The 144,179-nt window shown below is 39.7% G+C and overlaps 2 protein-coding genes across 3 annotated transcripts; one reads left to right on the top strand and one right to left on the bottom strand.

Moving 5' to 3' along the window:
• Positions 1-42,564: 42,564 nt before the first annotated feature.
• On the bottom strand, positions 42,565-46,751 carry GPR65 (G protein-coupled receptor 65). Its single transcript, XM_009980329.2, has 2 exons — positions 46,669-46,751; positions 42,565-43,833 (listed from the first exon to the last, which is right to left on the bottom strand). Exon 2 carries the CDS (start codon positions 43,711-43,713, stop codon positions 42,646-42,648), a length of 1,068 nt encoding a protein of 355 aa, XP_009978631.1. The 5' UTR covers positions 43,714-43,833; positions 46,669-46,751; the 3' UTR covers positions 42,565-42,645.
• Positions 46,752-52,495: 5,744 nt separating this feature from the next.
• On the top strand, positions 52,496-93,158 carry GALC (galactosylceramidase). Of its 2 annotated transcripts, none has more exons than XM_086613567.1 (17): positions 52,496-52,663; positions 53,835-53,903; positions 55,768-55,831; positions 57,816-57,929; positions 59,278-59,417; positions 61,676-61,714; positions 71,803-71,933; positions 77,170-77,325; positions 79,420-79,544; positions 80,760-80,887; positions 81,359-81,448; positions 82,778-82,867; positions 83,198-83,342; positions 83,875-84,055; positions 86,752-86,915; positions 88,651-88,727; positions 90,486-93,158. In XM_086613567.1, the coding sequence occupies exons 1-17, from the start codon at positions 52,496-52,498 to the stop codon at positions 90,627-90,629; spliced, it is 2,025 nt and encodes a 674-aa protein (XP_086469693.1). In that variant the 3' UTR covers positions 90,630-93,158. The 2 variants fall into 2 exon arrangements, with proteins under 2 accessions (XP_086469693.1, XP_086469694.1); XM_086613568.1 differs by lacking the exon at positions 71,803-71,933 and adding an exon at positions 66,042-66,169 and having other exon boundaries at positions 52,609-52,663.
• Positions 93,159-144,179: the final 51,021 nt, after the last annotated feature.

Below are 144,179 nucleotides of genomic sequence, written 5' to 3'. Positions count from 1 at the left end.
TTTTTCTAAATACTTGCCTCTAACTGGTGACTTACTGCTCATGTGCGTAACATGCTCGTAATACACTTTGCAGTTTATGAGTGAAACTGCGTTAGAAAATGTCATTAAAATTTAGAAATACCAGCTGACATGGACAGATTTTTAAACATAGACTGAACACAGTAAAATTGTATTAATAATTTTTTTATTTAAATTGCAGGTGTTTCCATGATACAGAAATATGGGAAATGGGGAGTGCCCACAATCTCACTTTTACCATTTTTTGGTGAAAGATCATTGAGAAATGATCAGTGTGTCAGGTGTCAGTGGCTGCCCCAGGTACATGGTGCTGTTCTGCTCTGGTTTGCTGTGAATTACAGCTATACTCAGCCATGATTTTAATGATTATTCTGCATTTTGGTAGTCCATGGAGGACTTTCCTCTTCAGTACCAAAGCTGGTTTGTATTGCCAGAGTGTATTTGCTCTTTCAGTAAGGTGGGGCCTGGCTTACTGCTGAAGAACACATGTAGTGTTCAAAGTAGGAAAGCAACTATCTGTATGAAAGTCTTTCAACAGTACTTAAGGATCAGTACATTGCTGAACAGAGGGATTTTTGCATGTTTACAAATTTTAAATATAAGCATACGTTCTTAATATTTTGCAGAATAAAATACAACAGGAACTTTTTCTAGCTAACCAGAATATGAAAATGTGCTTAGCTATATCATACATCCCTCTACCCTTACAGTATCTGGCAACAGCTCCTATAGGTGTAGTGAAATATCTGAGGGTAAATGCTGACTTTCTAATGGAAAACACTGCAAATGAAATAGCTATTTCCATGATGTTATTCCTCAGTGTAAAATATTTAATGAATGATCTTAGTTTCTCTGCTCAAAATAAATTGATGAATTTCATTATAACATCAATTACCATGGCTCCCCCAAGTCCCTAATAATAGTGTTCAAAGTCTCCCACTAGAAACTACATGAGAGAGAATATGGTTTTGTCTTGCCAGCTTGCAGTGCTGGTGCACTGCAGAGAGGACTTTAATAAATGTGTGGTTAATTTCATGATTTAAACATCATTTAATTGGTCAGGAATTTATATTCTGAAGTCCTCCTTAATGCCATTTGATTGTAGTAGTATGTCAGGTAAGTTAAAACAAACAAAAAACCCCAAAGGTATCTCATTGTGGCAAATCATATTTCCCTCTGGATCATGTAAATGAATTAATATACTACTGTATGCTTCCAAATGTATTTATTAGCAGTTTATTTTCAATATGTTCTTCAGTGAGTTGTTTCTTTTACTAGCCAGCTGTTTAATTTCATATTCTCTTTATGTCAGCAAATGATATCTTCTGTCACTTAAAATGTTAATGGGTAGCACAGGGCTGTACATCTGTTTGAATTGGCATGAATATAGGAAAAATCCCATACTGTGCTAGTAGGTTCCTTCATATGACTGTTCCCACTTCTTTAGTGCAAACAAACTGTGCTAATTTAAAAGATTTGTTATTATAGCAGTCAATCTAGATGAATCATAAAATTGTGGCTTTGAAAAACTGTAATCCCAATGTAGAATGAAATTGAAGTAGAATAAAAATAACTTGGGTTGGGTACTCTGTGAACTCTCAATGATGTTGGAAGCTCTATCTACACTGCCTTAGCAAATGCTGCCTGTACCTGGACTTGAGTTTGCAAGCTGTGCACAACTGTTGTATCCACCATTCATTCTAGTGCTGCCTGTTCCACTCAACCTTGTGTTTCTAATGGCATGCCCTTCTCGGAACTTGGTCATGCCTCATTTGCCTGCTCTGAATGAAGCTGGTTGCTGTCTGTCTCTCTCCAACAGACCTGATAAAAGGGGCTATCAACTATGCCTACTCTGAGGTTGTGTCCCCGCTGCACTGCAGCCACTGCTGGCAGATGGGTACCGCCTCTCATAGGGATGGAGACGACAATCTCAGGGGTCTGTGTGAACCAGAAGGGCCCATGGTAAGCAACTTCTCAACTTCTATCCCACCTTTCCTTCTAGGAGGTATGGCAGCTGTCTCCCTGGGAAGCAATTTCTTTCATCCACCAGTAGCTGCCTAAACTTTGGCTGAGTTCAGTCTCTCTAGAAAGTTTTGCTTTTGGAGATGGTCTGTCAGCATCCACTGAATGGACCCTCTTTTTCATTCTAGCATGCAGTGACACAGACAGAAAACTTCTAGATGAGGTAGGTCATGCTTAATGCCAGGTACCTGCCTTGCAGATGTGGCATTTTGCATGTCTCTCACAACTGGCTCAATTGTAGGCTTCCTACAGAAAGAACGAATCCAAAACAATTGGTAGGAGGGGAAACTAAATTCCAAAAAAGCCACTTTACTTTTTCAAGCACACTTCCCACAGCTGGATTCAGTCTGGATGGTGGGGCTGGGGGGCAGGGATCACAAAGTCCAGAGACTGTTGACATTTGCTGACTGGCTTGAGTTTGGAAGGTCATCTTTTCTCAAAATCAACTGATTATATATCTCGTCCACAGACTTTACTGACAATTATATATTGTATTGATACTTCGTTATTAAAGCAAGCTACCTCTTAATTTACTAGGTGACTATTTTTCTACTTTATTCTGGTCTGAAGGCTGTGTGGTGCCTGAAGTCATTATCATTAATGCCTTTTTAATAAAATCAAGCACTCCCTTCATGAACTGTTCCCACAAAGCGCTTGTTTTTTGTTTTAAATAATTTAGTTTTGCAATATCCAGCCTTATACTAGGACACTTATTCACCTATTTTCAATGAATAATGTAAGACCAAAGCTTTTATCTTATTTTTCTTTTTACTTCCCTTCCTTTCTTGTCTCTAAAATACTGACATAAAAGTAATCTTTGTCCTGAAATTCTCTGCTTGCATTATTGTAGTTATTCTGCACATTAGGGCAAATATGATGATAGTTAACTTGTTCCTGCTTTTCAATATCATGCAGTGGTGGCATCTTTGACTTAGTGGAATGCTTGTCCAGCTTCCATTGCCCACTCAAACCAGTTTCTTGCTTGTACTCTCAGAGAGAGAACTAGAATCATGTTGATGACTTCCTAAGGTGCAAAAATTTATGGCAGACAATGGACGGTTATTTAACTTGTACAGAGGAAAAGAACTACTAGTGGTAATGATGCTGGTCGACAGAGATTTAAGCAGATGGGGATTTCTGTAACATAAGAGGACCTATAACCTATAGCCAACCTTGTACCACCTAATTCCCGGTCAAGTGTAAATGTAACAACAATTTGAAGGACACACACACACAAAGTGCTCAACAACTGATGAATCACAACAGTTCTTGGGCTTTCCTGACAAAGGAAACTGTAGAGGCAGTGAGAGGAGAAGGATATCTTTGTGGCCCTGTACCTTCTTTACATTGCTGTCAAAAGAAAACGAAATGAGCAACAGAAGTCATGAGTCTAAACTTGTTGCATGACTAAGCTGTTGGGTCGTGACTAAAGCTGTTATGAGACTCCACATACCAAACCACCAACATTTAGTAGAAGGCTGAACTGTGTTCCTAACAAATATTAAAAGCACAAATGTACAGTTGCCAAATATGTCTGGCTTGCAAAGTTCATTCTGTTTTACTGTAGCTGTTTTGTCCCCATCCTGCCCACTCACATCCCCCATGATGAGTAATCCGTCTGGTGTCTAAAATGATGACAATTCTGTATGACTTCTGAGATAACAAAATCTTCATTAATAGGAAGCTTATTGTGAGAATTTCTTATAGAAGACCACTGTGGAAACAGCCTGTATATTCCTGCTTCTGCCAGCTTGAAAGCAGTCCCAAAGGACTGAAAGGCCGATAGCCTCTTGAGAGTCTTTTTGATCTACAAATGGGTATATTGAAAAAGCAGTTTCTCCCTTGCTTACTTCATCAAACCTGAGTTCTGGCTTCCATAATTTCATTTTTTCCTCAATGAGAGTGTGAGATGCTTTTGTCTTTCTCCATTTTTGTATAATACTTTGCAGATTTGATGATCTTTTGGTATTCAGAGACTGAACTGTGGACAGAATGGTTAAGATGAACAGTCCTAACGGCATGATCCATGAGGCAGGGCAGTATTCTGATGGAAATTAATTTTAAGAGAATTAAAGGTCATTAAAGAACAGTGAGCATGCAGGAAATCCCTTTACTAGCTGCTACTGCACAACTGGGTATAGACAGGCATTCTGTGGAGACCAAGACCAAATAATGTCTTGAAATCATGAAGGAGACTTGCATGAAGTCAGAAGGCAGGGAACTGAAATCTGTGTTTATTTTAAGGCAGAAATGCAAGGTGAGTTGTGCAGCAAGCAGGAGTTTCACCTTCAGTTCTAAATGGAAGTGCCAAACAACATTTGTATTCAGACAAGATGTACTGGATTCAGGTAATGAAAGGCCCAGAAGAAAGTCCATATGAATGTGTTGACTTTATGAATGAATCGTGCAGCATGCTTCAAAGGTATATAAAACACAAACAGACTGTGACAGGCACATTAAACTGTTCACGCACGTTCTTGCCACAGAAAACAAAGCACAGCCAGTGGTTAGATGATCCTGTAAAAGCTTTTCTTTTGGCTATAGATTTTTTTACTAAACCTCTTTTCTTGATGGAAGAGATCAGTAGAAAAAGAGTTACTCTGCATAATTTCTATTTACAAAGATTAGGCAATTAAATATTTTTTTCTGTGCTGCTTTTTCTGGTTTAGCTCTGATCTATCCTTCCCACTGTCACCTCCAAATAATTTTTGCACAGTCTTACAGCAAAAACATTGATATTGAAGAAACATTTTCCCTGCAGGCATTTGGAGACTGGCTTACGGAGGTATCTAGAGAATGAGTGCATGAGAAGAGTCTGTGTAAGGGGACCAAGAGTAAAAATGGCTACTGCTCCATACAAGCTGTATGAGGCTAAAAAAATTCCTGTATGCAATGGAGGAAACAGGATTTTCACTGCATAATAATTTGAGGATTTCCACTTTTCCTGAATTGTTGACTGACATATTGCAAAGTCTTGGATCTATTAATTATTAGATTTGTGAGCTTCCTTACTGAGTAATTCTCAGGCTGCAATTTATGTGTAATGCAATAAATAAGCAGCTGAGTGTATGAGGTTAGTTATGGGAGTCTTGTTCTGTCCTTACGTACGTAACACGAGATTTATAGTGTAGCTTGCCACAGAGTGCAAGCAAAAGCAGCAATATATGAAATATTTTCTTGGAGAATACTTGGGCTAATAGTGATCTTCTCACATGCTACAAATGGTACTAGAGGTCAAGACCACAGCCTGTCCAAAGGAGTGTTAGTCACCAAAAAGTCTCTAGCTCATAGTAGGTATATATAAACCAGCAAATTAAAACAGAGCTGCATTATTTGATGCAAACACTTAAAAATAATCTTTTGTTTTCCTTTCTGTCATCCTAACTACAGCAGAGTGGGGAAGTGCTCTGCCTTACTGATCACAAGAAAATCATTACAGTAAACAGCTGCAGTGTGCATGCTATGTGAGCGGAAATGTGTGGAGGATAGGGTCCAGATCCTCCTAGACCCTCACTGTCAAAGACCCTTGAAATCAGGGCCTCCATTTCTCTCGGATGGATGAATATTATTTCTTGTCACCCTCACTTTTGAACTCTATGAAGGTCATGACAGAAATCAAGCTAGATGGTTCTTCCTCATCTGTAATGACAGGAGATGCTGCAAAATACAGTTTCTTAAAACCCTGCAACTGAATTTCATGCTGGACCTGTTGTCCAGATGGTTTGGAGCCAGGATGAACGGTGACACAGCCCAGCATCAGGCAGGCTGTGAGCGAGGAGACAGCTGTTTGAGATGGCAAGGGAGAATCCAAGGAATAACATAGTCATTAGGGTGGGAGTTTGCTCCAGGCATTGAGCTTGTTATTCCTCCTTATGCAGGGGACAGACATGTTTGTGGGTGCATCCCTATTTGTGTGAAAAAATGCAAGAGATACTAGGCGAAACAGTCTTTGGTCAAAACCTGGGCCCTCATACCTCAGCATCACCTTGTACCTTCAGAATGGTGGGGCCCACCACCCCATAAGAGCTTCATAAACCTCAGGTCTAAAATCCTCAAGTCTTGTGTCCCTCCCATGCCATGTGTTGATGACACACAGGCAGTACCAAGACACCCAAGCACACTGTGCCCGTACAATAGCCCTCAGCAGCGATCCCCCTCGTACCAAGCCAGATGCTACATAACGACTTACAGCACAGGCGGGTTCTATCCTTAGGCTGCAAAGGCTGTAACATCTGCGTGATCTGAAACGATCCAGCTCAAGCTCTAACTTCATTTTTAATCCATCACCCTTGCACCATACTAAGGCATTTGTTTTGTGGTGTTTTAGAGGAGAAGCTGCTGACGTCTGACTCACCGTGTCCTGCAGCGTGTAGGTGTTCCTTGGAGCTCCATCAAAGAGTGACCCACCGCGATGCTGCTCACCATGCGAGCTGCCTCTGAATCACAGCCACGGCACCAGCGTACTGCGTAAAGCTGGAGCATCAGGGCTATTCATATAGAATAACAAAAGAGGTATCTAGTGGCTAAATGCACCCAGTGTGTGTCTCCTACTTTGTAATACTTTTGCTTTGGTTTTGCACATTAAAAACAAAGGATGGAATTTAATATCTGGTAGAACCAGGGTCGTAACAGCGGAGTTGGACTAAAACGAAAATGGCCCCAAAGATTTGATTTACTGGCTGCAAAACCGAATAGCAGAAGTATTAAATAAATTGTAGAAGGAAAATGAAGCTTTCCCTGCCAATCACTAAAAGTTAAAAGCATTGCAATAAGTAACATGGTTGTCATGGTGACTGAGTGTTTGTTGATGGTGAAATACATCAGGCAAAGGTGAAATGTTTTTAATTTAAGGCTCAGATGACAGAGAACTGAGTAGTGTAAGCAAGAGTAGAAATATATTTTTGGTAGATACAAGCAAGTAATTATTTTTCCCTACAAAAATTCTGTAACTGTTCAGTTCTTTTCCTGCCCCCTTCTTATCCTTATTCAAGTTCTGAATATGTTTGTCTTCTGCTAGCACAAGGAGCCAGCAAGACAGGTTTAAAGGAAGATGGAAGTAGGTGCTACTCACAGGCAGACTCTTGATAGTAAATAGACAATAGGGCCTCTTACAGCAATGTTTTGTAGAGAAGAATAATCCTTTAATCTGAATGCTGCACTATATATTGTGTGGTCTTGGCACCTGCAAATACATAAGCACTCAGCTGAATAATCTGCAGCATAGCATTAGTTCAGTGTTTTTTTCCCCTGAAATTGTCAGATGACTCAATTGTCTGGGCTCCATAGACTAAAATTCAGTTTTCTTTGCCTAAAAATAGCAGTCATTAAAAAAAGTTAATGAAATATTCAATTTGCCTCTGTCTAAATCGAGGGGAAAATCCTGGTAAGGGAGGAAGCGTCTGATAGACTAGGAGATAGTTTGCCGCATGATTACAAATTAGTTTAATTTGAATTACTCTTGCTAAGCTGTAACAGGCCCTACTTCTGCAAGGAGCTTTATGAAACCATTGGAGTGAAGCTGCCTACTTGAATTTGATAGCAAATTTCCCAGCAACTTCATTGCCTCTGGGCTCAGTTGAAGATAACAGTATCTTCACCTACAGCTGCGTAGTTCCAGATAGTATTTCACATCCATGGCAAAATATCCAATGGACTTTAATAGGAGATTTTCACAAGGTCTGGGGCGTAAAGATCAATCAGTTAAGGGCTGGAAGCAGGGAATTTGCAGAAAGCCTAAAGATTATCACAGACCTCACCTTGTCTCTCCTTCGCTCTGTCTCTGTTTAAGGACAATAAATGTGATAAATGGAGACGAATATCTGAATGATTTGTTTGTAACAACTGCTGGTTTACAGGAGGCTTTTTGGTGGTGTTAGTGGGGAAATCAAGTTTAGTTTGCATTTAGTGATACTTTTAGCAACATATCTCTTTATGCTTTATGATTTTAAACAAACTGGCGAAAATTTAGCTATAGCAATCATATAGATTAATAGTCAGAGGCAAATCTCATTGAAATCAGCAGTAAGACATGTATTAACTTTAACAGACATTAGATCAAAACCTTAATGGTACATGACAACAGCTAGGCACCTTTTGAAGATGTCACTTCAGAACAAAAGAGGAAAAATGTCTAAAGTTCTCTTTCTGTAAGAGAGGAAAAGACCTATCATATTAATTTGCTAAATATTTCATTTGTTAGATAACCAGATTTGCAGATTCCTATAAGATTACCAAACTAGTAATTGTTTTCATGGCATTATTAGTAATCACAGCATTGTTATTTGCAAATCGCATAAGATGAAAATAAACATAAGGAATCTAGGAAGTCACTTAATCCACTGGGCTAAGAATCAGTAAGAATGATTCTATCAAAAATGCTTGAATGCAAGAAGTATCAATATTTTATAGAGGGTTTTTTTTTCCTATTTTTAAAAGGAATAAAATCCACCACTTTCCTGGATCCCCTCAGACATCTTTTTAGCAACGCATTGGTTTTCTGAAAGGAGAGCTGGGTGAAACTTTTATCATGAAAGTAGCTTTTGGATCAAATTTCCATCTCTCCACTTCATAATGCTTCTGCAAAATAGTATCTATTTCATCTTTACTGAATTTTCATGAAAACGGTCCTTAGTCATGGGTAAATCTGAGAAGTGATTTCTATTGTTTGACCTAAGCAGATATGTTAAATCAATGTAGCTCAGATAATTTAAATAGTTCTATATTTCTTACAAACCGAAGTGTGTGCCTTTTAAAATGGTTGAGCGTTCTCAAGGGCTCCATTTTGCAAAGTGCAACATCTTTGAGGTGCAAAAGTGGGAAGTGGTATGCAATTAGTTTGAGGCTAAAATTCATCCATCACTCAACTGGTGAAGGCTTGGTTTCAGTTACAGCTGCAAGTGTTCAGCCCTTGGGAAGTGAGCAATGAGACCTGTGTGAGCATTTTTATCTGGGCAGCTTTCGAGATGGCTTTCCTGGGAGGTGATGCAGAAGTCAACAGACCTAAGACCTAATTCTTATTCAACTACTGGCTCCCTGTAGTACAGATCCACGTAAACATGGCAAAGAGCATAGACATCTGCTTTCTTCCACTGACCTCACTCTTGAAGCAGAAGAAACGCAGTAATGAAAAGTTCATTCTTTCATCTTGGTCCTAATAGTTCTGAAGATGCCATGGGCTCTGTCATGAGGATATTTGATCTCCTTAAAGGTGGATGAAGATCTCCTCACCCATCTCCCATAGTTCATGAAACCTTCTATTGCACTGGGCAGGAGTTGCACACATGTTTTTGGGAGCACTGCAGTTCAATTTTCCCATCCTTTATAGGCTTCCCCTCACGTTGGTCACTGTAATATTTCAGCATATTATCCACCTCCCAGTCAGGTGCCAGTGGTAGCATTGTGGAGAAAAGAAATGGTCACATAAACATAATTTTCTTTGTGTTTTGCTGGGTTTGAAGCTGCTTTTTTGTTCTTACCATTTAATTTCATTATATAATTCATAGCTGAAACACTAGACTGTGAGTTTCCACTGGGCTATGTTAAAAGGGTATCTGATTTCCAGTCTGTTTCACTCGCCTGCTTTATAACTGCAGAAAATTAAGGATATAGATTTTGGCACAAAGGCAGGGAGAAAGCTAAAACACTAAATGTGTCGAGGCTTCTTTGCTTGCGTGAAATTAGGCATAACCCTGTCCGTCAGCAGGGGCTGGGGTCTGGAGCAGCTGCGAGTCGCCTGCTCAGCCTCCAGCCCCACACAATTACTTACCCTGCGCAGCCAGCTAACGTGTTGTGACGGAAGGGTCACAGGTGAAATAGGAGACCTTTTTTTCCTAATCCAGGGTAAATTACCTTTCCAACAACATATGGGCACAACCTTCAGGGCGTCAGAGTTTAACTGCAAAGGTTAGGTTATTCAAAATACAGAAATTACAGAAGCGATGACACATAATTCATTCTAATAAGCACTTGTTTTCTAAGAAGGATGAATGCTGCACCTCTGTTGCAGCCCAGCTGGAGTTCTGGACACCTGAGAAAATCAGGTGTTTTATGCCTAAAGATCAATCATAAGCCAAACCCAGGCACATTAAGCACAAATGCTGCTTTGTAAAGAAGTAAAAAAAAAATAGGCTGGAATTTCAACAACTCATGAATGAGGTTTGTTTTTTTTTTTTTGATGAAATCTTGGTCTTCAGTAATTTCTGTTGGTGGTTTTCTGTCTCGGACATAAATTGAGGATGATCGTAGTTCAGTGTGACTAAATGTCTTCTGGCTACTCTCTAGAAAGGCAAATAAGACCTCTAAAAAGTTATAGCATGCATACAAAACACAATTCTAGATGCTGAAGAGGCTCCTACTTGCACCAGATAGACTTTGTTCAAACACTATTTTTTTTCTTGATGAGTTTTGACTGTGTTAAGAAATGATCCCTTAGCCTTTATATTCTGAAGAATACTGGTCCAGAAAAGCATAGTATTTCTCAGTAATTTCACAGTGTTTGAGCTCTTCTATATCTTTAAAGTATTGTTTTGACAGCAATTAGCACTTAGATGAGTCCCATTTTCTTATTTATTGGAATATTATATGGTTTTGGATAATTCTTTCATAATACTAAAGGTTATAGCACAGGGAGTTTCACAATCTTGTGTGGTGTGTATCTGTACCTAGACAGTCGCAGACCATCTGCCAGGATCGCTTTTCCTTGATTATGGATCTGAACAATTATAGTGACAATGAATAATTATTTTCCATGGTAAACCAGGAGGTGGATGACTCAAAAGACTAGTAATGCCCGAAAAACAAGCCTTTGATTTCCAGTTCACTGGTTCAAATGCAGCTTGAGCCATGATGGACCAGAAATCAGGCCAAATTAATTCTTGGGTACCATATTGAATAAGTTTGGCCATATTATTTTGGGTGTTGTGACACTTTATGAGAAAGTGTGGAAGAATGCGAAAAAAGCCAACAACCTTAAGACAGATTAAAAGTCAAGTTAAGGTAGATAAAACAATCTGAGGAAGGATTGTGTATACCTCTCTCTGTCCATCTCTTGCCCTCTCCTGTTCTTTTACTGAATGAATTAACATGTTGGGGCATGGGGTGATATGCAACTCATCATCAGACTAATATATATCAAGATCTCCCCCCACCTTGCAAATTATGACATTTTACTGAGTAACAAGACGTTGTAGGCATTTTTATTAGCTATCTTAGTAGAAAGGTTATGAAAATAGTAGGGCACGGAGAGTTGACTCTCCATCATAGTGAGTTAAAGCTGCCTTGAGTCTGCACTTGTTCTGGGAGATAGGCAGACTAGAATACAGTGCTAATGTGGGTGCCCCAAAATGCCTTTGCCCTGAGCTCTCCACACCTGTGAGAGCTGCAGAAAGAGAGGAGCTGTGGGTACAGCTGGCTGAAGTTGCAGTGCTGCTGCAAGGGGAAAGCGCTGGGCTGGGCGAACGCATGCCTTGGCAGGAAGGGTTGCCTGATATTGTACTTCAGAAATTAGATGTCGTGCATTCCTCTCTTCATCTCTGTTAGTATTTTGTTTTTCTTTCTTTCCTCCCTTTAATATAACATTGTTAAACCAATTGATTCACTTGACTAAGAGAAAGTCAAGGCAGAAAATTGAATTTTGTTTTTCCTAGGATTCTGAGCAGATGCTCCAGCTGGCATTTTATTAGTGGTTCCTTTAAATTTGAACTCAGCCCTTGTTGCTGTCAATCAGTGGTTGGCAGAAAGATTACAATAATAACATTAAACATCTAGCTCCATGGTAGTAATATGATGCATCAAGAAAAGGACTGCTCCTAGTGGCCATGGAAAAATGTCCAGTGTTTAAGTGTCTCCTGGCACGCATGGGAACCAGGCAACCAGGCTGAGACTGCATCTGCTGAGGACCATTAGCAAAGCAGCTGAAATACAAGCGTAATAGGAGAGGCAGTGGGAAATCAGTCCTTGCAAATGGTTATGAAAATAATAACTTTTTATACACTTAACGTATAAGCTTTCATCTGCATGTCTCAAATGGTTTTATAAACACCGATGAATTAAGTTTCAATGCACCCTTGTGAGACATTTTACTCCCATTTTGCTCCCATAATTAATGTATAAATAACTGCACAGGGAGTTGAAGTGATCTGGCAACAGGAGTACTGTGGGTTTACGTGATACAGTATAAAAATAAGGCCTAATGGTCCCAGCTCTCTGCACCACAGCCATTAGATCCTTGAGCTTCCAAGGGCATCACTTTAACACTCAGGGCTTGTCAGATTGTTCAGCTGCCCTTCTTGTAAAGGATGGAAAGAAACAAGGGAATTTATTATCATTTCCATGCAACAATTACGGTATATATTCCCATTGATTAACTGACAGCTAGCTAGGTGCATTTGTTATCCTGGTTACTTAAAAAGATGTTTCCCCATGCATGATGATCTCTCTCCCCTATTAAAAACACAGATGGAGATGCCTCTCTGAAATTGTTTAAAAACTATGCAAAGGTTAGAGAGAATTATTATATATAATGACCAGCAATATCAACAGGGAGTATGGAAAGAAAGGACTCAGAGATTTACACTGAAATCCTTTCTTCTTGGATTCTCACTGGCTCCAATGGATTTCAGGTTTTGAATAGCTACAGAAAAGATGTATTATAGGATCTCTTTTTTGATTTAGAGAACAGAACAAGTCCTGATTCTTTGAAAAAAATTAACTCTGAGTAAAACCAAAATCAGCTGTCTTCCTGTAATCAAACTATCTTTTCCCTTTAATGATTGCTGTATATGTAAGAAAACTGTTATATCTTCTGGTTTTGATTTTTGCTTCAAAGCTCCGGTTCACTTACAGGTGATTTCCCCATCCTTTTGAATCGTTTTGTAGAGAAGACTTTGAAACAAGCTAAAAGTCAGTTGGAGCAAATAACTGGCTTTGGTAAAAGCAAAAAATGCTGCTCCCTTTTTCACTTTTATTTTTTAATTCAGCCTTCAAAAGATCATTTTTCATGTAAAAGCAAGCTTAAAAAATTGGTAATTTTACAGAGAGAGAAATGTGCTTTGTCTGGGTTTCCTTTGTTCCCTCTACTGTTGTTGAAGGTTTTGTACTTTTAACACCTTACCTGCTGCAGTTCAGGGTTGCTGTCTCTCCAGAACAGCTCTTTGAAAGACATGTCTGATTCTCCATGCTCTTACTCGAACCATAACTCTAACGCTCTTTCCCTGATTTCAGGAGAGTATTCCTGATTTACATCACTGGGGAAGGAGGTGTGGCTGGAAATGACAGCAGGAGATTAGAGGTATGGCAGGCAGCTCAGGAGCCCTTAATAGCAGCTCTGCATCTCACTGACAGCCTTCACTTTCTGCTTGATTCTGGACTTCAATCCTAATCAGATAGAGCCTGTCTTTAGTTTGTAGATAATTAACAACAATAACCACCAATTTCTGTATGAGAGGGACGAAGTCAAGCCTTCTGTACAAGCAGGTTTGGTTACAGTACACGGGGAGAGAGAAATGCCAACATGCCCAGTTTACATTGCACTGGCTTTCTCTCTTCTTCTTACTAGAAAGACAGAGATGATGTTAACAATGTTATTTTTAATTTTATTTTTCTTCAGTTCCACTTCAAAAATATTAGCTGCTCCTAAACCCTTAAAAGCTTTATCAAACTTATAAACATTCATAAATCTGCTTCTAGAAATGTGAAATGTCTTTTGGGTGAGGTTGTCAAAAGCATATAAAGGATTTAGGAGCACAAATTATTGGGTTTTTGAGATGTTTGTCTCCTGTTTTAACCCTTTTTACCTATACATCTGATAGTTTTATACAAGGCAGTACTTGTACTACGATACTGTGCATAGACTGATGAAGTTTTCTAATTAGTACATTTCATATACACAATTAGAAATATAACACAAACCTGAAAAAGAAACATTGAAAAAACCTACTTGTGGCTGGAGCTTGGTGGGAAGTTTTCTCCAGCTCAGAGTGGCAGTAGCTGGCCAGTCTGTGCTTCATATCTTCCTGGTTTCCTCCATGGCTGCACAGGATGGGATCACAGCCTTGGATCTCTTTTGTCTTACAGTTTGCCTGCTGGGTAAAGGACCTGAAGCATTAACAATGTCCTTGAGTTCACCTGCTTTCTCCATCTGTTTGGTTTTTTTTTTTTAATTTGTGCCTGTGGGTGTTTTATTAAAGGTCTAAGGTTGTTAGAGGGTTTCGGGGAGATGTTTTATGGTGTGTGTGAGTAAGGAGCAATAGGTACTCCATAGATGTTTCTGTGCCTCTCACTGTGCAGTTGAGTTTTTGGAGCTCATATGTTCTCCTCTGGTTTTACATTTGTACTGTCCCAGTATCTTTTTAATTGACATGAAAAGGTTTTCACATGTTTATGTGTCAGAGAAAGATGGTTTTGAAAGCAGAGTTTTTAAAGGGGTTTCAGGAATCTGAAAGGGAGAAAACAAAGAGGAAAAGGAATGTGAATGGTGAAACATACAGCTAAGGCAATTTCAAATAGCAGACACAGGCCTTTCTGAGATGCCATGTTACAGGGGATGCTTGTGTTAAAATAAAGTGCCCAGGGTCATAAAGAAAACGGCAATTTCTCAATTCATTGTAAGAACCTGGACTTCCAAGGAAGTGAAGTAATTGAAATCAGACACTATTAGCCAGAAGGGAAAGCATGAATCACTATCTGGAGGAAAATGAAATGACAAATGGATGAGAGTGCTGGGGAATAGGCACTAGTGCAGGTAAAATGACAACAACAACAAGAAAAGATAAAATCTATAGCTGTTCTACAGAGCCAAGTTTTGTGGGTGGAGAGAAATAAGGTATCCTGGTTTACTTATTTTTAAATATTTGGACAGTTGATTTCTGACTACACGCTTGGTATTTTTATTTTGCTAGGGGTTACTCACAATTGTGGACAGATCATGGAGAACATATTCGGAAACCCTCTTCTGATGTCAGCGGAGTTTCTTGGATTTGATAGGCAATGTGTATACTTGCATAACCACCAGTATTTTCTATACATGTAGTAGTTTCATTCTGTCAAAGACAGTGGCCATTTTCTAGTAGATTCAATTGTTGCGTGCTCCAGACTTACATCTATACTTCAAGCTGTGACTCTTTTTCATGGAAACTTGACTCCAGACTTTTTGACTGCTTTTAATCTGAAATTATTTTATGATAAAGCAACATGAAGTAACAGAAGGCAAACTTCTCCTCGAAGGTAAACCTTACCTACAGAGTGCAGTATTTGAATGTAAATCTGTACATCTGACATGCCATAGTTGTTTCGCCAAAAAAACCCAAATCCCAAACCCAGGAATATCCACATGTTTAAAGGGCATTATTTAGATAGGGAAAGGTTGACCTGACACAGTGTAGCACTTCCTACTACAAGGTTTTTTTTCTCTGACCTGTTTTAAACACAATGTCACATAAAATTAAACGCTCCACCTTTCGTCTCCTTAACAGGAGCCTGCATAAAGCATTTAGCATATACTTCAAAATCCTTTACTGTGCAGATTCTCCTGAATCTCAGGTGAATATCCCACGTAATTCACAGCCAGCAATCCTACTGGGGAGACCAGCCCATCTACACTTTGAATCTCTGACTTCTGCTCTAACTATTCAATCTGTCTTTCTGTTTCTGCAGGTGACATTTTCTGCCCTTTCATTCATTCCAAATAGGTTTTCTCTTTAACCTTGTGGTACCAAAACATTTCATTGTATTTGAAAGTAATGGCATTTGGTAATTGGCGATCCACCAAGTGGTAAAGGGCACCTCCAGTAATTTATTTGAATGCTATCTGTATGAAAGCTGAAATAATTTGATTCTTCAGTGAAGGGGCATGAGCACACTAACAGTATCTTCCAAACCATTAGTGTAAAGAGGCTGATAGCGGGCTGCCTTGGCTCTGCATTTTCCCTTTCACTGCATTAGTTAAAATTAATAATCAACACCTATTGAAAAGGAGGATAAGTAGTAAAGGTTTAAAAGGGTTTGGAAGGATTTTTCATAGCTTTTGTTGGCTAGGTTATATAGTAACCTTACTGTAACTCTACATTTCAATATTTAATTAAAAATAGTCAGGAGGTTTTAGGGTTATGAGTAATTTTCTGCCTATATATTTGAAAGTTCAAAACGTTTCACATGATGGAATTGTGGTTTTCTGGCCAATCCTAAGTATTATCTGTATGCACACATGGCAGAGGAAGAAAATGAAGTATAAATGAACATTTGTGTGTGGCTGCGAGTGGATACAAACGGGAGTGCATACAAGCATTGTAGTGTAGTAAAAGGCAATGTAAGCCATGAGGCTGTGTACAGGGCTGAGAGTTTGAAATTAAAAAGCATATGCTGCTTCAACAAAATTATTGAAATATATGATTGACCATATGACTTTACAAGAATTGTCTAGTGTGTTTTAAGCTTTTCTCCTTCATCAAAATGGAAATGATGAATTCATTCTGTGGAGCATTTTGAGGTCTTTAAGTATTTGTTCCAGGCAAAGAGGGACAGGCAGAAGAGGGAGTCTTGTTAGCTGCTATTATTTTCTTCTGTTGATACAAAAATGTAAAGATTCCTTTTGATCAAGTCTATAGTTTTTAAGTTAGCCTTGTTCACCTTAGTAGGCATCTAATCTTTATCAAAACACAAGCTAAGTATATGTATTTTGTTAAATTACAGGTGAGAATTATTTGCCTAAACAGGAAAAGAATGGAGTAAGGAGAGAGGCACAGGTACATGAAGTGACTTTCATAATGATCTGAATGAGAACCCCCACCAGAAATAGAAGAGCTTTCTAGATCTATATTTTGATATGTAGTGCTTTTTTTTGTCTCCTATTTCTCATTCAGAGCAATTCTTATTCATTTGCATGTCATTATATGATGCCAGTGGGCTTCTTAGTGACAAGAATTACATAAGGCTGCAGGTTCGGCAATCGTTCAGCTACACAAATAGATGCTCGCTCATTCTCAATGGCATTAATTTGGGTGATGTTTGGCTTTCAGTGCACATTATTCATACTCAATTATGATGAAATAGATAAAGAATTAGAAGACACAGTCACATCCATGTTCCTGAATGAAGAGTCATTGTGTTACGCTTATAGAGACTGAAGTGTCATCCAAGTGAATTAATTATAACAATCTGCTTTGCAATTCAATCTGGCAATTATTCCCTTTTCAGAATAGTCAGCTTTGATTTTGTTTACAGATTTTGTACAAACTTTGCAACAGACCCATAACCATGTCACCAATTCACTGCCTCTACGCAGGTATAGGGAGACATCTGTGCAGCTGTGGAGGTGACAGCAGCATTGAGCCCAGAGCAGGGGGGGGTCTCCATTCTTTGCCATTGCCTGGGAGCATCAGGGCAAGTCCACCTATCTGAGTCACAGATCAAATTTCTGAATATGGATAATGAATGAGGTACCAAAAATGACTCTGGTTGTCAATCTTTCCAGTTCTGAAATCTTCATCTGTCTGTCTATAACATATAAGATCTACTTTGTGGAAGTGATTGTTTTTCATAAAGCATTTTGATCCGTTCATGTTGGAGTCTATAGGACAAAAAAAGCTGAACATGGCTCATGTCTGTCAATGTGAGTGTATGGAAATAGTAACATCATTTCTTGTTAGACCAAAGTTCCATTTTAAACTTGTAACAGTGTCTTGTAGTGTTTGTTTCTATGAGAGCTGTCTTCAAACTGCAGCAGAATTTCACACGTGCTGCCAGGGTGCCTTTATCTCCAGCTCCCTTAGAATTACATTTGTGATAATACTTTTTTGGCCTCTGCATCACAACTTTAAAACAACTCTGTCCCTTTGAACATTTTAATGTTAATATCAACTATATTATTTTTCCTTCTATAAACTTAAATATAGTTAAAATACAACAATCATTAACACACTTTTCCATTAGTGGGATATCTCCAAATTAATCCTACAAGTAACTAGTACTGAACCTTGGAGTACTCAAGACTAATTCAGAGCATGAATAAACAGGATCTGGATTTACATCTCATTGCAGCAAGTCTGAAACGGGCTCTTATATTTCTTTAATATTCAGTATAGTTTAACGCATGGTGGTCTTGAATCAGATATCGGATGGACGTGTGCATACAGGTGTGCGTGTATGGAACTACATTATTTCTATCAAAAGATATTTCTTTGGATTTTTCAAGAGGAGTGAAGAACTGCAGGTTGAGGGATGAATTTTTTTTAATTGAAACATGTTAGGCGTCTCATGGCTGTTCAATGAACGAATCCATCATGATAGTGCTGTCTCCAGGGAAAATTTGAAAGCTATGATCTAGAAACTTAATGAAGATCAGCTATCTCCTACCACCTGCACACGTGCAATACATTTAAAGAATGGCAACTACATGTAATGGAAATAGTGGCAAAGATGGCATCTTTTTCTCCTTCAGTATATCAGTCACAGTAATCAGCTGCTTCTTTCTGTTCATAACTCATCTAATAGAATCTAATAGATGCATTATGAGGAGAAAGTGCTTTGAACACAAGGAGAGATGTTGTCTTGCCAGCATATGTCCGTTTGCTATATGATGTCGAAGTCTCTTTACAAAAGGTAGGTCTTTCTCTGTGCCAGTGTGCCACCAAGAGCAATCTCAATGCAAAGAAGGTCCCTTACTAGCTAGGCTCCTACCATAGAGCAGACTTTCTCTGATGGCTCAGATGAAAGCTGTGTCTTGGGTTTGCTTAATCAGCCAGCGCTGCTAATTGCCAGCAATGGCAAAGCACTGGGAGATTCAGAGCCCTCCCTTCCTCACTGTAAGAGAAGAAAAAATTTTTACAGGTGAAGGAACAGCATGAACTGCTGCAGAAGTTACTCCTTTAATGATTCATGGAACTAATGATGATACAGTGCTTAGAGCCATTAGTACAAATCTTAAATAAATGCGGGGCAAGCACTTTTTTTATATCCTGGAATTACACAGTCTAAGGGGTATTCATAACCAGAAAGCTGCATTATAAAAATATGCATTATGATTGTTATATCAGTTAATTCTGCTGAATTTGTCTCATTTCTGGATTTGCTTATAAATCTTAATTAGCCACTGTGGAATTTAAAGCAAATAAGAGATTACAGAAAACGAAATAAAAGGTTTAGATAAAATCTGTTAAATTATGAGAGTTAATTCTGTCACTTATCAAGAATAGCAAATTAATTGACTTTAGGTCTTACCACAGCCATAGTACAGAAGAACAATTTAGTACTGGTTTTCAATATTCAGAGCAAGTTTCCTTTGTATTTGCATGGAAGTAAGGACCTAAGAATGTAGACTGTTATGGAGATGCCATCAATATATAAGGCAAGGAAGCTGTGAGTTTGGCAATGTCATACATCCTCTGAAGTTAGATGAGCGAGTATCTTCAAATATCATTTGCTTACATAAAATGCAGACTGGCTTTGCCACTTTCAGCACCAAAGCGTTATATACACCACTGAGTAAACATACACTAACTGGTTCCTTTGAAAGTTTTGGGGTGTTGATGGGAAAAATCCCATCACCAATGAAGAGGTCAGCAAAGTAAGTGAAGTAACGTTCATCTTCAACAGAACTGGAAACCATTTGCTGTATTCAGGGCACCTATCTGGACACCAGCACACATCCTACTCCTGACATCCAGTGGAAACAACCAGAGTAAGAGAAAACGTGATAGCCCAAGGGGAACCAGCAGCTGCCAGTACTGCTGGACAAACGGAAACTCAGAGAATGAGTGAGAGGCCTGGAGACCCTCCATGCTCTTTGATTCTAAAATGCGTCAACCCCCCTGGATGTTAGCCTATAATACATTACAGAAAATACCCCATGGCTCTAAAATAATGTATTTCTCCTGCTATCTCCTATTATAAATAGTCATAGTTATAGATTGCTTATTGCACATACCAAGACTCACATTCTTTTTCTCCTTTTTTTCCCTGTCCTTGATATTGAGTTACTGAATTTCAGCAGTAGTGGCTGTAGCTGCGATACTGAGGGAGCAGCAGGAATGAAAATTCTCCATGGTACAGCCCGTTCTCCCCTTCATGTTGCACAGAGCAGATAAAACACACTCCCATGCTAGCTGTGCTAGAGAAGGGGCAGCTTTAGCTCCTACAACCACCCGAGAAAATCTCCGCTTGCATTCAGGATAAGTGGTGAGGATTCACCGACTCAAGGGCCAGCACAGCCTATCCTGCTTATCTAGTCTGCAGCCTTGCATGCAGAATATTTACTGGAAAAAATGGATTATAGATTTTTATTAAACTATCTTGCATCATTTTAGATACTCCAAGTGACGCTGCTGCTGCCTAGGGAACTTACCCATATTTAAACACCTTTGTCACAAGGAAAGCTGGCCTTTTCCATGTGGCTGTCAAACTGCACCACCTAAACCACTTGGCCCTGTGATGCCTTTCTGGCAAGCCAGACAGAGAAGCTGCCTGCTGTCACACATGCATTTTCAATGTCTAAATGTCTAGCAAAGTGATCAAATTACTCCTTAGCTTTCTTTTCAGATAAAAAAATATATTGAATCCTTGTGACACGCAATATTGTTTTCTAGCCCCTGGATAATTTTTGTGAAATGTAGACTGTGCAGCACACAGCAATTCACTTTTAAAACTTGACACACAGTTAAGATTTTATCATACTAAACAAGCAGCAGAGAGATGCTTCTCTCCTATTGTGGGCTCATCTATGCTTTGCTACTAATAAATTCAAATCTCTCTGTTCACTGGTGTATTGCCAAAATGTCATAGCTGTTGAACATCCCATTTATTTAGCCTTAGTGTTGCTCTTTAGACTTGGTCTTTCTAGGAATTACTCTGCTGTAGTTAGTGGTACTAACAAAGATTTGGATTATACCTCACGTATCGATTTCCAGTCAAACTAAGGGGAAAGGCATTATTTCACAGGTATGCCTTCTCTTGTGTCACTAACACAGGCTTAGACTTTCGCCTTTTTTATCTGAAAGGTCAGTAATTTAGTAGTGACAGCTCGTTGGCTCTTTTCTTATTAACTCATTAATATAATGAAGGGCAGCTATATCCAGAATGGTCATTATGGAATATATGTTATGCCCATCTGTTACAGTAGGATATCGAGAGCCTAGAGAGGATGATTCATAATTCTGAGGCAACGTTCCGCGGATAGTATAGAGCATGGTGGCAGATGGAAAAAGATGGATCTGAGCAGATGGATCTGGGTGTGGTTAATGTCTCACACGCTGATTTACAATGGGGCAGAGCACCGGGGCTAATTTCTGGCCAGCAGGAACAGCCTACAACTCTGGACAATCATCAGTGATTACCAAAATAATTTAGCTGAGAAGGCAGGCGTGCTCACAGCGCTGCGTATCCCTGCCTGAGCACCAGCAGGGCAGTTGCACAGGAATAGCCAAGGGCAGTATTTTACTTCCAGAATAGTGTGCCAGAGTGACAAACTACATGTTCAGGTATGACTGCTGATGGTGTCTAGGTTTATTTTGGATTGACAGATAGAGCTTTCCAGACGCCCACACTTACTAGTCAGAAAAGTCATTCTGCAGTGACAGTGAGGTGACGAGCACATTGATGGCAGAATACACTGTACCATGTCTTCTACTGAAATGGTGATTAGTACAGGAATGCCAGAATTTGCATGAAGAAGGCAGCTCTTGGTGATGCTGAAGATTACGGCTAGATTTGCAACACAATGTTTCCAAAACAATGTAGTAATACTTGAGATACTCCAAAAAAGCACCCTAACCACATGAAACCTTTAGCAATGACACTGTTTTGGAAAAGTGAATCACACTGATTACATACTATTTTCTCTTTAAAATTTGAACTTACTGTTACTAAAATCACAAGTGCTACTCATTCTATGAAATAGGATGTAACCCAGATCTCACCAAAGTCACTAGGGATCTTTCCTCGCAGTTTGACGGGAGCTAGCTTATGCCTTTTGTACATTGATATTGATTTTGGGAAGGAAGTCGCTCCACGAAAAACACATTTACAAGCTGAGACAAGATGATGAGAAAGACAAATAAGTAATATACCTTACTATAGTAATCATTAATCACTTCTCTAACCCGATTTCTGTTCAATTCACAAATTGCACTAAATCTAGGTTCGAGAAAGGAATAGTCCTGATGTAGCCTCTGCAGGGATTTTCAGGCAAAATTTGGTTCTGGGTGACAGTGCAAGTTTCCAGTAAACTCATTTAATTGACTCTTTCCACTTAGAACTACATTTTCTTGCTTTCCTTTGATCTGCAGGTGGGAACTATTAGAATTCATCAAGTACATTTTAATCATTAGTGGGGTTTGGCAGTACAAGTATGTGAATGGTGATTTCGACAGCCTTCTGGAGCCCCGTGAGGTTATTTGTTCACCATCATATCTATCTGCAAAGAGACAGCTTGAAGGAAGTGAAACATATTTGAAAAACACCAGAAAGATTCTTGCAGCCAAAGGATGTCCGCAGAAGCCTGTGTTGGGGCCCAAGGCTACACTGTGATTTCAGGGGCATATGTTTGGCACAGGGCTTGTGCATGTTTGACAGCTGTCTCCCTAATGTTCAGAGAAAGAGCTCACATGTTGCACTTTCCTCAGTTCAGGTAGCAAGAGCCCACTTCTGCGAGGTCTCAAGCATCTGTTGGTGGGAGCTCAGCTGCCTCCGTTCCCATTAGCACCATGTTATCTTGGATCCTGCTCTGCGAAGCTTCTGGATGAGCTATAATTAATGGCTTAACAGGATTTCAAGGACCTCTCAGGATCTTGGCAAATGGACTTCAGCTGGAGTCTCAGGTGCTCAGAATCACTCAGAATTGGCTTATAATGAAAAACAGTGTTGTAAAATAGGCTATATTTAATAACTTTGCACACTGGCAACAGTAGTATAAGGTTCAAGAGAAGCTCTAAAAGTGGGAGGCAGATGCATGTTGGTTGTATAGTCACATTTTGTACCTTCCTCCCTCTCCTTTCCCTTCAAGAGGATTTTTATAGCTACATTTCCTGTCCTGTACCTTCTTCCTTTATGCCTATATTATACTCCTCATCGCCTCGAGCTGAAAAAATCAGCTGTCTAGCAGCCCTGCCTATTTTAGGAAATCTAATGATTTACCTATAAACAGAAATGTACATGTCTGCAAAGTTCATCACAGTAAGCCTTGTGCTTCTAATAAAATATTGATTTTCTCTCATCCAATAATTGATGTCTTCAATTGATTGATCAGACACCCTGCTATTTTTTTACAAGATACAGCAATCATCAAGAGAGTTAAGATCTTTTTAGAATAAGAATGTTGTTGTTGTTTTTGTTTTGTTTTGGTTTTGTTTTAAGATAGTATATTCATATGCAGCTTTGAACAGAGTGTTACTACAGATAGATGAATCCCTGCAAGGCAAGCATTGTTGCCATACCCAAGGGAAATATAGTATTATTTTTACACTTAGCTAAATTAATTTATTGAATTGGTGCATGCTATAGTTAAAGGTCACTACGTACACATAGTTTCTACTAGCTGCAACTTTTTATGTGAATTCTCAAGTGCCATAGACAGAAAAATGAAAGCCAGGTTGAAGAAAATGGGGTTGTCTCATTCTGTGCTGAGATGAAGACTTCTTCAGTACTGTCTTTATAAAAATCTTTGTGGTTTAGCACCTCATACTGAACTTACTACTTTTCCACAAATGGCTGATAGCAAGGAAGAAATACAATTATCTCAGGACAAAGAAGTTATTTTCAGAGCTCTGTATTGTCCGCTTGGCATCAGTTTTCTATAATACTTGATATTAACAGGACATGTATAACGTGTATGTAATTGGACTACTTGATGCACTGTATTCAGACTCTGATCTTATTTATATCTTTGCTGCAGGAGGTTTATATCCACATGTGGTGACTGACCAGCACAGCCATAGCCTTTTTTTACCAGCTGGTGCAGTCACTGGTAATGCAAATGCTATTGGCAGCAGCAGTTCACTAATAATGAACATAGAAGAAAAGTGGGTATTTGGGAAAGAATGGCCATTAAAATCTGTGGGTTTATATTAATTAGAAAGCAGAGATTGTGCTAGTGACCTGTGTTTAAGATGACATAATACTGCTTAGGTAGGGGTGGCCAGGCAATACAGGATCTATCTTGTCACGGTTTCCCGTAATTCAGGAAAGGGAATTTTCTTGGCTATGGTGATTTTCTGCAAAGCCATTTTTCATCAGTCTTAGATGTCAGACTGTGCATGTACACCTGCACGCATGTTGCTCCCCTGCTGACGGTGCACAGCGCATCCTCAAGGAGAACTGATGCCGGACATAAGAGAAGAGCAAAGTAACATCGCAGAATGACAGCATGACAGGAGAGGGGAGAGTGTGGGCATGGTGACTCTGGCCCAGCAGATAAGCCTCTACCTTAATCAAAAGTCCTGTATGTGGCTTAGTATGAACGTCAAGTACAGCTATTGCTAATGCTAATTACATAAACAGACAGCTCTGCGCAGCATCAGGCCTGAACGTTCCTTTAGTATCTGTTTCATCTGATCATCTTCTCACAAGACCAGAAATTTCAGATACTTTCCTTATTGACAAAACTTTGTCACATATTTTCTTGTTCTGTCTCAAATGGCATAGAGGGAAAATGATTGGGATGTCTGTTTTTCTTCTGGTGAATTACGCAACCACTTGTTCTTGAAAAAAGATTGTGTTAGTGGGAAATGACAATGATAATTAATGATAATGATAACAATAATAATAACAATAATTGTGTTGGTGGGAGCTATTGAGAACATTACCAGAATATATTCTGAGATTAAAAACTAAACCTAGTTCCAACACTTCAAAGACTCTTGCAGTTACTGAGTCTGAATCTGAAATAGTGTTTTCTTGCTAAGGATTTATGTTCTCAGAAGCTGAACATACTGCTGGTCCTCCTGTCCCATTATTGATTAGTTCTATTTTTGTTGCTGATAAGTGTTGTTTGCATTGTTTACAACTACAGACCATGATGGAGTCAATACTAATTGAGGCAAGAGCATGCATCCTCCCTGCGTTCAGCCCTGGCACAAATTACTATTCCTAGATCACAAATGGAAGGATGAAGGACATTTTTCAAGGTTCTTGAAAGGGAAGTGTAAATAGAAGAACTCAAAAAGCCTCCATTTCCTTGTTTTAATTTTGTTTTCCTTATTTTGTCTGATAATGTGAAAATGGGTTTAGTCTGCGGGTAGGACTGACAAAACAATAAAACAAAACAATGTGTGCATTTTAAAAGCAATGGCATGCTTTATGGAAAACACAAATACCCACAAGAGACAGATGCACAGAAATCATCTAAGAACACAGATATGTGTGAGGTACTGAACTAAGGGTTATAAATGGATGATTGTCTCCTCTTTCTCTTGTTTATTGTAGTGGCTCGGGGAAATACTGAGTTTCAAGGTTTTGTATTTAGACTTTGGTAACTTTAATGAAAGGATGCTTTAGATAAGAGTGGAACAGATTATATGCATACAAACCAATTCTGGAAATTTCTGTGTGTTTCTAGCGGTGCTTTGAAACCCTCTGACAAAAACTGCAGGCTGAGTATTCAAGACTAGCAATGGGATCTAGAGCTGACACACCTTTCATCTTTGCTACCTGTGTTCTCTCCTGTCATCAAAGGACAAGTTCTGTCATGGCTCAGACAAGTGCTGTCACGACTTGCTATCTGAAGTCACAGTGTGGACACAAAACAGGTTAGTGGCAGATGTCACTGATGTGTCAACAGATGAAGCACCCTCAAAAATTGCAGCTACTAAACCTTTCCAAAGCTTTCTGTGAATGTCATCACTGCTCACCCTAGAAAGTTTTTCAGCTGTGTGTGCAGTGCTGTCCACATGTCCATCACACAGCAGCCTGGCTGCCCTTGTAACTGCTTCCTTGGCAAGCCATTCTTAGATGATAAGCAAGCAATGACGTGCTGACTCCTGAAAGAGCTGGAAGGGCTTTTTGTACCAAGCTCCATGGCCAACAGCTCAAATAACTTTTAATTAGGTACAGTTCATCTAATCTTTTGAGTACCTCATTGCAATGCTTGTATATCTATGAAAATGTTTAAAAGCAAATTAATACATTTAATACTTTCATCATTGCTGCTCATGTCTGAGAATATCAAGAAAATTTCTCAACAATTTCTCAAAGCTCATTATAGATTAGCCAAATTGATAGAAATTTCTTCACTTGTGACTTTTGAAATGGGACTAATGAAAAGACAGTGAGGAACAATTCTGTAGGAGACGGGGATGATGGAGTCATGTCATTAATTACTGCTATTGTAATTCTAGTTCCAAAATGTGGGTATTTACTTTTATTTTTAAAAGTCTAGATGTAGGTTTCATACTCGTGTTAGAAGGGTGTTATTGACCCCTTAATTAGGTTTTCAATGGATTAATGGGGTTTTGCCAGTGAATTTTGCTCATTTATAATTAACTTATACTGGTATCCTCACAGCCTAATTCACAGCTGAATTTCTAAAACATGGTTTCATTTGGCACTCTAGCTTTTATTAAATCTCGTTTGCCTTAACTATCACTGCAGTGATGGATTTCCTAAGAATAGCTTGTCAACTGTATACCAGTCTTTGCTGAGTCAACAAGACTTGTGGAAGACGCTCAGCCCAAGAAAATTACACTCAGTGTACTGGTGCAGGACAAAGAAAATTCTTTACCTATTTAAACTAACACAAATCCATCTCATTCTCTGGTTCTGTCTTTCATTACACAGAGGAAAAAGCATCCTGTTTTAAATAGGTAGTTGTTATTTCTGCCCAACATAGCACCCTACAGTTATTCACGCTGTGTTTATTCCCATATAATTATTAATATCATATAAGGGCTCGGCAAGATTCTTCTCATTATCCTTCCCGAATGAGAGCAAAATGAACTAACAGTGAGCTACCAAGAACTAAAGCAGCGTGTGGGAGAACAGCATGGTGATAAAAGGTTAAGGATCTGTCCTGCTGGCCCTCTGAGGATGCATATGACAATCCTCCAGTGAGTGTACGCCAAGCAGAGTGCTGAGTGACACCTAGTATTTACAAATTGGAAGCTTTCCTGAAATAAAAGCCTGATGTGAGCTGATGGAAAGAGCCAGAGCTCCTCATAACAGCAACCAGAGGCTTTACTATGCAAAGGCCAGCTTCATAATAGATTTAAAACTGCCTGGCTCCACTGAAAATATCTTCTCCTTATGGCCAAGATTCTTCATTTTCATGTAAACATGAAAGCAGATTGAGAGCTTTAGGTAGGTTTCATGGCAGACCACAAAATCAATTCGATAACCTTTTTTTCTAGTTAAACAGGAAAGCAAAAAACTTAATGTTTTGTCTCAAATGGGAATGTTTCATTGTGTCTTTGAGTTTTAAAATAGTAATAGCTCCAAAACATTAGCAAATTTTATAGAGAACACTCATTCAAGTAATTTGGCATGCTTGTTTAGAAAAGGCCAAAAGAAAGCAGTCCTGTTTTTACAAATATTGTCTTCTAAATTATTTAAACTGATATGAATTCATAAATACGTTCTAGTTATCTATTTCTTTTTAATAAATATTGTTTTTCTTTTCCCTGTCTCCAAAAAAAGAAACGTGTAAGAAACACCAACAGTTACATTACTAAAAAAAACAACCCCAAAAGCTACAGAAATACGAAGGAACTGTAAACAGCTACAAATGATCTTTTTTTGTCTCTGTGTGTCCATATGTAGTTGGGCCCAAACATGAAGGGATCAGAGGTTTCTCAGTTCACAGGTGTCTCAGTTCACAGGTTCCTGACTTGACTCCATCAAGTCAGTATTACGTCTAAACTCATAGTTTTCTGAGCAAAGCTGATTTATCTTGCTATAGTAATTTCTTGAAATTCAACATGAGTTTAGATCATCGTCATAGTATTCTGAGGGAAAGTAAAGATGGGACGTTTATTCTAATGAAAAACTTTTAATGTTAAAACCACATTTTCTGTTACTTCAGTTGTGAGTTAAGCAGCTCTTCAGAGACTAAGTAGCTAACAAGGGGATAAAAAAAACGCAAATAACAGGAAAAACAAAAAGGGAGAGCAAATCCAGAAGTTTGCAGTAAAAAGGAACTTGAGTTACATGACATCGGTTTATTTTGACATCGCACACATATAAGACTTTATGGAGGTCAGCTTTGGAGTTCATTCAAGCTCTGAGAAAATTCTCGTGGCTGTCATTGTGGTAAATGTGTCCTTTCTGACACAGCTAAGATACTGATGCCTAGTGAGCTTTTTTTTTCCTTCCCCCACAACATGACACTTTCCTGTACTGTGCAGTTGCTCAGAGTTGCTTAGGTTGGTCATAAAGATGTGAGGAGGTGAGCAGAGGCTATTTAATACATGTTCTTCTGGACATAAAAGGGAGCAAGGTGGAGCAACATAGAAGAATGAACTTGGGACAAAGACAAAAGAAAAGAAGGGAATGGATGTCAAGTACTAGTGAAATGGAAGCAGAAGGAAAAGAAAGAAGACCCTAATGCATCATACTGGATGGACTTGTACAATCTAATATTTTTTTGTTGTTAAATTTAGTTTTTACATACATATGGTTGAACCAGCAAAAGGAGAGTTGATGTTGATGGTGTATTATAGGACATTATTTGCATTTTAGTGGACAAGTATGTCCTGATGGCAAAAAGAAGAGAAGGGTTTATTAGCTTTAATTCCTTGTTTTAGTTGCAGACATTTGGAATCATCTCAGAGTATCACATTATTGACATATCATTTTTTTCATATGAATAATATAGCTTAGAATAGCTTAGAATAAGCCTATAGCTTATAGTTTAGAATGAAAACTGAGACTAAAAACTGAGCACACAGAACCAAAGTTAATAAACGCTGAGAATTTAATTAGTTCCATACTGCCTCCTGAAACACATAAATCACTTCGCAATTAAGACCAAAATTGTTCAAAAAGCTAGCTAATTAATGAATATTTTTACTTCTGGGGTCGAGAAAATTCATAGATGCCACTGAAGTAAGGAAAAAAGCTTGTGTAGTTGTTCCTTTCAGAATTAATACACAGAAAGAAGAAAACCATGAATATAGCAAAGGATAAAGGAATATTGATTGTAGTTACAGGGAGGAGAAGAAAGTAGTAGCATCAGCTAAAACCATAACTGGCTTGGTGTACTGGTTTGGGCTGGGATAGAGCTCGTTTTCTTCATAGTAGGAGGCTATGGGGCTGTGTTTTGGATTTGTGCTGAAAACAGTGCTGATAACACAGGGATATTTTAGCAATTGCTGAGCAGTGCTTGCACAGAGTCAAGGCATTTCTTGCTCCTCACCCCAGCCTATCAGTGAGTAGACTGGGGGTGTACAAGAAGTTCAGAGAGGACACAGCTGGGACAGCTGACCCCAACTGACCAAAGGGATATTCCATACCATTTGATGTCATGCTCAGCAATAAAAGCTGGGGGAAGAATGAGGAAGGAGGGGACATGCGGAGTGCTGGCCTTTGTCTTCCCAAGTAATCATTATGCACGATGACGCCCTGCATTCCTGGAGATGGCTGCTGATTGGGAGTGGTGAATGAATTCCTTGTTTTGCTTTGCTTGTGCACTTGGCTTTTGCTCTCCCCACTAACCTGTCCTTATCTCAACCCATGCGTTTTTTTGCTTTTAACCTTCTGTTTCTCTCCCCCATCCCATCAGGGCAGAGTGAACGAGTGGCTGGGTGGGGCTGAGCTGCCCACTGGGGTTAACCCACAACAGCTGGTAATTGAATTAACAGGAGGACCAGGCCTAATTCTTCTAGGAAGCAGATATGGTGAGTGTAAAGCATCTGAAAAGCTTTATTCTAATATGAGCTCCTGGGGGAAAATGGGGAAGAATCAGTAGTGCTCAGGACATTAAGCTGGATACTGCAGTGATTAAAGAAGTGATGTGGAAGAACATGACTCTAATGCAGCAACTGAAAGGTCTGATCGTTCAGAAAACATACAGATGAAAATCATTTATTGTACTTCAGGGAAGTGAATGTCTGCGAAGAGATAAAAAGGTAAAGCATGAATCTCTTTGGGGGTCTTGTTTAGCAGTATGAATCATGTTCTGATGTACTTGGAGGCTGATAGTGAGAGATCTGTAGCCTTAGGATCTCATTCACTATAAATGTCCAAGGAGAGGAGCTGACCAATCACAGAATGTGTTTAAACTGCTTGTGAAATGTGTCATATGTGTGCTGGTGTGATGTATCAAACACGGTATTTTGGTGGGCATAGGGGAGCCTTACAGCAGCTCTGAGCGCTGGTGGTATACTGGAACTGGTGTCAGAGCTCAGCTAGGAGATGAGAAGAGAAAGGCTGGTGGGATGGGTTTGGGAATGAGGAGGAATAAATACTGGGAAGAAAGGAGATACAGTTAAACAAAAAAGTTGTTTCAAACAAAAGTAAGAATAAACCAGCTGTTAATAAATGAAGAAAGGCTGAGAGAGTTGGGGTTTTTCAGCCTGGAGAAGAGAAGGCTCCAGGGAGATCTTACAGCAGTCTTCCAGTACCTAAAGGAGGCCTACAGGAAAGCTGGAGAGGGGCTTTTGACAAGGGTGTGTAGTGATAGGACAAGGGGCAATGGCTTTAAACTGAAAGAGGGCAGATTTCAATTAGCTCTAAGGAAGAAATTCTTCACTATGAGAGTGGTGAGGCACTGGAACAGGTTGTCCAGAGAAGCTGTGGACGCCCCATCCCTGGAAGTGTTCAAGACCAGGTTGGATGGGGCTTTGAGCAACCTGATGTAGTGGAAGGTGTCCCTGTCCGTAGCAGAGGGGTTGGAACTAGAGGATCTTTAAGGTCCCTTCCAACACAAACCATTCTATGAAATCCAGGCTGGAAGAAAGCTCACAAGGCTCAGTGTTAAGCCTTTTGTTTTGAGCCCCTGGGTCTGATGATTCACAGCCTGACAGCTTGCAGCAGACCAAGGCTGTCTGAAAGGATCCTAACCACTCACCCCAGTTTCACGTAAAGCCGGGGCACAGCGGCCGGCTCTGTTCCCAGACTTCCTTTTTTTCTGTATAAGAAAAGTACCTTTAAACTAGGATTTTGTTCTGCTCGTCTCTACAGCCTGGCTAAACAGACCAAAATCGCCACCTTGTGAGGGCAGACTCTCAGTGCACCCGTTTTAGACCGTGTGCTGTAAATACAGCTGAGATAATTGTCTCTATGAAATATTTTGCTGCATTTCTTTGAGTGAAAATGCTACATAATAGTTTGCAAGAATAAATGAAGCCTTTAAGGAAAAAAGAATTTGATGAGGTGACAGAAAAGCAGGCATTTTTCAGAAAATAATACATATCCAAGCATAGGGATTCCTACCACCTCTTGCAATCATTAAGGTGCTTACTTGAATGGTCTCCGAGTTCTTGGTCCTGGTTTCTCTGAATGAATTGCTAAAAATAAATAAACTACATAATTGTCTAAAAACCAATGAAGAGTCTAGAAGTGATTTCACTTATAATCTCTCTCTAATGAATTAAAATGAATGCACAACAAAGAAAAGCCAAACCTACGTGTACCAAGTTAGCAATTCTTTGCAAAGGCTTCCAGTTAAATCCATTCTGCAGGTTCCTTTGGCTTGACCTGGGTGACTGAACAGGAATTTGTAGTCTGCAAAACTTTTCATAGCTATAAAATAATTCTTGAGGTTTACACTTGTGAGCCCTGACACTTTTCTGTTGTTTCTACCCTGACACTCTTTGTGGATTGCTTCCTGTTACAGTGAAGAAATAAACTGAGCGTTAAACTTTAAAAGAATGCAGAGCAAATCAGTGTTAAGATTTTATTTAAAAATGACACTTAAAACATGCTATATTTTGGATCCTTTTATCATCTCTTACATTTAGGCATTTAAAATTCATGTTGTCAAGACTCTTTGTGCAGTGATAAACATACAACCCAAGAAAAGGTAAGGGAAAATACACAAGAACCTCCGGATACAAGAGCTATGACTTTCAAATAACCACATGAAAAAATTCTGAAGAAATCATGAGTATAAATAACAATGAGACAGGAAGAATTTTTTCTCAAATAAAGATATTTCCCTTTACTTCCTTTGGTAGAGATGGAGTTATGGTGCTTACTGTTGATAAATATTTCTAGATCTTTCTGAAACTTCATATGCCAGGCTTATCTGAAGTTAAATTTTGAATTTACTAGTGATGTAACAGGGATCCAAAAAAAAATCAGGATTGAATTTTTCCTTTCCAAAAGGAGTTAATTTTAAACTGCTAAATGCTACTGCTTTCCGCAAAAACAAATCATGCTGTAAGTGTGAACACTAGACTCAGTGATGAAATGTGCTACTCAAACAGAGCATAGGGAATTACAACGGCTGCAAATTTCGCTGCAACGTTAAATGTTGAGTCACTGGCAATGCCTTTAGAGTACATTGCAGTATCTTCCTACTTCTGCAATATTATGAGGTCCCATATGTGGACTGGATTGAGACACTGCATTATGCATCAACAGCCATACAGACAGGGAAGGAAGGACTGGTGCTGATCACATCAAAACAAGTGTCCAAGAAATTACATCCAGTATTTCACACATTTCTGGTACTAACTCTGTAACAAACGTGAATGCAGAGTTGCTTCCCTGTACAACATCTCAATATGAAGCTTTTTCTTAGGTTGGTTGCACTACACAGAACTTGAAGTAGGTTCAAATATGGTGACTGAGCTGCCAGACAGTGACACGTGCTCATTCTCTGCATGCCAGGAGGGAGGGCTCACTTCTTTCAGCTTGTGGGTACCATGAACTTATCCGCAGTCATTGTCAGTTTGACCTTTTCTGGGTTTTTCTGCTGCACTGCGTTCTGAGAAGGAACAGAAACTTTAGTTTACTGAGGATTACTTATTGTATTGCACTCCATGAGGAAAGGCAAAGAAGGTGGGTGAAGCCATGTATTCTCTCATTCTGAGAATATAAAGAATCTCAGGATTTCCTTCATAGATATTTGGCTTAGTTAAAGTTCCTCTTGTCCTCTGTGAATAAGGGCTTTTTACCTTCCTTCTCTTTCAGGAGTTCCTGTGTCTCACAAGGTGAAAAAGTAGTCTGTTCAAGGGAATATGAGGGGAGGATGCTTTTTTTTTTTTCTCCCCAATACAACTTTCTTTGTGCCCTTTGGAATGGAGTTGCTAATCTCTGCAACTTCCCCAGAAGACACAATCTCATCAGTCGTGCCTCCTCAGTCTCGTCAGTTAATTTCACTGAAAGATGTGAGCCTAAGGGACTCTGCCCACGCTGCATTTACAGGATGGACTGCGTTTTCCTCACACTGTTTCCTCACATATATAATTAAATATGTGAAACAGAAAACAATGTATGGATCTCTCCTTCAGATTTGCCTTCCTTAGTACTTGCCATGGCATCTGCTAAGGTACCAGCTACCAGAAGAAGGAAACAAAGGCAACAACTTTTCCAATAGCTTAATATATCCCTGGGATAGGGCTGGGATTGTGACACAAATAAACTGTGCTAAAGTGCTAGAAATTTGAAGTAAGATTGTTCCTGGGTGTAGTTCTTCATGCGTGGTGGGAAAAACAGCCATTACTTTGCACATCTGTTGTTAAAAGAAAGGAAGCTTTTAAACAGCCTGAAACAAAATGGAAAGTCATGGTTTTACAAGAAGTAAAAATAAAGCTTCAGCTGGGATGGAATACAGCACAGATGTGGGGATATTAGCACCAGTTCCTGGGAAAAGCTTGTGAAAGTCATTGCTTATTATAAATAAACTTCAGCAGCTCATCTGAAAGGAAATGTGCCACATTTCTTTTCAGAAGGACCTGAGGGTGCTGGTCGACAGCCGATTGAACATGAGCCAGCAGTATGCCCAAGCAGCCAAGACAGCCAACGGAATCCTGGCATGTATCAGAAACAGTGTGGCCAGGAGGAGAAGGGAAGTGATTGTCCCCCTATACTCAGCACTGGTGAGGCCACACCTGGAGTACTGTGTCCAGTTTTGGGCCCCTCACTTCAAGAAGGACGTTGAGGTGCTGGAGTGGGTTCAGAGAAGGGCAACAAAACTAGTGAAGGGTTTAGAGAACTTCTCCTATGAGGAGTGGCTGAGGGAGCTGGGACTGTTTAGTCTGGAGAAGAGGAGGCTCAGGGGGGACCTTAACACTCTCTACAATTACTTGAAAGGAAGTTGTAGGGAGATGGGTGTTGGTCTCTTCTCCCATGTTATGAATGACAGGATGAGAGGGAATGGCCTCAAGTTGCGCCAGGGGAAATTTAGGTTAGATATCAGGAAAAATTTCTTCACAGAGAGGGTTGTGAGGTATTGGAACAGGCTGCCCAGGGAGATGGTAGAGTCCCCATCCCTGGAGGTGTTTAAAAACTGTGTGGATTTGGTGTTGAGAAACATGGTTTAGGGACCCTGACAATGCAGGGTGAATGGCTGGACTCGATGATCTTGAAGGTCTCTTCCAACCAGACGATTCTATGATTCCATGATCTAGATGATCTAAAGAGCCATAGCAAAAACTGTGTAAGGCATGAGCTGCACACCTATCTTGTTTACTTTACTCTCGTATGGAATGAAAATATAACTAAGTTTGCTGGTTATATATATATTTATATGTAATTGGACACTTGCACAGTATTTGGGTGTGCTTTTACCCCATCTGTCGCCACCTCAATTGTTCATCCAGAAATAGATTTTGACTTTACCAGAAAAATGAAACAATGGAAAAGAAACGAATCTTTTGTCCCTGGTATCAAATCTTTAACAAAGTAGTTGCTATAGCCATAACATTTCTCAAAATACTAAATTTAAAGTAACATCTCCTGAGAGCCACCTCAGCTTTTGTGAGACATAATATTTTTCTTTTTTTCAATTTCTCTCACACTCCATTTAAAGAAGCTGGGAGTCTGTACTCCAGTCAAAAAACCACTTAATTTAAAAAACAGAAGAAAAAAAGGATTGACCCAATTTCTCTTCCCTCCCCCCTCCCCCTTTTTTTTTCCCAGGTGTTTCACACCTCACGCTCTTTTAGCATTGCCATTCCACATCAGTGGTATGTTCAGTATATGTAAGAGTGCACTCTGATGTTCAGTGATTCTATGGGACACACATGCTGGCTGCGCTGTACACAGGCTGGATGGAGGCTGTCGGAGATAGACTCAGCTGACAGTGCCTCTGAGCCGTCCTGAGTTGGCACAGGTGAGGATCTGACTGTGTCTTGGGCAGCGTCTTTGTAATTCACCTGGGTCAGGCTTTTTACACATCATCTGACACTGACTTTTCTTTGCTGTTTTCTATTTGGTTTTTATTGTTGTTGGTTTGTTTGTTTGGTTGGTTGGTTGTTTCCGAAGTCCTAGTCCAGAACAGACTTTATGTCTTTCTAGGATATTGCAAGATTTAAGTGAAATAGCTTAGTTACTCTTAATTCATAGCTGACCAGCCAAAAGCTCCCTGTGTCAGCTTAGGCTAGCAATTTATCAGTAACACAGCCATTGTGGTGCAGCAATAAAAGAAAAACCTTTACAATATGCACAAGGGGTTTCCCTGTCTTTCCCCTTATCAGTGCTGGAACACCACTTATCAGAGCCTGCTTTTGGGTCAGTGCCAGGCTGACTCATCAGACTGCTCCAGTGAGTGCTTTTCCCATGGAGTCATGGCTTCTTAGGGCACAGCCACCCGCTCCGGCGTGGAGTCCTTTCCCACGGACTGCAGATGCATCTCTGCTCCACCATCAATCTCCAGCACTGTGGGGTCCTTCCAACAGAGACAAACCTCTATGAACTCCCTTAGGCACAGACATCTCTGCTCCAGTGTGGGGTCCTCTCCCATGGGCTGTGGGTGGATCTCTGCTCCACTGTTCCTCTCCATGGGCAGCAGGGGGGCTGTTGCTGTCTCACCACGGGCTGCAGGGGAATCTCAGCTCCGGCACACCTCCTCCTGCTCCATCTTCACTAACCTGGTGTCTGCATGGCCGTTTCTCTCAGGTCTCAGTCCTCTCTCCAGTGCAGCCACCCCAGGCCCAACCCGCCCAAGGAACCTCGGCAGTCTGGGCAGGATGAACTCTGCCCAGTGGGTCCCCTGGGAGTGGGGCCATCTCCAGTCTAGTGGTGGTGGCCAAATGTGGGCAGCCGCCCGCTTGGGAGGCTGTGGGGGCAGCTCCCCACCTCTGCCCTCTCTTCTCTGCAGGTCCTGCCTGGCTCAGGTTCCTTTGTTCCCATCTTAAATATGGCATTCGCAGAGGCATATGGCAACCAGTCATTATTACCCAGCTGGATTGAGTTGAAGATAATGAAAGATAATGAACTAGTTAAGTAATCAACTCAAGGTACCGACCCTGCCTACAAGAGGCAGGCCATTTCCTCCTGGCTGCGGAAGATGCAACAGCATCATTGGTGCCGCAGCCCAGGCTGGTGAGCAACAGAGGCACTGATTGGCTCAGCCCTGGCCAGTGACCGATCCGACCAGTTTTGAAGCTGGGGAAGCTTCTTGCACCTCCTTGCAGGGCCTATCTCTGCAGCCTCTCCCCTGGTACTAAAAACCCAGCATGCAAGCCCAGCACACTCATGCAGAAGGAAAACCTTGGTAACTGGCAGCACTGGGCTGTGGGTGCAGCAGCTGCCCCTGGCTCCTGCTGAGCTCAGAACCTTGCTTCGCTTTCCTTCCCTCCAGCCTTGTTCTGTGCAAGTGGATCTTCTGCTGTTGTGGTCATGCTGGTCTCAAGCGCCCTAATGCTCCCACCCATGTTCTCTCTCTGCTGTGTGGAGGCAGGGAGCAAATAAACAGTTTGCTCCTTTATCAGCTTAGATAATAGGGAACTAAACCAATGATGACGCTGATGAAACAGACAAGTAATATGGAGTGGCACACGGCTAACCTATGGCCCAGTGCTCCCTTCTTTACTGGAATTAAATTAAGAGTGACACCACTGAAGATTGTCACTAATCAGAATTATTTTAGTAGCGTCATTCTCTGTGAACGGAAACAGGAAGTGGAATGTATTAATCTTATAACTTAAATTCACACTTCCCTTCAACCTTCTCAGTGGTTCTGAAGTTAGACATTAAAAAAAAAAAAAAGCACCAAATGGCTGGGCACGAGTATCTGTTAGCCTACAATCATGTGAGTCAGGACTGACCCCATTGACATTAAGAAAGTAAAGCTGATGTGTAGCTACATCAAAAATGAATAATGACCTGCATCATGAACGTGGTGATGTAGATTGTGCATAAGATTCTAGGAAAAACAGATTAAATGAAGTCTGACATTCCACCAGCTCAGTCACCACAGTTCACTGAAAAGCTCCCAACTTACGAAGCTGAGCTATATCTTTGCTGGACTTATGGCAGAGGGATTCTGCTTTAAGTGAATTATTGACACATAAATTCACGTCTGCTGTTACTATGCTGACAACAATATCATTTGGTACTGACACTTCATACCCTGTGGATATTAACTAAATTACCATGACAGCCCTTTTAATTATCCATATTCTTATTGTATAGATTGGTAAGTGAGGTAAGAACTACAGTTGCTCACCAAGGCCATACATTAACGCTTTCAGGCATTGTCTGTGAGGAAAATGGAATTTGAATGCATGCATTTCTTCTTGACGTTAAATAGACATCTGGATTTTATAAACTTTTCTGTAAGGAATGTCCTTGCTTTGGGAAGAGTTCCTGTGAATTTGCACTTGTATTTTGCCTGCAGAGCCACCAGGAATTCTAAGTGAAATATTCAATAACAATAACACACAGCGTGGATTGGAGTCCGGATGAAGACATTTACTTTTCACTATGTTATTTCTGCACAGTGAAAAGTACCTCTCCTGTAACACTGCAATTTTAAAAAGAACATAGATGTCCACTTTCATATGGTAAATTTGGTCCAGTTGGGACAAACACATCTGGAGAGGGAATGAAAAATATTCTAAATTTTTAGCTATGTAAGAATAATGAGGCAAATACATAAATGATTGAAGTACAGGACATTGTAGTCTCTACATGTAAAAGTTTCCTCATTTCTCCAGAGGGTTGTGATTTGAACACATAGACTGAGTATTTCAGAACAACCTAAGGGATTAGGTACCTACATTTTATTATCATAAAGTGATAGGACCCTGAACTTATCCAAGCCTTTTTGTGAAGCCCAGCCTATAGGCCAGTCATTGTCATTGTTTTCCTTTATCTTGAAGTGGATCTTCAGCAATGCAGGGAGGTACTACAGGAAATGATACCATGAAAAGCATTCACACATAGCAATGCAAGCTCATCCAAACTATGGCTTTCATGAACATTGGTGGAATATTAAAAAGCATAACATCTCAGGGCCAAATTTTCTGGAAATTAAGCTCTTTGCACAGGGTCAGGGCCCTAAGTTTACCAACAGAGTCCGAGGTCTTTTCTCCTGTTTCCTTGGAGCTTGTTTGCCTATACAGAGGCCAGTACTGACATGGTGTGTCCATGGCCCGCCTCATACCTTGCTGATCCTAACTCTGCCTTCCTGACTTGGCTTCCCGGCTTGATCTCAGACGTGCCTCATTACTATGGATTTGTCTGGTGATCACAAAGCTGTAGGTCAACGCTGGTTACCATCACTGGGACGTGCTCTGTATGCCTTGTTGGGGTGCAGTGGGACTGCATGACTTCTCGGTGAGGATGCTACCCAGCCTGCCTGGCTGTCACCCTCAGCTCCTGGTTCCCCATCCCTTGCAGAGCAGCCAGCTCTCACTGCTCCCTTATGCATAGGTTAAATTTGAATCAGTTTTGTTTCTTAGTTTTAGTTTTCATTATTCTTTACTTGAAATAAATTAAAAACCACAATAGAATTAACCTTCCAACCTTTCTGGCATGTGAAAGGTCTAGAAATGAACCACTGAGTTCTTTTTTCCATGAAGTTACAGTGAATCTTGGTTCTGCTTTTATTCCAGTGCTGCAGTGAAATTTCACATTCTGTTGCAAAACACATAGGTCAGCACACGAACAAATCTATGGTTAAGCAACTGCTGCTTGCATATTTTTTCCTTCATAATAGATAAGGTATTACAGAAAAAAAACCAACACATCAAAGCAAAACAAAATCCAGCAAATGAATTAATGGAAACAAAGAAGGGAAGGGAACATACTTTCTTAGAGAAGAAGGCAACAGCCAGAATAGTGACATACGCATTTAGAACATTTTATAAGATCACAGGACAATTCTGGTGGGAAGGGACCTCAGGAAGTCTCTAGTTCAACCTCCTTCTCAAAGGAAGGTCAGCTATGAGGCCAGACCAAGTTCCTCAGGGCTTTGTCCAGTTGGGTCTTGAAAACCTGCCAGGATGTAACATGCAGAACGTCTTGCTGCAACCTGCTCCACTGCTTGGCTGTCTTCATAGTTCAAAAGTTCATAGTTCATAGTTCAAAAGTTTTTCCTTATATCAATTCTGACCCTTCTTGTTGTAAGTTAGTAAGTTATGTGCATGATTTCTTGTCCTCTCACTATGCATTCTCATGAAGAGCTTGGCTCCATCTTCTCAATATCTTCTCTGCAGGTACTGCAAAGCTGACATTAGGTCCCTCAAAACATTCTCTTCCCCATGCCAAACAAGCCCAGCTTTCTCAGCCTCTCAATTTCCCCTCTTGGATTGTGAAATTGATTGAAAGTATAAATAGACACAAAGAGGAACTCATGAAAACAAGTGAAATGGAGAAATTTATCATTTATATGCAGAGGGATCTTCTCATAAGAATTTCCATATTCCTTGTAACCACTGTGTACTCGTCCTCCAAGTATAATGTCAGACCTAGAAGTGTGCTGAAAAAGTGCTGGTCAAAATCTTTCCACTATACAGACTTGGTAGAGGGGGATTCATCAGATGTAAACAAAAAAATTTTCCCTATGAAACTGGACAATCACCATAACCAAACAATCTTCCTGGTAACTGAACAAAAGTGAAAAGGTTGTGAGAGGAGAAAAAAAAAGACTTTCCATGGTGTTTTAACTCTTCTCAGAGGGATGAGTGCCCACCAGGGAACCACACAGCAGTTGCAGGGGCCTGTGCAGGACCAGGTTCCTGAATTAGTTGGACTTTTGATTTGTACTAACTTCAACCCTTCTAAAATGTGGGTTCTTTTGCTGCCATTCTTATTGTTTGTTGGTACATTCATGTTCTTTGGTGGTTTGTTATTATTGCTTGTTTTTGTTTTGCTTTCTTAAAAACTGGCGGAGTGAGAGCTCTGGAACCTCTAGCTGAGGCCTCCATGTGCAGTTAAGTAAATGGATATAAACCTTGTTGCTCTACTGACTCTGCAAATGTAAACACACTTCAGATTTCAGTCATAATAAGCAAGTTTGAAGGCTGATCCTTTATGCTGTGGAGATGTGAAACTTCACCTTTCAATCCTTCCCTTTCTTCCCTGCATATATCAGGAAAAACTTCATTCGAGTTAAACCACCCGTGGCTAGAATTTGGTTCTTTATATGTACTTGAAGTAATGAAACTGCAACAATCTGACACTCAATACTGACATTGTAATGAAACTGCATGACACGTGGTTATTGTCCTGGTTTTGGCTGGGATAGAGTTAGTTTTCTTCTTAGGAGCTAGAATAGCATGATGCTTTGGATTTAGTATGAGATTTGGTATGAGAAGAATATTGATAATACACTGATGTTTTTAGTTATTGCTGAGAAATCAAGGACTTCACTTGAGGGAAGAGATGCCATCTAGAGGGACCTTGATAGGCTTGAGAATTGGGCCAGTGCAAACTGCATGAGCTTCAACAAGTCAAAATGCAAAGTCCTTCACCTGGGTTGGGCCAGTCCTAGGCACAAATACAAACTGGGCACAGAGTGGGTTGAGAGTAGCCCTGAAGAGAAGGATTTAGAGGTGTTTATAGATGAGAAGCTCAACATGAGCCAGCAGTGCACTCATGCAGCCCAGAAGGCCAACCGCATCCTGGGATGTATCAAGAGAAGTGTGGTCAGCAGGTCAAGAGAGGTGATTCTCCCCCTTTACTCTGCTCTTGTGAGACCCCACCTCGAATACTGTGTCCAGTTCTGGTGTCCCCACCATAAGAGAGACATAGATCTGTTGGAACGTGTTCAGAGGAGGGCCACGAAGATGATCCAGAGGCTGGAGCACCTCTGCTACGAGGACAGGTTGCAGGAGCTGGGATTGCTCAGCCTTGAAAAGAGAAGATTTCGAGGGGACCTAATAGCTGCCTTCCAATACCTGAGGGGAACTTACAGGAAGGCTGGGGAGGGACTTTTTACAAGAGTGTCCACTGACAGGACAAGGGGAAATGGGTTTAAGTTGAAGGAGAACAGATTTAGATTAGATCTTAGGAAGAAATTCTTCAGTAGGAGGGTGGTGAGACTTTGGAATAAATTTCCCAGAGAAGTTGTGGATGCCCCCTCCCTGGAGGTATTCAAGGCCAGGTTAGACAGAGCCTTGAGTAGCCTGGTCTAGTTGAGAGGTGTCCCTGCCCATGACAGGGAGGTTGGATTAGATGATCTCTAAGGTCCCTTCCTGCCTATGCCATTCTATGATTCTATGATCTTCCCATCACCTACATTGGCCAACGAGATATTCCACACCATACGATGCCATGCTCAGCATATAAACCTAGGGGAAGAAGAAGGAAGGGGGAGACATTCGGAACTACAGAGTTTGTCTTCCCAAGTAACCGTTACGTGTGGTGGAGCCCTGCTTTCCTGGAAGCGTTTGAACACCTGTTTGCCAATGGGAAGTAGTGAATGAATTTCTTGTTTTGCTTTGCTTGTGTGCACGGCTTTTGCCTTTTTGCATTTGCTTTACTTATTAAACTGTCTTTATCTTAACCCATGAGTTTTCTCACTTTTACTCTTCCCATTCTTTCCCCCATCCCACCAAGGGTGGAGTGAGTGAGCAACTGTGTGGTGCTGAGTTGCCAGCTGGGGTTAAACCATAAGTTATACATAACAATATATATTTTCCAAAGAAAACAAAAGCTGAAAAGCTTAAGAGCAGTTAGTACCCATCCACATGAAGTAAACAAGTTTAACAAGTGGCTAATGTTAAGGGTATGCTGAAGAAGAACTTGAGTCATTGCTGAAACACAGGAACCATCATAGCAGAATAAATTACACCACGAAATTAGAGAGATTTACTAGCCTCCCTCTGCCTGCTCCTTTGTCAGTCATTTGAACAATCTCCATGTGTGTGCTTGTGCTTCATTCATTTCTATCACAGTACTGATTTAAAAAAAAAAAATCTCACATAAGGCTCCTTCCCAGCTAAGTTTTAGGCTTCTATTAAAAACGGAAAACAAATCCCTAGGTTAATCCTCCAGCTGAGCACACGTATGCCCAGCACGCGGGCTAGCTAATAAGCTGCGACAGAAGGCAGTTCTGTGGGGAATACCCAGTAATTTTGTCGGCGTGTCATGGTCATTTTTCTTGACTGTGCCTTTGTTTGTTGTCATTGACTTAGGTACCATGACTGATTTAAAGATATGTTTTGATACTCTGTTGATTTCATTGACCCTGTAATAAGTTCTTATTAGCTCCAGCCACTGGTTTCACTTAGATTAGTATCTGTGACTTTTGGGGTAATCCCTAGGGGAAGAATTTTTCTGTCTTTCCTCTGTAGGTTATCCAGTTTTGCTCTGAATGTGCTCTCTCCTGCATTTTTGACAAGTCTCTGTTTCACAGGAAGCTCTGTAGGTGATCAGCACACTGCTCTTTGTAGCAGAACTGCACAGAGCATGGTCTTTTGCTTGGTCTCCCTTGCACCTTCGTAGGCACAAGCAACACTTGAGCAAATTCAGTATATCTGTTCGTGCAGTTTCACTCACAAAGCAGTAAAGAACGGGATCAGCAATACAATTCAGACTTGTTAAGGCCTGTGTGATTCTGTAAACCTTATACATTGACTGCAAAAGCTGTGGGTCAGTGGTGTACGGTTCTTTGACGCTGCGAATAAGTAACATAACGTGATAAGGAGTGAAGAAAACAATGAGAGTAAGTGTGATATTCAGAATAAGTTTCCTCACTTTTTTCTTTTCTTCGTCTATTGTGGCTTGATTACACCTCACTACTTGGTAGATTTTATGGTAGCAAAACACAATGATTGTCAAAGGGACCAGGTACCCTGAGCATATCCGCCATAAATTTATCCATGCCTGCCACCGTTCCAGGGGGTATTTATCATAGCATAACGTATGATTAGTGAAATTGCAAGGATCGTGGAATACTTCTTTGTTCACCAATATGACTAAATTCAAGATGCTTTCCAGAAGCCAAACAATTACGCTGACAAGCAACGAAAATCTTCTTGTGCGCAAGTGCTGGAGCTTCAAGGGGTGAACTAATGCCAGGTACCTGTCAACAGAGATGCAAGCAAGGAACGCAGCGCTGGTGTAGAAATTCATATACATAAGGAAGGCAGAAATCTGACAAAGCAAGGCAGACCACCTCCAGTTATCTCCATGCCAGGCATAATCAATCCACAGAGGTAGAATTAGAGAGTACAAAAGGTCAGCCAGGGATAGGCTGAAGAGGTAGACTGCTAACTCATTCTTTTTCCTCACTTGAATGCAAGATACATACAAGGACATGCAGTTGATGGGAATACTGATAATCATCACAATGCTGTACACAAATGGAAACAAATACTTATCCAGGGCGTGATCATCATGGCACTTAGCAGTGGTGTTCATTGTTCACCCCGAGTTGTATTTCTGGGCTAATTCCAGCCTGGATGCAATAAAAATCCCTCTGTAGTCTGATGGGTTGTCATCTGTTCGTTCTTCGGGATCTCAGTGGTAAGATCTAGCCTTCTGTTACCAAAAAGCAAAAATGTCAGCTATAACAATGTTTATGTTAGGTTTTATGGGCTTCTTGGTGGGCATCTTCTTTAGAAGAAAGAAACTGTATTTGTAGGAGATCAAAGGTTTTAAACACTCCTGGAGGGACACATGCATAGAAACACAAATGTCTAAGGTGGCCAAGGTCAGCCAGATGCAAGCTTCTACAGCAGAAGCAGATGAGTAGCTAAGATGCTTCCAGAGGGGTAGGGTCCTGCAATCCCAAGTCTTTCTTTTGAGAAGGTCAAAGGAGATCTGAAAGTGCACCACAAGTAACAGTTGCAGTTCCTGTCACACCGGTGAGCAGAATGGGGTTTTGGCCATATAAATATGGCAGATTTCTTATCCCCAACACCCTCCTCCTCTCTAAGTCAGTGGAGAGACAAGGATAAAAAGACAGGGATTCAGGTAACGCTAGATGTTGGGATCTGCTCAGAAGAGGACAATGTGTGGCTGGTATGTCTCCCTATTGAGAATCACTCTCTTGTCTTCTTGCATCCTCACACTTCCCCACTTCCTCTCCTCTCCTTTGTATGCGATTGCCCAAGAACTCACCAACTGTGCTATTCCAGCAAAGCTTACTGCATGTCCCAGGAACCCTCATGTGAAACCTGGCAGGCTATTGGGTTCCTGAACACACAGGAGAATCTACCAGGGTATCGTTTAGACTCCTGTGAACTTAAGACTCTTAAGAGTATAAATTTTCATTTACACTTCTTTCCTCTAGGAATTGCAGTTGCCATTTATGAGTTTATAAACCCATCAGCAATTAAGTTTCTTATAGGCATTATCAGGGCTGTGGGTTTCAACATGAAAATACCAGTAAATGGCAGCCCTGACTAAAAGAGTGGGACTGGAGGAGTTGTGTGTGTGAGTCTTAGAAGCACTTAGAAGAGTTGACCTTCAAGTAAGAAAGGGTATACAACCATAGCCATGAGAGAGCTGGTAGTCACTGATTATATCACAGCTCTGACACTCAGTAATACTCTTCCCCAAAGATCTAATTGTTAAGTTCAGGAAATATGAGAATATTTCTTGTGGTCCAGTTCTACTGCCAAAGCTACTAACTTCTTAAGAGACTGCCTGTGATAACTCATCTGTGGTTTGAGTCTAGACTGTCAGCAGAGGAGGCGAAGAGATTGTACAATGAGTAGGTGGCAAGACAGCACCATCTACAACTGTTTCCACGTAGAAAGACCGCATGCAGGGATTTTTCCATGTGGTAGACAAATGCATTCTGCCTTTTATGGGTTTGATGTGTGTGATGTGTGTGATGTGTGTGTGTGTAGGTTTGTAAGTTTGTCAGAGAAACCCAAGTAAGTTTACTGCCTGTGTTGAAAGGTTATTACATGGATCTCTTTTCCACAAAAAAAAACTTTCATGTATATTCAGAAAAAAGACAGGAGCACTGACACAACTAGTCAGAAAGCACATATTTTACTAGCCACTGCTTTATTTGATCAAGTTGGCTCACTTTTCATAGTTAGAACCAAATCCATTCACAGGCTTGAAAGACAAGGAAAATTCTTGTGGACTTCCCAGTTTGGTCCACTGAGAAGCTTTACTTCCATGACGACTAATTAAAAAAGATGCAATGTCTATATTTAAAACAAACATAAGATTCTGCTTTTCAGTGTGGGTTAATAAAACCACACAGTAAATAGGGCATCGTAAGCTTACCAGTACTGATAAGCATCACAAATTAAAAATATAGCTCTAGAAATTGGATCCCTGGGTTTTGCTGACCCACTTCTTGCCAAAAGCAAAGCAAACATATGCACACTGACCAGATGAGTAAAAGATAAAATACCTACCTCTTCTTCTAATCACATTTTAACATCTTTTTTTTCTATGACAGGTCTCTTCATCTCTAACTGGCAAACGTGCCCTTTCAGAAGCATGTGTGTAACGCGGCAAGTGTATGATGAGGCAGTGTTTACTAGTCACACGACTGAGAAACTGGAATTCCTTCTCCCTCCTGCACAAACTCTTTCTCTATTGTTAGTCAACTTGTTATATTACAGCCTCATCATCCTTACAAGCTCCCGACTTGTCTCCATGTTACTCACAACAGCTCCTCTCACAGTTAATCAGCTCTTTCACATCTACTCACAGACCAACAAACCGATTTCTTCACACCACCCACCTTCTTTTTCTTTAGCTTTCTCTTTTTACCTCATTGTTTCTAGCAGTTTTGCTCTGTTGATCTCAGTGATCACAAGGCAAAATACTTGTCTGAATACACCTTGCTGTGCTCTTCTGCCATCTGCCTTAAGGAAATAACATTTTAAGATATAACTGGATAATGGCAGGCTGGGACACTGAAGATGAGATTCAAAGAAGAGAGCTGAGACTACATGAAATTTGCCTCCTCAGCAACTTTTCCTGTCCTTCATGTTCACAGGTCACTGCACCCTGGCGTTTTCTTTTAAACAGTTTTATCAATAGTTTCTATGAACAAAGCCCAGGAGGCTGTCTAAAATTCCTCAGGTAGTCCATGTCCCAGCTTTGATGACACATTGATGCTACTTATACAAGGACATGCTTTCAATGAGAATAATAACAAGTGTGTCATTCTGGCATGTATTGATGACCTATATTGAAGTGTGTCAAAGAGCCAGCAAATGAAGTATACCAGCGTGCTGCAGCTTCCTGCACAGAAACAGAAAACTGTTCGGCCCCAGTTACAACACATTTCATTACAGTTACTTGGGGCCTTATCTCAGGGAAAGTGGTCCATATCACACTTCTCTGCTTAGTTTTTTTTCTGATAATTAGGACTATATGATACAAAATTATTTGTCTTACCTGAATGCATGATCTGAAACATTCCCAGGTTTTCTCTCAGCTACCAAGCGTACCTGCTGGTTTTGCCCAGGAAGGTGGTACTGGCTTACAGCTATCCTAAAACACAATGTTTGATATTTTTTCCCACTGATCGTTAATTTTTTTCTGAAAAACTACCGAAGAATTTCTGTTTAATGATACAGTCTAATGGTTTGACTTTCATGGTCTAAAGTCACTGTGACTAATTGTGTACACTTGTGGCTTATTTTATAGACTCGTTTTGGTATCAGATGTGTTTCTAATAAAAAAAAATAAATCTCAACAGTATTTTTTTCTTTTAGCCACATTATTCAATGATTATCATTGTCCCTGTCCCTTCATCATTTTGCTACAGAAAACCTGCTGTACAAGAACTCAGAAAAAATACAATACAACTAGGAGTCAGATATAAAATTTAGAGAAACAGACTCGCAAATGTTACACTTCAAGTAATGTATGCAAACAAGCCTGTAAAGGAACATTGTGAATGTTCCTGGAGAAAAATACTCATTACATATTGTATTTGTATTGATGCATTCCTACAGTATCTATTCCAGATTCAAAGAGAGGTTTATGCGGTCTCTCCATGTATGACATTTTGAAAGTAACAAAGTATAAAGTTATACTTCCATAAGCACAAATACAAAATGATATTCCATACTCTTATCCATAAACAACTATCTAAGAGAAGCATGGAAGAGTCTTTTTTATTTTATTCTACCATAGCCTGGGAAATTAGGAAAGATGATGAAGATTGTAAGGACTTTGTGTTATTAACAGAAAAGTTTAATCACTAATTAAACCAAAAAATCTTCCATTACTTAATTAACACCAGTTTAATTTTGGAAACATCTGCAACTGATACAGTTCACTCTTTATTTCAAATTCAAGTCCATAAAAGGCAAATTGTTGTAAGCAATACTTATTATAATGTGGTAAGTTTTTGCAAGTACTTTTCTTTTTAAATAAGTTTTAGGGGAAGAAAACGACGTTGTGTGAGCTAGATCTGTGCAGTAGCTGCTGTACCGGTGCTGTTGTATATCAGCCATAAGATGAAAGGACAGATGGTTTTCTTGATTTCTTTTTTCTCTCAAAATGATGTCAACAAAGTAGATTGCTTTGTGTTCTCAAAATAAGTTATACTGCCAAGCTGATTTCCTCAAGTACAAGGACCTTTCATAGCAGGTTTTTTTCTTAATGAGCAGATCTCAAAACTTAATTCTGAAAAACATCACATTTTATGAGACCTGAAATATGTCTTTCAGTAACATGGACGTTTTTGCTTAAAATGAACAGCATTTTTCCTCATGTAACAGTAAATTTCAGTTATGGTTCTCTATAAGATTCTGTAGAGACTCAAACAGGTCTAAAAGAGCACAGTCCCTCTAACTTTGAGATACACTTTATGGACTCTTTCACAGAGTACAAAAATTCTGTTAACATGAGCAAACAGAAAAAAAAAAAGCTATGTTTTCTAGGATGTTTGCCATGCAGTCGAGTATTATTTTGCTATATCTTTGTAAACCTCATGTTTTCCTCTATAAATACATGTACATACTTAGTACTCTAAGGAGTTACTTTTCGCTCAGCTTTTTTTTCTGCTAAGTTTTAAGCATTGCTTATATTCACATAAATAGTGCTGAGTATCTTGTTAGTGCCATAAAATATTAAAGAACAATAATACAAGAGCTACAGGAACCCCCTGTGAGGCCTGAGGCATTTTTTTGCAGTAAAGACAGGACAGGTCAAAATCCTGAAAACTCACCCCAAATACTATTCTTCTCCATCCTTCCTCCCTTTTCTATGCAACAGTTATACTGATCTTGAAAATACCATTACAGCAATAAATCAAGCTGGCGTGTCTTTCCTCATTCAATCTTTTTGTGTCATTTGCCCCTTCGCCTCATGTTTCACTTGTACTGGAGGTGAAATACTCCTTCTCACAAAGCAATCTTTTCCAGCCTCTTTTGCATCCCTTCTTTTTGTTGTAGGATGTCAGCATCACATTAAGGGAGAGACAGGTTGAAATCTGTAACAGAACATGTTGTGTATCTGACTTCTTGGAGTTTGAACACTTACCTAGGCAGCCATGCGTCTCCGCGTAGCAGTTTCACTGTGATGCCATCGGTAGTGTAACCCGTGTGTGCTTCTGAGAAGAAAAACTGTCTCATTTGATAAAGCAACAGGAAGTGCGCAAGTCTTTTCTTTTTTTCTTTTTTTTTTTTTTTAATATCTTGTTAGTCTAAACTTATCTATGGGAAAAAAGGAAATAGTTCCGTAAAAGTATGCAAAAAGGACAGTATCAACCTTGGTAAATCTAGGAAGACTTTTAGCAAGTTTATAAAAGTTTTATAAAAGTTTTATTGAAAATATTGCCTAATTACATGAGTGGAGTGTATTACAAACTCCTTATCTAGGACACAATACCTTCTGCACAGAAAACACACCACAGAAATAAACCACTGTGGCGTGTATATGCATTTATTTGTGTTTGCTTGTATATGTTCGAAACACAGTGCCTTTTTTTGATTGAAGGACTTGGCACTTGCCTTTCCCAACAAATTTATCACAGAATTAAATAAGAATCCACCTAAGAATAGCCTATAAAAAAATATATCATAAGGATTTTAGAAGTTTGTGCGAAATGAATTAATTATTTTCAGTTTCCATTACTGTTTTTTTCCTGTTTGCCTATTGATGGAAGGAAGTTTGTAAACAGTTTTGTTAAAAAAGGATAACAGAATTTTATGCACTGCAACAGGTTGCATATTTATGTATTTTTATATAAACTGAATCTGCTTTCACAGGAGTGATTCCTTTAACAGATAATTCAATTAGGTGGAAAATTGTCACATAAGCAGAGTTTCTCTTTTCCTTCTGTGATCAGAATAATTTATTGTGCGCTCTGATTCTGCTTGGAATGATTCAATCCTGCTTCTAAGAAACTGGGTACAATTTCACTTTAAATATACATACATTGGGTAACACAAAAACTTGCCTGGTTGATGATTCAGATGCTAAGGAGAAATGAAACAGATAAGCAAATTTAAAAGCTCTAAAATAGGACATACTGACTTCCTTGAGAACAACACCAGGCAGCTCTATAATATTTAACCACTGGATGCAGAGATTTGGTTCCTCTTTTTTTTCCAGCCAGAGTATGAGTTTTTCATCCACAGTTTTTCTACTGATGCACTTGTTATATAAAGCTTAATTTATCAAGTCATTCTGCACTTGCGGTCACTCCGGAACTGGTATTGTAGCCCCCACCAGTTTGGTGAAAGGGAGGCTTTCCAGAAACTTGGTTAGATTAATTTCTAATATAAATTTCGGTCAAAACTTTATTTTCACTGAGATAAAAGTCATTAGACAAAGACCTGTACTATCACTTTTCACCTGCCTTTTCCTAACATGGTACCTACTAAGAACAATGTCTGGTGAGCTGGTTCTGCTGTTCTGTTGAGGTTTCCTACACTTCACTGAAGAAAAAGCAGTTCTTATCATTATTAGAAATAAGGAAACAATGTAGTTGATACATTTCTACAGTTGTTCACTGTAACAATTGATAGCGGGACTGAAAGATCAAAGGAAGCAAGAGGGGAGATGACGCACTCTTTACATTCTGGAAGTAAAGCTACATGCAAAAAGCAACTCTTGCCTGCATCTGTATCTGTATGGAATGATTTAACTTCCACTGCAAGCAGCACGGTTTTCCAGGGTTTTTTTTTTGAGAACTGGACATACATGATATCTCAAATCAGTCATCTCAGAACAACAGGTGTTCTTTGGGTTGGCTGAGATTAAAAGCACTGTCAAGAAAGAACGACTGAAATAGAAAAGCATTAACAGAGGAAAATCACCTTATCTACAAAACAAGCAATTAATAGGGTCTCAATAATTTTATTGGTTATATTTGGGCTTACAAAGGGTCCAGATCCATGTCCTTGGGTCATGGACAAAGGTGTAAAGAAAAAAAACATATAAAAAGCAAGGTTGAGATTCCTAATAAGGAATAAAAGTCCTCAGAGTCTCACCAAAATATCCTCTTCTTTCCAACAAAATAGATTCTAAGAATGTTTTTCTACATCAACTGGAAAAAGGAGGCACTCAGCACATCATAGGATAGAAATATAAGTTTTGAAAGCTGACGCTTTTAGGCTCCTAGGAGTGCATAAGAGACTGAATTCCATAGCTTAAGCCTTCTACCTGGAATAAATTGATGCATCAATTTAAGAAATTACTTAAATTAACCTATTAATATTTCATGATGGTTTTGCAAACCCTCCAGGTGTGCAAAGTTGTACAGTCTGCTCGGATGAACGTGAATTAGGACCACGAGCATAATTCTACCTCCGCCACTGACTCACTGTAGCCTTGAGGAAGTCACTCCGTCCTTCTGCATGTAATAATGACATCGTATAGCTCATTTGGGTGTGAGCAGGTTCATTAGCTAATGCTTGATACTGCAGTGAAGTGCAAAATGTTTTGTGAGTGTTCGGTATTGTTATTAAAAAAGAAATAAACAGGAAACGTCAGTCACGTAATATCATCACTGAGACATTATATCCTTCAATGATATAGACAAAAGCGGCAGTGGCTTGAATAACAGCATTCTTTATGGACAGAAACGTGCACAATCTGGGCTTTTCCACAGCTCTAACACACTGCCTGCAGGGCGTCAGCCATTGCATGTCCTGGTGCCTCATTCCTCCTGTAAGCACATGGAGCATCAGCTCTGTAAAACACTCAAGTGGACAGACAGTTCCCCTTGAAGGATTTTTAAAGGATAATCAAGCTGATGGCCAATCTCCTGGTTACTTTTCCTCTGAGCCAAATGATTTCCTGAGGTGGGGTCCGAGGGAACACCCCGGCTGTCCTCACGCACGGCACCATCTCAGCGGGTCATTTTCAAGGCACTGTGTGCCCCGCGAAGCCTGTACACAGAGAGGCTTGTCCCGCCCCGCCAGTGGTGCAAGTCCCAACCCGCTCTCAGGATGCCTCTCCGGGACTCCGCTGACGCAGCGGAGGAGGGAACCGGGGCACTCTCGGGGAAGCCGCCAGGCTGCCGGCACCGCGCTCCGGGCACGGCCCCTGCGGGCCCGGCCCCGTGCCGCAGGGCCGCTCCCAGCTACACTGCGGCTCCTCTGCAGGCGATCAAAGGTCCTTCTCTCAACACGCCGGAGTTTTCTCCTTCAAAGTGCCGACTTTTGCCTACTTTATGAGGGGTTTAGTGGCAGCCTGAGAGCAGGACAAACCCAGGAAACTGGCGGCTGGTGAGGGGCTGGAAACGAGAGATGCACTAGGAAACACCATTCCTCTCCCAGGAAAACTGCTGCGCCTTGCCAGAGTCCCCGAAAAACGGTCGGCTTATTGCAGCTCTCGCAACTAAACGCAATTTCGCTGTGTTCGCAGGGAAACCCTGTGCAGCAGCGACATCCACCCCCCGCCTCGCTGCACAGCCAGCCGCTTTTCCCACACCCAAGATGGCTTCAAAATAGCTTCACTCGTTATTCAGTGCCCAATTCCAGCATAGCAGCATGCTTCCCACCAGCCACAACTTGCCTCGCCCTTTCTCAAAATGGCAACTACTAACTTCAAGCCGGGGCAAGAGGCGAGGGGTTGCCTAAGGACTGAAATCCTTCCCCTCCCTTTCCCTTGAGCAAAATGGCGGCCAAGGGCGCTCACGCCCCGCCCCCCAGGGGATTGCCAGGTTGTGCGGTCACGTGACACGCGGAGCCGGCTAGTAGCGAGTTGCCGTAGGGACGGGGCGGCGCGTCCGGGACGCGGTCTGTAGTGCGGAGCGGGCGGGATGCGGTGTGCGGCTCTGCTGTGGGGCTGGCTCCTGCTTGGCTGCGGCTGGGGCTCGGAGCCCCCCGGGGTCGGTGCCGCTGCGCTCTCCACGGCCACCTACGTGCTGGACGATGCTGGCGGGCTGGGCAGGCAGTTCGACGGGATCGGGGCTGTCAGCGGCGGCGGGGTGAGCGGCGCCGGCGGGCGTGGGGGCTTCTCCGGTGCTGTGGTGCTCATACCTTTCTCGGGCGGCGGTTGCAACGGACACTTGGGCGGGGGATTCCGTCAGTGGGAGTGTGGTGGCTTCAGTGCAGGCCCTCGAGGCTTCGGCGGGGCCTGGGGGTGTCGCGGAGGGGAGCCGCGAGGGCTGGGGGGTGTCGCTGAGGGGAGCCGCGAGGGCTGGGGGGTGTCGCTGAGGGGAGCCGCAGGGGCTGGGGGGTGTCGCTGAGGGGAGCCGCGAGGGCTGGGGGGTGTCGCTGAGGGGAGCCGCGGGGGCTGGGGGGTGTCGCTGAGGGGAGCCGCGAGGGCTGGGGGGTGTCGCTGAGGGGAACGGTGAGGGCTGGGGGAGAGAAGAGCGAGAGAAGTGGCGGGGGGGGACGACGGACGGACACACGAGTGGGGCTCTGAGGAGGAGTCCTGGCAGCGCTGAGGGGGCCTGTGCGGGCAGTGGTCCTGGCTGCGAGGAGAGGTGGAGCCGGGCCCTGCCATGTGCCTTCTGGTCGGCTGTGCAGTGGCTCTTTCTCATCAGGCTGCGTGGGGTGCCCAGGCCAGCCACGTCCGCCGTGCGTGTGTGTGAGGAGAGCTAAGCCAGGGTGGGTTTCTTCTGTAGAGGGGTCTTCCTAGATGCTTATCTCCATGACTTTCTAAGTGCTGGAGGAGCCAACAGCCAGTCATATGCTCTCCTGTGGTCCAGCCAGCAGAACTGTGAGATCCTGTGAGTTCTTACCCACTCCTGGACCTGCTGAGTTGCTTTCCTTGCCCCCCTGTCTGTGTGCCTCATGAGCTCTCCTTGCCTTTGGTATAGGGTGAGCCAAAACAGGAAGATTCAAGTAGAGCAGGAAGGAGCTGTGTTTTGCTCGTGTTAAGTCCGTGAGATCTCTTTGTTTCTATATTCTCTGCGCTTTCTTTGCAGTAAATTGTAGGTAACTGGAACATGAGGCAATTGCAATCTACGAAACCAGAAATGCACAACTGAAAGGTTAGAAAAGAGTTTTTGTAGGGGTTTAGCTGAGTTCTTGGTGGTATAATTATTTTTGTGGCTTTATTCGCTATGTGAAAATGCTAGACTGACAAACTAGGATATACTTATGTGTTTGAAAGTTAGGTTTTCATATTTTCATGTTTTCTTTCTGTTTTAGGCCACATCTAGACTTTTGGTGAACTACCAAGAACCTTATCGCTCCCAGATTTTGGATTATCTGTTCAAGGTAAAGTTGGTTTCACTGCCACGATAATGTCTAATTTCATGCAGAATTTCTTATCGTGTAATGTTGGAACTCCTGTAGCATATTCAGTACTACTTGAAATTAGACAAAAACCCATCTTGTAAAGCATCTACTTTAACGTTGAGTTTTATTAGAACCTTACCTTTTAGCTGTTTTTTTTTGACAACCAGCGTGTTCAGGAGCCTATTTCCTCAAATTATTATGAAAATTCCTTTTATGTATTCACAATATCTTTCAGAAAATATGTGTTCAACATATTTTTACCATCCCTGTGAACTTAATGAGGATTAAATTGTTTTTGTGGCTAAAATGAACAATTGCAGGAAGTGGGTCTTTGAGACAATTTTGAATTTTTTTTGAGTGCAGATAGATTCACCTAATGTGACAATGACAGTGCACACTGCATCATTTCAATACCATATCTATTCTAGTCTCAAGTGTAAGTGCATTTACTTCAGAAGGTGTGTGAACTTTATTGGTTTGTAAGCTGCTTTAGTTATTACATGTAACCTGTGGATTTACTGAATTTTATATTTGGTAAGATTATTGCACTGAACAGTAATAACTTGTTTTGCTTTTGGCATGGTAAGTTACTCTGCTGGAAGAGGATGTCATGTCACTTTCAAGGAGTGTAATCCAGGTGGCTGGAGGGGAATAATTTACTGTGTAGTTTAAAGAATTGGCTTTAAGGGGTAGAGTAAGGCATAACGTGCGACTAGGGGATCAAAACCTATGTTTTTTGGAGACTGAAGCCGTGCGTCACAGATATGAGTTTTCTGAAGGAATGTGGTAAAAAAAAAAATCTAGCTGAGAGATCATGATTTTCAAAGAATTTTTGACATGTTCTTTCACTGAAACCTCTTAAGCTGTCATGAGATACCTGGGAGGGGTATACCTTGCCTCATTCTTCTTGTAACGTCAGTGAGCTTTCCTGCCTGGTGAGTGGGAGAGCAGATGTGTTAGAAGTTCAAGATCACAATGTCGGGAGGAGAAGTGGTAAATTGGAAATATTTACTTCTTATTTAAAAACAAATAAAAAAATCCAAAACTTGTAAGCCAAGCAAATTATTGTCTATGCAGCACATTTTTTTAATCAAACCACGTTCTCCCATCTTAAAACTTTTTTTTTGATGCCAAAATTATACTTGGTAATTCTGTGGAGGAGGCCAGCTCTTTAGTGGTTATTAAAATACTGATTGCTTGTAACTTTTGGCTTACGTGACTCTTAAGCCACTAATGGCTGGAAGAACATGCTAGGAGCAGGATCACCTGTATGAGCTTGAATTTTATCTTCTGATCTACCAGTCAGATGCCAGGGCAAGAGGATAGTGGACCAGGTGGCCATTTGTTTTCCAGTGTGTTGTGTTTTTTTTCTCTCTTGCCTTTCTACCTGTAGTTAGCAGATTATTTCTTTCACATAAGCAGTGTAACCCTTTGCGCCAGAGAATAAATTATTTTCAGAAATGTTAACTTCAGTAATTTTATTTTAAAAGAAAACAAACTTGACTTCTAATAACATTTTAAAATACTGTTGTTTCTTGTATAGCCCACCTTCTACTTTAAGAGCATTTCAGTATTTTCTTGAGCATAACCAATTTAAAATACGTACAGTTGGGGAAAAGTGTCGTTAATGGCACAAGAGTCAGTGAAACTGACTAAAGATAAGTGTACTATTTATCTTGCTCGATTTCCTTTTGAGGCAGAATTTTGTCTAATTGCTCATTACATCTAAGGGTGTTTTTTAAAAAAAGTATTGTATTTTAGCATCTTCAAAATTGTGCACTTATTTGTTGAATTCTTCTTGTTGACAGCAGGATTCTGTTTTTCTGTCTCTCTTTTTTTCTAGCCAAATTTTGGTGCCTCTTTACATATCCTCAAAGTAGAGATTGGAGGTGATGGACAATCAACAGGTATGGATTTTGTGTGAGCAGGGTTTAACTTCTTGTTGCAGTGATGCCGTGAGTAACATGTCCTGCATGTGTCACTTTAGCTGAAGCATGGAGATGTGTTCTGTAGTTTTACTGAAGTTGCAGAAAAACATAAGCAATGTCTGCTAACTTCCAGAAGAGAAATTTACACTAACATTCTGGAGATGGAGATGGTTCTAGCTATCCCGTGGTTAATAGGTTGCATTCTAGAGCAAATAAATTCTTTTTCTTCCCCTCAAGATTAAAAAAGCTCTAGTAGCTTTCTGAATTGGAGAGCTTTTCTCTGACACTAGTTTTGCAATATGAACTGTAAAACTTCTGTAGGACTAGGTAGTTAATGTCTTAAAAGCATGAAATATGAACACAGCTGGTCAGAAGCAGTTATGTTTCTTTGATTTAATGAGCTGCTACATTTCCCTGGAATGGCATTGTCTGACAGTAGATGCTTTTTCTTTTTTTTTTGCCTGGTCACGATTGCAAATGAAAATGTCTTGGTGTAATTTGCCTAGCTTTATTTACATATAAGAGAAACTGTTTAGTAACTGCTTGTGACTGGAAGCTGAGAAGCAGTAACTAGACTACAGATCGCATTTTATTTTTCTTTTTCCCCAGAAGTAAATCTTGGCTGTTTCAAGAATAGACTTAAAGCAGACTCAGTTAATAAATAGAAAGCAGAGCATCTTTTTTTTGTGGCATTTTATATATATATATTTAAATGTGTATGTTTGTGTAATTAGGTATTGTTTTTCATTCTTTGAGGAAATTAAAGAAAAATGAACATGGTAAAAAGTATTATACTGGGTTTAAGAGTGCAGTATTTGGTCAATAAATTGCTGGTTAGAGGAGAATGGAGTCGTCTTCATGCATGCACAGGCCTTCTCTTCAAACACTCTTGCTGCTGGCTAAGGAGACTTGTTACATACTTATGTGGTAGCTTTCCAGGTTTTAGAAGAGAACAATGAGTGGCATATGTTTTAACACACGAGACTGTAGCTCTTATTCTGACCTCAGAGATGTGATCAGGAGTCTGTTTGAAGTGTGATCAGAAGTCTAAGTTTGGAATCTAATTGTTATTCTATGTCTCTGACAAATAGAACTTCCAAATAGTCAAGTGTTGGTAAGGTGAAAAAACCAATCCTGTTTTCTGTAATGAAAGGTGTTGTTTCAGCAGGCTTCATTTAAAAAAAAAAAAAGTCTCATCAGAATAGATCTCTACAACAATTAGGCATATAGCTTAGCATAAGTAATTGTTGCAGTTGTGTGCGCAAGTTATTAATTGACTTTTGTGTGTAATGACTCTCATGCAACACTGATCCTTTTTCACCTTTCTAGTTTTTTTACCTTTGCCTGAGGGAATTCATTGCATAACCTTCAATTCCCAAAACTTTTCCTATAGTCATCAAACATCATGGAAATGATAAACTAGATCTTTTACTATAAAAATAAAAAAATCTCTTTCATGTCACAGAAAAACTTCATGGCAGTTCCTTTCTTTTCTCTCCCTGAACTTGCCTTGCACAGAAGAAACAAAGTATAACCTTCTTTGTTCGCTTTTTGGTTTAGATATAATCTGCTTCTACAAATGTGTTTGTTTTGTTTTTTTCCCTCCTGATCTTGTTGGGACCAAGATAGCAACGGATATAGATTTCGTATTATCATAGCTAGGGGTAGAAAATACCCAATAGTTAATCCCATTCTGATGTTACAAGCAGGCATAGTCCCTTAAAAATAAAAAATATTAAGTTTATGCAAAGTTAATATGCTAAGAATGAAGGGTGGGTGGCAAGTTTTACATATTCATTCCCACTGGTTGTTTTGCTTTGAAATACCTACCAAAGAATGTGTGAACTATGTTGGAGATATGTGCTTGCATACTATGGCTGTGAGCAACACGGAAAACTTCATAATGTGTAACAGCTTATGACACAGAAGATAATTGTGAGCTACCTGTCTCTTTCCTTCCTAGATGGTACTGAACCCTCCCATATGCACTATGAAAATGATGAGAACTACTTCCGGGGCTATGAATGGTGGCTGATGAAAGAAGCTAAAAAGAGGAACCCCCAAATTAAACTGATTGGTAAATTGCTTCAAGCTTTAGGATTTAAATGCTTTTTTCCCTCTAACTAAATTACGTATCTGACCCTCAATTAGCATATTCATTTAATAGGCAGATGTTTGGATGTTGCAGTAGACAAAGTGGAATCTCTAATTTGGTAAGCTTGTATTGATGTGTCACTTAGACTCACTGTGTTTTACTTTGTTACAGTAGCACAACATTTGAATGTATAATAAGAATGCATTGACATTGAATGCATAACAAGAGTGTATGTAACAAATAGCATAGGATAAGAAATGACTCTGTAATGATTTGCTTGTATCAAGTAACATTAATGCTTAGACTGTATCACAGCAATGAACGTAAATGATTTGTCATGAGATCTGCATTTCTGAATAACAGAGTAAAAAAACTGGGAGGAATAAAGTAAACTTATAGGAAGTACAAATCCGTAAATCTTACAGCACTAAATTCAATTATATGTTCTTGTTGCAAACCATCACTGCCTCGCCACTGTAGTGGTTCTTGTCTTCTGGTTTGTCTTACGTATGTAGTTGAGTTCTAAGAGGACTTTCCTGTCTCCTTGTTTTGATTGTGGGTTGGGTGTGTGTGCTGTGACAGTACAAATGTGGAACCCTAGATTTTAGTTGAAACACTTAACAAAACATTTTTCACATGAAACAAGGTAAGAAATCTATCAGTTAAGAAGTATCTAGTCCCCTCTCTTCCAGGGATTAGGCTTTGCCATGTCCAGCCACAAGGCATGACTTGGTGCAGGATTTGCTAGTCAGGTTCTGTTAGGCACTGTGACAAGTGGCGAGCTTACTATCTGTGACTAATTGTGGTTATTAATAACCTCCCTCTTCCCTCAGATCAAGCTCTCAACAAAGGAAGGGGGATTTTCCTTTGAATTAGCCTGTGCTGTCTTATACAAAGCAGCTGAAAACTTAGCAGGATCTGGTTAGGTTAATTTTTTGTTCTTATTTGCTACAAGATCCAGTAAACAGCGAAGACTTGGAAATGCTTTTTCATGATCCTAATCTTTCTTCCTCTATTATGGTCAGATCATCATTTCTTCTGAAATCAACAATTTTTAGTCTTCAGTACTGATCGTTTGTCTATAACTTTGTGAATTTTTATCCTAAAATCATTGGAGTTTTAAACTTGTTAGAGCTAATACCACACAATTGAAAGATTGTATGTCGTCGGTTCTTCTTGAGTAATGAACGTTTTCTAGCTTAAAAAAATAGCTATTAATATGTTTGATCACAATTTATATTAGAGGATGCACTACAGTTAAATAAGTTATGTTTCATTGTCTTCACTGGAACTATGTGAATTTGAATTTGTTTTTCTTTTTTCTTTCCAGGATTACCTTGGACATTTCCAGCATGGATAGGGAAGGGTGAAAACTGGCCCTATGACTATCCAGATGTCACTGCTTACTATATCGTTTCTTGGATATTAGGAGCTAAACAGTATCATGATTTGAACATTGATTACATTGGGGTCAGTAAAGCAAAATCTCTTGTATGTTTTATCTATCTTCATCCCTGAGATCTTGGTCTTGTCTCTCTTTGTTGATTACTGAAGGAGGGAGAAGAAAAGAGAAATTGTTTTGTAATGGTTTTGGCTTTTTCTGTTGCAAGGGGAAAGGCAGAAGTTATGTTAGTTTACAGTCTTTCTGCAATAATGGCCGTTAAAGCAGAACCAGTGTAAAATGGCTAGTCTCCTGCCTTCCCAATTCTAGAACAAAGTTTCCAAAGAATTTGAAAATTCTTAAATCTGTTTGAGTCTTGGGCTTGTTTTTTTCTGCCTTGCTTGTTCTGCCTAGGTTTCAGCAGTTAGCATCTAACAAAAAGCATTAGTTAAGATAAGAGTTTGTGAAAGTCAGCTAACATGACTTCTTGGCACAAAGTATGAATGCTGTTTTGCAGAAGGGCGATCCTCTGCAACTTCTTCCATTTGTACCTGCTTTATTTATAGTAGATAAAGGTGCATGTGTTGCAGTACATTGTAACTACTGTGTTGTGTTACAGTACAGTATATGGAAGTAGTGAATAAATGTTTGAGAAAAATCTCGTAATTTGGAGATGATAGAGAAGCAGACAATCTTGAAAAACACTTTTCAAGTTCATTATTTGACTGAGGCTCAGCTTTTTATTTTTTCTTCTGATTAAGAAAATGTGTTGCTAGGATTCTTCTAAAATCAGTCTTATCCTTACTGAAACATGTATTTTGGACTTTTAAGTGTTTTGATACGAGACAGTTGTTTAACTGCAGGAAAGCTGAAAATCACTTCAGCAGTCCAGAGCAAAGGTTCTGAAACTATGGCTCCCATCCCTCAAAGGAAGCCTGACCTTTGTGCTGTAATGGGGGAAGGTATATCTGATGTATATCTCCTCTGGAATGCACCCCCCTTGATGTTGCTGGCTTATTTCGACTGTGTCATTCTTGCACTTTGAGTAACACAGTGATGCTTCAACAAATCACTCGAGGGGACAGGGAGAACAGCTGCTGTTAGTTTTTCTCTTTGCTATGCTCTTGGAGTAGAAGGTAAGTTCTGCACTTCACATGTTTGAGTAATGTCTGGCTTCCGTGTTCTTACTTCAGTGATTGGCCTTCTGAATTCTACACTTGTAAGAAAAGGAAATTGCTACTTTTACAGGCAATGCGATGATGTTGCATATTGTCTGATTTCTTTGTAGGTGTATTCTGAAATAGAGGAAAGCAGTGAGGTCTGTGAAGGCTCAGAAACTTTCAAAACAATTTTAATGTGGTTCTGATTCTAAATTGTTAGCCTTTACTGCTCTTTTGGTTTATAGCATGTGTTATATATTATTATTTGCTTTATGATGAAACGAACCTTTCAGTAAGTAACTTTTTGATTGGCTCATTTCTGAAGTCACATATTAGCACTTATGGAAAGATCTAGAAATATCAAAATCAAATGGACATATCCCACCTGCAAGAAACTGCCTGCTTGTGTGTGATTGGGTAGTCTACTCCTGCAGGGGGATACTTTCACCTTTACTGGTGAATGTGAGTCACAGTGTTCATGATGTGGTTAGAAAAAAAGAAAGTAAGAAGGTTTCTGACTGTGTATTTTCTTGGCCAGGGTGCTTGGTAGAAAGGAAGACCAGCATTCCTGCTTTTGAATTTTGAGCTGTGTTTAGCTTACACACCCTTTCCATAAAAAATAGAAAATCCAGAGCAACAGAAATGAGATCATTTTGTGTCTGTTTACTTAAACTAAGGTGGATCTTTCTTGTGTTCAACCTGTGTAAATTAGAAAGAACCGTAAATGTCATTGAATAACCCCCGGAAACTGTAGGCGGTTGTTCAATGTGTAACTTAATCTAACTCTGCCATGTCAGTGTAAGGCAACAGGACCCGTTCATTAGGACCACACCTTGAAGCCACGATGTGTTTCTCAGTGACTTCTGACAAAATGTGGACCCATTGCTAAATAATGTCATGTGTAACTGCTGCCATTGTAGAGCTCAAGCAGCTCTAGAGTTCTTTCCAGCAAGAAGGCAATCACTGCACCTTAGAGACAGATAAACAAGCAGCTATTTGGAACTTTCATACAGAATTTTCCTCTGAAGACCTGATAACAAAACCAACCAGAGCACTTTCCTCTAGCAAACTGAAACCATGAAGTTCGTTAATGGATTGTATAATCTTACATATACATAAATAAAATCTTTCATTATGCATTAACATATCCTGATTTTTCTAAGTGGCTTTTTACTTTTTCTTTATAGATATGGAATGAAAGGGCATTTAATAGCAAATATATTAAGGTATGTATTTTTTCTTATTTCTCTAAAGTAAAATGTGTGTCTTTGTTATCATATATAAACAACTAGCTTTTCTGAATTTGCCTGGAAAAGGGACCTTATTCCTGCAACTGCTTCACTTACTGAACTCTTTCTTGTAGTTGCAGGCATGGGATGCTAACAGGATCAGATCTCTAGATCTATTTTTTTTGTATGTCCGAAACGATTATTTTGAACTTTTAAGTGTGTCAGTGTATGCTAAATGTTTAGGACCTCTGTGTTTTGATGGAAGCTCCAGTTGATGATACTGAAATAATACAAAGTCATCACATTTGTGCTGGCCTGGATATAGTTATAACTCTAAGATCTAGAATTACTTAAAATTCTGTAACAAAGTTCCAGTGGATATAATACTCTTAAATTATTGCTATAAAACTCCAGGTTTTTATTTCATGGAAAACATAATAAAGGCTCTGTGTTTTCAGCTGTGCAAAATTCAGTACCTCCTGTTCTAAACGAGTTGGAGGAACACATAACCTTGAGATGTCTCTGATATCTCTCACTACTGTCTAGCCCTGCTGCCTCCCTGCCCTTCTTTGAAAACTTAGTTCTGTTTGTTATATTGAAGTGGATTCTTAAGTACAAGCTTCTGCTTTGTTCATTTCCTTGTTACTGCTTCAAGGCTAAGAAGCAATAGCATTAACTTTTCTTAAAGGCAAATAAGAGTTAAATTGAGTGTGTAGAAAAACTGCTGATTTTTTTTTTTTCATAACTCAGCAGGGATTGGATCCCTTCTGCTTAAAATTAGTCAATTAGTGGCTATTAGAAAAGTTTCAGTTCTTACAGTTTGTGTACACTGGACAAAGTTAGTCACATGACTTGTCCTTGGCAACTTCTGTAGTTATTTTGTTCAAGGATTAGTTTTAATAGAGTGATACAGGAAATGATGTACAACAGTTAAACTTGACATTGCTGTAAGACTGAGAAAGTATCTTTAAGTATCTTTCATGAGGCTGATTTACTGGGTGTGCTTGCCACCACAGTAACTTAGTTTCCAACTCTTATCATCTTAAACCAAATTTTGTTATATATTCTTCTCTAGACTCTCCCTTTTGTAGGCTGCTAGGCCATCAGTTCCTATGGAGACAGAAGTTTGGCACTAGAGTTTTCGAGTGACTTAAAAAATCCCTTCCAGAGAACACACAAATACACTGAAGTGTGACACAGCAGGATATCTTGGCATCTGTGTCAAGGTATCGTGTTTCTTTGGGCATGTTAAGTAACAAAACTCTGGTGGATGTATAGGTGCTTCAGGTTTTGCTAGTGAAGCTACTTAAATCCCTGTCTAAACTTGTTCAGTGGGTGTGCTTAGAATCCTCTTAAAATCTTTCATCCCAATGTGTATTCAGCACAAACCATAGCCTAACTCTTTTTATAAAGCTAGGAAACGAGTTCATAGAGTGCTCTCTTTATTACTAAAAACCCTGAGGAACTAGAAGTTTCCTGTTATATTTAGCTTCAGGCAATGTGGGTTCCAGGAATTTCTTTTCAAAAAGAAAAGTGGTTCACTATTAGAGTATAGGCTAATAGAGAAATCACTAAGGATACTGGTAGTCTCCTAAAGGATAATCCTAACCATAGGTAAGTTATACTAGCAGAGGAGGATGGGGGAAATGTGTATGTGTGGGCGCTTCAAGTAGAAATCTTTAGTTGTTCAGTATGTGTGTTATAGCAGCAAAACCAAACAGAACTGAAAACACTTGTTTGCAGGCTGGAATAAAACAAAACAAGTAAGATGGAAGATAAATAGTGAGAAATTTTGGGTTTTTTGAGCTGCAAGTTTTGTTTCCACTGACTAGATGTTGCTTGGAATGCCTAAGAGACTGAACCCTTTATTAAAAAAAAAAAAAGTCATCAGAGAGAGAAGGCAGATCTTACTATAAATAAAATACTCATTTTGTTTCCCTATATAATTTATTGGCTCTTTTTTTAAAACGGATTTTCTGGCTTTCTATATGTCTTGTAAGAAATAGAAGTGTTCTATTTTGCTCAGTCCTGTGTCATGTGACATGGAGGCTTTCTCATATGTTTGTCTTGGCTTTCTAATGTGAGGAGAATGAATGTGGAGGGCAAACTGTCAAGCGTAGGTGTGGCATTTCTACTTGTTAGCTTTTTAAGTGTGGTCGAAATGGGACTAAGCTTTTGGCTTCAGAAGCTAAATGTTTCGTGTAAAATTTGATCTTAAAATCACTCAAATATTTGCTGAAAAGTGTCAGCCTGCTCTCCACTGTACATTAACTGATATAAGGCTTTTTATTTAACACCCGTTTTACTATTCATTCTCTTACAATCTGCACTGTTGCTGCCCCTCTGTTCTCTAATCAGCACCATAGTTCTATTTGCAGTCTGCCATTTGGAAAAAGTTCTATTTACTGAAGTGTTCTGTTGCACACCAAGCATTTTCTGTAATGTCTGACAAATACATGACATAGATAAGCTCTTAGTTATCTTGCTAAATTTTTAATTGTAAGAAGCCATTTTAGTTATTTCATCCACTTAGGTGATAGTTACGTTTCTCATTAAGTAGGAAAACTGAGAAAAGAAATGATGATTCTATTGCTTATAAATTCTTATTCAAGAAGAAGCTATTCTTCCAATTATATTTTTAAATACTGTCATCTTAAACTGACCCTAAAATTTAAGGAGTATCTGTATATATACATGAATACTGGGTGTGGGGGAACCGTTCTGCGTATGTTATTACGGAGTGCATTTTGAATGTCTACAGTTCTGTGTCCTTCGTACTTTCAACGTGGAAGTTCTGCAACCTTTCGAGTAATATTATTCTTCTGAACTATCTCTATGGTTAGACAGTTTTTCCAAACGTCTAGCTAGCTAGGAAGATTTAAATTGCAAGGACCTTACTGTAAGTATTTCTACCATTTTGAATTTTTCTTCTGGTAAACTTTATGCTTCAAAGTCTTCAAGCAGCTCAACAGAACTTCGTTGCTACTTTTCTGAAGTTTTGTGTCCGTTAGATCTAGGCTTTCATTGTCACCAACACTTGCACTTTGCTTTGTGTCCTTATATGACTACACATCAAAATAGAAATGCTCCTTATTCTCCTTCACATCGCTGGAGGGCTATTACAGGGAATTACTTAAGGATTCATACCTACTGATCTTCAGATGTTTGGAAAAATCTTTCTGATGCATGCATGCCTACAGCACATAGTACATCATTCTTTTATATCTAAGTCTGAAAAAGCAATATTAGACTTAGGACTGGTGTCCTTTTTCAGATGCAACTGTATGTGGAAGTTGCTGAAAGTAATTTCATTTAATTTTATTTTTTTTAAATTGAGTGTTCAGATAGAACCTTATATATTACTAGCCCTGTATAAGCCTGGTTCATTCTTAACTGTTAGAGTTGGGTATATTTTGCCTGGGTATATTTTGTCTAATATGTTCCACAGGCAGATGAGAGAGGTTTATCATCTTTGACAGTGAAATGGTAAGGAGAAGCTAGAGAGACAGAATATTAATTCTCTTCTGCTGGCCTGTTGGAATTCAAAGTTGACTGCCTTCAGTTTTCTTGCGAATATGTTAACTCCAGTTTTATGCATCATGTTTCTGAGAATTAGTGAGACATATGAGAGCCAAGTACAGGGTAAACTTAAATATCAGACACTTACAACATCAAGGATTATTTTTTTGTTCAGTAGAATAGCCTGTGGAAAGAATGCTTACATGCTCTTCACTTGAAAAGGACAGATATTTGGCAAAAACTTCTGTTCTTGTAGAGAACTGCGTGGTTACAAGGCCTTTTTATTTTGAAACTTCAATCCCTGTTTTCTCAAGATACTATTTTTGGGATCAAGGTTAACTTTCACTTCTGATCACTTGTGGAGGTATGCCCACTTCTGCATTGCAGCCAGTCATCATTTTTAGATGAACTCAACATGACTGATCTTAGATAAATCTATTACTCATATGTAATGAATTACATGCATGCAATGGATGGAGTCAGCATGTTGAGAGTATCCAAGTGGAGTACACGTATGCACATGGGGTGTCGAAAGTAATCCCAGTGATGAGAAGCCCATTTTTTTTTGCGTAATGGCTGTCCAAATGTCATAGATAACCCTTCATTGTTAAAAATACTTTAACTTTGTCCTAGTTGTCATTATGGCTCTCCTTTGAGAAGTGAGAACTTCTCTTATATGTCTTGGTTTGAAGACCAATGCTTCCACCAGCTTCTCCTGCAGTTCCTAAATTGTTTTGAGTCTTAAAATTTTTATGTTGCCTGGTTGATGAAGGCTGTACTTTAAGTGGTGTTATCTGTTACTAAGGTACTTCGACAATCTTTGGACAGACTGGGTCTAAGAAACATTGGCATCATCGCCGCGGATGGAGATTGGAGCATTTCAAAGGAGATGATAGTTGATCCCTATCTTAATGATGCTGTTGAGGTAGTCGGGTAAGTGTGGGAGAAGGGAGGAGATTTACACATTGCTTAATTTCTGTAAGTAAGTCTTCATCTCCATTTTAACAAGTCATATATTCTTATTTCATACTTCCTAGCCATTCCCAGTTTTGTCGTCGTCATGTACAGTGATGACTAATTACTCTTTCCTGACTTCCTTTCTTCTTTCAGTTTAGTACATCTGTAAGGTTAGTTAGTACTACTGTAAGTAGTACCTTACTACTCTTCCATCATTTCTTTCAAGTGCCCAGTTAGGAGCTATGTTTTAGGCTTCTTATCTTAGCATTAGTGAACGACAGCAGACTTCGAGCTAATCTACACGTACGTAGATCTTCAAAGTCGTACCAAAACCTTAGGACGGAATTCTTGGCCTGCAATCAGTTTTAATTTAGGTGAGGTTGAACTTTCACGTTGGAACATATTGTCCTGGGACTCCATGCTTGCAGCATTACCTGTTACATGTCCTTTGCATGAGATTTTTCTGGTGATGTCCTAAAGTTGGGATTTTCTTTTGTTGCTTATATCTGGTAACAGATAGTATTAGAAGCACGCACACAGTAAAGTAGAAGTAAAAATAAACATATAAAGTTTGTTTTAAAACTAATACAACCATCTCAATTTTAGCAGCTAGGAACGCCCAGTATTCTACAAATGTCTGTCTAGCAAATGGCAACTCAATTGTTTGCTTGCACTCTTGCTGCATAATACACTTTCTTACTGCCTTGCCTCTGTCAACTGGCTTGATAGTTTTTCTGCTGCTCTTGCTTTCTTGGTAATCTCTGATTTCTCTACTCTATAAGTAGTTTTTTAAAAATTATAGCATGTTCCCAATGGAAGTGACCTGTACATGCGTAAATTGTTCACTTGTGTTATGTTTGTTAACTTGCTTACCTCTGTTGTTAACCTTACTGTGCTAAGAACATGCTTGTGGTCACTAGTGTAGCATTTATCCTCATTTGTCATATCAGGGGGTCTGATACGCTCATAATGGCTTAAACTAATACATGCTTCAATGGTTATAGCAAGTCAGTTAAGCAGGGATTTTATAAAGAAATTGGTTTCGTTTGTGTTGAGCTTGTAAACGCTGATCACCCAGAAGTAGCTATTTGAGAAATACCGACTATAATGCCAGCCTTGAGTACTCATTTGGTTTAAAAGCTTAGAACTTTCTTAGGTTAGGCAAGACTTGCATCTCAGCAAGTTATAGAGCATTAGGAAATATTTTAGTTAAGATTTCCATGCCAATGAAACTTGCAGAATGGATGCACTGAATGTATATGGTTCTTATTTCTTTAAGAGCTTGACAGAATCAAGGCTAGTAGAAGCTGGTTTTGTCTGTGGCCTTTAGGACCACAGACATGTTTTAGTTGTTCTTTAAAATGAAAGCTCTTTTTGTCAGAGGTTTTTCTTGATTGTCATATGGATGTTTCCTCCAACTCCCTCACCCCTGCTGATCACAAAAAATGAAGAGTTAGGAGAATATTTCCTGTGCAGTAGTGTTGTTATCTTGTCAAGAGATGAAGATTAGTACAAAGTAAGAACACCATGTTTCTCAGCCAATGCTGACTTTAAGGCACCAGCTACCAAACAGAGTTCTTGCTGACCTAGAAAAAGGTAATAGTACTTAGGCGTCTGTCCTTCAAATGCTTGGGATGAGAAAGTTGCTAAAAGTACATCGTATCTGTATGTCCCTTAGGTAACCTGTCTAGTTTGCAAAATCTGCTAGTCAATCTGTTTTCCTAAATAGTCTTAAATTCTTTTCTCAGATATACTTTCCTGTACATTGTTCTGTAATTTCTTTGCAAGTATAACTCTCTCTGTGCCTTTTCCTCAGTTCTTCTATTTTGAAATGGAAACCTGAGATTAAATTTATATTATATTATTTAGAAATTATAAAGATAATTGAAATGATTGCTTTGGCATCAATCCACAAAAAGTAACTGACCTTTCCCTTTCTTTATGTTTCCTTTCATTTTCTTTTTTCCTTTCCTTTCTTTTTTTGCATCAGGTAATTTTTACCTTTATACCGTTGCTCCCTGTGGAGCTTTATCCCTGCCTAAAATACCATTTGCTATCTGAAGCATATCTGGGGTAGATTTAAGGTAAAGTTTCTATGCCTACTTTTTCCCCTCCATATTTGCTGTCTGCTGGCTTGTGATGTGAAATATAGAGAACTTCATATTTTCTTATTGGAACGAAGACTACCAAGCTGTTATCATTCAGTGTGTTTCAATTTCATTGGTTGAAAGAGTGGTCTTCCTGAGCTATGCTGCTTGCCATCATTTCATACCAATGAGTTAACAGAACTTGCCATTGAAAACAGGAATTTTGTTAGAAGAAGAAAAGAAAAAAGCCTTTATCTGCTACTGAACCAAATTACTTACCCAGTATTCATAAAGTGCTTGGGAAAAAAAAAAAAAAAAAAAAAGTAAAATTGTAATATAGTTAGCTCAAGTCTTAAATTGTGTTATGTTATGATTGCTTATTTTGTTTGCAAGGCAATCTTCTCTGCTGTCTTCCTACAGTATTTCGATTGGTGCTGTTTCTGTGTTTGTATAGTATATATTCATATTACTTTTCGCCCAGGATGTATTATGGCCCAGTACTACATCTTCTGTGTTAGATATGGATTTTGTTTTCTGAGTTTTAACAAAGCCTATAGAACCCATACCTCTGTTTGGCAAGTCCTTTCTTAAAGGCCTATGTGCCAATACGCAATTAGACTTGAATATATTCCACAATTTTTTTTTCCCCTGTTGTTTTTCTAGAAGTAGACAAATTGAAAATGTTTTTCCATAGCTTGCAATTATTTATCTTTTGCTTGTAAGTCATTATTAATGGACAGTAATTGTATGATGGGTGGTGGAAAAAAATCTGCCTTAGTCAGTTTTTATTTACCAGACAGAACAAATTTTATTTTATTTCTAGTTTATGTAGCATGAGTCTTTTCTAATACAGTGATCAAAGAGCAGAAATGATTGCAGCCATTTCAGTTTCTCTTTTTTCCCCTCTTAGTGCCTGTCATTTTAAAAAAAAAATTGTGTTAAGTTTTAATGAAAGAAGATGGGTGACATATTTAAGAGCTATTTGTCAATGACTATGGCCTTTGTGTAGGGAGTTCGTGTTCTCTTGATTTTCATAGTTAGTATAGTTGCAACTTTAGAAGAATCATTAATCCTATGATCCAGGAATGCTTTCTTAGTTCAATAGGCAGAACAAGTTCAGTTCATTTTCACTTGCTGTCTCTGACATTTGCTGTAGGAGAGAAAGATGAATTGACTTGTCTAAGACTGTCCTAAACTGGTGGAAGAATAAAGGTTAATTATAGAAAATACTGTCTTCTGGATTTATTTTATGATTTTGGACCATGCTGCTTTTGCCATTGTTTTAAACAGGATTTGTGTATTACATAGTTCAAAGCACAAGCTAGAAACTTAATTTTGGATTTATGTAACTGATCTTAAGACATAATGTTTGTCTCGATTTAAAACAATAGATTGCACTGGTAGAATAACCTTGTCTTTTTTTTTTTTTTTGGTGTGTGCCTTTATTTCTGGAATGTTACCTGTAATTAGATAGACTTGTTGACTAACTTGATTTGCACGGACCTCTGGAGGTCATCTTGTTGAACGCCCCTGAATCAAGCAGGTACAATGAGATCATGGTTCTGAGGCTTGTTCAGCTTTAATATTTTCACAGCCTCATTGGGGTTTGACCATATTTATTCCATGTGTTTGACCATATTTATTATCTTTTTTTTCTTTTAAATTTTTATACCTAACTGAATTTTTCATCAGTCCACAGCCTGTACTGTTGCAAGGGATTATTCTGTCCCAGGTGTAGGACTTTGTGTTTGCATCTGTTGAACTTGATGAGTTTCCTGTCAGCCTGTTTTTTCCAGTCTCTTAGTTCCCTCTATATAACATCCCCCCCTTTTCAGTATATAACCATTGTTGTGGGTTAACCCCGGTAGGCAGCTCAGCCCCACACAGCCTCTTGTTCACTCTCCCCCAATGGGATGGGGCAGAGAATCAGAAAGGTGAAAGCGAGAAAATTCGTGGGTTGAGATAAAGACAGCTTAATAGGGAAAACAAAAGCCGTGTGTGCAAGCTAAGCCACATGTGAACTTCCCTGAGTTTTATTAAAGACATCAAATAGTGTTAGCTCTATTATGAGCCTATGGGGACATCACTAGCAATCTGCTCCCTGGTTGGACTTTTCTGTCCACCTTGATGGGATACTTTGCTGAAATCAAGGTATATGACATCAACAGGTTTCATTTTGCCCACAGTCATCTTGTTGTACAAAGCAATTGTGTTTGCTTGCATGATTTGCCCTTGGTTCTGTCGTCCTATTAGACTTCTTGTGCTTGGAAATGGCTTCCAGGAAGACTTGCTCTATAATCTTCCTGGAGACTGAGGCTAGATTGATGAGTCTGTAGTTTCTCAAATCTTCCTTCTTGAAGACAGGCATTAAAACTGTTTTTCTCTAGTCATCAGGAACCTCCTCTAATTGCTAAATATTTTGTTTAGCCTTTGTATGTATGTTAAGTCTGTGAACCAAATACTGCCTTATTCTAATGCAAGATGTAATAGGAAAATACAACGCAGAGATAATACTAACATTGCGTTCAAAGACTTTGGGGCAGGAAGTCTTAATGTTTCAGGCTACTGTCAGACTGCACATAAGCTCATTCAGATTCTGATATGTGGAAAAATGTTGCAGCACTGATACCTGTGGGTAGTGTTCCCTGTTAGAGAAGATTATATGTGGTAGAAATATACGGAGTGATCTGAAGGTAGGTAGGCATTTGATATTACCTGAATTTCCAAGTACAGCAAATGCTGTTGAAGGGACCTCCGGACTTCAAGAAATGACGTCATTAAATTCAGTTTAACGTGACATTTCAGATTTGTTTCATTGACTTTCAAGGCCTTAAAATGTCTCTAGGGAAGTGTACAGTGGTTGTAATTTTAAACCCTGAAATAACACACAGTTGAGTAACAAGATGTGTATGTCTGGGTTTTTTCTCATTTCTTGTGTTGGTTGTGCTTAGGAAGAGTTGATCTCATTTGTGTTGCTTCACTGTTAAACTGAAATAATTGATTAGCAAGGATAATAAGGGAAATCAACTCTTTTTCTTAATTAAACGTTTACTGTGCTTTTGCAAAGTTTCTAAGTTATAATTCAATTGTCCTTCCCCTGTGTGTGGTCCCTGTAGCCTAACCCTCAGCATGGTAACATCTAAGTGGCTGATCTGCAAATAGAGTATCTTGCATGGAATGTGATATGCTTTGTCTTTATCTGCAGTTTTGTGTGTGTAAGAAAATAAGAACCAAATATTTTTAGTTTTTCCTTTTGCCATGTACTTTGGGGCTTGATATGGTAGAGGAAGAAGGTATCTTCTTTGAAGCCACTTTGTGCTTGACAATCTATTGTGTTTTGTTTGGTGTGACAGTTGTTGTCCAAGTTGTAAAAACAAGAATTGGAACAAGATTTGTTTTCGAAATATGTTCAAATAGTGCTGAAGAAGATGCTGCCTTTCCCAATATAAATTTTGGACAATTCGAAAAACATTTTTTTATTTGTCTCTTCTCTCTGTTCTTTGCTCTCCTTTTTTTTCAAAGCTGTTGAGATACACATTGGATAAGCACGGTCTGCAGCAGGTGAGGATCATAGCCAGCGATAGACTGTGGGAGCCCATTTCCTTTGTCTTGCTGCTTGACTCTGAGCTCCACGGAGTGATCGATGTCATTGGGTAGGGGGTTCTCTCTGTTTTTCTTTCTTGGTAATTTGTTCATAGTTTGTCTTCATCGTATTTATAACTAGCACAGCTAAAGCTTTACCTCTCTCTACTCTTAACTGCAATGAAAGGATTGGTACTATAATCTTCCTTACTAACCCATGTCAGGTGACACGGGCTGTTGTGCTGCTGACAGCCTCAATGCTTTAACTGAATCATGAGTCTTCTATCATGTGAAAGATTCCTATTGGCTGTTTTGCACTTTCGACGAATTGCAGGTTTTTCTGGACAAACCAGTTTATTCTGAGAGTTGTTTTGGTTCCTGTATTTGTTATGCAAAAGGTGCTTTAGCTTTACAGCTCTGTATACAGCCTTGTATCACTGACTTCTACTGGTCCGTTACAGAAATGGGTGTGATCCAGAAATGGATTTGGGCTGTGATTCTTTTTTTCAGTTACAATGATGTCTCGATTCTTAGTTCCTGTTTTGTTTTGATGGGAAGGTTGTGTTTGGAAAGCATGCAACCAGCTGACTTGTTTTTCTGGTTCTGGGTTTAATCGTACAATGCTAATATTTTGCCAAAGTAGTAGGCTAAATTTGAGATTCATTATTGACTTTCCTGCTGAATGGAAATACGTGTAAGACTTGCTCATTAACTTTTCTTTTTACAGTAGCTCTAAGTTTTCGTTATTAGGTTCCATAAACTTGCCTGACTCAATCACATGCTTCAAATGTGGCTGTTCCTTGCTTCAGCTTGAGTCTTTTTCATTCATCTTTATTTATCTGACCCACAGGAGATGTAGAATTTAAGCTCTTCCATACAAAGAGAGATAGGCAGTCAGAGATAGCCCAAATCAATCCCTTCTCTTGTTCTGAACAACAAAAAGTATCCTGACAGTTTTTTGCAAGTAGAGTCTTGGATCATGCTTGGCTAAAGTGAAAGCAATTGTGAACTTGCTCTGACAGATGCAAATCCACTGTAACTACCATGATCCCAACGTAGTGAGCACACTTCCTTTCTGTTTTTTGGCAGCTACAAGTGTGTACCCAGAGTCAGTTCCTGAAGCTCAACTGTTTTTACACTATCTCAGTAAGCTGTAGTTGCTTGATTCTTTGCAAGTGCAAGTTTTATGTCCCTACTCTGATTCAATCTTAACAGGGAGATGAAATGCTCTCTTGTGTAATGGATAATCAGTTGGCTACTAGACATTTAGTGGTGCACATCTCATCATGGTATCTTCTAAGAAAAAAAAAAGTTTTTTGCTTTTTTTTATTTGAAACTGTAAAAAGTATTTCAGATAGCCAGGATTTTACATGAATATACATAAAATCAGTTTTGGACTTGGTAATGTAATTTGTGATCTGTGAGATCTCTGATCAGACAAGCTGGATGGGAGATTAGTTAAAGCTGCTGCTTTTGTTTTATTTTGCGTTATTTGCATCCAGGCTTCATCTGCAACATCTTGTAATGGCTAGAAATTAGAGGGAGCCCTGAAGACACACTGCAAAACTATTAATAGATGTTCACTCATGTAGGAATGACTCGGGTTGCAAAAGCTCTTTATAACTTAATTTTTCTAAATAGCTTTTCAGAGCTATTATGGTTACAGCAATTTTGCCAGTGAAATGAAATATAATGAATTATAAACAAGTATTATTCTTACTTTGAACACATTTAAATTACATTGTAGCTCTTGGAAACAATGTTTTTCAAGGATGGGTTTGCAAATTCCACAGCTACTCATAGGAGCACTTCAGGTGTGCTACTTGTTTGTAACACAGTTAAACCAGTTAGATTTTTGCGTGCTATACAGTTAGAGACCAAGCTATTCTGACTCTACATGTTGAAAATCCCACCCCACCCCTTCTTTCTGCTGTTAACTGACAGAAAATAGGAAGTGTTAGAAAGCGTTAATGAGTTTAGGAGTAACAACTTTCATTTTCACCTGATACAAATTTAGTATGCCATCAGGTGACAACTCAGTCTTTCTCATTAGAAGCATCAGTGTTCTTAACCAGATCTGTTCTGAACACGCATTTGGCTGAATAAGTGTTGCAGAAAACCAAGCCTTTTAAAGAAATTTGTTAGACATAATTATGCCCAAGTTAACAACCCAAGGAAAACAAGGTGATGTGACACTACTGCATGATGGAATCATGATGTGGTGCCTGTAGTAGTGGGAATTCAAACTGTCCCAAGTCCCTCTCAGGCCTGTGTGCTGATACAGAATGAGAAGTAGGAAAGACAGTGTTGTTACCCGATGATTTCTGTTGTCTAGAGATGTTTTTGAGAACTAGATTTTGAGGTTTTCATAGGTAATGCTTTTCTGCAAAGCTTCATTGTAGTGATGGTATTATACAGGCTGATCTTTTTTAAGGTTTATTTCATTTCTACAGCCTTGTACTGATGTGTGAGAGAAAAATGGTGTAAAACTCTGCTATTTCTATCCTGATTTTTCTCCTTCCTCCCCTTTGAGCCATTGCTGTATGCAAAACAAAAAATAACACTACATTTTTTGTTTGGTTGGTTTTTATCTGAGTTATCCAAATGAAGTCACTGTGGGCAATTGTGCAAAGCAGCATTTGCAGTCCATATGTAGAAGAGCTTTTCTTAATTAATGTTACTTTCTTAATAGATCTGATTTAGTTTAACTGCTCTACACAGGCAGCTGTGGATTTTTTTCCCTTTGGAGTTATATTGCTTCATCGTTTGCTGTATAAAACACACTTAATTTCATAATAGTTAATATTTGAAAAATACTTTGTTACCACTCTAACAGCTAGAGGCCCTGATGATGAACCAACCATCTGCTGGTTCCAGAGACACTGAAAGAAGGAGGGAACAATGAAAATACTTTTTTAGTAAATGACAATGGTTTGAAGAATGCAAACACTGATAGTAATACCTGTTGGTAAATTCTTCTCTTGCAGTGATAAGATGTTTAAACTTATGTGTCACTTTTGTTGTAATTCTTGTAATTCTGTTCCTGCTATTTATTCCTTTCATTAACTTTTCTCCACCAAGAACCATTCTTTTTTCCCCTTTCATGATATACATCACTTTTCTCTTTCTCTTTGTAATGGTCTTCTGTTATACTGTATCTGAATCTGCTCTTTTGAGCAAAGAATCCAAAATCCCACTGCTTCTGGTGAAGCAACACATCCATCAGAATGATGCATAAACTCTACTCCAGTTCATCTTTTCAGGCAGCAAGAAGGGTAGCTGTTTAGGAGTCTGTGGTTTTTGCTGAAACATTGATCAGGATACTCAAGTTACTCCACATTGTAGTGATCCTTGAGTGGACCAATTATTTCCTGAGAGTTATCAGAGTGTAGTCACTCCTTTGTAGGAGTTTTTATTTCCAGTGAAGTAAAAAGATTGTTTTCACTACTGAAGGAGCAGAGTGCCCTGTTCTGGATGCAGCTTATCTCCTGTCCTTTGCTGCACACCTTGTGTTAGTTGTTGAGGCTGTAGAGTGACATGAGATGTGAAAAGCAAATACAGTGTATATTGTTCATTAACAGTAATAGAAATTGCACCTAAGAGCAGAGAAAAATGATTAGTTTATCAACTAGTGATGAAACTGTTTTACCTGATTGCATATCAACGGGACAAAATGAGAATGTTTTAAGTGCATGGGCTTTAAGTGGAGCAAAGCTGCTGATAAAGATACACTGAAGGAGTCTGCCTCTAGAACCCGTTCGTTCTCCCTGTAACTTTAATGCTGTTTGTCATCCTTATTTTTCAATTTATTTCCATAGCTTTATTGTCTTTGCATTGAATTATTTATCATTCCTTTTATGCAAATAAAGATGACCCTCTGTCTTAGTGCAGGAAATCAGAGCTCTTTAGATCTCGTTCCTGTGTAATTTTATGTAAAGCTTTCTATAACACCCCTCTGCTTTTTTTTGCTTTTTGTAAAGTACAGCTTGTATTTAGCAGGGATGTTGACTCTTAATATTTAAGAAACAGCTCTTCAGGATATGGAGAGCAGAAAGACAAATTATTCCTTCTTTGCCTTGTCTTTGCAAGCTACACATTTTATCCTATTACAAAAACCTTTGCTTGGTATTAAGATAATAGTTGTGTTTCCAAGCCAAAGGGGAAATAGTCATCTGTACAGCAGAGAAGGATGTAGCTAAAATCTCTACTGTCTGTTACATTATCATTAGTGAAGCTATGTGTGAAGGACTACAACACTGGGAAATGGCCCATTATTCAGTAAGGGGAAAATAACGTGAAAAAAAAAACAAACTAACAAAACCCCTCCCCAACAATTAGCCTAGAAAAACTGTTTTTTCTTGCATCCCTGTCACAAATTTATCAATTTTTCAAGTTTCAGGCTAATAGTAAAGAAAATATTTATGCCTTCCTTCTCAGTGCTGATAGTTTCATTTTAGTGTATGCATTTAGTGTGTTCAGTGAGTGTTCTAAGTGAGGGGAAAATCATGTCCCTGTTTTCTGCAAGTGATTTGAAAGGTTTTGTTTCAGTCAGACTAATTTGGCACAGTGAATCAATGTTGTGACTGAGTACAGTCAGTAGTCTTCATTTGGGAGAAGGCACCTCTCCTCATACTAAGGAAGATCTTGGAAGGAAAATTAGATTTCATAGATTTCATAGATTTCTAGGTTGGAAAAAACCTTAGAGATCATCGAGAGATCATTAGCTTTCATTATATGTTTCAACTATTTTCAGCTTACATGTCTAACTTTTATAGACCAACTAGCATGCCTTTTTTTAAACCTGAGTTTATTAAAAAAGTGTGCAAAATTAGTCAAATTCATGTTTAGGTCCTAAAACATTCATGCAGTTAAGTTCTTAGAATAATGCCTGCTACTGTATGTTACTGTTGATTTTATAATTATCTACGTTTTTGTTTGAGATAGTGCAGGGTAGCGTATGTTTTCTCTATTTAGCACATTACACTTACGAAAATCTTCAAGCACCGTTTCAGGATAAAGCTTTACTTTAGCAAGCTGCAGAAATTGTATGATATATTTAAAACTACCTTTACTTATATGTTGGCATGTATCAGAAGAAATAATCTTCTACTGATGCAAATAGATTAAGCAATGGAATATTATAGCACTCTCTCTTTTTCTTTTCTTCTATTCCATTAGTATCATTCCAAAGAAAGTTTGTTTTTCATTTTCGTTTTGGAGGAGGTGCATCATTGCTGCTATATGCACTTCCAGGATTTGATTTTTCTCTTTGTGCTAAATGCTTTTTCTTTTTAAAATATTATGTAGGGCTCACTATCCTGGAACAAAAACAGTGCAAAATGCCTTATTAACTAAGAAGAAACTGTGGTCTTCAGAAGATTACAGTACTTTCAATGATGAAGTAGGTGCAGGCTGCTGGGCTCGGATCCTGAACCAAAACTACGTGAATGGAAACATGACCTCGTAAGTGTTGAGCACTGTTGCTTGCTTTCACAACTTCGTATGTAAGAATTGTTTAAGGTACTATGTAACACATCTGTCTGCTATGGTAAGATAGTAGGTAGACCGAAACTCTCTCCACTGTCAGTCTGAATTCAAATATAGTAAGGTATGAAGTCTACTGTCCTTACCTCTTTCTGAGGTAGAAGTCCCACAAATTTTAATGTTTTCTTGAGTTACTTCCACAGTGTCCGTGGCTTAGGCAGCTGAGTTCACATGCCTTTGAGACTCTGATAACGTTTGTTAAAAAGAGAATGTTCTTAAGAAGAACTAACAACATGAAAAACATTGGAGGAAAACAACAATAAAGCTAATTTATCTGTATTTTTCTTAAGGTCTTAATCAGGTTGTTTGTCTGCAGTTGAAAGTAGCAGGTACGAACGTAATGATCTAGTTTTTCTTTCTCAGAGTCAATTCTAGAGCATGCTGTAGTCTTTTGATATGTTTACTGTTTACTGCACGTTTTCTTTCCAAACTGAAGTCTGGAAGAAAGCTTTTCTATTTACTGGGAAATTACATAACTCACAGTTTTTAGAAAGACATACTTTAATGTTTCCAGTGTAACAAATACTAATCTGGAAAAAAAAAAAATTAAAAATAGTCTGATTAAAGAAAATGTAGGCATCAAGACATAAGCAAAATTGTTGAAAGCTTTTAGTTTTTATGTAACTTCATTTTAGAACAATAAAGGGAAATCTTTTTGTCTGAAATGCTTGAAAAGGAGCATAGCACAAAGCACTTACATACTTGTAAAGGGAAGTTTCTTGAGTCACCTGGTTTCTATGAATCTTCAGTCTCCTTGTCTGCAAGCTGAAATTTGCTGACAGATGACTATTTCCTGACCAATCCCATCGCCTCTTGACTCTCAAAGGCTTTGATATCTTACTTCAGGGTGTTTCTTTTCCCATTGTTTTTCTGTTTTACAAACCCTTTGTAATTATATATGCCCTATTTGCTTAACAACCTGACAGCCAGACCATGTATTTTATTTAGAAATTATTGTAGAATAATTCCAAGTCCATATATCCAGTATTGAAGTTATCTTGGCTTTTATATTGAAAACAGAGTATTCCTGATGAAAGGCAGTTTATCCTTCTGTGAAGCTCATTTCCTTTGAATTTGAGTTCCCTATGTTCCTTTTCTAAGTTTGAAACTCTGCAGAGCAAGTTTAATGTAAGCAAGTTGAGTTTACAACTTGGGTTGTTTATTTTATAAGCACCTTTTTGTAGGATTTCGTAATCTCTTCTGAAATGCATATCTAGTGTGATAAATCTGTGGCAATGACTTTAGAATGAGGCCTTTGCACTCATATTTGCAGTGGCAGAACAGCATACCAGGTGTGGCTTTCTGCATAACCGCTTCATTAAGCTGTATTTCCATACTTCTGGAGCACACATCTTAAGTTCAAAGTTCTAGCAAAAGATTTTCAGTGAAGACCAAATCAAAAGACCTGAAGTAATTAACCTTGTCAGTATCCTGAAAACTTCTTGAAATAGCAACAGCTCCTGGAGGATGGCTGGTTAAAATTATTTTCTGTTCATTATTTATATGGATAAAGGAAGGATTTTTTTTTTTTAGTGGTACCTAACTGCTCCCTCAAACACCTCCCTCCAAAAAAACCTACCACTGCCACCGGCAACAACTAACCAACCAAAAAAAAAACCTAAAACAACACCCCAACAAAAAGCTGTAAACCTTGATAACTTAATTTTTTCCCCTTCAAAACAGGAAAAAGCCCCCAATAAATAGAGTCTTTAGCCATCAGTACACATTTCCTTTAATGTGCAACTTTTTGGGATGATATAGCTAGTGACGGTATCAGCAGTTCTGTAAGAAGTTCTCAACACTGGAATTTGATTTATTTTCTTTTCCTCTCTTGTGTAGTTTTTTTTTTTTCTCCTTTAGCTGGAAAGATTTATTTATTTATTTGTTTATTCCTCCCTCCCCCTTGAACTTCTTTTCATTGTATGATGGAGAAAAAAGAGGTATAAATTCTTGTACTAAAGTCATCTAATAGTATCCATATGAATGGACCAAACAAACCTGTTTTTCTTCCAGAACCATTGCATGGAACTTGGTGGCTAGCTATTATGAAGAGTTGCCGTTTGGTCGATGTGGTTTAATGACAGCGCAAGAGCCATGGAGTGGCCACTACAAAGTAGAAGCTCCTATCTGGATTACAGGTAAAAGGTTTGCAGTTTAAAGTTTAGTGATCTAACACAGAGCATAACTGTATTTTCTAAGGCCTTTATTTATTTAGCGTTTTTTTGGTGTGTATTATTCTTTATAGCAAATTAAAGTAGTTTTGTAGAAAGTTTTGTGAATACTTTAAAAAAGGGGAGATAAAAAAATAGAATTTTTCCTTCAATAGAAAGGAGAAATACCTAATAGCAAGGGAAATCTTAATACTTGACTGTTACATGCAACAGAAATGAATAGACTGCTGCCTTTTATAGCTGTTGTTATTAAAATATTTTGATATGAAGTGTCCATAAAAGTTAGTGTACTTACCTAGTTCCTTTCCCTCTTCTTTTTTTAATCCTTAAGTAGTCATTTGATACCTCTCAATTTGAGAAAATGGAACAAAGAACTTCTATATTCTTGTCCTGCTTGAAATTTTTGACTTGTGTAAGCCATTATTTCCTTGTGCTTGGGGAAAGGGGAGTATGTTTACGTAGTGTCTAAGGAGACATGGATTCACTGACTACTCTGTAGTCCTTCTGTAATATTTTACTGTCTTTGCCACTGTTCAGTACAAGCAAGTAGCGTATGTAATGTCATAAAGGAGGAACAAAGCACATGCCTTCATTTTTATTCTTCTACTAGTTACCCGTAAAAGCATTAAAAAATAAATGACCATACTGTCATATGAACAATTCAAAACAACTGAGCAGTTGTTCCTGTTTCCATGTTGCTCAGGATTTTCATGATCTAGGCCATAGTCGTCTTTGATACGCTTATACTGAAAACCTTACTTAGTCATTCCTTGTGGAGATGCCCATCGTGGCTTTCTCTGGCTCAACTGTTAACTTTTGGGTTTTTTTAAATAAAGAGAGATATTTGGGAAAATCTAAACTGTGATGAATTTTCGTATTGCATGTACATGATTGACTTATATAGTGCTGTAATAGTTTTTTCTTCCTGTCTAATCATTGTCACTTTAACTGTTTCATCTGCTGCAGAGCTGATGTTTTCAATTGTACCTTAGTATAATTCTGTAATCTTTCGTCTTGCATAGGTAGAGTTTATTTTAGAAGTTCCATTGCTTTCTTCCTAAAATCAAGTTGTTCTGTTGTGTAAGCATGTATGAGAGAGAAGTTTAATTCAGACTACAAATGGTATTATTTTTCATTAAGGCTTAATTATTTCCTTCTGATTTTTGTTCTGTTTTGTCTCAGCACACACAACGCAATTTACTCAGCCAGGCTGGTCATACTTGCAAGTGGATGGACACTTAGAAGGAGGTGGCAGTTTTGTAGCTCTGACAGATGGCCTAGGAAACCTTACCATCATCATTGAAACTATGGTATGTGCCTCAGCAATTCCAATGAACTAGAAAAGATACAGGAAATGTTTTGTTATGAAGAACATGTTTTGATTTATGTAGTTAAATATCTGTAAATATGTTCTTTGATGCTTGTAGCTTTATTAGTGAGACCACTAGAGGTCCTTTTTTCTATCTAAACTTCGAATAGCTAGTTGAATCTTCCTGGAGACCAATGTGTATGTCATCTTTATGTCACAAATTAGCTTTAATTTGATGACACACTCTGGGAGGAAATTAAATCATATGTTTTTTTTAAGCAGTATTTAAAATGAAATTATTAAGCTAGTATAATTGCAGTTCTCATTAAGATAACAGTGAAATAAATAGTTGCAAATTGATCCTATGTTGCTTTTTAAATTTCAATTTATGCTATATGTTTTTCATGAACATTGCCATGTGATACATTCCAGTAATGTTTGTTCCTTCTGATACATTTATTTTTCTCTTCAGACTCATAATCACTCTCAATGTATCAGGCCTCCACTGCCTCATTTCAGTGTGACACCTCAGAGAGCAACTTTCTACCTCAAAGGGTCGTTTGTAAGTAGATCTTGAATATATTTGATCAGTCTCGTAAAATGAGTTGCTATCCATAATCAAATACATGCAAGACAATATCACAGGTTAGCAAGAAACTGGAGTTCTTTACCTCCAGTGCTAGAGGCTGTTACACACCTGGCAAAGTTTTAAGCATTCTGGTTCTGCTTTTACTATGAGATGTAATGTCATAACTGAATTTGTGGAATTACTACCTCCCAGTCTAATCATCTGTATATTGAAGAAGAAATTCCCCAGAACAGAAATGCAATTTGATTTTTCTTCAGGATTTATTCCAAGGCTGGGTGCTCTGACATGCTGACAGTTTGACCAGCCAGCATGGCCATTGACCTTTCTAGTTGTTATCACCTCCTTTCCAGGGGAGGTTGATTGTGTACTGTAGGTTATATTGTTCCATCCTGTGAAGAGATATTCTGAGAATCTCCCAGTTTGTTTGGTTTTGGAGTTGTTTTTCTTTAATCTCACTAAAGTGAATTTCCCTCTGAAAAGTGAACAATGCTTTCATAGTGTAAACTGAAATGAATCTTGTTAGTTTATTTGGATGATTGCTTCTCAGAAGCTGAAAGTGTTTACTTATTTGGAATTTGATTTTTGATGGCATTAGTTTAATTTAGGAGGAGATAGTTTGGACTTTTGGCAATAAAAGAGTTTGCTTAGGAAAAGTAGTTGAGCATCACTTCTGATATACAGCTCCCTTTGGAGAAGTATCAGATGGCTTATCCAAACCAAACTCTAGGTTGCTTGCTTTGTTGTACATCTGAGTAACTAAAAATAATTGTAGGGGTTGGATGCAATTAAAATCTGTAGCTAATGTAGTTGATATGCCATAGTATCACAGAAGTTTGGAGATCTTCCAGAGCAAAGTACTTTGCTCAAAAACAACTATCAAAAGAACCAGCAACTAAACTAAAAGTCTCATTAAAGAAGAATTAGCAGGAGATTATTTCGGCCTGGTTGCTCCTAGGCAGAGATCTTGTATCCAAGGGATACCGTTGTTGGTAACAGAGAAGCTAACAATTGCCTGTGAGATTGAAATGCTTTCCATCTTTGTAAGCAACATGACTGCATGTTCAGGCAATGGCTTAGTGACATATAGTCTCTAAGAAGATAAGCCGTATGTAACGGCTAGCTGAGTAGAGTGGTGTCCTCTAATGTGATCAACATCTCTAAAATAACAAAAACTAGACATTCTTAGAAGACTAATTCTCAAGGTGGATATTCAAGGAGTTATTTTGAGGTGTGGTTTTTTTTGTTGTTTGTTTGGTTTTGGTTTTTTTTTGTTGTTTAATTTTATATTATGTTTCATTGTAGTATATGGTGGAAACCCTTCAAGTGTGGCATTCTAGACTTGGTTTTGAATCTGGAAACTCTAGTCTTTTCCAGCAACTCCATCCTTTAAAGGTAAGTCGACCATCTCTCTGTAATTTCAGGTGTTTCTTCCCCCTTTGCTGGAACTCCTGGACTTTCATGCATAAGCTGCATAATTAGGGCATGTTTTGTCAGCTCCGGCTGACTACAGTGTCATTAGCTATGTATAAGCTTACCTGGAGGCAATAAAGATTTTGAGGGAAAGGGGTTTTCAAAATAGCTCATGGATATTAAATGCTGAGGCAAGAAGACAGGATTTTTGCCTTAAATCAGGACTTTAGAGTCTGTGCTTTAGTTCAGGAACTTGGGTATTTTGTTATTTAGTTGTTTGATTTTTGTAGCTTAAACTTTCTTTAATTCCAGGTGTGGAAGGGAAGTTTTTCTTTAGATCTAAATGTGGATGAAGTCTACACTTTAACCACACTCAAGACAGGGCAGAAATGTGGTTGCCCAGAGCCTCCACCACCTCAACCCTTTCCTTCAAATTACAAAGATGATTTCAATATTCGTAAGTCAGAATTCTCTTATCCTAAAACTTAATTCACACACAGATATAGTCTTAATGTAGAAGGGCAATAACAATTATGTTATTGTGAGTCCTCTAATGTAAGTGACATGAGGTAGTCTGAATGTGTGTTTTATTTTTGTTTATTTATACTTCTCCAACAATTTACACCTGTATACTTCTCTTGCAATGAGGTGTATTTAATTCTATGTCTTCACTGGGTGGTCACTAACGGTTTTAAAATTCTTGATGCAAATGATATAGCTCGTAACTATAGTGAAGTAGTTTTTGGAAGGAAGATGGGGAAGAAGATAATTTACTTTGCTCATGTGTTTGGAAAAACTGGAGTCTGCTTAAAAACAAAACCAAAACTAAAATCACCTTCCAACTCCCAAAACTTCCCTTTTGGAGACTGTGCTTTGAATAAAGTAAGTCAAAATTCTGGGGAGTATTTTCAGAGGAAACTTCTGAAAACAAGAGTACACACAAGAAAAATAATGTTTTAGTGTTGATACGTATTTGTTTTTCTGAACAGGTAATCCACCTTTCAGTGAAGCCCCAAATTTTGCAGATCAGACAGGTGTATTTGAATACTTCATAAATGCTTCTGACCCAGGAGATCATGTGTTCACGCTCCGCCAGGTGGTGGTTCACCGGCCCATCACTTGGGCTTCTGATGCAGACCAGACCATCAGTGTCATAGGAAATTTTCAGTGGTATGTAATACTATGTTCTAGTGACATCTGGGGAAATGTCCTCCTTACCAGTGTGAGTTACCATTCGTTAATCTGTCTCAAGCTTCATTTCTCTTGGACAGAGGGCTTTTGCATTCAAACTCTCTGTAGACATGTAGAAATGATGACTTAAAGGGGCTTCCAAAAGTCATTGAGCCCTGCGCAGGGCTATTGCCAACTGTAAGGGATCCCCTGTGTCTTTGTCTAAATGAGCCTTAAAAACATCCAAGAATGGAGAGTCCACCATGTCTCTTGGTAGCTTGGCCCACTGCTGTGCTGCCTTGGAAATTTTTTTCCTAATGTCCTGCTGGACATATTTGTTCAAGCTGATTTTTCAGAATAATGGATCTGGGTTGGTGTACTAGAAAGACCAAGTCAAAATCCTATTTCAAAGTGTGCACTGAGTTTCAGTACATTTTTAAATGGGATAAAAAAAAAATGATTCAGTTTAAATTACTGAATTTTGAGTTGTCTTGCTTGATTGTTAGGATATGATTAATCTCATATCAATTAAACAGTCTGGGATTTAATTCAGCTACATTTGTTACAGACTGCCATCTTCTGAGCATTTCCTAGAATTGTGTGGATTTGATTCAACTGCTACCCAAAACAGTTATTTCTGGGTAAATGTAACTGAGATATACTGGTTTGATAAGAGTATAGTTATGATTGCAGTTCTTTCTAGATGGTAATTTGGACTCAAGCACCATATTTTAACATAATGTTTATTTAAAATTAAAAAGCATTTGGGAAAGTCTGTTAGCTAATTGATTTAATAATAGTAATAATAAACTTTAAGCATAAAACTTTTTCTTCTATTTGGAACTCTAGCTTAAATTATTTTTATGTGTTCTTTAAAATAGCCATTCTGTCAGGCTTTTTTCACTTTGATTGGATCATTGATCCCCCAAATGCTTTTTCAGAACATGCTTCACACTTCCTAATTTCTCACCTGGACAAGTGATTGAATCACTTTGCTCTGAAGCCTGGAAGAATATCACCATCATGTAGCTGGAGCTTGTTCTTCAGTTACCTGATGTTTTCTTCTGCAGCCCTCTGTTAAGCAGAGTCTCATATTCCTCTTATAATCAACTTTCCCTCATTCGGTAGATCGTACTCAGTGGTCTCTGTAACAGCTACACGGAATGTATTCTTAAATTATTCCACTGAGATTCCTAAAAGCTTCCTATTTTTTCATTTTGGTTTCATTTCTTTCTGAATTTTCATCTTGTTTTTAAAACCAAGCTTGCTTCCTGAATGTTCAGCTGATTATTCAAGTTTTATTGATCTGTAACTTTTCATACTGATAGTCTTCAATTTCAGGCCCTCTAATTTGTTTGCTTCATCCTCGGTTTAAGGCTCATCTTGTCCTAGGTAGATGTTTTCAACCATTAGTGCATGCTATTGAAATACTGAACCAGTCTTGTGCTGAATTTCTCTGTGGAATTATATTTGACTTCAGTCATCTATGACAATTTAGTATGATTAAATTTCAGGATTATTTAATTGGTTTTAGTGTGGATTTTAATCTCGTGCTTTTGAGAGCGTTTTATTTCTACTCCTGAATTTGTTGGTGTTTTGCTCTGATGGCTTTGTTGCACCCAGCAGTATCCTGAAGATACTATATTTAACTCATTCTGCGTTGCTTCTAATCTCTTTGTAATGGCTTAAGCAAGATGTGGGGGTCTCTTGTTTAATACATGGGGAAGAAAGAAAGAAATCTTCTTTGTGTAATGAATATGTATCCAAGAATCTGATACTTCTAATAGCATTACATTAGAATGAAATCTCAGCCCATGCTTACTGTTACGTAAGAGGTGAAGAGAAGAGTTGCTAAATCATTCTTTTTGATTTAGTTATCAGCAGAGCTGATGTCATAGAGAGCATTTTCATAGTCTATAATTAGAAGCTTCCTAAATATGCAACCTGTGGCTGTATCCATATTGCAAGTTCTTTCAGACATGTAAAGACATTTTCTTTTTAAAGAATGATTTTAGTTTTTATTGTTAAGAGGCTTGTAGTGAACCTTTGGGGCAGGGGAAATTGTATAAATTTTCTAAATGTTTGATTGTTTTGATATTCCTTTGCTTTATTGTCCTTTAAAGCTGTCATTGTATGTATAACATGGTGCTTTGCTGTTGAGCTGAAGTGTCACCTCAGGAAAATATTTCAAATAATTTCAACCTATTTGAACATTTTGTTTAAAAAAGTTTGTTTTGGCTTTTGGTCAAGAGATCTGGATTACTTAAAACTTGGCCTATATTAAAAATCCTAGAGAAATGAAGATCAGATTTTAGCAAATGTGGTGCTATGACCTTGAATCTTGGATTCAATTTAGTTATCTAAAAGCAACTTTTAATTTTGTAGACCTGACAGTTTTTCTGTGGAGATGCAAACCTTCTGTTTGTTTCATTTTTTTAATGCTTGGTTGAAAGTTGCTGACAATATGCTTCGTTTTGTTGTTGGTTTCTGAGAAGAATTGCTCCTCCTAAGAAAAATTTATGGACTCACAGGTGGGAAACAGCTAGTCTAGACAAGTCCTGTTCGTCTTGCACCTGTAGGTCACAATTAGTAAATCTTTCCCCAAAAGGTTACTGTATTACATAGGGAATACTATTCTACCTACTGCCTGTTCAAAATGATTCTTTGCTTGTTAAAGCACTAAACTTCTCTTATAGGGTAAACATGACAGTCACTTGTGACATCTACATAGAAAAACAACGTGATGGGGGCGTGTTTATTGCAGGAAGAGTTGACAATGGTGGGATATATGTTCGACGTACCCAAGGAGTTTTCTTCTGGGTTTTTGCAGATGGCACCTACAGAGTCACTGGTGACCTAGGTAAGCAGCTTATTGCTAAAGAGGATGCTGACATATGGACATGTCAGTTTGATAGCCTTGATAAAAATAACTAACGTTCAGATTTTGTAATTCAGTTGTCATCATTACGAATTTAACCCACTGTTCTCTAATGATGGCCATATTTCGTTCGTAAAGAGAGCATCTGAAAGCTGGTGGCTGGTCCACTCTCAGCCTCAGCTTTCATTTGTTTTTTTTTTCTTCTTCTTCTTTTTCTACTGGCAAAACCTATTTTACACTAGCAAATGTAAATGCTTTTGCTTTTCATAAATACTCTGGTACAATATTAATTACAGAAAGGTTTGATCTGTATTCTTATACTACACCTAAAAAGAAAATCCTACTTGAAATGTGGTGGCATGTCTTGTAGAGCAGTGCAAGTCAATGTGCATACATCTGGCTTAAATGATGATGATGAGTTGTCTACTGTTTCCACAAATTTTATGTTCTACTGTTAGTCTCACTCAGTGGAGTGAGATCATATTCTGCTTCTGATGCTGACATTCATATGTGTTCATCTGTAGAGCACTTTACAGGCACATGAAAGAGTCTATATCATAGTATTTCGTCAATGGCTACAAGTACTTTTTAATTTGCTTTGAAATAGTGGCAGATGTTGTTGTTTAAATGGGTTTCCTAACACTTCATGGGTATAAATTAAAATTTTCAATAGTTTCTGATGAGCAAAATACAACTTCTAGATCTGCAGCGTATCTGTAAGCAGGTAGTGTATAACAACCTGTTTCATACTGTACTGGACCTTAAAAGTAGTCTCATCTTCTATTTGCTACCTGTAATTTTTCATTTCCTCTCATTCTGTTTTTTGTGGGGTTTGGGTTTTTTTTTTTTCCCTGTTCCCTTTTTACGATGGATGAATAGCGTAAAGAAGACTTTACATTACTTCTTTTAAAATACTGATGCTCCCTAGAGAAACTTTGCAATGTCTAGCTCCATAACAACTTAAATTTCAACTGAATGTAAAAACATACTCATGTTTAGGATCTACTCCAGTATTTATTTTTAATAGGACGTAATGACATTACCCAATTAATTTGTCAAGCTGTCAAAAAATAATTTTTCCTAGACGAAATGAGAGGATTTTGGTAAACCATCTCATTATTTCAGACTGAGACACTTGTTACACAATGTGATATTTTTTTTCTGTACAGCTGTTTTCAGTGATCTTTATATTTTACTAGAAGAAAGCCTGAATGTTACATTAACTTACAGCTAAAACTGTCTACTGAATAATTGAAGATTCTCTTGTAGCACTTAATTTTTTCCAAGTCTTCCATCCAGGTGTCAATTTTTGCTTAGTTTAAATTTTGACTAGAACTAAGCGACATGATGATGTGGCAACTCAAACCTCTGATTTAAAAAGTTCCCATATATAAACAAGTTGATCTATAGAACAAGCAGAGAAATGCTACTGTCATACTTCATGAAGCCATACTTGCAGTAGGGGCAATCTTGTATCTCAGGTGAAATTCCCAAGAGCATTGGAGATTTCAGTGGAAAAACAGTCCTGGAGAATGCGCTGATAATGTGGAGTTCAGGTTTGCACATTAAGCCTTCCATGCTGCAGTTGAAATTGTTAAGATGTCAGTCCTGAACACTTCTGAAAAATAGATATTATTTTCTTTTCGCTGGCTTGGTATTTATCAGTCTCAGCAAAGCGGTGAAGTAACACTTCGCTAACCTTAAGCATGTTTTTCAGCTGGAGAAGAAATATTAATGAAAGGACTTTCTGGTGTCCGGGATAACGCGTGGCACACGCTTACTCTCAACATTCAGGTAAGGACACAGGCAAAAGGCTAGAAAACCTGTTATGAAACTTCCAGTCCTAAATGTTTTGGACAGAACTGCACTATGCTATTGACTACCTACTTGTGTAAGTTTGCCCTATCTAAAACATAAGTAATATCTGCTATTTTAAACTAATCTTAAAATACCGTACCAAGTTATGCTGTCTGTATTTTTAAAGAGATCTTGAGAAACTGGAGAGGGTATAGAAGATAACTGGAAAGATGAGTTGAAAGCTAGAGATAGGAGGACTAGAGAGGCAAGTCTTTTGTTTAATGTAATAAAAAGATCATGACCTGACTTCCTGTTCTGAAAACTATCAGTAAACTGCTAAACTAGTCAATTTTACTAATCTGGCTGCCATCAGTTCCCTTTGCATGCTGAGGCCTTGTGTATGGAACTAATTAAGGACTGGGAACTCAGATGAGCTGCCTCCCTTTCCTATATACTGAAAAAGTATGGGCATAGCTTTGCTGTAAAAATGGGCCAGTGTTAATGAGAAGTCTGTCCACATTTCTGCCTTCCCGTTACTCCAGCCCTTTTTGGCCACAGTAACTTGGTGAGCAAAGTGGTCTCAAACTCTTACTTTAAATATACCCATGCGCTTAGCTGGGTGTGACTAGTGCAAATAACTAAAAGGCTTTAAGTTCCTCTGCTGAATGCCTAATCTCTCTGCCTAACGTAACCTTTGCAACAGCAGTGTGGCCTGAAATGTGGGGAAGCTCGGATCCTAGCTGGGGAGATCTGCTGAAGCAAACTCTTTTTTAAAATTATGCCCTGAGTCTTTCCCTGATCCTAAAACGCCAGTGAGTATTAGCAGCTGTTTTTTGTCTTCTGTGCTTTCACATTGAAAGACAAAGGGACACTCATACCTGAGGCATTCACTGGAATGGATGTAGTTTAGTTTTGGCTTTTGTACACCCACACTTACGACAGTGATTGCCATCTGTAAAATGGGCCAAGACGTTTGCTGACCTGAATGAGATGCTGAAGATGAAGTGAATTATTTAAAACACAAAACGTTGGTGGTACTTTTAAAATGATGATGCTACATTTCTCCATCTGTGCTGTTAGTGTTTTGTACCAAATACGCCTTTGAGGTAATGACAAAGGTGCAGAGCTGTCTTTAAAGAATCCTCATGCTGACTCCTTCGTGAAAGGCATTCTTTGCTTTTACCTGGGTCTGTAATTGTCTTTCAGATTAAAAAATGCAAGTAAACTGAAGTACTTTTTCCTAAATACTGTTTAGTGGAACACTGGCAAGATAAATTGTAACTTTTCCCAAAACTGTTTTTAATGGCAACATGATACTTGAAAGTTCTGGTACCTCTTCCTCTCAGCTTAGTGACTAAAATACATCTCTCTTTCCTTTTGACTTTCGCCTAATTCTGCAAAGTCAGTGCCAGGTGTATTATATTCCCTTAAGACAGTTGGGCTGTTTGAGGGAGCCTGACGCAAGCGGAAGAGGAAAACCAGTTTACCTTTCAGATTCTGCACTGAGTTTGCAAAGCTGTGAGTTAGAGGAAGATGAGCCATTTATGTATTCACTGTAAAGGCATTAGATCTGTTTCACAGAGCTGATAGGTACTGGAGAATTCTATGCAATATTTAGAAGCGCCTCTGCATGGAAAATGTGTGAAATGTAGTGGAAAGTTGACATCTTTCTGCCTTGTCTTTTCTCCCAGGTGAGTAGGCTCAGTGTCAACAACAATCACTGGATTTTACAAAACTTTTTCCTTCTTTTGACAGGGCACTTCAGCCTCAGGACTGCTAAACGGTTATCCACTCTGGGAGAACGTCACCATTTCTAAACCAAGTAATGGCTGGGCTGCGATTGGAACTCGCTCGTTTGAGTTTGCACAGTTTGACAACTTTCATGTTGAAGCTAGCTGAGGTGGCTTTTGCATTTGGAGAACCTGGTTCTCCTGTTACTTTGAATAAGAGCCAGTTCAAACTTTGAGGACAACTTAATGCTATACTGAGATTGATCTGCTGGCAAGGAATCTGAATTCTGTCGTTATTATTTGTTAAAGGTTTATTTGAGTAGGTATCAACATGACTGTGACTTTATTCAATGGTTGCTATGGGATTTTTGTCCTTTGATTTTTGAGGGTAAATTTTGGTTCAAGGTAATGATGAAAACAATTTTGTGGATTTAAATTTCTTTTAATAATCTTAACTTCCGAGCTCACTTTTAAGATAACTTTAGAAGTTAACAGAAGACAGAGGCATCTCAAGCTGCATGTTCAACACTTACGTGATTGTGTCCATTCCTTTCACTCTGAAAGAAAGAATTAAATGCCAGTAAGCCTTATGAGCCAGTAGCCCCATACTTTTGTAGGTCCGTCATTCTCAAATTTTGTTTGAATGAAGTACCTATTTTTCTATAGTAAAAAATGTTAGTTTTTCTGCTGCGGTCTGAGGCTAGACATTACGGTACTCCAAGCACATTTGGTTACTACTTCCAACTTTCATTGCCAGCCTTAAAATAGATGATAGTTTCAGTGGAATCAAAATGTGCCTTATGGCTGATCAGGCAGTGCAGGATGTGCCTTGCTTCTAAACTACCTCCTCTTTCCAATGAAAGGGTTGAAATGGATGAGAAGATACCATAACTTGCAGTTCGTTGATGATAGCCTTATGGGCTTTTTTGCGTGGTGCAAATAATAAAAACAACACATCCTGGATTCTGGCAAGCAGAGTGCTTACTTCTGTGTCAGATCATGTGGAAAAACTAGCCTTTTGTTTCTAGAAATGTGGGAAACTATCTCCCACTTTGATGGATCTAAAGCTTAGAGCAGAAAATAATTTAAGCATAACAATGTTATTTAACTTAATATATTAATGTAGCACAGAAGAGATGTGGTTAGTACCACATTCTGATATAAAATAAAATAAAATAAATTTTAAAAAGTCTTTGCCCTTATGAGCTTGCAGTCTACTCATAAGGTAAGTGACAGCAAGTGAATGCAGACAGAATTGGTGTGCCAGGCAGTGATATTGATGTCTGGTTTTAAACTTTCCCTAGACATCATGGAGTAAAGTTCAGAGGGAGTTTCAGATCCTTGGGAAAGGAGGGGTTCTGTTTTGCTGTTGCTTCACTGTTTTTTTTCCAAGTAATTGTGTTCCAAAAAAAAAAAAAGAGAATATATCAAGGTACTGAATGGGATTTTCATCACATACATTTCAATTTCAGTTGACTTGTGAATTTTTCTTATTTGCTGTTGGTCAATTCGAATGTGCAAATGATGTCTATTGCTATATTGAAACACGCCTCTTGTGTCCATCTACTTTTAATATTCACATCCTATTTAATTGTCAGGCAAGTAGTTCCACAGACTTGATAGGGCACTAATAGCTGTATGAGGCTATCAGCAGCAGCAGCAATATCTTATCTTGAGAAACAATTTTGCAGTATACTTCGATTTATACAGATTATTATTCTGATCCACTTTATTTTGAAGGCTGATTCCAGTAAATGTTAACTTCAGTCTTCGAAGTTGTTATCTAATGTAGAGTTAATGTAGTACAAATCATTACTGGGAAATTTTTATAAAAGTTACCTTTCAAATTAACTTTTGGAGAAAAGATCTCAAAATTCTATCTCTAAAAAGTGAAATTGTTTTATCTTTTAGCTGTTATACTGATACTGCTATTGATTGGTTATGAATCATTCATACATGCAAGTTTCATACATGCCAGTAACCTTGAGAAATGTTCCAAACCACTAAATTTTAAAACTCTTGTACAAGGTTTCTAAATATTAAGTAACTATTTACTTAACTGGGTGAAAAATGACAGTAATTTTTTCCACCTCAGTTTCATTTGATGGATGCAAATCTGTTTGTTACTTGCTTGGTTTCAGAAGGGATGTCACTGGTAACTCCATATGTGAAGCAATCTAATTTTAGGTCCTCATATTCAAGTAACATGAGTATAGGAGAAGTAGTTGTCAAAGTAAACTTATTTTAGCTGTGATGGATTTTCCTAGTAGGATACTTCTTGGAGACTTCCTGGTAGTTTGTGTGACTGCAAGCAGTGTTTGTATAAGAGACAGATCAGCAAGGATACAGTTATTCCAAAGGAGCTGTCCATTTTTTTTACCTTTAATGCACTAGTGTAATAAACAGTACTGTAATATTGTGTACTAAACACAATGTATTTTATCACTGGAAGTGTTTGATTTTTTTTTTCTAATCTTAATTTATAATGTTAGAGGATTAAACTGTTATGAACGGAGTAAGTGATTTAATGGAGATATAATGTTATTCATCTTTATATGTCTGTAATTCTTCACCCTTCAGCAGGCTGTAATATGTTTGGCAATAACAAGCTGTCAGGTCTTTCACTGAGGGGTGGATTTATGGTGTTGATTATAAATACTAATCATTCCAAATGAACAAATAAAACACTTTAAAACCCTTTATTTGTGCAGAATGCTTCTGTAAATAGGTCTTGGTTTTCTGTGGTAAGAAACCTGACAGATTTTCCATTGTGATTACTGCTAAAGATGCTTAGCGTTAGCTTAATTGGGTTGGAAGAGTTTTTCTGGCATTCTGAATAGCCAAACAGTCTTCATTAACAAATATCTCAAAATCCATATGCATTAGGACTTGTGCTGTTGATAAAATGATTTTTTTATAGTGCTCAATATACATTTTGCTTATTTCTGGGGATTTTTTTTTACATTTAATTAAGGGAATTAAATTATATTTGAGGGCCAATCATGCAAAACTGCTGAGTGCTAAGTCTTGTGAGATTTAGCTGAAAGTCTTTTTCTAGATATGGAAACAGACAGCGCTGTATGGATGTACTTTTAAAATTTAAAAGAGGCTTCTTTACTTTGAATATCCTTTTGAATCTAGCTTCAAACGTGCTTCCCCCCCTAAACTTAAGGGTTCAACTTTAAAAGGGAGGGAGAAATTTCATAGAGCTAGTCATGTTTTCCAGGCCATCATGCCAGTAGATACAAATTACGCTGGAAATACTGTCTTCCAGTAGCCAGATATGTGCCTACCACCTATGGAAACACTGCATTAAAATAAATTCTGTCCCCTCTCTGCCACATCACCTTTGAGGTAAGACAGGATGAACAGTTCTTGGGATTTTGAAATTCCTGCAAAACACAAGGACTCCTTTGCTTAAAAATTACAGAAGACTCTATATTACTGTAGGCTACTGATGATGGTTCCTTTTGCAGCTGCCTCCTGGTTTCACTGTGTCAAAAGTACATTTTTAGTTCAGGATTTTATTTGAGGTGGTAGTGGGTTTACTCTTTCCATATCACAGAATCACAGAATGTTAGGGATTGGAAGATGACCTCAAAGGATCATCTAGTCCAATCCCCCTGCTGGAGCAGGACCATCTAGATCCGATCACACAAGAATGTGTCCAGGTGGGTTTTGAACATCTCCAGAGAAGGAGACTCCACAACCTCTCTGGGCAGCCTGTTCCAGTGTTCTGTTACCCTTACTGGGAAGAAGTTCTTCCTCATGTTTAAGTGGAACCTCCCATGTTCCAGCTTATATCCATTTCCCCTTGACCTATCATTGGATGCCACTGAGAAGAGCCTGGCTTCATCCTCATGACAGTCACCCTTTACATATTTATAAACATTAATGAGGTCCCCCCTCAGTCTCCTCCAAGCTAAAGAGACCCAGCTCCCTCAGCCTTTCCTCATAAGGGAGATGCTCCACTCCCTTCATCATCTTTGTGGCCCTGCGCTGGACTCTCTCAAGCAGTTCCTTGTCCTTCTTGAACTGAGGGGCCCGAACTGGACACAATATTCCAGATACAGCCTCACCAGGGCAGAGTAGAGGGGGAGGAGAACCTCTCTCGACCTACTAACCACACCCCTTGTAATACACCCCAGGATGCCATTGGCCTTCAGTTTTATTGCATGGTAGCAGCTAGTACATTGTTTTTGTAACTTTTTATTGGCTTACCTGAAATTTCTATCTAGAGTCCATTTTCTGGAGGGTTATAAATATGAAAATAACTACCGTAATTATTGCTGTATTTGACCTTTTCAGCAGCATGACCAAAGAAGGACAGTGCTTGGAGACCTTATTATCCTCTGTCGTGGTTTTTTTTTGGACTGAGGGTTGAGACAAGAACCGAGAGGGAGCACCCACCAACCATGGTCCCGGGCAAAACATGACTCAGGCTTTCTTCATAAAACAAAACAATTTATTAACAGTTACTAAACAGGAGACATAAGGGAACGAAACCAGTTACTTGAGAGGAGAAAAGAGAAAACAAGGCCAGATCTTAAAACAACACCTCCCCACCCCGTTTCCTTTCGTTCCTGGCTCTACCTCCACCCTGGCGGCGCAGGGGGACAGGGAATGGGGAGTGCAGGTCAGTTCATCCATGTTGTTAACTGCCGCTCCTTTCTTAAAGGAGGAGGAGTCTTTACACCATTTTTCCCTTGCTTCGGTTGATCCCCTACTCATGAAGAAAAAAGTCCCCAAACTTTTCCAACGTGAGTCCTGCCCGCAGGATTGCAATCCTTCCCCATGGATTGTACCAGTTCGGGCTTTACCAGTCTCGGCCTCTTAGGGAGCTGCTGCCACTCGCGTCGGCCGTCCCACGGATTCCAGATGCCTCCACGACCTCGTCGTGCATTCCATGCCCCATTATTAACAGTACCTGGTCACGCATCCCCTGCTCCACGACCTCTCCTGGGCTCGGGCATCTCTTTTCCGACGTGGGTTTCTCCACGGGTCACGAGTGGGACTCTGCTCCGCCGAGTACACCCTGGCTGCAGGTGGGCCGCCTGCCATCTCACACCGATTGCAAGGGAAACCTCAGCTCCAGTACCCCTCCTCCTGCTCCATCTTGACTGACCCGGTCGTTGTGGTTGTTTTCTCTTAGATCTTAATCCTCTCTGGAGGAGCTCGGCCCGGCGGGCACCCCGGGAGCGAGGCGCTTCCCGAGTCCCCCATGCGGCTCCCTGGCACCATCTTGAGCACATGGCGCCGGCCCGGGCCCGGGCAGTCGCCCGGCCGGGAGCCGGGAGCGAGGGCAGCGCCCTCCTGCTCTCTCCTTGCTCCTGAGCAAAAAAAGCCCTTTCCCGCCCCTTTATCTCAACTTAAATAGGGCAATTCGCAGAGGCGCCAATTTGACTCAACCCCCCGAGGGGGGATGGGACTCAGATCTGGTGGCACAGGGAGCAAATCCCCTCTCCTGCCGCCAGAACACCCCCCCCCACATCAAACTATCACATCCTCACTTCAATGTTTTGGTTTTTTTTTAAACCCCCTTGGAATTACTACATTCATACAAGTCTAGCACATGCTGGGAGTGGGGGGAGGGGGAGAAGATTGTAAAAAAACCCCTGATTTTAAAAGACTTGCTAGGCTTGTAGCAGAATCATCGGGTAACTATTTAAGATTTTGAGCGTATTATACTTTGATATTCGATGAGAAGAAACATCATGCCAATTGATATCAGGGCTTGCTGCAACAGAAATAAAATGCAAACTATCATCCATTTTCTTAACAAAGATATCTTGGGTAAAGGTTAACTGATTTTTGTGTGTAACTGGAACCTTATCAATTATCCTGCCCATATTGGTAATGTATGAAAAGTTAGCACAAGCAAGTTCTTCTTCCAGCTTACTTTCCTTCCGTTTATGCTCAACGATAAAGATGGTGTTTCTAGAATTTTTATTTAAAAAAAAAAAACCCAAGCTTCTCCTAGCAATTGAGCAGAGAAAAATAAGTGTTGAAGCCATATTGCCAAACTTTCACTATGTGTCAAGGTACTTCTGTATGGTTTTCATATTGGCTGAGACAACCATAAAACAGTATTTTTCCCCTCAAGCAGTTATGTTCAGATAAGGTTAGATGCAGGTATAGAACCTAAACATCAGTTTTGTCAGGGTGCTCCAAGTAACTTCATAACTAGTGCGTTAACCTTTTCCTTTACTTTTGTGCCCCTCAGGCTAAACCTAGACATATCTCTGGAAAGATGGAGACGAAAGTAATCTAAAAGTATTTGTTGACTTTTTTTTTAAAAAAAAATGCCCTTTCTGTTGGTATCAAGTGTACTTCAGTGAGAATTAAAACTTCACTTAGAGCGGGAAAACAGTCGTTTTGGTTTTACTATGCTCATGGATGCATTTCAAAACCTAGAGCTGTATTAGAGGATGGCTCGGTATGTGACTTAACTCGAGGATTTGCAAGAGAAAACAGAACCTAGCACACTGGGCTAACGTTGTGCAGCCATGGCCTGGGAACCCTTGATGGTCTAAGACAGAAGATAACACCAAAATTATTATTTTTTTTAAAAAAAACAAACCAAACCCAGAACAAACTGTGCATGTATACCCTAATAATACAGGGGAAAGCAAAGAACAGTCCAGGTTTAGCTTGACTTCCTTTGTTCAGTCCCTGCTGGGAAATGCAGTCACCTTCCTTGCTGATTTCCATGAACAATAATTTCATTAAAAAGCGTATAGAGAATACGAGACTTCATTGTTGCTAAAATGCAATGTTTAGCTAATTGTAGACACTACCATTTTCCAAGAACACTAGAATTAGAAAAGGTTAGAAAATATGACAAGAGGTTATGGGGCTGAAAGGCATGCCTGTGATGTGTGAATCAGTCCTGCTCCTGGTTGCAGAAGGTTTCTTCTCTGCTAGTGTAGCAGCAGAGCTACAAGAAAAGAGAAAAGGTTTCTCTTACCGCCAGCCTCCTTTCAAGGTTTTGGGAAGCTTCGTGTACCTCAGCCAATCTGGGATCGCACAGGAGCAGCTCTGTAGCCTCTTAGCTTAATTATAGAGTTAACCGAGTCATTTGGAAGAGTATGTGGCAATGACGAACAGCAAATCCTATTAAGGATATCGGTATTCCCTTCTGATGTGATCGCTCTTGTAGGGGGAGCAATAAATGGTAGTGTTCTCTGGCAAGAGATCAGACAGGTTTTGTGCGGGGCTGAGGTGCGCGCTAAGGTCTTGCTGCAGAGATCTATAAAGCTGCATTGGGAAGCACAGTGCCTCTGGCATAAGCTGCCTATTTCCTGTTTAGTCTAAGATTGCTGCTTAATGGTTCAGCTTCAGGTTTTTTTCTCACTGCTCAGCTGATACTTTATCCTAAAAAAATCTTTTGCCAGCGTTATAGGAAATTCGCTCAATGCAGCAGGGCAAGTCCGTACCAGAAGGAGGAGGCTGAGAATACCCTGTTGATCATTCAGCCTGTCTCCTTGCCAAATAAGAATTTTTTCCTGTTGTACTTTTTTGGGACCTGCCTTATTTGAGTGCTGAGACAAAAGGGTGGGAGAGCTTCCACGTGTCTTCTGTGGGTGGCTGTTCTGCTATTGATTTTAAAACAAACAGCATCATTACTTTCGTTAGTGATCTGTGCAAGGGGTAGAGGGAGATATTTCAGCTGTTCTTCCCAATTCATGATAAAAGCAAAGTTGATACTGCAGAATGTGTCTAGTATTTATTAAGCTGTAGTATTTACTTGTGGAGTGGCTTGAATCCTTCATAAAACACCTGTGATTCTACCTTGAGAGACAAAATTCTTTGGTTAGATGAATGCTTTCATATAGATATATTGACCATGAATACCTGCCTCCCAAGCTAATGAGAGTTTCTGTCATGGTGTTACTGAATCCATGTGAGAGACTCCTTTCAAATGCCATAATGAGAAAGATGTAAATAATTTTTTCTTAATGATAGTTCTAGTAGATCTCTGCAACAAAAATCCCACCCTCCCCAAATGTAAATATATTCTTTACATCTCTCGGTTTCATTCTCCTTCCTTGTTTGCACTTTTTAAATGGTGAATGCTCACAGACATGTTGCCCTTCACACTCACTTAGTGAAAATGCAATAATCTTCATCTTTTGCACAATTCAGTCTTTTTTAACTCTGTATTACAGCTAATTAACTTTTTTCGTGTGCCGAATCTGAATGTTGTCACTTCACTGGATTTTCCCATGTAGTCTACAGTTAATGAAACTGAATAGGTTTTCACTGGAACCTGTTTTTTATATTGGATAGAGTTCATATAAACCAGGTTCTTCAAGGAGGCATCAGCAGGGCTTGTGTAGGCAACCAGACTTTCTTCTGATGTTTTAGCTGCCAAGCCACAAGTTATCATATCTGTATTTTTTCTTCCCTACCTTTATCATATCTGTATTTTTTCTTCCCTACCTTTATCACCCCATGCACTCCCTAGTGCCATATAGGGTGACTATCAGGGTAACATCCTTAGTATTAAGGACTGAAGGTGAGTATTCTTGTGTGTTACATGGTGAACTGGGAATTGTAGATGCCAATCTTCTGTACCTTCTTTGTAGAACTCAACCTCCTAGAAGTCAGGCAGGTTTTTTGATCACTTTTCTTATACAACAGACATTGTAGTGTTAATAGTCTGAATGATTTTCTTTCTTTCCTTTTAGGCCATGTTTCTATTTATCATTTCTCCTTTTACGACCAAAATGTTCATATTTTACTTCCCCACAACCTCCACCCCTTCTCGAAGCCTGTTGCAGAAAGGGTACTGGCTTGCTTTTATTATATCAAAACCTGGTTACAGCAATTCTGTGTCTAGCATCCTGACTGATGAGCCTATACTGCATCCTCAGATGCCTTTGAAGACTTCTGCTGGGCATAGTTGTCCATATTAGGGAATTTCAGAAGGCAGTTTCTCTGAAAACGTTGCTAGCATCCACTAAACTAATGTGCAGATTGTAAGTGAGGTAATGATTGTTTTCTGCCCTGCGAGGTTTTAGCCTTGCATTGTCTGACTGAGATGTCTTTTTTTCCCTGTGACTGCTTGTTTCAAAAGATTGTGGACCACATCTCAGTTCTTTAATCCTGCAAGGAGCTCAGTACTGTGTAGATATTACCAGTGCCTTCTACTGCAGATAAGTGAAGTGTATGTTGCATGCTCTACCTTTCTGATAGTCTGGAGATTCTCTAGTTAGGTTTATCTCTGTTGGGAACAGTGCTCTGAAAGCAGAATATAATGAATTTACCTATGAAGCTGTATTGACTTTTCAAAATGTACTGTTCTGTTTTTAAGTGATTATGGAGCACTGTGTGCAGTCCTGGATAGTCCTGGATTTTTTTAATAACATTTAAACTCACTACACTTACCAGAACTTTAAGTGAGCGGTGGATGGAGATTTGAAGTGCATCAGCCAAAGGATAGAAAACTGCAACTGTTGTTTAAAGTGCCTATGCAACCCAGAATGAATACAAGCAGTTTGAAGATTTAAACAAGTCTTGGATTATATAGTAAGGTATTTATTCCTAACATGGTGTCCTGTGTTCACTCCATGCCTCAGTTTCCTAGTTAGAAAACAGATGCAACAGTAGAGTATGGTGGCACTAAGCACTCTTGCTTAATAGACCTGAAATAGAGCTGCTGCTTTAACTTTTTCCTACAAAGATTAAAATCATTAGTAGCAGGGAAAAGCACTGATTAAAAGCTCAATGTCAACTCCTATTGAAAATCTAAGTGAGAAAATGACAGTGCTCTGAGAGCAAGCTTCTGCAGATGTGCCTCTGCTTGGCAATCGTCACCTCTGCGTTGGTGGTGATGGGGGACTGGAAATGGTGACTTTTTATTTCCTTTTGAATCTGCCACTTAACATGGTGCCTTGTTTATTCTCCCTGTCAGAGAGCTACTGTGCATGCTCTAACTCTACTGTGATGCTCTAGTTACTGTGATGATGCTCTAACTCTACAGATAGTCACACTGTGGGCTTGGGTCTTTTCACAGAATTTTGGAACGGACTCCCTTGATTCCATGTACCAGTTGTACTTGAATCCTGTGGTTTCTCTGTTCAAAAGTCTCACAGTAGGGAAAAAACAGGCAAAAGTGATTGACTCAGTGAGCTGAAACGTAGGCACATCACCAGCAGCTGCCACTGCCTGCAAGGAAATCTTCTGGAGCAGGTAGGGCAATGTATCGTGCTTCACTGAGCTGCCTTTCTAGTGGAACCAGTAGAATGGATATGAATAGGATAAGTTGGAAATGGGCTCGTTTGATATAGAAACACATAGGGGAGCGGTGTAAAGCTTACATAGTGTCTTCTTGGAGTTGTATCAGTCCCTGCATACTTACCATGACTTAACAAGGTAGGAAGAGTTGTGTTAATGCACCTAAAAACAGCCTGAGTCCATAATATGCCCTCAGAAATGCTCATCTCCAGGCTCTCTCCCTTCTTTTTATTGAAAAAAAAAAAGGTGTAGGTTGTACCTAGCAAAAGAGCAGAATAATACAAGAGGAAAACAAGGTCCATTTGTTATATCTGCAGTCACCTTTTCTCAATGTGGTATTCCTGAAGCTAATGAACACTGTTCACATTGTTGCTTAACTGTAGCTACTTCTTTTCCTCCAGAGACCTAATTCCCTGTGAAAAGTCTCTTGGTCCTAACCAAACACAGATAAACAGCCATGCTATTCCAGTTCACTGAGTGTGACTGACACAGTATTTGAAACCACCACTCAGCCCAGGCAGTCAGGAGGGGTAGCTCATACTTCAGGCTACAAAAAAACCAAACCTCATTACAGCAAGTCTGATCTGTACTCAGAAAAAAAAAAAAAATCTATAGTGGTATCACAAAGATTGGTTTCCGAAAGAAAAATTGAGGTTTGACATGAACCTTAGGACTTTTTATCTTTTGTGACAAGTTCGTAAAGAAAGAGGACCTTGCGGTCTGTGCCAGAGGCACTAGATGGCAGTGGAAGTATGACTAAGAAAATCGCTGCCTTGCTGGGTTTGGGGCCGGCCTCTCTGAGCCGTGAAAACAAGGAACGAAGGCAGCTTTACTTAGGAGGAAAGATAAGGTGTAGACTACGGATGGCCTTCTGTGCACGAAACCCAAGGCTTCCTTTACAAGGCATACTAATTCGTCTTTTGATAATTTTGCATCTGCTTTAAGCAGATTAACCTATAAAAACCCAAATGCTTTGTAAAGCATCTATTACCTGCAGTGGTTTGTCTGGATCAAAGTCATTAAAACGAGAAAAAGCCCCAAACGTCCAATTGCTGCCAGTGGCTTTGCTTTTGTGTGAGTCTCGGTAATCTTCAACTCGTGCGTTCAAGCTATGAAAGGATCCGAAATGATTATTTTTCAGTGCACAATGAGTTTGCTCTTCACTCATAATTGTGCTGCTACAGCCCATATCCTAAAAACCTTCTACATGCCACAGGCCTGATATGGGAAAGTCCCCCTAGGAGCAAGCACACGGGTACTCCGCGCACGGCCGTATGTGATCCAGTGAGACTCTGCACAGGGGAGCTGTGCACGTGCACAGACGTGGTCACAGTACAAACCCCCCCGACTCAATGTGACAGCAAATGAGAAAGGCGTTTAAGAGCTTTTTACAATGTACAGCTCCAAGATTGTTATTTCCTATCACTTTGAAGTTTTCTGAGGTGTAGGGCTCAGGTTTTCTGCTTGAATTGTAAAATATCAAATCAATTGTTTGGGGCAGCTGCAAGAGGGTCATGGTTTAACCCCAGCTGAAACTAAGCACCACACAGCCGCTTGCTCACTCCCTCTCATCAATGGGATGGTGAGGAGAATCGGAAAAAAACACCTCATAGGTTGAGATAAAGACAGTTTCATATGAGAGGAAAAAAGAGAGAGTAATTATAACAACAGCAATGGTAACAGAAGAAGAAACAAACCAAGTGATGCACAATACAATCTGCTGCTGACCAATGCCCAGCCTGTTCCCAAGCAGCGATCGCGTGCCCCTCTCTGGCCAACTCCCTCAGCTTTATGTACTGAGCATGACGTCATATGGTATGGAATATCCCTTTGGTCAGTTTGAGTCAGCTGTCCTGGCTATGCTCCCTCCCATCTTCTTGTGCACCTGGCAGAGCATGGGAAGCTGAACATCCTTGACTGCTTAGCAACAACTAAAACCATCAGCGTAGTATTGGTATTGTTTTCATACTAAATCTGAACACACAGCACTATACCAGCTACTAAGAAGAAAATCAGCTCTGTCCCAGCCGAAATCAGGACAAAGGGACAGAGACACTTTGTGAGAAAAAAGAATCATGTTTGCACTGGTAGAGGAATTGTCATCCAGCTTATCCTTGAAGAAGGCAGTTCTTTGCTCAAAGGGATCTGGAGACAAGGAAGGGCAGCAGCCCTGTAAACACATGTGGAGGGAGGACACAAAGAGCATGTCAGAAACTGGAACTGGCTGACTTTGGGATGATTGAAAAACTTATAAAAACAAAGGGATCAACAGTGTGAAACCAGAAGGGGAGGATGGATTTGGCGTTATCAAGTGTCTCAGAACAGCATAATCAGAAATATGGGAGAGGTAAATGAGCAGTGATTATCAGGAAAGCATTTCACTCCCTCATGCCAGGTTTTCAAAAGCTTTATATGCCCTAGGTTAATAGCCAGCTATTTGCTTTTGCTCTGGATTAAGTCCTAGAATTCCTGAAGTGATGTCCTTCCCTGTCAGTCAAAGGCCACCAATGTCAGGCAGCTCAACGCTGGGCATAAGCATGGGCTGTCTCAGTTCAGCCTCTCTGATAACACCTTGCTCAAGGAAATCCTTAGTTACGGGTTCATAGTTTTCTTCTGTGTCCTTTGTGTTGCCCCCAAAAAGGCCTACTCAGATGAATGTAGGGACTGGGAAACCCAAGCAATTTGTGGAATTTAAAACAGAGATGCGAGATCCTGACTTGAAAAAGTATTGCTATGCTCTACCTCCTGGAAGGCAAAGTGAGAAATGTTTCTTGTTTTGGTGCAGATTACAGCAATACCCAGAGGATGTGTGAAACTGGAGTGGGGACTGTTCTTTAGCCCTGCTTTTATGTAAGGCATCCATGAGGTTTGCTTCTCTAAAGGGTGGATACGTCATATGTGTGCAGGGGAGAAGGCACAAGGCAGGGAACTTGGTGCTTCTTTGTCTTCAGTGGCTCTTATGACCTCTGTAAGGTTTATAACCTTAATATTGTCTGTGTATTTTTTTGTTCATTTTCTTGATGAAATCCCTCCAAGTGTTGTTGATTATCTTCACAGGTCCTTAGGTGCTCTGTGCTGTCTGACTCACCGCTCTTTTCCTTGTGGTTTGCTCTGATAGAACGTGATCTTCAGGAACATTTCAGCTTTTCGTTCCGCTTTTCCTTGCTATAACTTTAGCTTCCTGTGCAAAAGCAAGAAGGAAACCTTTCCATGAGGTGCCAAGGGACCGAAATGTGATCATTAAACCTTGATAAGTTTCCTTTCCACCCACAGTACTTTGAAGTCAAATTGCTTACCAAAAAAAAGCACTTGGACAAGCAAAGAATATATAGGAAAGTGGAAGAGAGATCCCAAGATATTGTATGGCCTGTAGGGAACCGTGGTTATTTACAAGTATCTTTGGAGCAGGTGAGTTATATGGCCCTGTCTCGACCGGCAAGATAACACCAGGACGACTGCATTTTGTGTAGTCAGCGCAGGGATGCAGCTTGGCAGCCTTTTAGCCATGTTTCGAGTCATTTTGAAAAGTTCCTTGTGGATTATTTAGTGAGTGAATTTACTTAAGACAGAGCCTTTAGCTCCTGAGAGAGAAGGAAGAGCCCAGACAAGCCGCTGTTGTAAATCTGCTTGCCAGTCGCTGGCAAGAGCTCCTGTTTCTGGCTTCCCCATCCGTAATGACAAACCACCTGTTTGGCCCCAGTGCTGCAGCGCTGGTGGGCGCTTGGGCTGTCTCCTGCTGTAATACAGAGCACAGAGCAGGAAAGTTAATAAGAAGGAGTTCTCGTAACAGAGCCTGAGCTATAATCCGATGCCTCAGAGAGCCATACATAACGCTCGGCAGAGCACAGTCTTCTCCTGAGAGCTGTAATGTGAAAAATGCCACATCAAATGGAGCGCTCGTGCCAGTCTCTAAACCAAGGGAGTTAGGCAGGGTACATGGGAATAGCTAGCTGAGGAACAGCCCTCTGTTAGTTATAAGATGTTTTACATGAGGGAATGGACCCAACTCCCAGAGGAAGTGAAGATATGGAAACTGGTGACCTTCAGCTGGAGCTGTGGATAGTTTGCCCTTCTGCAGATTGGATCCATGAAGGTTTCTGGTTAGGCTTCATTTGTGCAGTCTGTCCTTACAGCTCACTTGATGAAAAGACAGGAAAGCTATTCAGATGACTAGGGAAGTTTAGGAGGTAGGATTTCACCTTCAGGCCAACAGGACAGAATGCCAACGTCGTAATCTGCTAGTGGCTTTTCGTACTGCTGATACTCCTATAGAGTGATAGTCCAAACACAGAAGTGTTGTCAGCCCATTGGTAGAGTTCTAATACTGGAGAAAAGAAACCTTTGTGCACCTGAAACTGAGATGTTTGTGAATTACTGAAGAATTACCTAGTCTTGACATGAGTTCTGAACTCAAGATTTTGTAGTCTTTTGCCACTGACGTTTCTCGTATCTGAGATTTGCTGTCTGTAAAATGTTGTGCCAGTGACATTCCATTTTCCCAGCCTTGAAATCTATTCATAAAAATGCTATCACAAATGAAAAGGTATGATTGTAACTCAGACAACAAATGCAAGAATTACAGTTCTTGTCTTTTAAAATTCCTCTTTTATTTTACCTCTGAAAATAATAGCTTGCATTATAGGAAGTCAGTATCATGTAGTGGAATTTACCCTGGAAAACTGGAATACTAAAACTTGGACTGCAGTTAGGTGATGGCAATGCAACAACTGAGAAATAAAAGACCAGTTGCTATGCGCACAAAAATGGTTTAAGCCGAGCTCTGGAAACTGGGACTTGCTTCAGGCAGAGAATTGTGGCCAAGACCTAAGAGGCACTCGTCTGTTGTGTAAAGTATGCCTACATATTTAACTTTGTTTGTATTAATGCAATTATAAGGCTTATTTTTTCATATTTTATTTATTCACCTTTTTATAATTGTGATGGAAAACCAGAATTTCCATCCTGTGGTAAAAGATGTCTTTGGTACAGGAAAAAAAATTAATCTTGGAAAATTCTGGGGAAAAATTCTACTTAGAGATAACAATGATGACATGGTTCTGATTACTTCTTAGCTTCTGTCAAGGCAGCCAGATCTCTGGAAAAAATGAGGAGGCTGAGGAAACCAGAATCAGCTTCTCACAAATAAATGATGGTTTTTAACAAGTACCTGGTGGGGCAGGAAAGGAATGGCAATGCATTCCTTGGGACGTTTTCAAAATTACTTCCGCAAGAGCAGAGAAAGACCCACCAATGGTCAACTTTCAAAGCCATCTCATTGCTGCAGCATCCTCTTGAGTATAATACAGGGTACTTGTTACCTCTGCCTGTGATTGGAATGGGAGAAGGAAGGATATTAAGGTAGTGACATTTTTCGTCATGGTTATAAGAAAAAGGAGTTTATCATTTGCAGTGAAATTGTAGCTTCAATGACCACTGTCTTCAAGCTTCCACTGATTACATACAGATCAGGATTTTAACACTAGGGGAATTCAGATTGAGAAGCCACACTAGGTCCATTATGTTCACAAAAAATGTGCAAAAGTGAGATAAGAGGTCTAATGACTTTCCTGGATTTGTTGCTTGAGGAGCATAAGAACTTCAAAAGACAAGTCCTTTCCGATATGGTCTTTTCTTGAATCCACACTTGTCTGGTTTATCGCCTTGTCTTGGATTCAACTAAAAGCACCAAAACTTCAAGCTTGACTTTAGTGCTTCCTATGCGTATTTCATGGCTTATAATAGAGATGGGCAGCCCTTCTTAACACTGATTTTAAAAGGATGTATTACCATTCCAGAGCAGATCAGGATTTTTCAGACAAAGGAAACAAAAACATAGCGTGGCAGCCAGGTTAGTGGGTCTAGATTTGGAATAAAAAGATTCAGACCCTTTTTCTCTCTGATTTAGTCCTGGAAATTAAACTGACAGTCCATTTTTCCCTAATGTTGAGGTTGTTTGCTATTTTGAGGGGGTACGTGAAGGTTCATTCTGGACTCAGCCTCACCTTACAGTGGTTTATAATTGCTGTCAGATAAGTTATGGTATTTGAGCTGAACTGTTGTAAAAACATATGTATGTTCTCAGCTTGCAACAAATTTTAGTAATTTAATGATGCTTAAGACAGCTCCAGCATAGAGAAGACATTCGATTAAAAACAGTAAATCAAGCTCTGCAAGCCTGATAGCTGAATTGGAGATGGGATGTTCCATTGTTTTTATGTTCTGCTTCTTTCGTGATATGTACACACAGAGACATATAAGCTATTTGCATTTATAGTTTTGCAATTCAGTGTGTTACTTACAGCCACAATACATTTTAAGAAAACAGTACAAATTTTGAGATCTTTGCAACATTGGACTATCACTGATAATGATAGTTTTGTTTAATGAAATCTTCCTCAGTACATTCCTTCTTGTCCAAAATCAATATCTTCATAAACTACATTTTTAAGCGTCTTTTAGAAAAATTAAATACCTGAATAACAACAAAATCCGTTTCCCATTTACCACTGTCTGATGGGGGGGAAGGAAGTAGCAGGGGGGAAAAACCTCTTTTTCCTGGTTCTGCACTGAATAATTCCAGCAGTATCCATCTCCAAATAGAAGGGACAAGGGAGAAATCTCAGCAAAGGCACTGTGACATGAGAAGGCATGTTCGACTGTGCTCAACCCTAAATCCTAGTTTCTGTTATGGAAAATGGATGTTAAACACCAATCCCAGTACACTCTGACAGCTTAGGTTTAACTGATGGCCTCTCTGGATGAGAGATTGGTACCTGTATTATCTCAGGCCTCAGAATATGCTCAGTAGCTACTTCCTCTCCTCCCATCTTCAGCTTCTTGTATTCTCTTCACATCTCAGACTACGAGTACACAAAGTCCTTCCATCTTCTGCCTTTCAACTGCGCAAGGCAACACTGCTTAAAATTCCAGAGGCCTGTCTTCCATATTCCATGAGCCCCTGGGAAGTCAATAAATGTCAAAGAAATGTTGGATTATTTATGTATTTATTAGGTCTATGCTACATTTCTGAGAAGGCCTTGTGGCATTTCGTCATCACATCCTTAGAAGACATAACACAGGGAAACAGCGCTGTAAATATATCAAAAGAATTTCGACGTTTCCCACAGTACGATAAATCTATATCGTTCTTGAGACATTATTGTGTTGAAAAAGCACTTCCCTCTTCATCATTTCCTTTGCCAAAAGACTTGCTTAGCTCTCTTTTTTTCTTTTTTTGGTGCTTTTTTAAGAATCCATAAACAAACGTTTAGTTCGAGAGAGAACCAGGCTGGTATTAGACTTTGCGTATTTCACACAATAATTTTTCTCTGAATTAGTTCCAGGTCGTGAGTGCTCTCTCATAACATTTGCAAAGAGAAGAATCTCATCAGGATGATGCTTAAGCCCTTTGGTAGAATTCAGGTAAAGATTTATGGCTGTATCATTGGTGATAGTGTCTTTCTAGCGGCACAGTTTGTACCCTGTAATGGATGGCACTCCTCACTGACCCTGTTTGACCAGGCATACTCTGTCACGCAACTTTGGCTGGTTAAGGGTAGAGTCAGCAGCATCTGCCCCATTGCACTTGAATCAAACGGTGCAGACAGCACCTTTCTCTTAAATCTGGATGTCCCACCCATGGATATGACAAGCACTCTGTTGTCATACCCTACTGTGATATCTCTGGAAGTCACATAACTTCAACAGCCTTTGAAATAAAAATTATTTATAGAGATTAGAGAACCCAACCATGGTGTCAGGGGGTCCTAAGGGCGCCTTTTTCCCCCTCCCACCCCCCCAATCCCCATAACTTCTGCGTGACCCTTGTTTTGACCATGGTCTTTATTTCAGAGTTCAGCTGAATTTGGCTTATGGGTCATCTTTCAATCACGTGGGAAAGACAAACTAAGACTTTCTCTGTTAGTGATGTTAGTTATGGTCTAGTCTGGTAAATGAAATGGAAAGACAGAACCAGTAGCTTTGGTGGTCTGCGCTGAGCTTTCAGATCAGTATGACAAGGCAAGGGACTGTGCAGAAACAGAAATACGTGGTATGCATAAAATAAAAAGCCACCATCCACAGCTTTGCAGCGAACAGAAAGGTATGAGTCATGCACAGCGTGCTCGTGCTGGACTTGAGAATATCGGCCAAGGACAGTGTAGACTAATTCTTTTCTGTTAGTGAAAAGCTAATATGTAATTGCTATTATCCCGGCAGGGGAGACTGCTTTCTAAGTCTTATCTGCATTCGGTAAACATCCCAATATGTGGCCTGTCATCCATAAAGGGACAAAAGGTTGTGCTGATGCCTGGGTTCAAATCAGTAGCTCACGGGCATTCAAATACTTCAAACACTCTGTGCTCAGACTACTGAGGCATGTCTTCTGAAATCTGAAGTCTGTTGCAGTGTGATAGTTGAAGCTGGTAAACTAGTAATACTCATTTAATGAATTCTAATCACTTCTCTTTATAACTAATCTGCCAATAGGCCCTGTTTTCTCTATGCATTTGTCCATTGATCTGTTTACATGAACAGCTTTTGCTCCATTATTTACAAATTATTCTCTGACTGTGCTCTTCTTCTTTGGGAAAGTGCTGACAGCTGAGTGGACAAGATGTTGGTTTTGATCAAGTAATTGATCACCAGATCATTTATGCCTAGCAAGAAGTAAATCAAAGGCCTTTCAGAATGATCCCATGGACATCACTGGCCATTGGCATTTTTAGTAGCATGTTTATTGTCTGCCATCACTTGTCTGCACAAATAGATCAGTCATGGCGACTTGTTAAAATAATAGGAAACGCTGACATCGTGCTACTAGTGATCAAATATCCACTAATGTTTTATTGTTGTTCTGTATTATTATTAAGGCTTCTGGATGTGTGTTGGTTGCTGTGCAGCCCAGACAGGGATTGTCCTGGTTTCAGCTGGGACAGAGTTAGCTCTTCTTTTCAGCAGCTAGAAGAGCTCTGTGTTTTGGTTTTATTCTGAGACTTGCTCTGAGAAGAACGGTGATAGCACACTGATGTTTGTAGCTGGCACTGAGACCTCAAGGACTTTTCAGCTGCCGTGTTCTTGCCAGTGTGCAGGAGCACAACAGGATAGGGGGGAGCATGGCCGGGACGGGGGGTCCACAACTCTCCTTATCATTTGTACTTAGAGTTAGGATTGAGGGCCAAACTGGCCAATTAGTATTCCATATCATGCAGCGTCATGCCCAGGATAAAAGTGAGGGTCAGCTGGAAAGAAGGGCTTTTGTTCTTCTGGGATTCTCACTTTTGGACTCTCAGAGTGCTCTCGATCTCTATTTTCGGGCCTCTCGCTCATCCAGGATTGCAGTATCAGGACTTATCTGTTTTGGGATGGTTGGTTTGGAGTGGGACAGGCTTTTGTCAAGGAGTGGTGAGCAATTACACTGTACATCACTTGTTTGTATGTATTTATCATTTTACATATATTATATATTCATATATTAATAGTAGTAGTATTAAGTTGTTCTTATCTCAACCCACGGGTCTCTTTCCCTTTTCTCCTTTAGTTCCCTTCCTCATCCCTGGGGGGTGGGGGAGGGTAAGTGAGCGGCTGTGTGGAGTTTATTTGCCAGAGTGGCCTAAACCACAACAGGAATGTAAGAACAGATTACCCAGATGATTCTGTAATAAGACATAGTATAAGTAACATCTGGGGCAGCAAGGAAGAGAACAGTAAAGGGGAATAAAGGTTACCTCTGAGCTATTGAAATCAAGTAGGTCCTCAGCTCGGTGCCTTACTCAGTTGGATGCGAACCCATTCACCTAAGTGTGCATAAAGTCTTATTACTTTTTTAATGCATCAATTTAGGACTAAGCCCAATAATTCTAAGGTAAATTATTTGTATTTTCCATTATTGTAGATAATAAATAAAGTGTCTGCTGATGTTATTGGGGTACCATTTTACTGAGTATGAAGGTGGAGTGCTATAGAATCTGCAAGGGGGTGATAATTTTTGGCAACACAGGTCGGCAGTCAAGTGGGAAAGGAGTTTATTACTGACAGATTTTTTATTATGCTGGCAGTAAGTTTATTAAGCACTATACTGCGTAATTTCTGTCAGCATATTGTATCATTTTCTGAGCCATATAATAATATTGCTTTGAACTTCTACAGTGCCTTCCATTTCTGTAGCTTCCTAAAAAGTTATACCCATGTTAATTGCCATGGCACCGCAGAGAGGCAAAGAAATATTCTCCCTCCTCTTGGAATAATAGGTATTACTTTTAGCAGTGAAAGTGAAGGGAAAGGAAAGGCTCAAAATCAAGCTGAAACTTTGTAAGGGCTGGGCTTACAAAGGGAGGAACATCTTGGTTTTTGGCTGTTAGACTGACAGGTCTCAAAGCAGCTGGTCTTAGCCACAGACTTCCTGTATGACAGTTGGTAAATCCCTTTTGCCCCAGTTCTGCAGATCTGACTGTTCCAGCTCCTAGTCTTTGTCTTGGCTTTTGTAGGAACAGGTTCTTTGGGGCAGTGTGCTTTCTGGAGCGTGCTTTGCTCAATGAAGGTGGCTGGGTTCTTTGGACCACTAGGTGAATCACCAAAAAACCCCTCCCACAATAACAACGTATGTTTGCAGAATGTCGTTTTTGCCCAGATAATGACAGTAAGGCTTTCTCTGTACAGCACAGTACAACCACAGTTCCTCCTGTGACAGCTGATGGACTCATATGAGGGCAGAACCAAATATCTTTGATTATCTCAGCATATGTCCAGAGCACCAACACTCAGGGATCCTGAGCTCGTCCATCTTCATAAACTGGCTGGGAAACCTCCAAGGGAAACACAGGATGCTGTAGGCCACTGAGCTGGAGATTTCTCTCACTGGCCCATACGTCAGCTGAAGGTACACAATGATGTTAGGATGCACAGTGCCTCCTCAGGAATTGCCTTTTAGACGTGGTATAAGGCCTAATTATTTTAATTAGGCAGTGTCAGGCTTTCCAACACTGAGGCAGTGAACTCTGTAACCTGTAATAATGTGCACTGTGCTCTGCCTACCTGCACTGGTTCTTGATCACTGGTACACTATCTTCTTCTGCATTGCTGCCTCTGTGTGGTATGGCTGTAGGTGTAGTGAGCAGGACTTATTTCATACAGAGTACTGGGATTACAGCTGTGATATGTGCTAACTGCTTTGTGATGCTTCATTCTGAACTACAGAGACAACCTACCCACTTCAGGATGAAACGATCTCACTTGCTTTTCATGGCAGAGCAGGTGAATCAGCACAGAGGGGAAAAAAAAATAACGTCCCCTTTTACATCCTTCTTATCCTGTTGCCATAGCAGCTGCAAGCAAGGTTTCCGCAGAAGAGAACTAGGTCTTTCCAGCCCGGAGCAGTAGGTCTGTTCGTCACTGCCTTGACTCCACTGTGCGAGTGCCCCTGCCCCCTGCCTGGGATGCACAAATACAGCCGAGGGCTCTCAGCCTCTCCCAGGTAAGCACTTCTGCTGCCTGTGGAGCCCTCTACTTCTGCTACAGAGACAAGAAGTAAAAGGGGATTAGTGTTTGACTTGTTTGCCATAGGATTCTTAAAACCACCGCCCCCTGTGCACATAAATTCCAGAAAACGTGTGTTCCTTTCTTCCTTCATCTAAACCCCTTCAGCTTTTGTAATGGGTTTAGAGTTGTAAACACATCAGTGGGACTGATTCTATGCAGCAGCAACTTGCTCTAAGCAGGTCAGTAGATAACCATCTTATAAGAGGGCCACTGGCACCCTTCTGTCTATTATTTAGTCAGGACTGTAAGGGTGACCTGTAGAATCAGATTTTACCTCTTTTTCATATCCTTATCTGAGGGCGGAAACAACACAATAGGTTTTTATTAAGAAGGAAAAAAAAAGGATTTTCCTTGCATTTGTTTCCCACTTCTGTCAATGCTGGGAATATTAAGATTAGGTTTTCTGGTTTGGCTGGAGATTTCGTTGGAGAGCTAAGGAAGGGATGAGCAGGACTCAAACAGTCCTAGAACAGTCCTAACTGAAGAGGTAAGGTCTGGCTCTCTAATGAAGAGTTCATTTTCAGGATTTTGATTTCCAAGACACTTTCTCAAGAGTGTTGTTCATCCCCCTTTTACATGAACAGAGCAGCCAGCAGCTGCTGTTCTGTGTGATATCAGAGTGATAGGGAAATCTTGCATGCTTTGGAAAATTAGGTCACGTTTGATTCAGAAGCTATTTTTAGGATTAATTAAAAGGATAGGTTGGGCATCCACAATTCCAGCAGACCTGAGGAAGTGTTTTGGGGTGAACAGCACCTCAGAATCAGTCCATATCAAGCTGTAGCAATCATGTTGCATCAGACTGATGCCTTGCTCTTTTGTCATCTTCTTTAGCCTACTTATTCTGCCTATTTATCTATTTATTTTTTTAAAGAGGACTATTGAAAGACTTGCATGAAAATATTTTTTTACTTTATAGGTCTTCTAAAAGCAGTGCGTGTGTTTAATATCACCACAGAAGAGAGAAGATAAAGGCAGTGGGACCTGGTGTTTACCCACCAAAACAAAAACCAGAAGCAAATCCCAGAGAGAGCTATTCCAATTAATAGTCCTGCTTTTTACAGAAGGCAGAATTCACCAGCCTAGCAAAGGGGGAAATACTCTTGGCAGATCACTGGTGATCATAAGTGAGTGAAGGAGATTGAACTGAGCCTTGAGGATGAAACACCTACACTGATGAGAAATAGATTAAGTAATGCTCTGCTTTTCAATTTCGTTAGAGCTGTAGGTGCTGAAGCCTGCTCATTAGCTGAGGCTATAATATGCCACATTTATTGTGTCATTATTCTTTCAAATATTTGCCTGATGGGCTTGTGAGACGTTTAGCTCTTGCTGCCTGATATTCCCACTGGTTCTACCAAAGGAAGCTCCTCTGCCTGGCTCTATACTCAGAAATGTCAAATCCTCACCTGTTAGCTCTCCCTGGATTAAAACAGTGCGTAATACTAACCTTTTCTGCCTAGTCCTTGTGAAAAGAAACATCATGTCCTACTCACCCTCCTGCTGACCATCAAAGCTGAGACAACTCTATAGGTTCATTTCTAGATAGCCCTCCAGGTCAGTCTGTCCTAGTGTCTTACTCCTCACTGAACTCTCCAGCCACCTGAGGGTATCATCTGAGTCGGTTTTTCCTCCACAAAATGGGCATGTGGCAGCTGGGCTTTATTTCAGAGCCCGAGGTATTGCTTTATTAATCAAACAGTAGCTCTATTTGTTTTATATTTAGTACTTGGTCTAAGTCAATCTCCACCAGTCTTCCAGCGCTTTTCTTACCCCAAACCATCTTCAAACACTCACATTTTGCTTTGCTAGTTGCAGGTTATCAGGACTTCTTGTCTTGGTACTTGGGGAAATCAAACAAGAGCAAGTCTCTTTACCAGTCTGTACCTCTCTCCCTTTCACATGTGGGTGTCCTTTCTTTGGTGTCAAAAGGTTGTCTTGGGGGGTTCATACTCGATTCAGCTCTTGAGACATAAGGATATGACTGTTGTTGCTTTTTGCAAGTGGTCCCTTCAATTTTCTAAGAGTTTCCACCCAAATGACAATGACATTGTGTTTCCATAACAACCTGCATGACATGTTATCTGCTATACAGCATACATATACTGTGCCTTCAATATATTTCCAATTCTATTAAAAACTGATGATTGGTTTCATAATCAAGGTGAGTTTTCTTCCTGCTGATACTTTCACCTGTTGTGGGCTATAGACTAGCTGAGTATTATTCTTTAGCCTTTAGCTGTTGAATTCTATTTGCTGGATAATAACCGACTGAATTCAGAAAATCCCATGAAGTAAGAAACAAAGAGATGTAAGCGTTGCAATGCCTCCTTCATATGTCACCTGATGCTTTTCCTGGTCTGATCATTATCTAATGCAGTCATAGAGAAACAGTCAGAGCTGTTGCATGTGGCTGCTTGTGAATGTAATTTTTCACCTCATTTTTGGCGTGTCATGTACATAATCTCCTGGTGATGGATATTTGTATTTCACTCCCATGATTTAGGATGACTTTTTTTTTTTTTTTTTGCTTAAACTTGAAATTGCTTTCAGTGCTCTCTGCAAAATGTGCTTTGCAGAAATGCCGTGTACTTTCTGAGTTAATTTTGGAAGTTTGATTTTGGTCTTCTCCTTCACTTCTGGTATGAGTCAGTCTGGTGTAGGGGCAACATGAAGGAGGTGGGAGAGTAGGAAAGAAATATGTTGGTAGATGATTTGTAACTTAATAAGAATAAAGAATACAGTTCAGTTCATAATGTCAACTAAAAAATTAACTTCGCTGCAGGGATTAACATGCAGAGCTTTTCTAACCTGTGTGCTTGCACATGGTCGCAGTGAATTACTATTATCATTAAATCTAAGGAGGAAAGGAAAGCACTGGGGAGGAAACAGCATTTCCATGACTCCTCTGCATCTCTGCAAATACAAACAAGCTTGTAGGACAGACAGCACATGCTGTAAGAGTGCCCAGAGATGTCTGTTTTGATAGTTACAGTGCTTGCAGTGAGAAACAGTGTTAGTATGCAGAACAAACCATATAGCTGGTTTCACTCCTCTTGCCTCTGAGCCAGTCAGTGCCTTCTAGGGAAAGGTTTTGAGTAAAGGAGGTGGTAACAGCCTTGTAACTTGAAGACAGGATTTAAATATATCTTCAGGGACATCTGTATGCCAGACTTGTGCCACTTTGGGTTGAGAAAATGAGGTCCCTTATTTCCAGAGCGGTGAGCCCACACACTGGACTATGCAGATATCATGTATTTTAGGGGGTCATTTCTCCTTACAGACAGATCTCACATCATCCGTCTAAACTGTGGGTATCATTGGTCCTGTAATGCAGGTGGTCGATGCTCCAAGCCTGTCAGTGTTTAAGATGCATTTGGACAATGCCCTTAATAATTTGCTTTAACATTTGGTCAGCCCTGAGGTGGTCAGGCAGTTAGAAAAGATGATCGTGGTAGGCACTTTCTAACAGAAATATTCTATTCTATTCTATTCTATTCTATTCTATGCTATGCTATGCTATTCTGTGCTGTGTTGTGCTGTTCTATGCTGTTCTGTTCTAATTTGGCTCTAAGTTAAATATTTCACATTTTTCCTTCTTTTCAGAGTTCTCACGTCTCTCTGCTTCAGGTGAAACATTTTACAGAATAGTTCTAGAAACAAGTCCAGAGAGGTTTGTTACATATTGTTATATCTACTGACGGTAGAAAAAAATCTCTCCCTTAAAACTTGAAGTCCAAGTAGCAAATTCAGTCTTTTTTGAGAGCTGTTCTGTTTCTTCCGTTGCAGGGTTTGGTCATCCCTTCTACTGACTATTATTAGTGTAAATTGTATATTTGCAAAGAAATATGTGGATGTAATTGAAGAGAAGAGCAATGGGTATAATCAACAGCCTAGAGAAACATGGGTTTTGAGGAAAAAATGAATGTGTGGCTGTTTGATCTTCTAATATATATAAAAGACTGCTGCAAAGAGGAAGACAATAATTCATTTTCCATGCCCAGGGCACAAGTAGTTATGATTTTAAGCTGCAATTCTGCATTTCTCTGAGCATTCTCCATTGCCTTGTATTTCTTTCAAGTGACTGATTAGTCACCTGTTTGCTATTCTCATAAAACGTGCTCCAGTCAGAGATATGCAGTGTGATTTCACCTGTGAACTCTCTGCGACTGTCCAGACAGTGGTGCTGTGGGGCAGCTTTCTGATCTAAATGCAGGTGGGGCAAAAATCTGGTGCAGGTTGGGCAGGGAGCCCAGCAGCAGAGCTGGGGAAGGACCTTGGATCTGGGAATCAGGCAAGAGAGTGATGGGGGAGAGGGCCAAATGTGAGCCTGCAAATGAAATCACTGTTCAGGAGTCTCACCTCTGAGAGCCTGGCTTCAGTATCTTCCTCTTTCCTTCTTCATGACCCCACTGACAACCATCAAACAGCCTAAATCACATGACCCTAATCATGACGTGTGTACCCGCGTTCCACGGTCTGTAACGGGTCAGAAAACAGTCGGGCTATCTGCTCTGATTGTTAGTGATACTAATGTTATCTATGACTGAGGGAAACTTTATACTGTTTTTTAATCTGTTGGACATCCTGCTTGAAAGGAGGAGTCATTTTTCAACTGCAGGAAAACCATGAAAAGGAAATCTTTTGTTGCTGTTTGACTGATTTTTGTGCTATCGAATGGAAACAATCAATGAAGTTACCAGCCTAGGAATGTCTATCTTCACTTTTTCCCATGTGAAAAATTGCCCAGCCTAGAATGAGATCGACTCTATTGGGAAGCTGAACTAGAGTTCAGATGTTTGCACTAGTAAGGTGGTCAGACCTCATCACGTTTACAGTGTGTCATGAATGCAGAAGCTGAATATTGCTGCTACTAAGGCACATCTACTTCATACAGGTTCCAAGGCTTGTAATTTGTGCTGTCCGGATAATACTGATACCAGTTTAAGTCTCTGAGAACCTTCTCGGTGTGACAGAGTACGTGTCGATTCATGTAGTCACATCTGCTATACCTGCGGTCCTAATTTTGAATTTTTTTTTTTTTTTTTCCCCATTTAAAAAGGTGGAATTCATGTTAGGTGTATATTGAATGGTCCTGCTTGGGCTACTTCAAATTCATCTGGTAACACATGCCAAAAAAGGTATGAAGGAAAGGGAACTAAAGATGCATGACAGTTTCTCTTAGTAATGTCATCCCCCAAAATATAGAATCTTCCATAAGAATCGTTCCATCTGCTGTAGTATGGAAAATACATTCTGAGGCTGCATTTCCCTCATAATGATGATACAGATGCAGGTAGCGCTTCCTTGGCCAAAGCTTTGGTTCCTGTTACATTTCCTCTCCATCCCAGTCCCTGGATCTATCCCCACATGGCTCACATTCCTGCATGTCTGGCACTGGTGTTTGCAGCTCTCTCCTTTCTCAGCCAAAGGGTTGGGGGAAGGGGAGTGTCTGTTCTGAATTATCATTTCTTTTGCTTTATTCTTGATCTAAAAATGAGACTGTATTTGTTCAGATGCCAGCAGGAACTGAAGACTCTTTTCCAGATGGGGAGAAATACCCAGGCAGACTTTATAGCATAAGGAGCTAGGCAGGAGTCTCAGCTCCTTTGTCGTGCTGCGCGTACTTGAATTTTTGAATTCACTATCAGCACTCAGTAACTTACTTTGACCTTGTTATACCTTGTTACACTTCTCGTTTTATGTCGGAAGTAACTAAAAGTTTGGTGCAGTCTGACAGTCCAGTGTCTTTAGGCTGACGCTTCATAGAGCAGTTATGGGTGAGGTAGAAGAGAACATAGATGAAGGGGCCGGAAAAACAAGCCAGAGGAACCGCAGGGGGATATTGACTACAGGCCTGTGCTCTGCTGCTGGAGATTCAGCTGGAGCCTCGGGCTCCAGTCTCAGCTGAAGTAGGTCCAAGTCTGTATGCAGGAGCTAGAGAAAGCAAATACACATTCATCATATCCATATGATCTTATTAAACCACTGTTTCCAGATTTCGCATGTGGCTGATGGGGGATCTGAATCTTAAACCCAGAAGGATCCTGGGAAAAGAAACACCTTAGCTATACAAAATAATGTTTTTGTAACCCAATAGCTTCTAACATGTCTACCTTCCTGCTTTATCCTGCCTCCTTGTTTTGGAGGGAAACGGATCATTTTTTAGTTCAGTGGTAAATAGAGCTGATGACTGAAGACGAGATGTTTTTAGCCACATAAAGTACCCCGTAAAAAGAATGATCCGCACAAAACCTTTTGCTTACTGTTGTTCAGACTCCTGCAGCACATAAAGTAATTTTGGGAAGTCCTCTGCCAACAGACAGACCTGTCACAAACCTAATCCAGAAGCTGCGCCAAGTCTGATAACTTTTTTCAGGATTTGCAATAGTTTGGTTATCTTTTTCTGTTTCATCCTTTCCTGTTTTGCATTTGCATTTAGCTCATGCTGATACGGAAAACAGCGAACTGCTGCAAACGGAGAGTGTGAAATGTGTGTCTCTGCTTGTTGGAAAGTTTTAGGAGGTTGTGTGCTTGCAAAGCCATGAGAATAAACACCTTCACTCTGTACATTGCCGTTCCCTCCCTGCGTGCTCCACTTAAATGGGAAAGCGACTGACAATCAAATCTAGTCTTACAAAATACTAACAATTCCCATATAGTTACTCAAAAAAAGAGAACCTCTGCTTTGCAACCCCGCTTCAAGTAGCCTTAGAGGATTACTGTCCATTTTAGTACTCGGTTTACTCCTTTTCTATCAGTCAAATAGTCCTCGGCCATTTTCTGTTTGGATGCACTGAGTCCAAATGAGAACGTACTCTTGACAAAACAGTTAAATAACTAATGTAATTACATTAAAATACATTTATTTTAAACCAGCTCCAATGAATCAAATGCACAAACAAACCATTCCGACATGGGCATGAGTAAAAATGGACATGAGGAAAAATACGTTTGTGATCAGAGAACACCTACATACAGAGAGCTGGTACTCCTTTACGCGTACCGAGAGCCATGGATGCTGTACCAAAGAGCCATAATCAAGTAAGACTTCTGGAGGGTAGAAATATCCTGTTGAGTTTCACCTCTGTTACATCCAATTTCCCTGGTCTTCTGCAGCCTGTATTATTTTTCCAAGTAAAAGGAAACAATTTGCTTGCTAACAATACACTGGTTTAAATAGACCTTCAGGTATAGATTTTCCATAAACCAAGAAACCAGCCCAGCTTATCAGTTGGCTTTTAATTCTGAAATTTATTAGCTCTCCACATCCATTGCAGATACAAGCACAGTCTTAATTGCTCCATTTTTATTCTCACAGAAAACGCAGTAAATCTTAATGGTTGTGCTTCAAACATTAAAAGGCAATGTAGTAGCTGTAGGAGAAAAGTATTCAAAACACATTAAATTAGTAAGTGCTTAATAACATTTTCAAGCTGTTCATCAGAATATATTTTGAATTGAAAGAGTAAATGTCCTGAGAATTCTTAAAGGAGACATCCAACTGGAACTTTTTTTTCCCCACAACCTTGAGATTTCCTTAAAACATTTTCCCCACTCCTCCTCTCCCTCTGAGATTTTCAGGCCTGTGAAAACCATATTTTTTTACTTTAATTATAATGGTAGTTGAGAATGTGTTCTGTTATTTTGGTTATATTACCAGCTCACACACTGTTTGTTTATAGCTCTCTGAAAAGCCATTTTAATAAGGTCAGATTTGCAATTTAAATTAACTTTAATATTTTTTTTGCGAACTCCAGCTCTGTTTGTTTATGCAAGGGGTAAATATACTGGAAATTTATTGTTTTGAAAATACATTTCTTTGTTTTATTTTCAAATTGGTACATGTCAGGTAATAAACAGTCTTGACTTTATATATATTCCTGTGTGAAAAGGAAGAAAACTTTTTTCTTTTTTGCAGAGGGTGAAGAAAAAAACATGGGAGAGTAAGAAAGAATGAAATCAGTTATTCAAAATGGAAATTTCATCTGGTGAAACAATTCACAATGAACAATTTATTTTACAAATGAAGACCTTTTTCTTGTTGCAAAATTTTTTTCTAGGGAACTGCTACTTTAAATGAATTTGACTATTAAGATTTGTTAAATCCTTTGTAAAAACAAATATCTACTCAAGAGTATCTTATGACTCTTCACTGGGAATTTTATTTCCATACTGGAAATGAATCTTAAAATTGGATAGTTGGTCATCTACACTATGATTTTTTTTTTTTTTTAAATTAGATGACCTGAACTTTTTCTTTCACCAGACAATTTTCTTTCATCCCTATCTATGTGAACTGTAGATGTTTTCAAAGCCTAGCATTTTAACAGCTAATGCTGTACTCCTCACAGAAGACACTACTGCGAAGCCTTGACCATGAAACAAATTCAGGTTTGCATTTTCAAATTTTTTCAGGCATTCATATGTATATACTTCACATAACACCTATTGTGATAGCCTGCTAACAGGAATGTGAACATCATCAGATGAATTTTTGATTAGAAGTTTCTGAAACAGTGTGAAATAATTGTTTTAATTTTTCACTGCCTTCGTTGAGCGGTTAATATTTGATATTGCCTGGTTTCTATAAAACCTGTGTAACTGTCTCAACGTGGGTCATAGGCATGGCTTAATTCTTGCCACTTTGAGCTAGTGGAGTAACTGCATCATCTTAGCAGTAACAAGTTATTTTATTTTCTGAATGCTAGAAAAAGATATGAAACACATACTAAGCTGGAAGTGTAGTTTGCATGCACAGAGACCTAAATCTTCAGTTACAGTATATTAATGCCTCTCACCTGGTTTTCACCAACCCATGAAGGGTGTCCCTAAAGCTAAGAGCCACTGTTGCTGGAGAATAACTTATTTACAGATATGAAATACGTTGTGGGCAGATTTGGAGTGGTGAGATCTCAGCACCCCGGCAATGGCAGGTAGGCAGGTAAATGCGACAACTACACCTGTGCTTAGAGAACTTCAGCCATTCCTGCAGTCTGTTGGATCCAGGGTAGCCCTGTAGCTTCTCCAGCTCTTCTTTTCCCTGCACAGACACATAAGGTCCTCCGTCCTTTGTTGCCTTCTGCCTAATGTCTGCCCTGGTAGAGGTAGCAGCCAAGTCTGCAGGGCTCAGACATTTCTTGACCTTCAGAGACAGCCAGGCAGTGTGTGTGGTTTTGTTCCAGTGGATGTTCGTTTGCTGAGCTTACCCTACACCCTTCCCGTAAGGAGGACAACTTGTTGCTAGTGAAGCTAGCTATGAAAGGTCCTGAGTTGTGTTGCCTGGATATTTCAGAAATGTTTGCTGTATGGTTTTCTTTTGTGCCTGCCTGCTTGCCGTTTTTAAAATGGAATAAACACAGACCCCTTCTTGTGAGGTTAAATGAGTAAGGGTGTGAAAAGCACAGCACCTTTTCAGGCAGGAGGAGGAAAGAGAGGTCAAAGCTTGAGAAGCTGAAAGAAAGAAAACAGAGGATGTTAACAGCAGTGATGCAGAGGTTATGTTCTGAATTTATTCCCCTTAAAGGTTATTCTGTTTTGTTGTTTTTCAGAAGGGAATTTCAACCTGAAGAAAAGAAGCTCTAGAAATCATTTGTCTCTAGCAGCAGCAGGAAGAAAGAAAGGAAGGCATGGAGCAGGATTTTCAAGGCAGTGATAGCCTTTGCCCTGCTTTGTCCTAATTTGTCTGGAAATGGCTATGCAGAGACACAGATATTGGTGAGGGCAAAGATTTACCATGTAGCTACTGAAAATGAAGATATTTTTGGTCCATGAGAAGATTGAGCAGGACGTTTTCAGCAAAACATCTTTTGTTAGAGAACTCAGTACGAAATAGAAGTTCTTCATAGAAATACATGAGTTTTGACTAAATTATTTTCTCAAGAAAATTTCTGATGTGGAGTTTGGGGCAGACCAGGATGGAATAGTGAACCACCAACCCTCGTCAGTGTGGCCACTAGCTTGGTACTTAGGACATTTGCCTAAAATCAGAAGTTCTCACAAATGTGGCTGACCTATCCCATGAACAGCTGGGAAGTACATTGTATACATCCATCATTCCAAGTATGCTTCTGGGGAAGAACACTGTTTTCCATCAAAAAAACAGCTAAAAGAAAGTGTAAAACACAGCCTCCTCCCACCCCTCTTTAAAATAATTAAAACCCCACAGCTTCTCTCAATGTGCAATGAAAGCTACTTTCAAAACCTTGGCTGTTTGGCAGAGAAGAAGTATTGTTTTCTGTTTAATCTTAAATATAAGTTGTCACCATGGAGTTTCCTTCTGCTCTTGCAAGAGAGAAAAATTAGTTAGGTAGGGAAGATAAATTTCCCAGCAGACTGTCCGGGATTCTGACAGAAGCTTATGGGAGAAGAGGATGGTTTCTTCCCCGGGGCTTCTCTTGAAGAAATACCACTCTTCTGGTTTTCCCATACTACACCTGGTGCATCAGACCTTGCTGCCATGTGCCTTTGCATCTTCTTAATGGAGCGTTGCAATTCTGTTCCTGGCTGAGTCTATTAATATATTTCATACTTACCTGTGCCATTTTTCTTCTTTGCTCCCTGTCTAGCTGTGCGTTCCTTAAGGCTACAGGACTGAAGTTTTCACCTGGCGGATTCTAACTGTTTGTTGTCGGTATCATTGTAGAATATATTTAGTAATTTGTCCAGACTTTGGAGGTTGAAGAGAGAGGTTAATCCCATTTAAAATGTAACACCTGTCAAAGCACTTAAAATCCAATTTAACAGCTCCACAACCTGACTCTTTCTGTGTACACAAATATAAAAAAATAGTTATTCTACACAAGATGTCTTGATGAAACATTACCCACACTCCCCTCCACCCTTAATACGTCAGTGGGAAGTGATAGGTTTGGCCCTGGGATGCTGTTACAGTGTAAACATCGTTAAGGGGATAAAATTGGTTCAAACACTTTTACTGAAGTTTTTTTTCAATGTGGAAATATACAAAATGATTGAACTTACTCCTTGGTCAGGTTAGAAATCAAAACAAACCATGGCACAAAATTACAATCCATGTCCAAGCTCTTGAAAAATCTTAGGGTAAATACATCCAGCTGGATCAGCCTGTTTCTGGGAGTGAGAACATTTAGAAAAGAGTTCCCTCATTCTGGTATTGTTTTTTTTATACAAATAATTTTTCTTTCCTGGCTTCCATTTCCTACAGCCTTTGTGTTCTCTTGCCTATACTGGCAAGAGAGAAAACTGAAGCTGACTGGAAATATTTTTCTTTCAGAGGATCCTCCTGGAAGACTCATGCTGTAGATATATGGGGGCAATGGGTAAATTCCTTCCTTCAGGATTACTAGCTTAGGACCAACACCTTCAGTGATTTTCTTTGCATCTGCTCTGCTTAGATTTCAGTGCTTTGTTTCCATCAAAATATCCTCTTTACACTGACTTCTGAGTCTGTTGATGACTTTAGTCTGAACCTGGGCTTGAAATTATCTTTGTTTGGAGGGTTGTGTTTTCAAAGCAAAATGGACTGGAAAAATTTCAAGAGTGTGTGCCTTTCTTGACTCAAAAGTATGAACTATCATCACATGCCAGTGAGACTTCTGAATGGCTACTTGTATTATGTTTTTGGTTTTTTTTTTGTTTTTTTTTTTTTTTTTTACCGAATTGAGCACTCAGTTATGGCCACTGGAGAGCAAAGTGCCAATCTTGGTCAAGCAGTGAAGCCATTCACTTGAAGAAATGTTGTGTATCAATGAAGACAACTCGTTTGTTCAGTTATCCTTTATTGCTCATATTTTTATGTCTCACTTCTCACAAAGATTTGGATGTAGGCTTTTTAATCTATTTGCTGCTATTTCTTCTTCCTTTCAACTGTTAGATCACTAGTACTAATTCTTCTTTTTACATGATTCTGTCTTACAAGATAGGAAGACTGACTGAGATTGATTGGCTGTGTGACAGTAGAGTTGCCTCCAAGAAATAACATGCAGAAATCCCATCTTTGTTGTTTAGCTGTGCAATGTCCTCCGGTGGAAAAAGCCATGAGCTTTCTGCCTTTTGAAATCATAAAATAGAATGATAGAATTGTTTAGGTTGGAAAAGACCTTTAAGATCATCAAGTCCAACTGTTAACCTACCACAGCCAAGTCCTCCCCTAAACCATGTCCCTAAGCACCACATCAACACATCTTTTAAGTATGTTCAGAGACGGTGACTCCACTGGGCTGCCTGCTCCAATGCTTCACAACAATTTAGGTGAAGAAATTTTTCCTCATATCCAATCTGTATTTTCCTGGTGCAACTTGAGGCCATTTCATCTTGTCCTATTGCTTGTTACTTGGGAGAAGAGACTGACACTTACCTTGTTACAACCTCCTTTCAGGTAGGTGTAGAGAACTATAAGGTCTCCCCTCAGCCTTATTTTCTCCGGGCTAAACAACCCCAGTTCCCTCAGCCACTCCTCATAAGACTTGTGCTCCAGACCCTCCACCAACTTCATAGCCCTTTGGACGTGCTCCAGAACCTCAATGTCTTTCTTGTAGTGAGGGGCCCCAAACTGAACAGGATATTCAAGGTGCAGCTTCACCAGTGCCAAGTACAGGGGGACAATTGCTTCCCTAGTCCTGCTGGCCACACTGTTTCTGATACAAGCTTTGCTTTGCTATTGGCCTTCTTGGCCACTTGAGCACACTGCTGGCTCATATTCAGCCAGCTATCAACCAATACCCTCAGATCCTTTTCCACCAGGCAGCTTTCCAACCACTCTTCCCCAAGCCCGTAGCATTGGATGGGATTGTTGTAGGACCTGACACCTAGCCGTGTTGAACCTCACAATTGGCTGCGGCCCATCGATCTGTTCTCTCCAGATCCCTCTGTAGAGCCTTCCCACCCTCAAGCAGATCAACACTCCTGCCCAACTTGGTGTTGTCCACAAACTTGCTGAGAGGGCACTCGAACCCCTCGTCCAGCTCATTGATAAAGATATTAAACAGAACTGAGTCCAATACTGAGCCCTGGGGAACACCACTCACTTGTGACTGGCTGCCAGCTGGATTCAACTCCATCCACCACAACTCTTTGGGACCAACCATCCAACCAGTTTTTTACTCAGTGAAGCATACTGCCATCCAAGCCATGAGCAGACATGCCACATGCCACATGATGGCACCCAAGATGTGCCATATATAACATATGTACATATATAACACATGTACATATATAACACGATCATATTTAGTAATCTCTAAAGAGATAACTATCAAGCTGAAGAATGAAAAGAGAGGAAAGAAGTGGTCATGATCTCTGCATTAGCTGTGGAGCAGGAGCAGAGACTGATACGAACCACCTCTTGTGCTGGAATGCACATGCCAAGCTGCTCCAAACTCTGATTGCTAGCAGAAGCTATGGGACGTCTTAATTCCTAAGAGGTTGGAGCCTTCTTATTGTCTAAGCCTAGTGTCCTAGTGACAAGAGCACTTGGCATAGAGTGAGGACCCTAGCATTGTATTCCCGACTCTTCCATTGACTTACTACATCACCTTACTTGAGTTGTTTAATCTCTATGTCTTAAATTGTCTACAAAATGAAGAGAATTTTACCCACTTTATATGGATGTTGAGGTTTACATCTCTTTTGTTAATGACAGTACTGTGCGATCTGTAACAACCAGGCTGCTTGTCTTTATGTTCTTGGTCTATATTTCATGAGTCTTCAGTGATAAGCACTATTGTAATTAGTCTTAAACTGGGCATATTTTGGCCTTCCTTTCCCAGAGACACTTCTTCGTTTGCTATTCATCCCCTTGTCATAGCACTGCAGTAGTACACAATGATCGATCATTGCAATGTAACATATGCCAGCTCCTAAAGAAGTTGAGCCAACAGCACTCAGAATAAGTGAGTTTCTTAACATAACACACAGCTGATAAAAAGCGAAAGATAAATGAAGCCCATAATTCCGTCACTGTTTGCACTTTCTGGTAGTGAGGCATATCAAGTTGCTGAGTAGAATTTTAAATGAAACTCCCTTACTATTTGTCATAAAAAAAAATACCTGTTACATAAAATAAAGTGAAGGCAACCTTTAAAAATGAAGTGTAACCAAGCACTACAATTAAATGAGATCACTTTCCTTTTAGGTTTGTTACTTTCGATCAGACCTTATGTAATGAGAACTGAAATTAAATTAAAAAATTCTCTGGTGCAGCAGAAAATATAAATGTAAAATGCTGTTAATGCTCTTTTGCTATACAGTGGCTATCATCATGGCTGTCACTGGGGTTGCTACTGGAGTTGCTAAAAAGCTGATTAGATGAAGTATTGTTTCCAGAAGGACTATGCACACGTTAATTGATTTTTGTCCATTCTGCGGTCAACCAATTTAGAATTCACTTAAGTACTGTGGGTTTGAAAGTCTGACAGACCTGCAGAATTTATTTGTTTCCTGTTTCAACCTAGGTCGGTTGTCATCAGAAAGAGCAGAGGGGAAAACTGAGTTACTGATTGCATGGAAAACTGATGACAGGATGGGAAGTGCAAAAAATTGAACATTATGATGCAACTACGCGTAGAGAAATACTAGCGGGAAAAGGGCAAAATGCTAAGAGATATTTCCACTATCCTCTGCAAACCATTTGTTCCTGCAAATTCTTTGGCCTTATTATTTTGCTCTGACACAGAATATAGCCTTTGTGTTAGTTTAAGAAATGTGTTGTTGTTTGACTTCACAGATAAGAGATTTTGGGATCCTTGCCTCATTTAGCAAATCCACAGACAGTTTGAGAGATTTGCATGGCTTCAGAGTCAAGGAAGTGCTCCTTCTTTGCTTATGATATCATCAAGTAGGAACAAATAACATACATTGCCCAGTAATCTGCACACATCTGGTAGGAGCTGTGGTCTGGGAAATTTCACCTAGCAGCTTATTTTTTCATTTACGCTTTCATGTATATAGTGCAATATTAGGAGTACTGAGTTATGAATATTGAGGCTGAAGTTGGGAGAGAGAGGGATTTTATAAGGTGAATAAAATTTAAAAAATGAAGGGCATTTCTAGGTCGTTCCACAGACATATCATTTTCTTCAAGAGTTATTCTGTATGATTTTGTTGAAATATTTTGCATAACAGATTCTGATAATTCATCTTAATGCAGCAGCATAAAAGAGATGAGACAGAGTTTGATTTAAATTATTATTTTTTTGTTAAAAATTAGTAGATTTTTAAGGCCAGAAGGTATCATGGTAATCTAATCTGACCTATAGCAAGCCATCAAATTTTAACCAGTAATTTCTATCTTAAGACTGATACCTGCACTTACACTACAATGTGTTTTTTCTTTCCCTTTCATACAGGCAATATTGATTTAAAGCAACCAAGTAATGGAGATGCTGATGCATTCTTTGATAAGTTATTTCAACATTACAGTCAAAGAAGCTCTGTTAACAACAACATGATTTGGTGGAGTCATGACTGATATAGCCAGCAGTAGGAGGCCTCTTGGTTTTGCAGTGGTTATCCTGATTGATGCATGGAATAAATTTACATGTGTATATGGACTCATTTGGACCACATATTACTACCAACCAAGCCTAGTCTCCAATTTCTGGACTCCCAGAGCTAGAAGTGCTACACTCACTTAGTTCCAGAGCTTGTGCATGTGCATATACAAATGCACCAAGCATGGTGGGTCAAAAAATGTTTAAGATTTTGCTAAAAGGTAAACTTTTTTTCTAGAATAGATTTCTGTCAGCATATCAGTGAATTTAGTGTGAATTGGACGCTGAAGTGTGTCTACACAAACCATTTCCTTCAAGGGTTAATGCTTGTGTCTGCCTGCAGGCAATAATAATTTTGGTAGGACAGTTGACCTACTGTTGACTCAGTTCTGAAGGTGTCTGTGTTTATACCACCATGTTATCTAGGTCCAGTTTAGGTGGTGATTGTCAGATTACTTTGGGAGAGGGAGAAATTTTTATCAAAAAATCCCACCTAATTCATACAAAGCCTTACTGGGTAAGATGTAATTCAAGCTATGAGTTTTTTACTCATCTTTGATGTCTGACTGCTGGCTTCCCTCTGACGTTTAAGATCTTCACATGCCAGCCACTCTAGTTGCGATCTGCAGCAGTTCCCGTCTCAGTGATTGAGCTTTACTCTATTGAACACAGCTGCACACATAGAGCTGCATCAAAACACTCTATTATATGTATCAAGTTGGGAAGGAGAAGGAAATACTTCCCCTGCTTTTTACTTCTGGAGTACAATGCACAAACAACTCTCCTACTAATTGTTTCAATTCTTTCTTCTTTATTTCCTGCCAGGATAAACTGGGGCTTTGAGGACCAGGCTGACAAATAAATGCAGCAACTAGGAAGCCACTGAGGAAGCTCACTGTTATCATTATATGACAATGAGGATGTTTGGAAGCTCCTGGTGATGCTTGGTGTAGAATTCTGACTTTCCAGTTGTAAAAATGAACAGATTGCTCCATCTAGAAGAGATTTCCCACTAGGCATTCAGAGACTTACATAAGGATTTCTATTTTTTGACCCTATTTACTATAGGAAGCATCTGTGCATGTGTTCAAATGCAGGTATAGATTTGATGGCTGTATAAAGCCCTTCCATCTCTCTCATTGCTTTTTTCTCTAGTAAATCTGACTTGTATGGTCATGACAATATGGGTTATGATTTTGAAAGGTCAATTTTTTGCCTCCACCCATTTGGATATTCCTAGACAGCTGGTACGTGTATTGATTAGCTGACTTCCAGATTTAGGACCTAATTCTGTTATCAGTTGTAATGCCAATTTTGTTGTTGTCAAAAGCCCTTTACCTTCAGGGATGGTGTATTTTACATGAGTGAAGGTGAGACATAAACTTAGGCTTTCTAAGTCTAGTCAGAAATGATTGCTTTTCAGATACGCATGTGGACCATTTCAGTGAGTGAAATACAAGGAATTAGGATGTTGTAGCTGTGCAAAGAACCTGTGAGGGGATCTGCGCCTCTTCATAAAGTGACCTGCAACACAGTGATATGGCTTTCTTGACATGGTCCTTTCCTTTATGACCACAAAAGGCCATTTCATTTCTGATTTAGAAGGCGCAGACATCTTGCTGTCTCACTTCCACCTGTTCGCATTTACATAGCTGTAGGAATTGGATTATGAAAAGGAAAATGTGCATTTGAATTAGTTCAGCTCCTGAAAAAAATGCTTCTCTTTGGAATACTGCCCTGTTCTATGTAGAGGACATGGACTACAAAACGCAAGTGAAAGAGTAAAGCCAGAAGATGTCTCCTTGGGGTTATTCTGGAGCTCATGCTGCTAATAAATTGTGTTAATAAATTTAAAGGTGTCCCACCTACCCACAGTTTGTGGAGATGAATCTACCTTCCCCACTTTACAGAAAAGTTCAAAGCAAGGCATATCTCCATGGATAACCATAGTAATCAGGCAGCAGAAACAGGAAAGGATTTTCTCCTTTCTTCCCATCTCTCACAGAAGAGATGTGTTCCTCTAAAAATTACTGAATTAGAAGATAACTATAATTGAAAGTTACATCAAAGAATGTCAGAGCAGTTCCACTAATGACAATGGCTATCTGAGGGAACATTACAGCCAGGGCTTCGTGTCAATAATGAACTGGTTTGAAGCACATTTAAGTGATATTCTGATGACACTAGTTGAAAATCCACGTCGTATAATTGAGTTGTAAGTTGTGTTGTTAAGGTTCTTATCAACACAGTATTCTGTGGAAGTGAGTAGAAGGCTTATCCTGAAGGGTGCTCTACTAAATGGATTTATAATTTATTGTCATCGTACTGTGTGCATCTTCAGACTAACACATACTGATCTGATAAGTGCCGATTTTCACTCACTTTTAAGTTATAGGGCTGGGATGGATCTGTGGAATAAAAATTGGGTGACCCTTGTGCAAGAACCTTAGCAAAGGAACACTACAATTTTAAGAATCTCTATCTTGGTAGATCTTGTTGGCAGGAAGTTTTCTTCACCTAAAACACCTTTTGCTCAGTTTCTGTTTGTTACACTGCTTTCATGGCTGGTCTACTGAAGTCAATGCAAAGTATTCTATTCACAATAAAGGGTTAAGTCTCAGGTATGGTATGTGGTGAGGGATTATTATTACAAGAAGTAAGATTGATTTGCTTGTGAAGCTGTTTAGGAGCTTTGACTTAGGCTCATCTTCTTCACAAACTCTATGTTCTGTTCCATTTTGTAGCACCATGAATGATGTTTTTCTTTCCTCCATATTCAGACTCTTAATATATTTAGAAACAGTTCTCTCTCTTTTGCTTTTTGGCAAGCTATAGAGAATTTCCATGTACAACTACTGATTTAAAATTATGCCGTCAGAAACAGGACACTCCAGATGCCACCTTTGTGTGCATAAGCAGTACAATATGTTTTTTGAATGTATGGAAGTATATCTTTTTTCCTGTGGGAACTCTGCCTTATTCAGTCCATGGAGTGATGCCGAGTACTTTTCAGTACTTTATTTTCCTCTTGTTTGCCCTGTAGCATTATGTGTCATTTTCTGCATAATCTTGAAACTAATTTTTTCAAATCCTACCCTAGCAATGGAATAACTCATTTTTTCATGTTTTTTTTTTTTTTAAGTGCAGTTCATCTTCAGATTGACCCTACTTTTCATAGATTATCATTAATTTATTTCTAAACAATTCTCTAATGTGACAGCTTATTGTTATCCCGTTTTCACAGATGGAGTGATTCAAACTGGAGGAGAGGTAAAGTGAGATTATGATCAAAGTACCTGTTAATATGTGTGTGAGATATGAGAAACTCAAGGCCTGTTTTTTCAGGGACGGGAGGTGAGACTACTGCCAGTGACCAGCTGTTGACCAGTATGCCTCCTCCCCTCTCATAGGATGGGGTGGGAAATGCGTGGCAGGGCAGAGAAGGACTCTGCCAGACCAGGCTTGATTTCAGCAGCTTTAGCAAGGAGATCACATAATATCTCTACCAGCATTCCCTGCCTGGCAGCCCTTTCAGCTTCTGGCACAAGTTTGACAAGACTTCTTACACACCACACCCCACGGAGATCTTATTCATACATAGAATTTGTTTTCAAGAAACGAATGAGATAGATACAGTCCTGTAGGAAAAAAAAAAAAACACACTAGATGAAAGCCAATAGTAATACCAACAGAAATGCTGAATTCGAGTTCAAAAGGCAAAAAGTGTCTGGTGTTTGGCATAAGCATAGCAGCTGGAGAGCAACGGGTATACCACAGTGCTGTAACTAAGCCTTTCTCATCATTTTTACTGCTGCAAACCCTACGTTTTGAGAAAATGTAGATTCAGATGCATTTGCAATCCAAGTATTGTGGCTTTAGGTAACTTTTTCCTTAGTGTTATTTCTGTTTCTTCTGGCAGTCAGGTTAGTTACATTTAGCCTAGGCTGGGTGCGATAGTGCACGTGGTCAGTATCTCGTCTGATCCACTGGGAATGCAAGAGAGACTGTGTGCGTGTGTGTCTGTCTGTCTGTCTGTCTGTGTAGGGGTAGGATGTGGGGGCAGCTGCACTGACAGCTGATGTCCTCAGTATCCCTAACTTTGGTGAAATTATGATTGTGATTCTAGTGCCATGCAGTTCCTAAAACTAGAAGCTGTGTGTGACTGGCTGCTTGGGAATGTAGGACAATCCAAGAGAGGAATCGAGAGGCGGACACTGTAATGCTGAGGGAGATATTTTGATCTACAGCTCCAGCCATGTTTTTGATCTCTTTTTCCTTCCTCAGACTGTGTCAGGAGAATATTCTGGTGTCTCAGCATTTGAAAATACCCTCAAGGACACCATCAGCTAAATTTCCATACCTTACCAAAAGCGGATGAACAAAAGTCCCACAGCCACTTATTACTTTCTTTGGCTCTTTGGAAACATTTTTTTTAATCATTTATTTAAAATGTGCCTGTGAGTTAAATACAGTGACAGCCCAGGAAAAGAAAAGAGAAGCAGTTGTTCATATTTCCTTGAAATAGCATTTTGTCCCTGAGCTTGACAGGACTACCTTTAGGGACGAAAGCGGAAAGCTTAGAAGAGGAAAAGATTGGTGTAACACACAGGAAAAGTGACTTGAATACATGCTATGCTTATGCAACATGAACAAAACACCTCCCTGCTACAAAAAGCTCTCAGTCTAAATAAGGAGAGAGAAATAAGTAGGATGATCTCCTTTGATTATCTGTATCTGCTGTGAATAAAATAACATGCCATTCTCATGGGGCTTGGCTGGATTTGTAGATGGCCTTTGTCTGCCTATCTCCATGCATGTGAACTGAGGCTCCTTCGGCACTATTAAACCAGTGGAAATGATGGACCTGATTACAAAAGAGCACTTACCTCCTGGAGGTTGACTGTAATTCTCTTTCTTGCTGTGACTTTCAGTGCTGTCAGAGGGGATTCAACAGAGGTGACGCTTCAGTGAAGGGTTTTGTCTGGGTTATATGTGACCCTGTTTGATGTTCTGAAGCACATAAGACAGGATAAGTTCTCACAGGGTCCTGGAAAGTGGCATCATCAGGATCATAATATATTTGAGACTCAACTCAGACATGCAAAGTCATAATTTCTTCTGTCCTGCAGAAAAAAAATTCAGGATTTGGTTTAGTCATAAAATAGGTTAAAAAATTTAACTAGTGAATGTTTTTTGCTTCACAAAGGTTATGCAAGTCAGACAAAGCCTTGCTTTGATTTAAAGCTGTATGAAGACGCTTGCACAGTACACAGTTTGAGCTATTGCACCTTGGATGTAACAGGGTTTAGTGGCACAACAGTGCCACTACTTAAATATGGTCAAATGGCTTGAAATCAGATCACAGATTCCTTTCCTTCATCCCAAAAACATCTGTTAAAGAGCGCTGAAATCTCACCTTAGCAAAAGTTTCTTCCCAAGCTGCATGTTCAGAGGATGCAGCAGAGTCTCATAGAAATGTAATCTGCACATCCCTAGGTCTTTCTTGCTTTTCTGTGTTTGCCTCCTTGCCTTCTCACACTCAGTACCTCCTGTCATAGGTCACTACATAGTAATGGCTGACCAGCTAGGATGCAGACATACAATTCTGGGGTGACATATCCCATGAGCTACCCTGGCCCTTAAGGCAGGTTGAGTGCTGGGCACTCATTCCTTTTTCCCAGAAAAAAAAATTCAATTTTGCAGAAACAGTGTTTTCCATTGAAAAATCATTTTGACAGTGATGTCTCAAAGAGCCTTGCCAGTCAGCTTTTCGTGCAGGAAATGAAGTTAATAACAGGGCAAAGCTCATTTTGCAAACAGGAGAAAGAAATGTGAGTGGTGCGGCTCAGGACAGACTGCCAAGTACTGATGGTTTGGATAACAGACAAACAACGATAATCCGTTAGCCACAAGTGGAATAGATAGAATGCTTTGTTTCTGTAAGGGAATAGATAGAATGCTTTGTTTCTGTAAGGGAATAGATAGAATGCTTTGTTTCTGTAAGGATGTCTCCTGCAGCTGAGACATAAAGCAGAGAAACCTTACAAGTGTCTGTCAAACCAGCTCAACAGAAATAAGATGTATCTCCCGATAGTGGCAGCAGACTGTCAGCTGTGTGACAGGCTCTGAATAAATTGCCATTTTCCAAAGATTTCTTCGAGAACAGAAACATAAAAGTAAAAGAGAAGAATACAAACAAAAATCCTCCACACACAATCTCCTTATCACCTGTGCCTGATTTTTCTGTGAGAAATACTACATCTGAATAGATACATTTCTGTGTCTGATGTCTCTAAGAATCTCTGAATTTATCCTCACAAGATGACCAAGCCCAACAGCAAAGGCTAGAAACTGTTCTCCACTCTTTAATAGGTGTCATTTCTTCTGGGTCATCCACAGCATGGGGAAAAGAATAAACTAGTAACAGCCTGAGCCCTGGAAGGAGGGCAAAGCTGACCTGATTTTGTGTAGAATTTCTTTTTCACTAGACCTACAAGGGGTTAAAAGAATGCATAAATTACAAAGCTGTTGGCTACTGCATGAAGAAATACTGGAAGAACAGGATCATGTGTAACATTGGTCATGGAGAATCATTTCCAGAGTTGCTGTCGTGCATGCTGCAAGTGGACAGGTAGACCTTCTGCCACCTCCTCCTATCATTTTTTCTCCACTGTTGATTTTTTCTTCCAGTGGCAGTGGTGTGTCAGATATAGAGCTATCCCTGAGCAACTCATTTTGGTATTGAATGCAATTTAATCACTTCAGCAGAGCTTTCTTCCCAGCTTTGTTAGCCTGTCTGTGAGGAGACAGACTGCCAAGAATAATGGGGCCATACTGCTTCACACACCTGAGCTGGGCTACCGAGAGCTAGCTCAGGTATCCCCACGAGGGGCTTAATTTGCTCAGGCTGCAACACCAACTCTGCCTTCTGATCTGCGCAACCTGTTTTCTTTCCATGATACCTGAAAAGGGCATTTACAGCATAACAGTGGAAAGTCTCCCTGGTTTAGCCTCTGATGTCCAGTCTGTGTCATCCCAGAGTAATAGCTGAAGGGCAAATCTTCCTCATTTTCAGGCTGCAACATTTTCAGGAAGGCAAATCCCTCCTCTTTGGCCTTTGTCTCCAAAGCTTATTGTATTAAGCACAGCCCGTGTTTTGCTCTGCGGCTGAAGGTGCTGGGTATGCTGGTTGCATGCAACTTTCTCAATGGCCAGGTTAATCTTTCATCTTCTGAACTAGCATAGGGCACAAGCTGAGGGACAATGCCACGGCAATCATAGCCACAAGTGCATTAGGTTCCCTGCGTCTAGCCACCAAGCTGCACTGGGGCTTTGGGGTCAGGAATCGTCTGTGACTCCAGTTAGACTGACAACAAAAGGTAAAATAGAAGGAGGAGGACCAGGAATTAAAACTGTAGGAACTCTTAAAAATATTTATCTGACATACTTTTAATCATCTAGGTGCTACCAAGTGATGGCTTGCACATCCTTTTGCAATGTTTTAAGCTTAATTAAAATAGTGCAAGTTTTATTTTTCCTTTGTGCATGGACTCAAAAAGGATACTAGTACCTCCTAATGTGATCATAGAGTTGTTAATTTGACTTTTGTGTGCATGTGTGTATGTGTTGAAAACAAACAAAAGTAGTTTGCAAAGACAAAACCCATCAGTTACATGTGCATTACTATATTAGCTAATGTGTTGGGGTTAAGGGTATCTGACGAACTGTAGCATAATCTTTTCACTCTTATTTCTGTTAGAATTGTTATCCATCCTCAGCTTCTAAAGTGAAATGGTTTCACAACTTGTGCATTTCCTAAGGTTCTGTCCAATTTTGGTTTTCAATGTTTCTTTTTGGCACTGCTGCTTTATTGCCTAATTTATATGGGAAAGAATGACAGACTGGCCTAAACAGTGATCGGTGGAAAGACTCCTAGTGATTTCAAGTTGCCACAGAATTTAGCTTAATGAATTCAATAACTTTTAGCATGTCTCAGATGTCCACTAGTGCTATTATTAATCAATCTCCTGCCAGCTGCTTGGACAATAGCTCCTTGTTCTTCATAGCCTGTTGCTTAATCAAGAAAGTATTGTTGCCTGAGAGCTTGGCAAGGACTTTAAGCCAGATTCGGATTTCATTTACTTCTGTGTGAACTTTGAGAAATGGTGTGGACATTAGTGGTGTTATTCTGGGTTTGCCTCTGTATAAATGTGATCAGTATATGGCTCTTTAGTTTTTAAATTTGTCTCAAGAGATTTGTCACATTCACAGGGAGCTTTTACAGCAAGCTCTTTAGCAGTGAAAAAACTCTTTGCTGTGGGTGTGCGCATGTGTGTGGATGTGCATGTGTTTATGCATGTTGCATAGAGCATTAAATCTTACCCTTTTCATTTGGCTGGTCCCTGCAGGCCAGCACAATACTAATTACCTCGGAAAATGATTGATGTTTGTGTTAAAGCCAATATGCAGGTGGAATGTGTGTTATAGTTTTCCATTCTTCAATTTATCTCCTGTTAACAGCTGATTGCTGCCTTCCACAGGGGACTGTGAAAAGCTTTACCAAAGGAAATATTTGGATACATACAAATTTAAATCACAATTGCACGATGGAAAGGTCTTTTATTTTGTTCAGCTTTTTTATTTTAATTTTTTCCCCCATATGATTTGATTGCATTCATGCTGGCCAATTTGAGAAGGACCTTTTAGTGAGCTGACAAGTGGGTAGGAAAGGGTTATGAAAGTACAACCAAGTGAAGAGGTGAATTAAGCCTGTTCAAACATTTAAACAGACTGTGGTGAAAAAAATAGCTTCCTATTTAATCTTTCATTGCTAGAGAGCAGTCATCTTGAGTCAAATAACATCAAAAAACAAAGTTCATTGTACATATAGGAGTATACTATTTCTATCTCTCATATCTAGCATAACTCTCTGTAAAGTTTTGATTGTAAAGCTGAGATTTTGGAAGTCGGCCATGTCACCAGTTCACTCTGTTCCTGAGAGGAAGAAAGGAGTTAATAGGACTCTGTCTCCTTAGACTTTGCACTGTCCCCTTGCTTCCTAAGCCCACTAGCTACCTGTTTCTTGTCCTATCTGTTAAGTGTTCTTCTAGAGCCTATAACTTCTCACAAGATGCTCCTTTTAGCACACAAAGAGGAATTGCATAGAAGAATCAGAAATTTTACTTATCAGAAAACTCAGATGCATTCAAATTCATGCCTGTGGGCCTATTGAAAGATCCTTAACTGCACAGACCATATCTGGCAGTAGGTTTAGCTCTGGCTTTACCAAGTAAGAGTGTAGTCAGGCCTGGGTGATAACACAGTATCTTTCTGCTGAAGCAGAGTCTTGAAACTATTTTGGCCTATACACAAAAGATCTGGATCTTTCTTTCTGGTCATCAGTTATGAGTTACTTGTTTTGAAGAGACAGAAGACAAGGGCAGACAGTTGTATTTTGCTTTCAGTTGATACCTGAAAAGGAAATCGGACTTTCCAAGACTCGTTTTAAAGTTTTAGAAAGCAGGTATTCTTTATTGCAGCGCTGGGTGCACGGGGGATTTCTCCTCCTAGCGTGCACACCTGCCGTAGCAGTTTTCTTGTATTTATACAGACACACTCATAACCCCCTCCCCAAAAGGGCAGTCTCTCTCCCGGGAGATCATTTCCATAGCCCCTGCCTCAGGATCTGCCTCAGGCTCCTCCTTGACACGCCTCCTGGTGGTCGTGGGCAGGGGTCTTTGGGATGAAGGCCGCAGGTCTTCCTCGCTGTGTGTTTTTCACTTCTTCCCTAAATCTCTAAAATTCTTGTTTTGGCTGGGCCCGTAGAGCCAAACCGTTTCCCTGGCCTTGAGTGGACACCTGGCTGTCTCCTACTTGTTATTGCTTGAAGACAAATGTTAGTTCTTGTTAGTCCTTATCTCTCCTCTTTGTCTGTTTTTCTCCCTATGGGTCACGACTTACAACTTTGCCATCATTTATTTTGTCTCTCTTACTGACCTTCTTTCTGGATAGCATTCCACAGCAGGGATTAGTATTAGATAACTTCTAACATTTCACAGAGCTACTTCACAGAGCTATGTATTCCAGAGTTTTATGCAGTTTTGTGTCTACTCTTATACCTATCTATAGAAATAATAGTTAATATAGTTTTATACCTATACCTATCCCCCTATCACAGTGGTTGGCTGTATTTTAAAACATCAAGAGAACAATCTGTTAGTGTCATAGCTTTAACTTGTCCTGCAACCAAACATCACACAGCCGCTCGCCCACCCTCCCCTGGCCCCAGGGGATAGCAGAGAGAGTCGGAGAGGTAAAGGTAAGAAGACGTGTGAGTTGAGATAAGAACAATTTAATAACTGAATTATTTTTTTAAAAGATGATGATGATGATGATGATAATAATAATAATAATAATAGAATGTACAAATGAGTGACGCACAGTACAATTGCTTGCCACCTGCTGACCAATGCCCAGCCTGTCGCTGGTTAGTGATCCCAGAGGAGGGAAATCCTGCAACTGCAATCCCAGAAAAGAGAAAGCAAACTTCCCAACCAACCCTCATTTATATACTGAACAGGATGTCGCATGGTATGGAATATCCCATTGGCTAACTTGGATCAGTTGCTCTGGCGATGCTCCCTCCCAGCTTCTTGTGCATCTGCACACTAGCAAAGCATGGGAAGTTGAGAAGTCCTTGATTTCTCAGCAACAACTAAAACCATCAGTATATAATCAACATTCTTCTCATGCCAAATCCCATACTAAATCCAAAACACAGTACTATTCTAGCTACTAAGAAGAAAACGAAGTCTATCCCAGCTGAAACCAGGACAGTTAGTTCTCCAACTTTTCAGTGAACAACATGGAACTTCTTTCATCATTCCTCTCCCTCAAGCAATTGGTCTGAAATTATATGGGTTCATAGAAAAGAAGGATTAGATATCACAAGGAGTATGACCAAAGTGATCCAGTAGTAAAACTTCCAGCCTTATCCCCAATTCACCTAACGGTAAAGAAATCATTCAGGCAGAAGAATCAAATGTGTTCAAAATCCTGGTGCATCCCATCAGCTCCCGTAGCTGATGTGGAGAGCCACACCAGCGCCCAGGGAGCCAGCTAGACTTGAACACACTTTGGATAAAGTAAGTAAGTAAACTCCAGAGTTGTCACTTCCACATCAAATGCACCTATAATTACTTTATAGTACAACAACATTAGAGTACAAATTTAGAGTTACTACCAACAACAGTACATGCTGCACTTTAGCAATTGGACTGAATCCTGTAAATGTTCCACATGAGAAAATCTCATTAAAATTAATGGCAGTCTTTTTGGTACAAGCATATTTACTACTCTCTTGTGGTCGACATTTTTTAAAGTGTTTCACTTAGGTTTTCACTACTTCTGACTGTACTTCGATAGTAAGGATCCTTTTCCAAAAATGTTTGCTTGAAGGTCTGGGAGTTACACAAATGTGTTAAACAAAGAAGCTTTGCATAGCAACAGAATAGTATAGAATTAAAAAAAAAAAACCATAAATTGTGCCTGCCTTGTGGATTTAACAGCTAATCTCATTCATGTACTTGTTCACCTCTGGCCTCTACTGTTCCAATCTCTTCTCTTGTTTTCGGTTATTCATACTTAAGGTGCTTTGTTTGCCCATGCTACCTTTGGGTGGTTCTTTTGGGATTCCTAGTAGATTTTCAAGATTGGCTCTGTGCTCCTTATATATATGGCATATAACTAACTGAGAATCATTTTTATTTTTGGGAAATGTCAATTAGCTTTACTGAAGCCGCTCTTGAGGAAATGACATTTTCGTGGATATACTGACCTCACGTAAAAAAAACCCCAAACAGTTCTGAAACTGTTTTTTTTTTTTTTTCCTGTCTTGTAAATGAAGAAGTTAAATACTTTGTGTCAAAATGGCACTTCTTTCAAATTTTCAGTTAATGTAAAAACCAGTAAATCTTAAAAAATCCAGATTGAGTAAAAACTTTTAATTTATTCTTTTTTAAATCACCTACATGCAAAATTTGTGTCACTTTTCCAATTTTAGAATAATAAAATAGAAGATATTTTTATTATTATGCATTTTAGAAATATTAAGAATTACTTTCTGCCTAAATATTCCCAGGACTATTACTCTCTGACTGCACAGAAGTGCAATGACTGTTTCTCATTGCTTCAGTCTTTAAACTGTATTTTTGTTTTAGAAATGACATAAGTCACAACTACTTGGCTTGCTTTCTCAGATGCATCATGTTGTACTTTTTCCTACCTAGATAATTAATAGCCAGTGTATCCCAATAAATTTGATTACTGCCAATGACTTTGAGGGGAAAAAGTTTATATCTCCAGCAGAACAGATATTATATTGCTTAGTTCAGAAAACTAAGTGACTTCAGAAAGATAAGAAGGTGGGTGGGAAGCATATTTTCCAATAGATATAAACCCAAGATATATAAGTGGTATATGCACAAGGTCTCATGAGAGATGTTTATATTATAGCTATAGGAGGAAAATCAATAAAGAGAACACTTTAGCAGTGTTGAAACAATCAGTCATGGAACAGACACAAGGTTGTTGGCATACCTGCAGATATCTGTTTCCTGCGTCCACTTGTAGAATTCCCAGGATCCTGCTCCTCTATGCTATTGATTTCTGTGCTATTCTTTGATAGATACAGGCATCCCATGACACTCTATCATCACGTTTATAGCCTTGCCATTTCAGCATGGCAGAGAGTTATATTAATGATGACAATGAAGGGAAAGGTAAATGTTTAATTGTATTGAATGGAATCCATCTCATGTCTGATAAAATGATGCTTTCTTGATCCTTGCCATTTAATCACAGTAGAGAGATATTTCCTAACTTTAACAGACATTAGCTGAATTTCTTCACAATTCCACACAATAAAAAACTGTAGGTTTTAGTCACTGTGTAGTATCAACATGTAATTTGACAATAATGTGCTTATTTCAGCCAGCTATTTGCTTCTTTTCCCAATCACATGTATATTTTTCAGCAGCTCATTAGACTAGATACAATACATTTATTGGCTCAATGGCCGCACTCAGAGAGTAGTGGTCAACGGCTCAATGTCCAAGTGGAGACCGGTCACAAGTGGCGTCCCTCAGGGGTCCGTGTTGGGCCCGGCCCTCTTCAACATCTTTGTCGGTGACGTGGACAGTGGCATGGAGTGCACCCTCAGCAAGTTCGCCGATGACACCAAGCTGTGTGGTGCCGTCGACACGCTGGAAGGGAGGGATGCCATCCAGAGGGACCTCGACAGGCTGGAGAGGTGGGCCCGTACCAACCTCATGAAGTTTAACCAGGCCAAATGCAAGGTCCTACATCTGGGTCGTGGCAATCCCAGGCATAAATACAGACTGGGTGGTGATTGGATCGAGAGCAGCCCTGAGGAGAAGGACTTGGGAGTACTGGTGGACGAGAAGCTCAATATGAGCCGGCAATGTGCTCTTGCGGCCCAGAAGGCCAACCGCGTCCTGGGCTGCATCAAGAGGAGCGTGGCCAGCAGGTCGAGGGAGGTGATTCTCCCCCTCTACTCTGCCCTCGTGAGACCTCACTTGGAGTACTGCGTCCAGTTCTGGAGTCCCCAACATAAGAAGGACATGGACCAGTTGGAGAGGGTCCAGAGGAGGGCCACGAAGATGATAAGAGGGCTGGAGCACCTTTCCTATGAGGACAGGCTGAAAGAGTTGGGGCTGTTCAGCCTGGAGAAGAGGAGGCTCCGGGGTGACCTTATAGCGGTCTTCCAGTACCTCAAGGGGGCCTACAGGAAAGATGGGGAGAGGCTGTTCAGGAGGGCCAGTTATGATAGGACAAGGGGTAATGGTTTTAAAATAGAGGGAGGTAGGTTCAGGTTGGATATTAGGAAAAAATTTTTTACTATGAGAGTGGTAGAACACTGGAACAGGTTGCCCAGAGAGGTGGTGGATGCTCCATCCCTGGAGACGTTCAAGGCCAGGTTGGACGAGGCCCTGAGCAACCTGATCTAGTTGGAGATATCCCTGTTCCTTGCAGGGGGGTTGGACTAGATGACCTTTGAAGGTCCCTTCCAGTCCTAACCATTCTATGATTCTATGATTCTATGATACAAGAACATAAACCACCTGTGGTAACTTGCATTTCTGTTTTCTTACTATAAAAGGTGCAATGCCCTCTTTTTTTTTCCCAAGGCTACGACTGTAAATATGAAAAATATTTTTAGTCTGTGCTGTGCCAACATTGAAGGCTCGACAGAAAGTGAGCAAACACCTACCCATGTGGAGATTGTGCACTGTTCAGCTTCTACAAAGTTAATTGTAAGTTTGCGATTTTTCGGGGGAATGAAAGGGTTGAAAACACATTTCTTTACAAACATCTCAGAGAACTTAAAACCTCCTATATGCTGCCAAAAAATGTTTTCTTTTTTCCAAAGACCAGATTAACAGGGAATATAAAAACATTTGCTACTTTTCACAAGCTCATATAGTATTTTGGTTTTGCTGATAAAGAAGTCAAAGTAAATCAGAATCAAAAGGTTATACACTTCACTATACATGGGATAAGTTCTAAATGTCAACAAGAACAATCCAGGTTAGCCATTAGGTAAAAAAACCAAACCAAACCAAACCAAAACAATAAAGGTACTAAAGCAGTGAAATGGATTGTCTAAAGATGTGGTGCTCACATCCTCGGAGGCCTTGATTAGGTAAATATCTGTCAGTAATTATGCAAGTATACTTGATCCCACAGTGAGTAGGAGAATAGATGATCTTACGAGGGTTTACATAGCCACATTTCCCATGATGTATGTCAAATATTGCTATTCCTAACTGTTAGGCACCTCAGGATACAAACTGCAAAACCCAATGCAGTGGACACAAAGTAACCTAAATTAGCTGAGGGAGTATTGTCTTTTAAAGCCAGGTCTAGGCATCTAATACAGTTACTGAAAGTAATTTAGTTCTGTAAGACAAAATAATGTTTTTCAAATCTCTGCTTCGGCTGCAGCCTAGCTTTAGAGTATCTAACCAAAGTGTAGGATATTAATAGCCCCTATAGCCCCTCCGCTTTGACTGCTGTGCCTGCTCAGATGATTTTCTGCACTGATGGAGTATGGCAAGGTGGTGTCAGTCTGTCCCCTGTGTCCACTGTGTACCACACACAAGGTGCTCCCTCTTACCACATGTAAGTGGTACTCTCGAGCTGTGCTTACGGCCCAGGCTCAGCACAAGATGTGGTGATACATGCTGTTTCTATCTAAAATCTCGCCAGAGATGAAGATGTGTTGTCACTCTGTTGAGAGAAACAAATAAAATGTTTATGGCTCTGAATAGCATAGCAAAAAGAGTGGTAGGTCAAGTTGTTCTCAGGTAACTCATGAAGGGGCCGGGCTCTAGATGTTCTTCTCGTGAAGGATTATGTCTTTGTACATCAGAGTGATACCAAAGATACGTGACTTTATAGTTGCTAAACTAATGCCACTTTCTCTGGAAAACAGTCTGAAGGATCTGGCCATACTTGACACTTGCTTAATGGTCCCTGCTGAGAGGTTCTTTGTGGAGGTGGTGTCAGGTGCCGGAGAGGCTGGTGGTAGAGGGCTGATTGCTGGAGAGAGAACAGTGTCTTGTGCACAGCAGGCATGGGGCAGTATGAAGGATTGCCAGGGCTGGGGAGATGGGAGTGTAGTCTGGGAAAGCACCATGAAAGGGAGATGTAATAGCAGAGGGAGAAACGGCCATCCTCTGCAATTCTTTCTGCTGCAACCTTTGGCATGGGATATTCCTCTCATACCTCCCTAAATTAACACAGTAGGACTCAAGGGATATCTTTTTCCCAGCTAGATGATCTTGACAATACTAGCACAATTTATGTACTTCTTAAAGGATTGGAGGGACCTCCTTCTAACAGGACAGGTGCCTAATAATGCTGGTACAGTACAGCTGCAGTGATTAATTTTCAGCTAACTAACTCCAACACCAAGAGCTGTGACAACTTGGATCTCACCTAGAAAACATTCCCACAGGGCAAATGGCTGGGCTGTTGCTAGTGCTGACCTCCATACTGTTGCTGGTAAACTGCTGCCAGCTCCTGAACTGGCTCATCTAATTCAAGCTCGGATACAGCAGCACTATGGCCGTGCAGTGCCTAGCATCAAGACATATACTGCAGAATACATTCTCTCAACAAATGAGAACAGGATCAGTTGACTACTAGGTGGAAAACAACCAACACCACATTCATTAAATACCTGTATGCCTCTCTAAACATTCAAATGGAAGTTATTAAGCTTATTGAAGTTATTAGAGCAAGTACTGTGTACTTGGACAAGAGAAAGGAACAAGATGTAATTTCCCACTCTGTTGAGAAAATCGAGTAATAATTTGAACCTTTCATTTTCTTATCATACTTAAAATCTTCTTGACTTGGCAGGAGTTAGGACAATGATAGATATCGAAAGT

This window comes from Tauraco erythrolophus, chromosome 6, assembly GCF_009769465.1.
Source record: "Tauraco erythrolophus isolate bTauEry1 chromosome 6, bTauEry1.pri, whole genome shotgun sequence".
Classification (NCBI taxonomy): Eukaryota; Metazoa; Chordata; class Aves; order Musophagiformes; family Musophagidae; genus Tauraco; species Tauraco erythrolophus.
This window is presented reverse-complemented; position numbering and strand designations above follow the sequence as displayed.

Coding starts and splice junctions, on each gene's coding strand:
- GPR65 (XM_009980329.2), bottom strand. CDS start 43,713: ATGAACACCACTGCTAAGTGCCATGATGATCACGCCCTGGATAAGTAT.
- GALC (XM_086613567.1), top strand. CDS start 52,496: ATGCGGTGTGCGGCTCTGCTGTGGGGCTGGCTCCTGCTTGGCTGCGGC. Junction 59,418..61,675: donor TGAACATTGATTACATTGGG/GTCAGTAAAGCA, acceptor TTTTCTTTATAG/ATATGGAATGAAAGGGCATT. Junction 71,934..77,169: donor GGAGTGATCGATGTCATTGG/GTAGGGGGTTCT, acceptor AATATTATGTAG/GGCTCACTATCCTGGAACAA.